Genomic DNA, 131,331 nt, shown 5'->3' with positions numbered 1-131,331 from the left:
AGTGGCATGTGTCTCTAACAAACAAGCACACCCACACTGACATTGTAAACAACTGTACACACACACACATTCATGATTACAACAGCAGAGCCCAGGCTTGCAGCCAACCTGACCTGTGTCACCCAACTTGCCAGCCCAGAGACCTCCCAGGTCCTCCCTCCCATGACTCCCTTTCCTCCTCTGTGTGGGGGTAACCACCGGGGGTAACCAACAGGGTGCGCCACAGGGCTTTGGTTCACATTAGACAGACAGGGTATGCATGAGCCAGCCAGGCGCACAGCAGATGACAGTGTGAGTTCTGCTTCTTAATCTGGGGCCTGGTTCCTCACTAACTTAGTGCGTCAAAGTAATACTGGCTGAGGGAGTGGGCTGTGGTGGCTGATTCTGTCTGACTAGTGAGCATCTCCAAACTCCAGGTTTAAAAGAAAAATTCTTGGCTAGGCGTGCTGGCTCACGCCTGTAATCCCAGCACTTTGGGAGGCCGAGGCGGGCGGGAGGTCAGGAGTTCGTGACCAGCCTGGCCAACATAGTGAAACTCCATCTCTATTAAAAATACAAAAATTAGCTGGATGTGGTGGTGTGCACCTGTAGTCCCAGCTACTCGGGAGGCTGAGGCAGGAGAATCACTTGCACCCAAGATCGGGCCACTGCACTCCAGCCTGGGGGACAGAGTGGTAATCTGTCTCAAAAAATAGAGAAAAGAAAAAGTCTTGAGTGCTGGACAGGCCTGTGACTCAGGTCTCAGAACGATAAACAAGAGAGAAATACACTGGGTTTCTATGATAGTCGCTAACTCGGGGCTGCTGGCAGTCATGTTTCCCTGCAGGGGAGAGGTCTGCGTGCCCTAAGAGAGAGCTGCCGGCATGCAGAGAGAAGCAGAGATGCTGACGATGGGGAGGAAGCACACTGGCAGTGGTGAGGCTCCTACCAGCAGCCGCAGCCCTGGTTCCTCTCAGTATGTGACCCTCACACGTCCTTCCCATCTATGAGAGCCTGTAAACTGCTTTTGCCTAACCTTGTTTTAGGTAAGGTTTTAAACAATTGCCACCAGTGTGTCCTAACCACCCCAGTGGCTTGAGTGTTTCTCCGCTTCTCTTGCCTAGGATGCTGCGGAGATGGACAGGACCGGAGACTAAGGAGGTGAGAATCCTGGGCCACACCATCACTGAAGGCCCTTCCTGAGGTCTGCTTCCCACATGAAGTCCTCCCAGGGCCCCGAATCTAGCCATCCACCTCCTTGTTGGACATAGGCTCCATTAGAGAGATGTGGGGCTCCAGGCCCCCTTGCTCCGCGCCTCCCTGTGAGAAGCTGCTGACAGTGAGGGAAAGGTCAGTGAGTCCTGCTAATTAGAAAACATTTTGCCCCATCCAATTTCCCCTGACACAAGGTCACTCAGCACTAGAACAATTAAGTCTCAGCCCAGGACTGACTCTTTTTTAACTCAAAGGGCAGGAGGAAACTCCAGGACCCCAGATGGCGAACTGGCTCACGCTGTGGACAGCCTCCCACAAGGCCCTCCGGGGTCTCCTGGTACCCACTAAAGACCACACAGTCTGCCAGCTCTGCCTGCTGCCTCACTCACTGCAGACGAGTCCATCCACACCACAGGCCCTGCCCACTGGGCTTCAGACCACTCGGACCCGGAGCAAGAGAAGCAGGGTCCTTGCCCTGCAAGTGGCTGAGAACTTGAGTGAGCCAGACTCCCCCAGGCCAGGGGAGCCCTGTGCCCCCAATCTCTGTTCCCTCCCCAGTGGAACAACCAGGACCGAATTGTAAACCTTTCCTCATTCAGTTCTTAGAACAGTATTGTGAGGAAGGTAATTTCATTATCTCAAGTTCATATTTGAGGAAAGTTGAGGCACAAGTTCACATAGCTGCTAATGATGGATCCAGGACTTAAACCCAGGTCTCATGGAATCCTGAGTAGCCCCTGCCCTCCCACCCCCATCTCTCCTCCCCTCCCCACACCCCAGGCTCTTGTTTTCAGCTGGACAGTCCTTCTAGGGTCACACTGCTACAGACCCAAGAGCTACTGCTCAGCCTACCCCTCCCTAGTGACCAAATGTGGAGGGCACTGAAGGGATTCATGTGCCATCTGTCCCTTAATCTGAACATAGAGCACACCCATCTCTGGCCCCGTGGAGCCTACATCCCCACCCAGTGTGACAAGGAGCCCACCATCTCCAGGCCGTCCTGTGGAGCAGAAAGAAGGCTGAGCAGAGGCTGTGAACCAGACAAATCCACCCACCACAGACTGGGCCCTAAGTTCCCTATAAAGGGAGATTTAGAAAGCCAGGAAATCCAGTGCCAAGGTTCACTTCCCTAAACCATGGGACCTGGGGCACAGACCACTGCCGTCTTCCAATATCTGTACTCTCTTCTTTCTCCTACACACACAGCTAGACCTTTGTGTCATTTCAGGTGGCTTGTGAGTTCTGGCCAGCAGAATGTGAGCACAAGCAGGGTACTCCCATCCTCCCTCCCTGATCCTCACCTCTTCCCCAACCACCAGCTGACTAGAGATGCTTCCAACAGCTACAGGAGGCTGAACCCACAACAGGAAAGGAGCCTGGATTCATGAAAGACTGTGTGGAGCAGAGAATTCCCCACCCTAGTTCCCAGCAACTACCGGAGACTGTGGCATGAGCAAAAAAATTAACATTTTTCTTTTTTTTTTTTTTTTTTTTTTGGAGATGGAGTCTCACTCTGTCACCCAGGCTGGAGTGCAGTGGTGCGATCTCGGCTCACTGCAAGCTCCACCTCCTGGGTTCAAGAAATTCTCCTGCCTCAACCTCCAGAGTAGCTGGGACTACAGGCTCCTGCCACTAACCCCGGCTAATTTTTTGTATTTCTAGTAGAGACGGGGTTTCACTGTGTTAGCCAGGCTGGTCTTGATCTCCTGACCTCGTAATCCGCCCACCTTGGCCTCCCAAAGTGTTGGGATTACAGGCGTGAGCCACCGCGCCCGGCTAAATAAACATTTTTCAAAGCCTCCCAAGTGTATGTGATGTTTGTTCTAGTGGTTAGTCTATTCTGGCTCCATCCTTCTGTAACCACCCAAGGGCTGGTTAAAACAGTATGTTGGGCCCCATCCCAGTTTCTGGTCCCACAGGCCTGAAGGAAGGGGCATACAATTTGCATTTTTATTTATTTATTTATTGAGATGGAGTTTCACTCTTGTTGCCTAGGCTGGAGTATTACACTCCAGGCGCAATCTCGGCTCACTGCAACCTCTGCCTCCCGGGTTCAAGTGATTCTCCTGCTTCAGTCTCCCGAGTAGCTGGGATTACAGGCGCCCACCACCATGCCCGGGTAATTTTTTGTATTTTTAGTAAAGACAGGGTTTCACTACGTTGGCCAGGCTGGTCTCAAACTCCTGACCTCAGGTGACCCACCCGCCTTGGCTGCCCAAACTACTGGGATTACAGGCGCGAGCCACCGCACTTGGCTTGAATTTGCATTTTTAACAAGTGCTGGGGGTAATGCTGCAGCTGCTGCTGGTCTGGGGTGATGCTGTGGCTGCTGGCCTTGTGAACCACTGCCCAAGCACGTAGCTGCAGTGTGGGAGTTACTATCCCATTTTGCTGAGGAAATGGTACCCAGTTCCTGGCCGTCGTGGGCCCTGTGCTGCCTTCCTGCTGTGCCTCGTCAGTGCCTGCCCACATTGTTGCTCACTGATCATGGCCTGCGAGTTAGTGTCGTCAGAGGGAGGGAGAAGAGTTCCTCGAGTGGAAACCCTGGGCTGTAAGCCTGGCTCTGCCACCTCCCAGCTGTCTGGCAGCAGGCAAGTTCCTTAGTCTGAGTCTGTTTCCTCTGATGTAAAAGGGGAAAAGGGTGTTCGTTTGCTCCCCACCCCCATCAGCCTGGCAGCTTCGTGCCCACAGTAGATTTTCTATGAGGACCTCTCACTGATGCACTTCAGTGGCAGAGACTTGGGACTAAAGGAGGACTTCTGGCCCCAGATGCCCCAGTGCCAGCCTCACCCCTGAGGGCCACAGTGAACACCCACATGTCTCACCGCCTCCAAGGCAGCTGACACCTCTCCTGGTATAGGCTTGCAGGGGGGAACGGGGAATTGTACGGGGAAAAAAAACTCAGACTACAATCACAAATTTTAAATGCACACCTTTTCCAGTTAAGAGAATTGTGTTGCAAAGAGGAAGGAGTGGAGATTTTACCAGCCAGGGGATGGAGGACCCCAACACCCCAGTTTCTTAGAACATTCATTGCAGGTTCTCTTTTCATACTACCAAAGTCCTCCCACCCCATCCCCCACCAACCACAGCTTCCAGGAATCACTGAGATTCACAGAGAAGGGAAGTAAACACAAGAACACACTTAGGTTGAAAAGATACTTGAATGCACATGTTGCAAACAAGGCGAGTCGCAGGAATCATTCTGAAGAAAAAGACAGAATGACACTGAAATCCATCATGATGGTTATCCCAGGGAGTAAAGCCTTAAAGATCTCCTTGTCAGATGAGACTTTTAGAATAGACCTGACATTCTGTTGACTTAGAAGAGCTGATGTCATCCTGAGAGCCCAGGTGATACATACATTCCCCGATTTGGCCACAGGGTGGATGGCAGTACTCAGCTGAGATGGGAATAGGCGGCAGAGCAGTTTTGGGTGTGAGTGGAATTAGGTGTTGGAGAAAGAGAAGCAAAGTTCAGCAGTTTTGGATGCAGCCACCGAGGTGTCTGCAGGAGTGGATGGAGAGGCAGAGCTAACAAGCATTTGAGGACACTCAGGCTCTCTGGGTAGCAGACATGGCCTGAGTGATCCATTTACTACTGAAAGGACAGCGAGTGCCCTAGGCTGCCTCCCAGAGTGGCTGGCCCTTACCTAGGGCACCTGGCGGATGCTCTAACCCCTCAGGATTCACTTTTCACCATGAGATATTGACTCCATTAAATTTCTGCCTGCATCCTATTTTAAAAATGGCTCTGCTGGATGGACAAGTGTTGGAAAGAAATTTGGAGAAAGAAACAGAGATTCTGGTTGTCTTCAGTGGAAAACTATGCATTGGGGCTGGGCATGGTGGCTGATGTCTGTAATCCCAACACTTTGGGAGGCCGAGGCAGGTGGATCACGAGGTCAGGAGTACGAGACAAACCTAGCCAACACAGTGAAAACCTGTATCACTAAAAATACAAAAATTAGCCAGGCGTGGTGGCACGTGCCTGTAATCCCAGCTACTTGGGAGGCTGAGTCAGGAGAATCACTTGAACCCGGGAGGCAGAGGTTGTAGTGAGCCAAGATTGCACCACTGCACTCCAGCCTGGGTGACAAGAGGGAAACTCTGTCTCAAAAAAAAAAAAGAAAAAAGAAAACTATGCATTGCTTAGGGCGCATCCTTCCAGTTATCTGATTCTAGACTTTCATTGCCTTTGAGCTATTTTTACAACTAAGTTGTAGAGTTAATGCAAAATAATTCTTGTCTATGGATGTGCATATAATATATACGAATGAGGTTCAATTGACCTTTCTCCTCCACAAAAAAAACCCAGCCAGTTTCAACATTCCTTTACTCCATATAGATTTATGGTTCATTGTGATTTCTCTTTTGAACTGGCTGTTAATCTTAGCAGCACTCTCAATTACTGAGTTAAATAAAAGATTTGGCATATGTACATGTAATATTTATGAGTCATGCCTTTTTTTAAAAAATTAACAGAAGGCACAGGAAGGACCACTACCTCTCAGAGATGGAAAGGCTTGCCATGATCCACGCAGCACAAAGCCCACCCCCAGCCATATCATCCCAGACAGGAAGGGTGTAGCCTGGGCTTGCATACCTCCAAGGACAGGGTGCTCAGTCCCTCCTAGAGGCCACCTCACGTCTTCCCATATTGGATCACAGCTCTGACTGTAAAAGACAGAACAAGTACAAATCTAAAACTAGAAGAAAACACTATGGTCCTTCCTGCTGACAGCTGAGTACTTGGGCCTAAATCACTATACACGCGGCCTGCAGCCCTGGGTTCCGTGCAAAGGCAGTGTGACTGAAATGGCTGCAGGGGGAGCGAGAAGAGAGGACAACACAGGCTCGCAGTAACACTTCCACTGCCTCAGAACAAAACCCTGGATTTCCTGACCTTCCAGCAGTCCCTGTGTATTTTCAAATACCAGGTTTTTCTCAGGGCACCAGGGCAAGCCGAGCAAGGCCCACACATGCTAGTCTCACACATGTCCCCCAGCACTGCCCCCAGGTTCCCAGCCCTGCCAAGCTGTCCTCACAAAGACAGACATCCTCCCTCATAGGAGGTGCGGAGGAGCACCCAGTCCCACTCTGAGGCCTCAGGTAAGTCCCAGCACATCCCAGGGCCTCTGTTCTCTTTATGAGTGGGACCAGATAGGGTCCACCAACCATCCAAACATGATGTCCTGCTGTCTTCAGAGCGCATTATCCCCAGCGTGGATGTTCACAATAATGCCTTTTCTCCCCATGGACCATCCCTCCTGGGCCCCAGGCCTCTGTGGCCTACTTGCCCCTTGGTTGGTGATGGCCACTCTGCTGCTTCTGGGGGCTCCCGGGCAACTTCGGTTGTGTTGGTTTCTGGTAGGATCTGCGCTCCAGGCAAGAAGCAACCCCCTCCCTTGCCTCCCCACCTCTATGGCACAGAAAGTGAACAGACCTTGAACTCTAAATGCCTACTGAGGCTTGCCGCAGACCTCGAAGCCTTGTTCCTAAAGGGACAGGGAAGTGGACCGTTTCATTTCAGCATGGTTCAGTCTAAGCTGTCTGACATGCGACCCAGGCAGCTTTTTCGTAGGGACTGGCAGCCACAGATAAAATCCCCCAATCATTAAAATTATGTTAGCAATAATTCAGGGGATGCATACTAAATAATGTGGATCTTTGTTAGATGCTTTACCTATCTCAACTCATTTAATCCTTGAAACAACCTCACAGGGTAGGAGGTTTTGCCACCCTACACCCACACACACCAGCAATGGTCAGACAGCGACAGGCACACCCCAGCCCTGAGCACCTACTCATTAAAGCGCGATCCCACCTCCCAGGAGAACGCCTCTAAAAACATGTTTTTTTTCTTATACACCATAAGAAGTAATTCCAATAACAAAACACTGTACTTTTTTTTTCTAAGTCCTTGTAAGTGCAAAACCCTGCAAACAACTATAATGCCCATCCACAGAAGCGTGATGGCAATAGTTGGCAGCATCCCCAGCCTTCCTCCCCCTCCTGGAGGATGCTGCATTTCACAACCACATGGTTTCAGTGGGATGATGAAGCATGAGGAAGCGGGGGTCCCTTCCCTTGCTGGCTTCACCACCACACCGCCCCTATCAGGGGGAGGCTCAGGGTTTTCTGTGGTAGACTCCTTTCCTCCACCATAGATGAAGGGGACGCTGTGGAAGGCAGAGCAGACAGAAAAGGAAACAAGATCCTGCTGACGTCACTGAGCCACTTGGATCAACCCAACCCTGAAACTCACCCCACCTTTGGACTTTCCAGTTTCGGGAGCCAAAACCTCCCCTCATTGTTTAGGCCAGTTTGAATTGGGTTTTCTATTACCTGCGACTGTAAATGGACTCCTCTGGTACAAAGGCAAGGCCCATCTGCTCTTGGCACACTCCTACAACTGATGGCGTGACCGTGAAAACGCACTGTGGATCAGTATATTAAGTAACATTTATAAAATACTATGTAAAATGATTCCATGGGTGTGATGACCCGAGTATATGCATGGATATTTTCAGGAAGGATTCCTAATACTAGTTACCTCTGGGGAACAGAAGACATACTTTCACTTTTCACTTTACATTCTCCTATGTTTAGATTTTTATTTAAGTGTACTTTTTAAAAAGACTAGTTTAAAAGTTGTTTGAGGTGTCAAAATTACAGTCCAAGGTGATAATTTATTCTGGTAGGTTTTTTTTTTTTTTTTTGAGACGGAGTCTCGCTCTGTCGCCCGGGCTGGAGTGCAGTGGCCGGATCTCAGCTCACTGCAAGCTCCGCCTCCCAGGTTCAGGCGATTCTCCTGCCTCAGCCTCCCAAGCAGCTGGGACTACAGCTGCACACCACCATACCCGACTAATTTTAGCAGAAACTGGATGTCACCATGTTGTCCAGGCTGGTCTCGAACTCCTGGCCTCAAGTGATCTGCCTGCCTCAGCCTCCCAAAGTGCTGGGATTACAGGCATCAGCCACTGCACCCGGCCATTTCTGGTAGTTATTAAACCACGCATTGGAAGCCCCTGCTGGAATATAAGATGCAGAGCACAGAAAGAAAGCCAAGTGAAGAAAGAATTGTTTTGGACCCTTATAAGGAATACTCACGTCCTCCTTCTCCAAAGCTGGGCTCCCTGAAGTTGGCAGTCTCATCAAAACAGTATCCACTTAAAAGTCCCTTAACTTTTTCTTCCAAAGTAACACAGTAGACCCAAATTCTACAATGCCCACTTCATGTTGTCCTGAGGTACCCTGGAGACGTCAAAAGCATTTGAGAATGGACGTGCCTTTTTTTTTTTAAGACGTTGTCTCGCTGTGTCACCCAGGCTGGAGTGCAGTGGCACGATCTTGGCTCACTGCAAGCTCCACCTCCCAGGTTATCACCATTCTCCTGCCTCAGTCTCCCAAGTAGCTGGGACTATAGGTGCCCGCCACTACGCCCAGCTAATTTTTTGTCTTTTTAGTAGAAACGGGGTTTCACTGTGTTAGCCAGGATGGTGAACGTGCCTTTAATGCAACCTTGAACAGGAATGGCCAAGCCTTGCCAACTTGATAAGGAGCTAAAAAGGCTCTAAAGGTGTATGGTTCCCCAGATTTCTGGAGGGCATCCAGATGAATGAGAACAGGGCTGTAGGTAGTAACCTGCAGCATTCTCCTGGACACGATGACAGACACAGGGAAGTGTCTCTACCAAGATCCATCATGGGGGACAGGTTCCCATAGTCCCGGACACACAACCTAAAAACTGTGGTTCTGTGGACAAACACCTGTATGACCCTAGAGCTGGAAAGGCCCACCCATGAAGGTCATTCAGCACTCCACCCCCCACCCCCAACCAGCACAGCTGAAAGCTCTGGATCAGTGGGTGACAGGCTGATGCATCTGACATTTGGGCAGAGACCTTCCCATGACAGCAGGATGCCTCAGGTGCCGGGGCCACTGCTGCCTCCCTCCGTTCTCTGCAGTCTATGTTCCTGAGACTGCTGGCTGAGAAGCCATGAGGTGGGTTCCCTGATGAGACTGAGATGCTCTCTGCTCTGCTGGGAGCCTTCCAACACTGCAGCCACCTACACTCACATGCGTGCCCGCCACCTCCCCAGTGGCCTCTGCATGGAATCTCCCAGAGAAATTCCATGTTCCAGGAAGGTTCTGCACCCTTTAATTTTCATTGTTATTCATGAGGAAACCCAGTGCCAGGCTTCTTGTGGACCATGCAGATGGTTTTTCAGCCCAGCCCACAGCCCTGCCCTGAGGGAAGTGGGATTCCCTGGAGGCCGGTGAGGACAGCTGCAGCAGAGTCCTGAGCAGACGGATGGGAGAGGCCAGAGAACTGGCGAGCCCAGGCCTCTGAAACAGAGAAGCAGAGGACGTTCAGGAGGTGCAGTGTCTGGTGCTAGAGGCCGAAGGCCAGGGTTGACCACTGGGATAAGCAGCTTTCAGCTACGTGGGGCATGGTGGGTGGTGGAAAGGAAGGGGTACAGACAGCCCAGATAAGAAGCTGCCCGGGAAAGAAAGGAGGGAGCCATAGGGCCTAGGCAAGTTTTTAGGATGAGGAAAGGAAGGCCAGCGACAGGAAGAAGGGACAGGAAAAGTAACGTGACAAGATCCTGAGGGGGTGGGCCAGGGTTGGGAAGGGGGTACAGGAAGGACCCCAAGGCTTTAAAGTGAGCATGTGCATGGTGGGGAAGACGGGGATTCAGGACAGGCCAGTGCTGAGTGGGGAGTGCACAGGAGGCCTGCCCTGTGCCTCTGTGCAGAGAGCCGATGCTGGGTGGAGACTGCCAGTGCCCGGCTCTCATCCTTGCTTTCTTTCCATTCCTCATCCAACTATTCAGAGTCACGTGATATGGCTGAGAATGGCCAGAAGGGTCTATAGTTGAAAGACAAACCCAACTCTGCAAGTCACACCGAGACTTCATCCTGAACTAGGTCTACAGGAATAGATGGGTCAGGCCTACAAGAGCCTTCCAGGAGCTCTGGCAGGGAGGGTCTGCGGCCACCCACTCCCCCAGGGAAGGCTGGATCAGAGGCATCTAGTGAGGCGGGCACCACCACCAACCCCCTTCAGAGAGGCTGGCACACCCAGGACACACAGCTCGTGCAGCGGCAGTGCCCAGGCTTCAATCCTGTGTCCCCACTTCGACTCAGTGGCCCCAAGCTCTTTTGCCTGGATCAATAAATACTATCGCCCAGGGGTGGACAGAAATAACCTAAAACAATGTTTCCTCTAGACTGAAAGTGCTGCCATACAGAATCTTAAAAAAAAAAAAAAAAAAAAAAAAAATGCACTCAATGAAATGTAAGTCAGATTGTGCTGATGATGGGCTGCCTCTACCATCCACCCTTCTGTAAGGTCTACATACCCTAGCCCTTGGCTCCTCTGGCAGCTGCGTTTACCACTGAGATGCTTAGCAACATCTTGATAGTGACCCCAAACAAAAACGACCAAAACAACAGCATTAATATAAAGATATATTCCATAAAAGAGTTTGGCAGTCAAAGAGAAGCATCACACTTCCAAAAAACACAAGCATTCTTCTTCTCCTAGTCTACAGAGAATTGTAAAAAACAAACAAACAAAAAAACCAGGAAAAAAAAAAGATAGTATCATCATCAACAAACAGCCACCAGTATACACCACACTAGAATGTACACTCCGGCAAGTTACTGAAGGTTGCACTCGATCCCTGAACGATGAGAAGTGGTCCGAGCTATGGCAAAGCGTTAGAAAGTAGCCCAGCTAGACAAATGCCCCAGCTATCCCCAGGGGAATCATTCAGTACTTAAGAAGACTTCATTTCCAAGAGCAGGCCCCAGACAAGCCCTGACAGGAAGGGTGGACCAGTGACCACCGATATCCGGTCACCAGAAACAAAACGCCCGGACCTTCTGAGCAGCTGCAGCCTGGGGTTGTGGCACGGCATGGGGCGTGGTTGCAGAAGAACGGCTGTCTCAGAGAGAAGCAAATGGCAGGCCAGCCAGCCCTGGGTACGCGGCCTCAAGAGGAGCCCTGGCCAACTGTTTCAGGCTAGCCATCTTGGGCTGGGGCTCCCTGGGCTTGCAGTGGGGAGGGTCAGGATTCAAGTTCTGGGTGACAATTTCAGTAGCACCAAGACCAGAAGACAGTGAGGCCACGCTGGGGAGCAGGGGAGTGCTTGTATGTGGGATACATGGAGGGAGGCTGCAGTATGTGGAGGGGAAGGAGAGGCTGTTGTGGGCTGGTTCTTAAGACACTCGAGGGGACTCAAAAGGGTCGGCTCCAGCCGTGGACACTATGTAAGGCTGCTCAGAGGAGAATGCTAGAGGAGAGGAAGAGGAAGTGAAATGGTGTGAGAACATTCTTACCCCTATAAATAAACTATTTACACACTTTAAGAAAAGGAGAGCCGGCTCTCAGTGAAGAACCATGCCCACCACCCCACCAGTGCCATCAGGGCTTAATGCTGTCAAGACCAGAGGCAGTTCTGGCACCGGGAGAACAGCTGGTGGACACAGGGGGGGCAGTGGACAAGGCACTCCCGTGGCACCAGTCCACGCACTGGCTCAGGCTTACTTCACTTGAACATGGCTGAGGATCCTGCAAACAACCCCTGACGTGTGCATGCCCCTGCAGACTGCGCTGGCACTCAGAGGCCCAGCAAGGCCACATCCGCCTCCCCAGTTACAGGCAGGCCCCCGTGCTGCTTGGCTTGATGGAGAGAGATGCCTTGTCCACGCCTGTGGGTCCCTCTACCCATGGCCCACCCACAGATGGGGCTGACCCAAAGCAGATGTCTGGATGCCAGTGGAGAGGGGACCAGGGTGTCCTGCAGACGTGCTTGAGCTGCAGGGGGACTGAGTCAATCCCTCCTGGCAGCCACAGGAGCCCTCTCTGTCTTTCAGAGTCACCACTCCCACATAAAGACACATTCTCTGTCTCTGGATAGACTCCAGAGGGATACAGTCACAAGTCTGGGCAGGTAACAAGGGGGTCCCTTGGTCTTCAGCACCAGCAAGCAGAAACAGAGAGGTCACGTCACGCTGAGGCTGAAGATGGGGCGCTGGCTCTGGGGATGTCGGCTCCTCTCCCTCTGGACTTAGGGCTGACGGCAGAGAAAGGCTCTAGTTTCCCGGCGTGGCTCAGCTTGGCTCCCTCAACTCTGCTCCTCAGAAGTGATGGCCGGCCTTCACCGCCTCGATGTCCGAGATCAGGGTCCTTGCCAGGAAAATGCCAAATATCTGAAACCAACACCAGCAGAGTCAGTGACCATTGCTGGGGCCCAAAGGCAGACGGCAGGGAGCGGAAGGTGAGGTTGGGAGCTCCCACTGCATGCCTCTCCTCACCGCCCCCACTGCAACTGAGGATGCAGAGATAGCACCGTGGAGCCAGTGGCACAGCACAGCTACTCCTCCCGCAAAAAGGGGTTCTGGGGTCTAGTCTGTTACATCCCCAGAGCCTAGAAGAGGCAAACCACAGGCAGCACAAGCAAAGAGACACTCTGCCCTGCCTCCAACATGATTAAGTGCATCACAAGCCATGGGGCAGGACACGCCTGTCCCTGGGTTAAACCAAAAATAACAGGGTCACCCTGACTGTTTCTGATTCCCAAAATAATAAATCTTGAGTGTTTCCCGTAAACGTTGATTCCACAGAAAGACCAAGGCCACCCCCAATTTCGGCTGTGCTAATGTCTGAAGGTTCATCCCAACCTTGGTGAGCGGGAAATCGTGAGAGAAGACTGATGTTCTTCTAACGTGAACAGACGAGCATGAACTTGGTGACCTCTGGAAATGGCTTTTTTTCCCTTTAAATTCTTGTGTGGTTCTAATTTGACTAGTCAGTCCTTCTGAAGTCTGATTCTTCCCTTTCCCATTTTACAAATAACTTTTTTCTTTCATTTCCCAGTTGCTTCCTCCTATTTCTTAGTCTTCCTTGAAGGAGGAAGGCATGTGTGGGTGGCTGGTGGCCCTGGGTCCACCTCAGTCACCCTCTTCCAGGAAAGAACAGAGTCAAACACTTTATAAATGGTGTTATTTTCCACACAAGAACTGCATCAGTGGACCCAGAAGCTGCAGCTTCCTGGAAGCCCTGAACAGCACTGGAAAGACTCCTGGTTTCTCTGATCACTGAATTCTTGACTTTCTCTGCCACTTCTTCTCCTGGCAGTCACCAACCAGCCCAGTCACTCCAAGCCTCACTGCCCGCTGAGCCACCAACATCCTCCCACATGTGAAACCTGGTTCAAATGAACAAGCACAGCCTGGGAGGGGAAAGGATGCCACAAATGGCAGCGGGCCTCAGAGGATGTCTCATGGACAGGGAAGATACCTGACAATCCCAGCCCAGGGACCAGAGACAGGAGGAGAGGTCCCAGGGCGAGTGCACACACCTGAGCCTCAGGCCACCCTCAGGCCCCAGGTGACCAAGAGTTTAGCCTCCCTATCTGCAGCACTTGATGGCCCACCCCGAGCACACTCCTGACCCACCTCCAGACAGGCAGTGACCCTTCTGCAGCCCACCGGGCCCTCTGGAGAGGGCTGCCAATAGAACCTGTGCAGGGCCACAAGCCCCTCCCAGCCTGCCCCCGCCCAGAGGGCGCCCCTATAGGTAGCATTTATGGAAGCCACCATTCTCCTCCCCAACACGTTTACACACATACACCCTCTCAGCCTTGGACATCCAGTTGAATCCCTTTTTTAATTCTGCAAATTCCTTAATACCATACCCAAGCTGGACCCATGCACTCTATGTTAAGGGCCCAACCTCAAATGAAAAAAGGCCACCTGCCAATCCCACAGGCTCCCGGGACACACCTGCAGCAGCGAGATGGCGATGAAGACGCCAGCCACAATGTAAATGTTCCGCGGGAGCCAGCTTTCCAGCGCCTGGATGCAGCCTTTCGTGAAGATGGACTCGTCCCACTTGCTCTTCAGCTGCAGGAAAACACCACAGGGGCCTGAGCCTTTGGCACACACAATGTCCCCACCCTGATCCCCTAGCGAACTCCACCAAGGAGCAGTGCAAAGCAGGGTGGGAACGAGGGATCCAGGAGGCAGGCAAGGACTCTCCAGGAGATGCTCGTCGGCTCCTCCCAGCCTCTGCCCCTCGCTGGGCACTGTGCCATCGCACCACCTGTCTGACCAAAGGCTCCCTGGCTGTTCCCCTTCAGGTCTCCAGAGATTTAAAGACCAACTTTCTCAAGATTCCCTTCCCCAGTGTCCACATCTGGAGAAAGAGAAGGGACTTGAAGGCTTGGAGGAGGATGTGCCTTTAAAGGGAGAGAAACCTGGAAAAGGGGATCCAGAGTCTCCTGAGAAGAAGGGTGCTTCTCAGAGCGGGCATCCCACCGGTAAGCTCGGCCAGGCAACAGTCACCAGCCAACCAGCTCCCTCCAGTGCTGACCCCGGTGGGGTATCAGTAACCATCCCAGCACACGCCCCAGCCCTGCCCACCCCACCCGGGGCAATCGGCCCCAGCCCCCTCACACCTATCAGCCTCCTCCATGGCAACACGATGGAGCATTAGTCCCTAACTTTAGAGGTGTTAGGGACTAAACTGTGTCCTCAAAATCCATACACTGAAGTCCTAACCCCCAGGACCTCAGAACATGATTGTATTTGGAGACGGGCTCTTTACAGAGGTAATTATGCTACAATGAGGCCATCAGGGTGCCCCCTAATCCAATATGAAGAGCATCATGCCAAGAAGAGGAGATCAGGACACAGACATGCAAGAGGGGAGCCCACATGAGGACACAGGGAGAGGACAGCCACCTGCAGCCAAGAGAGAGCCCTGGAACAGACCCTTCCATCACAGCTCTCTAAAGGCACCCACCTTGCCAGCACCTTGATTTTGGACGTCTAGCCTCCAAACTGTGAGAAAATAAATGTCTGCTGTGGCTTAAATTTCTGTTTGTGTTATGTTGTGACAGCAGCCTTTGCAAATTAATGTAAGTGGCAAAACAACTCATAATTAGGGAAGCTGATGTTGATACAGGTTCTTATCTTAGTCCATTCAGGCAACTATAATAAAATACTATAGATTATGTGGCTTATAAACAACATAAATTTATTTCTCACAGTCCTGGGGGCTGGAAAGTTCAAGATCAGGGCACTGGCAAATTTGGTGTTGGATGAGGGCCCACTTTCTGGTTCATGGATGGCACCCTCTCACTGTGTCTTCACACAGTGGAATGACAAATAAGCTCTCTGGGCCTCTTTCATAAGGGCACTCATCCCACTCATTAAGGACTCTGCCCTCATGACCCAATCCCCTCCCTAAGACCCCACCTCTTAATACCATCACATTGGGGCTTAAGTTCTAACACGTGAATTTTGGGGAAACATAAACATTCAGTTTACAGAAGTTTCTCCCTGTAAAATGCAGATCCCTAAAGAAAGACAGTTGCCCAAGCTGTAGGGACACATCCCTCGTATGCACAACTAACGGGAGGGGTCTCTGCAGATTCCTCGAGACTCCTCCTTTTTAGAACAGCAGTCATTCATATCACCAAAAACCACTAGAACAAGGACTGGAGTGGGGTAGGGTCTTGCTTCTCTTTGCATCCAAGAGCACACTCCCTACAGCCTAAAGGAAGTCCTGGAGGACAGAGCCTCACCCCTGCCCCATGCCTGCCTCCCTCTTTGTCACCACTGCCTCCACACAGAGGCCAGACCAAGGCACATACACTCCTGCAGCTGTCCTCTTAACGACAGACATCTTCTGGGATGCCAAGGAGCCTCCTAAAAATGCAGTCTTTGTCCCTCAAAACTTCCATCCCACCTCTTTAAATGCAGCAACTCCTAGTTGTTGGGACTGCAGCTCACAAGGCTTGGAATCACCATTACTGCTCCCAGGGGTCCTGCCGCCAGCTCAGGAAGCGGTGTGTGTGACCCTGTGCCCATGCTCAGCTTAGGTGGCATCAGGAGCTTCACCGCCCCGAGTTTCCCCACTTCAGTTTGCACTTGTGCTAAATCAGGATGTTGAACCATAGGGAATGAAACCTAAAGAACTCTTCAATTTGTATACACTGGAGCTCTCACCTGAATCCTGACATCATATCCACACTGTGTGTTCACAACTTTTTGCTGCAAGAAAAGTAGAAAAATTAGCTGCTTTTGGTGTCTCAAGAACCTAATGGTAAGAGACTCTAGAAAAGACATGACCAAACACTAGCAAACATTTGTGCAAATCCCATTACAGCTCATATCCTTCAATCCCGACACCAACTAATCCTTCAGGCCAGGACAGAGTGGCAAACTTTCTCTGAAGGGCTAGACAGTGAATATTTCAGACACATACTCAATTCTGCTTTTGTTGCATGAGAGCCGGCACTGACAATCTGTACACAAACAGGAATAGCTGTATTTCAAGAAAACTTCATGGACACTGAAATTTGAATTTCATATAATTTTCATGTGCCCCAAAATATTCTTCTTCTTTTGGTTTATTTCCAACCATTTAAAAACATCTGAAAGCATTCTTAGCTCACAGGTCATGGAAAAATAACAGGCCAGATTTGGCCTGGGGGCCACAGTTTGCTAGGAGGTAAGACCTATACTTGGAGGTAAGAACTATACGTGCTAAAAGCAACACTTACGAGACTGGTACAGTTCACAGTCGCAGTGGAGACCTCAGAAGAGCTGTGCAGTTTCAGCAAATCGGAGCCTCTCCTGGGCTGCAGAACTTGCCCATATAATAGTGGTGATGCTCTGCCTTCTCAAAGCCCATAACCCAGGACCAGGCTTTACATAACTGCACTGAGAGCTGGCAACATGCCCAGTTCTACTCAGGCTCAGCTCAGGCAAAATTCACAGCTCCTTCACGGGTCACCCCAAGAACATAGCTTCTGGAACCCAAGGACGTTGGCCTTGGATTGGGAATGCAAATAGGTATAGAAAGGACAGGACAGGTGCAGTGGCCCACACCTGTAATCCCAGCACTTCAGGAGGCTAAGATGGGCAGATCGCCTTGAGCCCAGGAGTTCAAGACCAGCCTGGGCAACATGGTGAAACCCCATCTCTACAAAAAATACAAAAATTAGCCAGGAGTGGTGCTCAAGCCTGTGGTCCCATCTACTTGGGAGGTTGAGGCCAGAGAATTGCTTGAGCCCGGGGAAATAATACTGTTTTCTCCTGCCTCACCCAGAACACCAAGGCCAGGGTGGGTCATGCAAGCAGTGTTCCTAGAATGTACACACATCGGATTTCAGAGCTGGGCAGCCTTGAGGAGGGCGTGGAGAGAACACACCCGCTCCTCAGACCTCCATGAGAGAAAAGTACCCCAGAGCACTGGAGGAGTCAGGAAAGCTGCTGGGCTTCAGGAAGGGCCCAGCACAAGCCAACTCACCGCAGGATCTGGCACGCAGCAGGAGAAGGGGACCCCGCACTTCTCTCGGCTGTAGCTGGCACCGCTGCAATTGAAGTAGACGTTGAGATCCCAGTCTTCAGGGCCATATGCGCCACAGCACTGGTTCTGCAACCACAAAAGCCAGAACTGTTAGGGGCTCCAAGACAGGGCCATGGCTGCCCAGCACAGGGCAACGTTCGTGGTGATGCCAGGCTAAGTCTGCCGGCATCTACCATGCAGAGAAACCAGGGCCCGCCCCGCTACCCCCCATGTGCAGAGATGCTAAGCTGGCAACATAGGCAGCCCTTTAAGAAGAAAACAGCTGGGCTGTAGCCCAGGCCTGTAACTTCAGCGACTTGGAAGGTTGAGATGGGAGGATGGTTTGAGCCCAGGAGCTGGAAATAAATCTGGGCAACACAGCAAGACTGCACCCCCGCCCCTCCGCCCATCAGAAAGAAAGAAAGAAAGAAAGGAAAGAGAGAGAGAAAGAGAGGAAATGAGAGAGAGAAAAAAGGGGAGAGAAAGAGAAAGAAATGAAAGAAAGAAAAGAGAAAAAGAAAAAAGAAAGGAGGGAGGGAGGAGAAAAAAGGAAAGAGAGAGAGAGAGAGAGAGAACATGCTCTTTTGATGTGTTAAAGAAAATAATAAAAACAAATAAAAAGGAAATGGCGGTGAAGGTATCTCCCAGCCACAGTGCCTCCTCTGTCCAACCCACATAGCTGGCTCAGTGGAGCCCTCTGGCCCCACTGCTGGGCACAGCATACCCAGCCCAGGCCCTCCTTAGCAGGGAGCTTGCCCTTCTTCCCAGCCTCTTCAAAGGAGACTCCTCCTTCCAGTCTCCTCAGAGGATAGGAGAGTGGCCTCTCTCCTTTGAGGCCCTGTCGGCACCTTGGTGTGGTCCTTTACTTGCCACAAGAGAACACTTCCTAGTGTGCAGTGTTTGTTCTCCTCCCTGAGAAACTTGCAAGCGAATTCCCCTTTTTACCCCTTTACAAAAAACAGCCGCTAAGTGTCTGCTCCTCAGAAAAGAGGTCCAATGAGGGTGAAAGGTAACACAATCAAAGCTCCGCCCCACACCTGGGGCCTCTGCCCTCCCCTTCCTATCATCTGGTGTGGCTACAAAGAAAATCCTTATTTGACTACAAAATTTGTAAAAACCAAACACTGAAAGCATCATTGTGAAGTTGACAGTGTCTCTTCCCCTAAAAAACTTTTTCGCATTTGCCCTTACAGCTGACGTGGTTATGGCAATAATCACAACAAATAACAACAGCGATTTCTGGTTGTTTTGTTTTGCTTACTTCTCAGGTAAAATCGTCTCCCCCACACCTCCACTGTTCCACTTGCTTTAGTGATTACCCGAAATTTCACCCCAAGGAAGCTCTGTAATTTACTGAATCCCTCTCCTGGGAAGTTTTTTAAAATTATTATTATTTATTTTTTTGAGACAGAGTCTCGCTGTCGCCCAGGCTAGAGTGCAGTGGCGTGATCTCAGCTCACTACCAGCTCCGCCTCCCGGGTTCACGCCATTCTCCTGCCTCAGCCTCCCGAGTAGCTGGGACTACAGGCGCCCACCACCACGCCCAGCTAATTTTTTGTATTTTTAGTAGAGACGGGGTTTCACCAGAATGGTCTCGATCTCCTGACCACGTGATCCATCCGCCTCAGCCTCCCAAAGTGCTGGGATTACAGGCATGAGCCACCACGCCCGGCCAGAAGTTTTACTTTTAAAAGAAAAAGAAGTCAATGGAGAAAACTATGTTTTTAAGGCAATGCAGGGATGAACCACAACCTAGCATGCTGACACCAGCAAACCAAGGGTATGTGAAAATGTAAAAAGGATGGTGGCACTAAACAGAAAAGAAAGGAGAGGTATCAAAACATGGCTGGGATTTGGTGACTTTCACAGACTAATACACATTAGTAATAACAATACAGATAGGGTCTTTGGTACCATAAATGAGTTTTGCTGGATCCCATAATACATGAAATAAAGGTGAACAAGTTTTGGTTAATAATGAGAGTGAATCATAGATTTTTAATGGTTTCTGATTTATTTTCTTCTCAAAAGCAAAGTGTTCCATATGAAAAGTTCTTAAGGAAGCTAGGCTTTCCGTCAGCACACAGATCAAACAAGAGCCTTGCATTGCACAGGCTGACATGGCCAAGGAGTGAGTTCCTCCCCAGGTGGCTGGGACAGCTGTGTTCCAAGCCTCCAGGTGCAGTCACGCATGAGAGGGATAAGAGGGATGGGGACCAGATGGAGTAAAGGCCACAGCCTGGGACTGCTTAGACAAACCCCTGGGCACATATTCCAGGGAGGTCACATTCTGCTAGATCTGACAAAGCTTCCTCCAGGCAGCCCTGGCTTCTTAAAAAGGAAGGGGAAAAGGTCCCGGGGAGGAAGGGGATAGGAATAGCCTCAGACGGTGAGTCACGAGCTGTGGGGAAGAAGCTATGCCTTACGATATGCAGCGCCTAAGGAGGATTGCAGCTGGTGTGGCTATTGGGCAGGACTGGAAAGATCTGGGGCCAAAAGAGGAGGGCCAGGCACATGGGGGTGGGTGTTCTCAGGTGCAGCTGGATTTGCCTGTCCAATCCCAACGGGAAAGGGCTGGCCCACCGGGCAACCACAAGTCGGCAAAGTGGAATAGACCAGAGGCGGGGTGGCCTGTTCCACGGCCTCCCTGCCATCTGCCAAGCTGCAGGCAGAAAACCCACAGAGGAGAGAAGGCCTGGTGCCCCGCTAGCCTCAGCTCCGGGCAGCACAGCAGGCCACAAGGGGGCGCATGCTCTATCAGGGGCCCAATGGGGAGGTGCTTACAGCTTTCTGAAGGGAGTCGATGAGGTTCTGCAGGTCGATATCGTCCCGGTAGGACTTGATGTTGCTCTCGAAGAACTCCCGGAATCGGTCCCTCACCCAGTCCTGGAACAGGAAGGCCAGCACCGCCACAGCCAGCTCCAGGAAGAAGATGAGCACGATGGTGCCACAGAACTGCAGGGGAAGGGGACGAGAGCAGGAGTGACCACCCCACCAGCCTGCACCCCCACACACATAACCCCACCTGACCCGGAACCACCATCCTTGGCAGAACGTGGGCTCTGCACCTGAGAGTCCCACACAGGGGTCCCGAGAATCCCACACTTGGTTAGCTGGGTGACTCTGGGCAACTTCGCTTCATCTGTAAAAAGAGGTTATTTATCCCTACCCATGTCACTGCATTGCTGATAATGGCCACATGAGTGAAAAAGTGTGAGAAAACTCCAAGCCAATGTGTCAGTCATTTGCTATGAAGCAGCCCTCCTCCCTGGACAAGGAGGAAATCCTATCACATGAACGAATGGCTGCCCTACCCCAGCAGTTCCACTGGGACCCTCCAGGGCAGCATCCTGGGGTATCAGCTCCTTTAGGACAGACACTGTGCCCAAGACACTATCTGACGACTCCCCCTACACACACAAACCCATTGAGTGCCTACATATCTGTCACCTCACTTTAGGGATGAGAAAACTATGGCTATGTCACTAGGTACATAGCTTGCCTGAGGTCACATAGTTCATGCAGGACATGTGAGTTCCCTGCAGGGCTCTTTACAATTCTGGAAGTGCCAATGTTATCTGTACCAACTCTGCATGAAAGTATATGATCGTCAGCTGCATAAAGACCCCTCCAGAAGCTCTCGGCTGCCCCGGGCCACAAGGAGTGGTGGCATTCTGCAAGGGGCCAGTGCAACCACAGGTCCACATCCCATCAGGGCAGACTCCCAGCTTACAGTCTGTGCTCTCACAGACATTATCACTGGCCATACAAGACACTAAGCAGCTTGCCACAACCAGCAAATGTGGAGTAATCTTTCAAAGTAAGAAAAAGGAAACACACATGCACATGAGGCCTGCCAAAACGTAATCTCTGTTCACATAAAAGCAAGATGCTAAACATAGCTGTTGTTTTTTTTTTTTTCCAGAGAAAAAATTAGGAAAAAAAAAAAGCCCATAGCTTTGCTTTTAAAATTATGTCCAGGAAAGAGCTTGATCTAATCAAGTCAACAAACAATACAGTGCAAAATATGATAATGTGTTTTCCCCACCAGGTATTATTTAACTGAATATATCTAAAAATGAATTTGCATCTAAATATAAAACTAAACTCTCAGTAATCTGCAGTTCTGCCAGGAAATTTGGGATTCTGCCTTGTACATCCAATAGACTCACACATCCTTGGAGAAGGGAAATGATTTAAGGTTACTTGCAACATCTTTTGATCTTAGCCAGGAAGGGCAAAGGACAGTAGCAGACAAACAATTCTTTTAGAACTTCTGAAAGAAGATAAAAGGCAAAGGAGCAGGGAGTAGAGCTGGCCTACAGGCAGCTGGCTCCTCCCACCAAGGGCTAAAAACCAGAGGGTACCTAATTCTCCTGTCGAGAGGAACCAGCTTCTCTAGACAGTAGGGTGCAAAGGGCTGCCTCCTGCCCCCAGGCAGGGGCCTGGGGGAGGCTCATAAGAGCTGCCACCTGCTCTGACCAGGTAACATATAATCCTGCCCAACAGAGCCTGCACCCCATTCCATCCTATCCCACTCTTGTCTCTGTGACCACTCACAAAGTTGAGCAGGCAGATATTCTCCCGCAGAGCCCCCACACAGCCGGCGAACCCCAGGGTGAACATCACCACGCCCACCATCAGGACCAGCACCACGGGGTCGATTCCATGCATCCGGGTCACTTTGGTGAGGTCGGACAGCACACCCTGAAAGAGACAGAGAAAGCAGGGCAGTATCGGCCCAGAAGGGGAGTCAAGGATGCCACCCTGGGGGGTGCAGGTGGTACTGAAAACAGGGACTTGTCTCCCCAGGCTCAGTCCTCTTGTTAACAGCCAGGCCAGAGTCCGGCCCCATCCATGCCCTTAGGGGCCCCTCTGACCAGCAGATCCTTGCCCACCTCAGGTCCCAGAAAGTGTTCCTGGCCTCCACCTACGCCGTGAGTTCCTCCTAGGCAGCCACCAGGCTTCTTTTGCAGCCTGTGGGGTGCCTATTCCAGGCCTGGAGGGAAACGGGGCTCTGTGGCCTATGGTCAAACTGGTCACCCTGGTGGCTAACCTTGTTAGTCCCCCAATTTGGCACCTAATTAATAAGGAACACTACTCTTCTGAGATGAAAACAGCCTCAATATGAACACCCTTGTGGAAAACACGCCCAAGGGCAGGCCAAAGCCGTGCTGTCCATAGAAGTTTCTACGCCAATGGAGGTGTTTTAGACTATACCCCCACCCTCTGGCCACAGGTGTCGTGGAGCACTTGAAATGTGGCTAATGAGACAGAAGGACTGAATTTTAATTTATATTCAATTTCAATTTAAATATAAACACAGACAGTCACATAATGGGCAGAGCAGTTCCGTAGGGTTTGTAAAATGCCAAGGGGAAAGCTGAGCTCTGGAGATTGAGTCATGTAGCATGTTTGCAATTCTGTTTCTTAGATGATGGTTGAACTAAGGGACTGGAGAGACCACAGCCCCCCTTCCAGTCACCGATCTCTGTTACAGTTTAACTGCCTCTTTCATTGTTCTTTACTAAACTCAGATTAGATATCACCTAAGACCCAGGGACAATTACATCTTCAGTGTGGAATGTTAAACATACCTTTCCTGAAAGAAAAAGACCGCCTCAACTAATCAGAACATTGTGACTAAGCATCAAGACATACATAGGTGTCTGGGCATGGCGGCTCATGTCTGTAATCTCAGCACTCCAGGAGGCGGAGGGCAGATCACTTGAGGCCAGGAGTTCAACACCTGCCTGGCCAACATGGCAAAACCCGATCTCTACTAAAAGATACAAAAATGAGCCAGGCATGGTGGCACATGCCTGTAACCTCAGCTCTTCAGGAGGGTGAGGCACAAGAATCTCTTGAACCTGGGAGGCAGAGGTTGCAGTCAGCCAAGATTCAGTCACTGTGCTCCCGTCTGGGCAACAGAGCCTCTGTCTGGCTTTGTCTACATAAATGAGCCCGAGCTCCTACACTTCGAACAGGAAGGCTGACTTCCATTCTTTGGAATTTGTGCTTCCTGGGCAGCCCTGTCCTTAACATGTGTGCTTGAATAAACTCTCTCTAAACTAGGTTCTGGCCTTTTTAATTATTTTAAATCGACAGATTTGCTCCACACTCAGGGCCACACCCGGTTAGGCGGCTGCAGTCCCAGGGGCAGCCACACGGTGGTGCTGTGAGGCACAGATTGAACCTGCTTCTGGGTCACAGGGGCACAAGGACATCGCACCCCAGCTCTTGCCCTTTCGGGGTTCACAGGCCACTTTGAAGGTGCCCAAACCGGAAGGTGGGCCTTATCCTGTTCGTAAGACCATGGCAGGAAAGTCTGCAGACCTAGGTTCTTCTGCCTCCTCCTGCTGGAAGCAAAGGGACGTTCCACTGAAGGAAGAAGGCCTGGGCCCAAGATGCTAGAGGAAGCTTTAGTCCTGGCTCTTTCCAGCCAGGCCTGCTCCACCTTACTGCTTCCCTCCCTTCCCCCCTTCCCTCCCTGGCCCTTTTCAGCCCTCACCGCCTCCACAGCACCCCTGCCACGGGGCAATAAGCAGCAGCACAGCCCCACCCTGCCCATATCCAGTCTCATCCCCTTCCTGGAGCTGCAACTGCCCCATGTCCTTCCAGACGGTAGAAGCCAGGTCTCCACTCCTCCCCTCTCCTCCTGAGGCTGGGCAAGGAGGCCCAGAGGTGCTTACCTCTGCCCCACAGGGCACCCTGGGGGCACATCACCCAGCCCCGCTCCCTGCTCTTTCTCATCCTGGAGGATAAGGGCTTCAACAATAAGCATGCCTGTGTTCAAGGACCTGCTCGCTTGCTCCCAGAGGCACAGACAGGGTCAGGAAGCTGGGTTGCCCCAAGCCTGCTCTGCAGACAAGAGCTGAGCTCTCCACATCCACAGGGCTCAAAACCCAACCAGCCCAGCCTAGCACATGCCTCCAGCAGCCAACACTATCATGTGGGCAGAGTAGGCAAGAGTTGTGTCTGTAAAGATTAACAACTACACACCTTGACACTACACAAGAAATGTTTGTTGTCAGGGAACAGATTGGAGGAGGGAAAATGAAGTCCAACGAATCTGGTTTTGGCTGCCTGAAGCTCAGTGTCCTGTGATAGTTATACCTACCTTTTCGCTCCATGCCCACAGCCCGACTCCAAGGAAGACAACTCCAGCCAACTAAGTGGGGCAGAGGAAAGAGAGAGAGAGAAGGAAGTTAGGATGGAAACCAACACTGTGAACATGCTTCATAGAGCGAAGTCCACACTGCCAGGCAGGGCATGCACCTAGCTCACATCCCACATAGCCCCTCAGGCCCTGCAGATGACAGATAACCTGAACCTACCTTCCTGAATGTCTGGACAAACTCCTTCAACCTCAGATGACCCTATGCCCCAGGGAGGGAAGAGAAAAAGATCTCACAGCAGGCTCCACCCTGGAGAGACTATGGGTCACAGATATCAGGCTGTGCCGTTTCTTCCCCTTTTTGCAACCCTGAACTCATTTCAGTGCACTATCTGGTGTATACGAAGACATCACCCCTTGGGAGGGCTGGCCCAGGTCCCTTCAGAGGTTCCCAACGCACGATGAGGCTGCATAGGACTGGGCACCACTACACGGTAAGGATGCGGGGAAAGAGAGCCCAGGATCTCTACCACACACCCCAGCTCTCTAGCTCTGGAGATAAGACTCCAGGCACAGATAAGCAGCTATCCAGAGGCCCAGGCCAGGGCTGATCCTCCTCCCCACTGTATCTACACTGAGCAGGGGGTGCACCTGTGCTCAGGAAAGGCTGGGTTTTTAGCTAGAGAAAATAGGCCTGCTCTAAGCAGTAAGCTCACCCCAAAGGAGAAGCACCCCCAAGCCCAACTTCCCACCTGCAGGACCCTATACCCCATGTGCACCACAACAAAAAGGGGCCCTTCCAAATACATGACACAGGTTCCTGAACCAGGGAGGGCTTTTCCACATAGAACAAAACACAACGTGGGCTCTGCTAATAAAGCTGCCTCCTATTTTTCTGTGACTACTTTACACCACACTGGCATTTCACTGCCATTTATCACCATCTCACGATAAATAACAGGACCACGCTTCTCTATGACTACCAGTGATCTCAAGCCTTGAGCCACTTCTGCCTATTTTACTCAGTAACTAGCCCCAGGGGCTAGAATGGAAAGAAAGGGCTCAAGGAAAACCCCAGGAAGTCTTACCCAACCCTGAAAGTAATCTGTGATCCAACCTCTTCTGGATCACAGATCACTTTCAGAAAATGCACAAATGCCCAGTATTTTGTATGAAATTTTAGAGAGTTCACAGCTTCCCACTGCTGGCTCCCACAATGGTCTGTGAACACTAAGCGAAGAACCCCCACCAAGAACTAATGCCTCCATTTTACAAAAGCAGAGGCACTGAGGCCCAGGAGGGCCAAAACCAAAGTGCCAGGCAGTGGGGAGAAGGGCTGAATCACAAGTCTCAGTTCATTCATTCACTCCTCACTCATTCATTCAACAAATATTCACGGAGTACATCCCGAGTGCCAGATACTATCTCAAGTACTAGATACAGCACCAAGCCAAGGGGGCAGAGCTCCCTGGGCTCATCTCTAGCCCTTTCTACCACACCACACCCATTTCCTGCTTCTCGGTCCTCCCCCCTGAACTGACTAGCTGGGAAGGGTTTTCCTGATGGAATGCATGACCGCCTCGTTTCCCTCCCCAGGTGTCTTACACTGGCATGCCGAGCGAGGCTGCAGGCGACTGGTCACCACCTGCCGAATCCTGTAAGCTCCATCTCCACCCATCTTATTCAAGGCCCCCAGTGACCTGCCTCCCTCTTGCCAAAGCTGGAGGCCAAGACTTTTCCTTGTGGTATCTGACCTCAGTGGTCACAGCTGGTCATTCTCTCCTCCTCCAAGCACTCCACTGACACACTCTGCTTCAGGGACCCCGAGCATATGCCAACTGCCTTCCTCCCTGCTACTCCTCCTCCTCCTTCAGACCCCTCTAGACACTGGTGGGCGTCACTCACAGTCCTAGCTCCTTCACCCTGCCCTGAGCCCTCTCGATGATCTCATAATTCACAAGGCTTAAATACCATCTAAACACTGCTGACCGACATACCCAGATGTCCAGTCCTGGCCATGCCCCCGGTCAAATACCCTAATGTCTACTTTACTTGTCCTCCTAAGACAGCTAATGATATTTCACTCTTATTCTGCCCCACTACGCAGCCTTGGTCCCCCGACCCCAACCCAACTCATGCAACTCTTCTCCGTCTCATTCAGTGGCACCACCGTCCACCCAGCAAGTGTAGAGAGAAAACCCAGACCCTAGGCTTGGTGCCTTCTTCCTCTTTTGCCCTACACTCAACCCAGAGGACCCTCTGTTGGTTCTGCCTCCAAATACACGGTGCATTCAACCAGCTTTTCTCCAGTCTCTGCTCCCACCTGCCCCGGCTCAACCCATTCGGGTCTGGATCCCACAGGGGGCTCCTCACTGGTCCAAGCAACGAGACTGGTCCTTCAAAAATACAGAGCTGGGAACTCCCCTCCTCGAAACTCTGCAGTGACTTCCCACGCAGACCTAGAAGAAAATGCACGCTCTCTCCCATGGTCCCCAAGGGCCTCTGCAGGCAGGCTTTGCGCACACCTCCCAAGGCATCTCCTTCCCACCTGCAACCCACTCCCCGGGCCACCCTGACATTCCTTCTGTTTCTTGAAGTCATCAAAATCACCCCTGCCTCAGAGCCAGGACACTCTTCCCTCAGCCTGGAATGCTCTTCCTCCATATCCATTCCTGACTCCTCCCTCACTGAGTTCAAGGCCTCCTTTTACCACCCTTCGTGGAACTGCTCCCCATCTCCCACGTGTGACCTCCTCTGTTGATTTTCTTTGTGGCACTGATCCCAGACCACAGGGCCTGTCTCTCTATTGTGTCTCCCCAGCTAAGCCCTTCTAAGGCCAGAGATGTTATCTGTTTTGTTCAGAGTTGCAGCCCAACAACGAGGAGGGCTTGGCCCACAGTAGGCACAGAGCAGGCATGAGTGACTCCCCAGGACCCAAGACCACGACAGTGCTTGCCTGGGTCCTTCTAGTTACCCCCATGTGCGCTTCTGGGTGTGATTCAATCCAAAAGCATTTTCAGCAAATGTGGGCCAAGAAAAACTCAGCCTGGCCCAGTTCCATGGGCCAAGCTCTATATAGGGGCATTCGCCTACAGTCAGAGTAGAACAAGCCCAGAGGCCGATGCCCCATCCAGCATTCCCAACAGACATTCCAGCCCCTGCCTAACCACTTTCCAAGACAGTCCACTCATCCCATGGTGCCACATGGGACAGGTGAGAAAAGTCTGTCTTAAAGACACTCAACAAAACCACTGCTGGAGCTGCCCTCTCTCCTCCCCACTGCACTTCACAGCTCACCCCTTCTCTCACCTTGACTACTAAGTCTGACTTCTAAGTGTATCGTTTCCCACATTAATACCAGCCTCAGGCTGAGAACAGTGGCTCACAGTAATTTGGGAGGCTGAGGCAGGAGGATTGCTTGAGCCCAGGAGTTCAAGACCAGCCTGGGCAACATGGCAAGACCCCATCTCTTAAAACAAACAAACAAAAAGGTTTTTGTTTTTTTTTTTTTTTGAGACAGAGTCTCGCTCTGTGCCCCAGGCTGGAGTGCAGTGGCACAATCTCGGCTCACTGCAAGCTTCGCCTCCCGGGTTCACGCCATTCTCCTGCCTCAGCCTCCTGAGTAGCTGGGACTACAGGCGTCCACCACCGCGCCCAGCTAATTTTTTATATTTTTAATAGAGATGGGGTTTCACCGTGGTCTCGATCTCCTGACCTTGTGATCCGCCCGCCTCGGCCTCCCAAAGTGCTGGGATTACAGGCGTACAAACAAAAAGTTTTTTAAAAACTAGTTGGGTGTGGTGTCACATGCCTGTTTTCCCAGTTACCAGGGAGACCAAGGTGGGAGGACTGCTTGAACTTGGGAGGTCAAGGCTGCAGTAAGCTGAGATTGCACCACTGCACCCCAGCCTGGGTGGTGACAGAGTAAGACCAGGTCTCCCAAAAAAAAAAAAAAAAAAAGCCTCAGTTCCATATATATTAATAGGTTTCTGTGAATTCATGCTGAGGTGCTGTATTAATTGCTCTCCCAGGTGACTAAATAGATACAATAGGAAAAGGTGACTGTTTTCACAAAAGGAATTTTGTTCTGTACAAGTTCTCAAAAAAGACCCATGACCTCAAGAGCTGTTCATATCCCCACCCTCAGGGCCACAATGCCCATGCAAAGGTAGGCCCACTCCTGCTCACCTCTGTTCCAATCACCCCTTCCCCAAACGCAGGGCCACTTACCGCTCTGCATATGGCCCACAGACCATACCCTCCTTCGCTTGCTGATCTTCTCAAGGCCCCCAGGGAAAGCCCTGGTTGACTCTGTTTGCTGGGGAAGCCAGCTCCCTACCAGTGCGTGCAGTTCTCTTTCTCTCAGCTCTAAGAATAAGGGCTTGGCCAGGCGTGGTGGCTCACACCCGTAATCCCAGCACTTTGGGAGGCTGAGGTGGGCGGATCACCTGAGGTCAGGAGTTTGTGACCGGCCTCACCAACATGGAGAAACCCTATCTCTACTAAAAATACAAAATTAGTTGAGCATGGTGATGCATGCCTGTAATCCCAGCTACTCAGGAGGCTGAGGCAAGAGAATCACTTGAACCCAGGAGGTGGAGGTTGCGGCGAGCCAAGATGGCGCCATTGCACTCCAGCCTGGGCAACAAGAGCAAAACTCCGTCTCAAAAAAAAAAAAAAAAAGAATAAGGCCTCGTGTTGTTTTTCATTCTGTCTTAAAGGAAGAACTAAAGTTAACTCACACCGGAAAGACAGGAACTTGGGGATCACGTGTCAGATCATGGGTTCAACAAACAGTGACCCAGGGCAAGAACTCTGAGTACCAACAAATCTGGTTTCAGAGACCAGGAGATTGAGGGAGGACGAGACAGGGGAAGTGACCTGCCTGAGAGCTCACATAACAGTCCCATGAATGAACCGGGTTACTGGCCCGCTTCACCCCACGGTACCCTTCCCTGGAACTCTGCAGCAGATGGTCTGTGGGGCCAGGCTGGGTGAGCCCTGACTGCTGTGAGCCCTGGCTGCCAATCTTCTGGGAGTGAGGGTTCAGCTGAGTACCCTCCAGCCTCAAGTGACCTTCTTTGTCTCCCTCCTATGGCCTAATTGAATTACCTACTGAAGAACGGGGCCCAGCTCTGGCCCAGCTTGAGGGGAGGCCAGCCTTCTGTCTGCTGCACCAGCGAGCTCCTAGACTGCTATGGTCACTGCGAATAGCTGCCCTTTCCTGGGAGCTGTGCACTGCATTAAACACTTAATGGACCTAAGGCTATCCCTCCACATCCCATAACACTGGCTCAATTACCCGCATTTTTCAGACGGGAAAGCTCAAATGTAGAGCAATTTGGTCCTTTGCCCAAGGTCACATGGCTAGCTGGTGGCAGACTTAAGAACCAAACCTGGATGCCTCTGACCCTGGCAACACATTATCTTACCACCCACAGAGCAGCTGCCTTCCACGCAGGGGCACTCACACAAGGGCCCGGGGATGTAGGAATTCCACAGGGGGGCTTTGGGGTTGTGCAGCTCTAAAGCCAAATGATCCACACTGTCAGGTGGTGAGACCACTTGTGTCCCAACCAGGGCAGGTGGATAAGGCAGCAGGGCCTCTTTGTGGGTCACTGCAAAGATTAAATATTGACCTTTCACCTTAGGAAAATGCCCCTGCGAAAGGCAGGAGGTCCTCTTGGGGCACTCTGGGCTGGTCCAGCCAGAGTCCAGACACAAGAAATCCACTTACCACATAAGCAAGCACGTGGTACTTTACCCAAGCGCAATCAAGTCACAAAGGAAGTGACACCCGGCCAGGCCCTGCTGAACTGGAGGAGAAAGATGCAGCTCCAAGCAGGTCAAAGGCAGCCTCTCACCCATGATTTAATGGCCTTGGCTCCTTGCAAGATTTAAGCATGTATAAAAGTACTTGGCAACTCCTGCAGGCCCCAGAGGCCTTTCTTCAGCAAGATCAAGGCGAACTACCAGCAGCAGGCGATGCTCTCAGGCTCTGCCCTGCTGGCCTCCGGGTCTTGCACAATCCATGCGCTGACTCAGGCTGACATTCACAGAGCCTCTTCCCCTGAACAAAGCCGGCCCTGGGTCCAGTCTCTGCTTTGCAGCTGCCTAGTGACAGGGCCTCATGCGAGTCCGATACCTTTTCTGAGCCTATGTTCTCTACAAAACAGGAATGATCTTTCCTAGGTCACAGGAAGGTTGGAAAGATTAAAAGAAGATCCTACGTGACATACTTACTCCAGGCACAGAGCCAGTCTCAAGGTGGCCATGCCCTCCTGCAGGGCAGGCAGAGCAGAGACGTGGGGGACGTTCGAGGATATGCCACAAGCATCTGCTGTCCTGAAGACACTGCGTCTCCTTCTCGTGATGCTGGTGTTCTGTACCCCACCCCCAATTACTTCCAGCACCAGCCTCCGTCCTAAGACAAAGTCCTCCTTTCCAGAGGCACCTGTTTAACTGGGCTTCTGGAGACAACAGTGAAGCAGAGCTTAGGGAAACAGGGCCTTCTGCAGGCTTTTCGAGTGAGGTAGGAAAGGATGATGGAAAGAAAACGCCAGGGAGCAGAGGAAGCCAGGACTGAGTCTCAGCTTTGTTCCTAACTTACAGAGTCAGGGCCTCGAGGAAGCCATCCCTCTCCTGGGTCTCAGTCTGCCAATCAGCAAAATAAGCAGCAGGAGACCGATGACCTCCAAGGACCCATGCACATGCACCTCCCACTGGCTAAGCTTTGCCATTACAAATTACACCAGATGGAAACCCCAGGGTCCTGGCACTCTCCAGAATAGGAAATCCCGAATCCAGGCCTGAGGCATTCAGGAAACAACAGCGATACTTGTGGCCACTTGAAATGCTGATGATTCAATAGAACTTGAGGCAAAAAACGACCAGGAGGGTGCAGATCCCAGACCCAACCTGGCCCTGAGAGCCCAGTGGGCCAAGGGAGGAGTTGCAGTTAACCATCCTGTGTTGAAAGTCTGAACCAAGCCACTTGTCAGTGGGAGTTCAGAAGGTCTGGGAGCCAGAAGGAATGCTAGGACTCGGCTTCCTTATGACACAGGGAAACAGAGCCCAGAGCAGGAGGTACCTTGCACGGGGTCACACAGCTATCACACCCCAGCTTTTCCTCCTGCCAGAAGGGTGGTTCTGAGAAAAGGCAACAACATGTGCTCTCCCAGCAGAGCCAGAGAACCCATGCGAGGGCCCCATTGTGGGGAAGGACTGCGCAGAGGGCTCCAGGGGCAGCTTCCACAGCTGTCTGTGTTGCCAGATAACGGGGAGTTGACCCCCACTGAGCCCCGCCCAGGAACCTGTGTCAAGGCCCTTGAAAGGAAGGAAGGCGGAGGGAACACAGTCATTCAAGGGAGGTAACAGGCAGTACCCCCAGGAGAGAAGAAACCCCCACCCTAACTTTGGCACAGTTTACAGTGATTAACAGTGGGTAGAAAACCAAGCAGTGGTCAGCATTTTTGTAAAGGGCCAAATAGTAAATATTTTCAGCTTTGTGTGCTGGATGATCCTCGTAGCAATTACTCAACTCTGCTGTTATAATGGGAAAGCAGCCATAGATAATACGTAAATGAATGGGTGTGGCTGTGTTCCAATAAAATTGTATGTGTAAAAACAGGCGGAAGGCCAGGTTTGGCCTGCAAGCCATAGTCTGCAAAGCTCAGCTCTAAACTATCACACTAAAACCATCTGGACCTGGAGAGGAAAGACGGGATTTCCTCCTGCTCAGCCACACAAAGCCTAGGATACCCTATACTCAGGTCTCCAACACTGGTATGTTTTTATACCACTGTAACAGGTCTTAATAGCCTAAAACTGTAAATAACACAAACGATATATCCCCACAATAGAATATTACACAACAAGAATAAATGATCTACAACTATGTACAACTGCATGAATGAATCTCACATATGATATTAAATGAAAGATGTCAGACACAAAAAACTTCATACTGTTAGGGAAGAATACTTAGTGGAAAAACTATAACTAACATCCAATCAAAAGTTACTAGATAGGCAAGAAAAGGAAACACGTGAGCTACAAGAGAAAAAATTCAGTAAATAGACACAAGTATGACAGAGAAGATGAAATTGCAACAACTTCAAAACAAGTATTGCAAATATGTTCAGGGATTTAAAGGAAAATATAAATATGATAAGGAAAGAAATTGGAGGCATAAAAAAGACCTAAATGTAACTACTAAAAATAGAAACTACAATACTAGAAATGAAGACTTCACCAGATGGGTTTAACAGCCAGTGAGATGCTACAGAAGAAAAGATCAGTAAAGCTGAAGACAAAGCCACGGAAACTAAAGGAGAGGGGTAAAATGCTCAACAAAATTAAAAAACTAAACCGAGCCTCTGTGACCTAGATAAACAATGTCCTAGGGAAATGGGACAGGGAAGGAGAGGAAAAGGGTGTACATTTGAAAACATAATGGCTAAAATATTCCAAATCTGATGAAAACTATAAACAAATCTCAAAGGCCAATGAACCCCAAACAGAATAAACACAAAGACAACTATACCAGCACGTATAAAATTGCTACAATCCGGAATAAAAGTTGAAACTCTGAAGTCAGCCTGGAGGTGGGAGGAGACACAAAGTATTTTTACCAAATCAAGTGAAAACATATCAAAATGTGTGGGATGCAGAAAATGTACAGCTTCAAGTATTTATATTAGGAAAAAAAGATCTAAAAATTAGTGATCTACTCTTCCAGTTTAAGTAGCTAAGGAAAAGCAAAATAATCCCACAGTAGAAAGGAAGAAATAATCAAAATAAGAACAGCAATCAAGGTGAATGTGAATGTACTTAATGCTAATGAACTATACACTTAAAATGGTTTAAATGACAAATTTTCTGTTATGTATGTTGTACAATTAAAAAATAAAAAATAATTTCAAAAGATTTTTTAAAAGTAATTAAAAAGAGAAAAACAATAGAGACACTATCATCTAACTAAAAAAAGTCAGATACCAAAGAGTTTAATTTATAGCAACAGGAGGCAGAACAACCTTCACCCAGGGAAGGGGTGGGGTGGGGTGGGCATAACTGTAGGGGCACAAGGAAAGTTTCTGGGGTGATGGGAATGTTTTATATCTTCATTGTGATGATGGTGATTATGTGACATGTACAGTTGAGATTGAACTGTACAGTTAAAATGAATAAATGTTATTCTATCTAAATCAGACATCAATAGAAGTGATTATAAAAAGGATTTCCATTAAAGAAAAAAAGTACAAACAAGAAAAATCACTCCTGTAGACTATGCCATGCTGATTATTTACCAGCCAAGGAGGCAGAGTTATACAAGTACACCAAGGTACTTAAGACTTGAAAGTACGTGTAAGCATTTAACAGTCCTGTGTGCCAGGCAATAATCTCAGAGCACCTTGAACATCCCTTCCTCAGTAATCCCAACTGGTGGTCCCAGCCTCACACTTGCCTAAATTGGGAAAATTGGGGGCTGAGGCCATGCAGGCATCAGCACCACTGGCCATTCCTTAAGTTCTAGTGGAGTTTCTGATTAAGCAATCCCTGTCCTCTGCCTTGGCAAGCCTAAATGCAGAAACACACACACACACACACACACACCCTGTGCCAAAAGATGGTCAATTTCCTACGAATTGGGGCAGTCGTTCTGGGGATGTGATTCTGACTGTATGTCAGGCAGGTTAAAACAATGTACACACCTTGTGACCCACTTAATCTCACTCCTGGGAATCTATCTCAGCGAATAATTTCCCTCCCTTCCCTAAAGGGAAGAATGTGTATTACATAAACTAATCACTGCATCCTTATCTGGGATAGTAAAAAAATTGGAAACAACCTAAATGTCCAATATGGGAATTTCTAAAAATACGGTTGGAAAGGTAATGTTGCAACCTGGAATGTTCTATATTAGTAGATGCTGCTGTGAAAATGCATATCTCAAGATTGCAAGGATACTACTCACAGGATATGAAACTGTGTGCCTGCAGACAGGACACTGGGGCATGGAAGAAGAAATGCAGTAAACCTGGGATGCCTTGTTTAGCCTTTATGAATTCCCATGCAATTACAAAAGTTGATTAAATACTACTTGAAGAGAAAAAAGGACATCTTCCCAGCAGTGAAAACAAAAATACACTATATACATTATTAAAACACTAGACTTTTCCCTTTTGACTGCATCACTGAGATGGAAATGAAGAAATCATTGCCGGAAGATCTAGGGATCAGGCCTTGGGGTCTGATATCAAAGGCACAGAGTTCAGCTCAAATAAGGGCAATTCTCCATCAGTCAGAAGAGCCCAGAACAGCAGACTATCCTGTGAGGTGGCAAGTCCTCTATAAAGAGGAGCATAATAAAGGTCTGATGAAGAGAATAAGACCCTGCCTGCAAAGATGCCCTAGACAAGGGTAAGGAAAGAGAGCTGATCTTTCCTCCTTGGGCTTGTCTTCTCTTTCTTGTGCAGGGTGGCCACATGCCCAGATTTGCACAGGACAGGCCTGGCGTACACCTGTTGTTCCAGGAACATTCTCAACAAACTCTCTCTTACTCTCAAAAGTTGAGCCATAGATTACATGTTCACCCTACTCACAGGAGACATCTGTGACTCTGAAGGAAGAGGCCTCAAGCCATGCTGGTCACAGAGCACAGATGTCCATGGATCTCATCTCACTCAGAAACAGGCTGCACAGAGGCGAATTCACACATTTTACAAGGGTAAGCTCAAATAGACCCAAGTCACTGAGAAAACCAATGGCAGAATGTCATTTAAAAAAATTTTTTTAAACTACAGACAAGCAAAGGACTCTCCTGTGTAACAAAGGCCTACAGTCTACTTAGAAGGGGTTTCAGTTCTTCACTTTTAATCCGTCTCTGAAGCAGATCCAGGCAAGGACTTCATCCAACCTCAGCATGCAGATTAAAGCCAATGCTTGTGCTGGAAACCAGCCCTGGAGTTGCAGACATCATCTGAATCATCCCTCTAGAGGATTCGCTCGGCAAACTTAGACAACCCCAAACGCTTTGTGGAACCAGTGGGGGGTACAAATGAGCAAAGACAAAGGGCCAGACGCCACTCCTCCAGTGTACGCCTCTCCCAGCTTCCCTTCCTCTGCACGTCAAAGTGAGTTCTTCTGTACCCATTAACCAACAACTCCCCAATCTTCCCTTCCCAGGCTCCTAGCAACCAACATTCTACTTCCTGTCTCTATGATTCTGACTACTGTGGGCACCTCATATAAGTGGAATCATACAGTATTTGTCTTTTTGCGTCTAGCTTATCTCACTCAGCACAATGTCCTCAAGGTTTACCCATGCTGTAGCATGTGACAGAACGGCCTTCCTTTTTAAGCTCTTTCACATCTGTATAATATCACATTTTGTTTATTCACTCAATCATCGATGGACACTTTGGTTGTTTCTACCTTCTGGCAACTGTAAATAATGCTGCTATGAATGTGCACATGGGTGTACAAATATCTCTTCGAGATCTTGCTTTCAGCTCTATTTTTTATACCCAGAAGTGGAATTGTTGGATCATACGGTAACTCTATTTTTAACTTTTGTGGAACTACCATACTGTTTACCATAGCAATTGCACCATTTTACATTTTCACTAATAATGCACAAAGGTTTCAATTTCTCCACATCCTCATCAACATCTGTCATTTTCCATTTTTTAAAATAATAGCCATCCCAATGGGTGTGAAGTGGTATCTCACTGTGGTTTTGATTTGCATTTCCTAAGTCAAAGTGAGATTTTGCACTAAAAACAGGTCTAGTACAACTAAAGAATGATTTTTTTAACAAGTAAAAAACACTAGCGCTCTCAAAAAGCTATGTTGCATGGAAGCATATTTTCCCTAATATCCTTGTGATAAGAACCTCATGAAGCCCATTCCATTCTCATTCTGTAAACCAAGAGGTTCAGAACAGACACGCAAACATCAGTGGCATCCACATTTCTTATCCCAAGCAGGTTTTAACAATCCCTGGGAAACCTTGACCCCGAAGTCAGAGAGCTTAAAAAAAAATCTATTAGCGACCAAAGGGTATTTATCTATAAAGAATGCTATTGTGAGACAGAGTCTTACTCTGTCGCCCAGGCTGGAGTACAGTGGCGTGATCTTGGCTCATTGTAAGCTCTGCCTCCCGGGTTCATGCGATTCTCCTGCCTCAGCCTCCTGAGTAGCTGGGACTACAGGCGCCCGCCACCACGCCCGGCTAATTTTTTGTATTTTTAGTAGAAACAGGACTTCCCCGTAGCCAGGATGGTCTCGATCTCCTGACCTCATGGTCTGCCTGCCTCAGCCTCCCAAAGTGCTGGGATTACAGGCGTGAGCCGTCACGCCCAGCCTATGAAAATAATTCTAAGTGAGGGCAAACTACTAAATAAAACATCATATTTGTTCCAACACCTAGAATTGGTCACAGAAACAACAAGCTGCCTTCTGCACGTTGAAACTTGCCTGCTGAGCCCAGTGTCCACCATCAGCATGTGCAATCCTTCTGCACCACTGCTCACTGTTAATTCATTGAACAAAATACAAATAAAAACACTGTGCAAAATCATCTACCTGGGCCTTGCTTCAAAATAATCCAAAGGGTTGGGCGGGGAGATACAAATCAAATAAGCTAGATGGTGGGAACATGGAGCTCATTTTATTATCCTACTTTTATATTTTCTCCATTTTAAAAAAAGAAAACTTATCTGAAGAGGTAAGGGCTTGGGCATTCCACTTTATACATTTTCAGCAACCTGAGGCAGACACTAGGCAGCTAAGAGTGCTACGTCACAAGGAAAACACTGAAGCTTAGCCAGGTCACTCAGCTCAGGGAGACCCTGGGTGCCCAGAGCCAGCCCGGCACACTCCTGCTACACCATGAGCTTCCCAGAGGGCTGTGCGCCCCAGTGTCAGGCCTCACCCCACATTGCCAGCTCCAGTGCAAATGAAGACTGCACATCACTACCAGGAACCCAGTGGGAGGGTCCAGCAGCTTCCCCCTAAGCAAGGCACTTGGCCTCCCACTCTTATTTCCCAACCAAGCTCTCTCATGCTTGGTCTTCCTGGCTGTTCCTGTTTGTTCCTTCCTGTTCTGCCCCAACGCACACTAACTGAAAAATGATTAACTTTCAACACACACATTGCCAAATCTGCAAAAGGCGGAAAACACTGCAGCACCCTTCAACCACCAAGCAGACTTACTACCATGCTGGATTCATGCGCTCCACTACTGGAATATAGTGCGGCAAATGTGTTACCGAGCAAGTTAGTAGAGCTCCCTGGTGTCAAAAACTCTCTCCTGAAACCCTCTGAAGAAATGAAGATACCAGGGCCCTCAGCCACAGCGGTAATGGAAGAGTGTTGCTCTAGCTGCAGAAATTAAGATGAGAGTCGGAGGTTGAGGCACAAAGCCAAGCAGCACACCCACAGAAGGGAGCAACTGGGTGTCCAAGTGTCCAAGTGTCAGACTGCCTGCCTAGCCCAGTGACCCTCCACCATATACTTGGCTGGGGGTGCAGGATGGTGGAGGGGGAACACCAGGTAAGGCCAAGGGGCTCTCCAGACAGGGAACAATGCTGCTCTGAGAAGCCAAACATCATGAGGATGGAGCACGGAATCCCACATTAAGAGGGACCCAGAGGCACCACATCAAATATCCAGCAATGCCCTATTTCAGGAACAATGATGCAGTTGCTGGTGCAAAGTTATCGGAGCATAGGAAAAGATGTGGGCTAAAAGACCAAGCCATTGAATCCCACCTTATTTTTCTGTAGGACAGAAAATCCCCAAACACACTAAGATAAATCACCAGGAGATGAGGCTGTAAAATCAAGCTTGCAAGGCTGAGAAGACTTAGTAAGTCTGCCTTGTTTTCAAGAGTTCCAGTCCCAATAGGTGATGCCAAATCTGCAGTAGAAGCAAAATATGACATCATGGCCACTCATTCTGTCCTCCTTTCTCCACCTACACCCACACAGATATTCATAAACTATGTTTAATGGTTTTAAAAGCCTCTGTGCATGATCATGTCCCCAGGCCCTCCTGCACAGAATCAATGTCTGCCTCTCCCTGGACCAATCTCACTGGCAATAAACACATGCTATATCTCCCTTAACCCCCTGACCATCTCCAGCCAGTGTCCAACTTTTCTTCTCCTCTTTAAGGCAAGCATCCTTGGAAGAACTGTCAAGAGTCATCCCCTTCACTTCTTTACTTCCCACTGGCTCCTCAGCCAACTCCAGCTGGGTTTCTATCCACCCACCCTGATCCGCTACCCAGAGCACAGAGTGGTCTCTTCAAGTTCATCAACAACCTCCACTTTGTCTAAGCCATTACCAATGTCCTGTCCTCATCCTTCTTCGCCTCCCTGCACCATGGTTGACTGTGCCTTTCTACTTTAAAGGCTTCTACAACACACAATCTCCTGGTCTTCCCTTTATCTCGGACCACTCGCTCTCAGCCAACTTGGGAGTGGGTTTTCTTCCTCGACCCAACCTCTAGCATCCTAGGGCTCAATATTCAGACCTCTCCTCTTCTCAGTCAACACACCCATTTTCCACACTCTCATCTGGTCCAGCCCTTCCTCTGATGGTGGCTGGCCAAGACTTCCATCTCCAGGACAGTCAACAACAAAGGAAATGGTATCTCCCTGAGGCTGGCTATGAGATAATTTAAATGTACCCCTTCTATCCCAAATCCCATCTCAGAACCTGGGCACTCTGCAGAGTGACTCTCCAGTCACTCCAAAATCAGATCACACCACCCAACTTACAAGCCTTCCAATAATTATTTAAAGCAGTAAAAAATAATTCCAACTATTTATTGAGACCCGTGTGATCCTTTGTGACCCGGCTCCTGCATGCCTCTGTCCCTATCTGTGTCCCTTCTCCCACTTACTCAGCTCCAGCCACATGGCCTTCTGTTTGTCCTTTGCACACACACAGCTCATTCCTGCCTCAGGCCCTTTGCAGCTGCCATTCTGTCTGTCTGGAGCATTCTTCCCCAGATCCCTGCTTGGCCGCCTCTTCATTAGTACTCAGTTTTCAGCCCACAAGTCACCTCCACAGAATGCCTTTCCCTGGCCACCCTAGCTAAGGAGCATCTCCCTCACTGTCCTGTTGTTCAGGAGGCTAACATGCCTCTTGGTTACACATAAGCACTATAAGAATAGCACTTTATTGCCCTTGTCTGCTATCACCTCCCAGAACCTAAAACAGGGTCTGGCCCATAGTCAGATTCACACAAAGTACGTTGCTGCTGCTGTCTCATTGGGGCACTCCCAGGATCGGAACAGGGGGCAGGTGAGGGAGACAGACAGGAATCTGGGTCAGAGTCCCAAGACTTCCTGAACCCCCAAGGCTGGGTTGGCCTTACTCTGGCTTTCAATCACCTCAGCCTTCGGCCTTCCCCCATCCCCACAGTTGCAACTGGTTCTGTGAGGGTAGGGGTCACTGACCCTGCCCACCACCTTATCCCAGAGCTTTACATAGTGTCTGGCAAATTAAGAGTGTGTGGAAAACCATAATTTAGTGAATAAAGGACTAAACAAGGGAATGTGGCCACTCTCATCCACTTACCCAGAAGATGATGTTGTAGCTGAAAAGGAGGTACTTGTACCAGCAGCTGACCTTGGCATTAGAGTATCTATAATAGTGCATCTTCTGAGAAGCAGAATCTGCGGAGAGATGTGTGACTAGTGAGATGACAGGCTCAGCGTTAAAACCTCTCCCCAAAACCTGCTCATAGGTAGATTCCAGAAAGCTCCCGATCATTTCCCTCATGACCCTTTACCGGTTCAAGCAGAGGCCTACTACCAAGGCTAGGTATACGTAACGCAAAACTCAGGTTGAATCAGCTCTCCAAAAAACAAACGAAAGGATAAGAGACATTTTTGAAAGAAGGAAGAAAGATGCTTTTTAAGTGTCTTTTAAGTACCAAGAATTCTGCTTGGAGCCTTCCCAAATATTGATCTCATCACCTCTCGACTGGGAATTGGTTTTTTTTCACTTCATTGTTTAGGAAACCATTCAGAAAGATCACATGACTTGCCCAAGGACAAGAGAGCAGTGATAGCCCAGGATTGGAACCAAGGACAGGGGACTTCACAGTCCACGTTCTTTCCACGCACCAGAGCCAACAGAAGAAACAGGGGCTCGATCACAAAGAGCCACGTTTGGGAGATGAACATGCAGGCAGGTCTGGACATGATCCAACTGTGCCCAGTGGAGAAAAGCCAAGATGAGGGCTCCATATTCATTCATGCAGCATTTTCTGAGAACCTCTGAAGCTCAGCCCTCAGAGGTGAGGAAGGCCACTGGAGCCAGCAGCCATCCCCCTGCTCCCTCCCTCCCCTGTCACCCGCACCCCGCCCCCCCACCTCAACCCAGACCATAGCCATAGCTTTGTCCTCCAGGGCTGTCATGAAACTTGGACTACACAGCCTACGTGGGAAGACCCTGTGAACTACAGAGTGAAGGGTGGGGCCACTGATTTTTATCTGTGTCTAACCCCCAAAGCAACCTCAGAGATCCTACCACAGAAGGGTGTTATTTCTGAGGGACTTTTCTGAGGGCCTGGGCTACCTTTACTGCTTTCCTTTTTGAACCCCAGTGGCAATCCAGGTGGACCCCTAAGTCCTCCACGGTCTCCTGCCCCCCAGTGCAATGACTGAACAGCAAGGAAGGACAGAGTGCCTCAAGTGGACAGGTAGGAACAGGATCAGAGGCCCGCAGGGCAGTGGTCCCATGCCAGCCCCCTGCTCACCCCCAGCTTCCCAGGTGAGGAGAGTAACACAGCACAAGGCGAAAGCAGACAAGGCCACCCTAGAGGTGAGGAGGCGACCGACCCACATCCGCCAGTGAGAAACCAGCTTCCACGTGGTGGCTACTTGCAAAACCCCTTCCTGTGAGGCTGCCACAGCCGGCTGGCTGCTGCTCTGCAATGTTCTCAGAAAGAAGTGCCAAGAAGGGACATGAAACCACACTCCTCTGGAAACGGAACCTGTGACGGCTCCACCTCTCCCACGGTGTGGAATTGACAGGCACAGCCTAGACACCACCATTCATCCACTGGCCCCTCCTTCTGTCTGACCTCAGGAACCGGCAGGGGAGAACGACAGGCAGACCACTACCCAGCTGCCCCATCCCCACCTCCTGCCCTACCACCACCCCACCAGCAGAAGAGTACATCCATAAAACTTGCCTCCAAGAATGAGTGTGTGAACACAACCACCTGCTGCCCAAGGACTCCACAGGACACAAGGCCACACACGAGGCCTAAATACTGTCTGGGTCACACAGAGTGGCTGCAGGGAGAAAAGGAGCTCTCAGGTAGAGACACAGGCGCCTTCCTCCAGCACCATGACCTCAGCCCATCCAAGTCCCTGCTCTCTCGGGACCTCAGCATCCTCAACTAAAGTGGGGCTCTTAGTGACCTACCCCTAATGTCACTGGCATGAGGGGCTTGGCTGGCAGCATCGCAATCACTTGTTCTAAATACAGATCCCAGCCCCCAACACAAGGTTCTGGTAAGGAGGTCTGCGTTGGAGCCCTGAATCTGCATTTCTGACAAGTCCCCCACCCCCGCCCCCACCATGATACTGATATGCCAGCAGACCCATGCCCAGCAGATCAGGTATCAGCTTAGGCACCGAGGGCTGCAGCAGTCCCCTTGGGGGATCTTACAAAGGTAGATGGGCCCGTGAGCTATGATGCAGCACACGGATTCACAGAGAGGGGCTCCTTGTAGGCAACTAACTTAATGGTAGCTATAGCTAACATTCACCAGCTTGTTTCAGATTACAGGGCCCCACAGCACTGGGTTGGTTTGCTAATTTTTTGTGTAGGTAGAGATAGCAGTCTCACTATGCTATGTTGCCCAGGCTAGTCTCAAACTCCTAGCCTCAAGCAATCCTCCCTCCAGGGCCTCCCAAATTGCTGAGATTACCTACATGAGCCACCACACCCAGTCAATGGTTTGGCTTTTTTAATTGTTCTGTTTTTCCCCTTCAGGGGAGGGTTGGGCTACCCAACTATAAATCCATGACTGGATTAATGCATATAGAATGAAAAAAAACTTTTAACCTAAAACTCAAGTACATTTATCACAGAGAACTGTCAATTCAGCTGGAAACGCCCTATGAGGCAGAAAAATGTTCTAAGCAGTAGAAACTCTGTTCCTTTTTATGGACAAGACAATCCTGCCCCCCCTCTTTCTCATGGTTCCCAGAGGAGCCTGGAAAGTAGAAGGCTGTGCCCCCCAGGGAGCTGGGCCTCAGGAACTGAGGAGGGCTGGTCAGGCATGGAATCGAATGCCTTGGGATCCTAGGGAGTGCTCCTTTGACCTCATTTAACCCAACCCTGTAAAGAACTCTCCGGAAGCAGTAAGAAAAGCCAAACTTCCCCCTTCCTCCTTGATGAAAGCTCCACAAAGAAACCAGCTCATTAGCAAACGTGTCTGTGTGCTTTCCGCAGTGTTGGTGGCTCACCTCTGCTCCCCTGCCCGGGGCCTTCGCAAAATGACTGTCCTGTGGCAACACAGGGAATCTCAACCTGATGGTCCCTGGTCTCCTGCAGCTCGCAACCATTAAGTGCACAGAACATGGAAAGGCTACAGGGAACACTTCAGGGGGATGCAGCTCACAGGGAGGCCAGCACTCTGGAGCAAGGATTCTCCATGGGGCGCCTGGCTTCCCTGACCATCTGCTGTTTCACCTTCCACCCAACACTCATGACCAATCAGGAAACAATTCTGCTTTCAGATGCTGGGATCCACACTTACACCCATCAGAGACTCTCACAGCCACACCCTAAACTCCAAGCCCTCACTCCCTCCCTGGTAACATCAACACTCGAAACTACACTAGCCAGGGCCACACTGCGGAATAACTAGGAAGAAACCCCCTCTCATCCAAGAAGAGGTATGCCACACTCAGACAACGTATCCTGATACACGTGCCACTTACAACCCAGAGCACATGCACCACCAGCATTATACCACTTTTGGCCATTTTTGTACAACCCAGGATAACCCCATGAGGTCTAGAGGTGGGGCTGTCCCAGTGACACTTTTTCCCCCATCCTCAGCCCACAGAAGAGGAAACTATTGCAAGAACTGTTGCAAGGAAACATTTCAGTTTTCCTTCACCCCCTCCCCCACCCCTGCCACCCACCTAACCTCAGGAGAGGGAGGGAAGGCACCTCTCACTCTGTCCCTCTCTGCTCTGTTGGTCAGCAGGTTGAAAAGCAGGTCCTGACCCTCCATGGGGCTGGCAGATCCTGTCTCCACACAGTTTAAGCTGAGGGAGGTAAATGGAAGACTCATTTGGACTCCAGCCTAAGCCACATCCTCCTACACAGTGTATGGTGGCCTTCTATCTGTGGAGGGGTAATGATGGAGCTGCACAACAGGTGTGGCTCGGAGGCTTCAGAATCCCAAGGGAGGAAAAAAGGACTGAGCATTCGTGAGCCACCAACGGAGCTACTAGCGCATTTACGCAAAAATGCAGGAAGGCTGATAAGGCAGTAGTGCTGAAACTAGAACGCAGATCTGACCCGAAATGATTCCCGAAATGACCATGGTCCCTAGCATCTCACCTCATTTGCTAAACCACATCATACTGAAGGAAGGCAGAAATTAGCCCTCTATGAGCAGACGCATCCACAATGAACACCAACACCATTTATCTTACACACACACACAGACACACGCGTACGACTAAGAACCTTCCTGAAAGTAGAGATGGGTAAACTTTTCACAAACGTTAAGTACCATTCCAGCAGAGGAAGAATCTCCAAAAGCTATTTTGTGTGCACAGAAAAAAAAATTAAGATCTCAAACTGTCTCAACTCTAAGAACATGATAGAAAATAAAGCATCAGTGTGGCAGGAAGGAGGCACATGTTTATCAAAATACCAACTTTTCAAAATGGGGCAGAGGGAGAATTGTTTAACAGTGGTGAGATAACTGGTTAGCAACTTGAGGGGAGTTAAATAATAAGCAAATAACAATTTACAGATTTAAAGGGCATACGCACATGCACGCAAACACCACACCCAGAGAACAGGGTTTTCAATTCCATTTTACCCTCCTTCAACTTTTGAGGCAACAGGAAAAACCAATTAAAAGCACAACACTACCAAGCCTGAACAGATAACAAGTCTAAAAAATCCCCATGATTAAAAGTAACATTAAAATAAAAACGGAAACACAAATGGTATCTGCAGCTGAAAAAATTACGACAGAGTAAATATCTGCAACCTACAGAGAGAGTCATACTTCAAAAAGACTCCCATTGTATACAAATGAACAAAGGATATGAACATCATACACGAAGGAAAGAATAACATAACAAAGGAAAGAATAACATAACAAATGGAAAAATAAGCCTGTGCAACATGGCCAAACACCATCTCTACAAAAAGTACAAAAATTAGCTGGGTGTGGTGTCTGAAGTCCCAGCTACTTGGGAGGCTGAGGTAGGAGGATCGCTTGAGCCCGGGAGGTCAAGGCTGTGATGAACAGTGATCACACCACTGCACTCCAGTCTGGGTGACGGAGCAAGACCCAGTCTTTAAAAAAAAAAAAAAAAAAAAAGGAAAAATATTCAATGTCACGAGAAATAAAACTGAAAGACAATCCAGACATACTATTTCACACTTTTTTTTTTTTTTTTTGAAACGAGTCCTGCTCTGTTGGCCAAGCTGGAGTGCAATGGCGCAATCTCAGCTCACTGCAACCTCCACCTCCCTGGTTCAAGTGGTTCTCCAGCCTTAGCCTCTGGAGTAGCTGGGATCACAGGCGCATGCCACCAGGCCCGGCTAATTTTTTAATTTTTCATAGGGGTTTCGTCATGTTGCCTGGGCTGTTCCTGAACTCCTGAGCTCAAAGCGATCCACCCACCTCGGCCTTCCAAAGTGCTGAGATTACAGGTGTGAGTCACCATGCCTGGCCTATTTTATACATTTTTTTTTTTTTTTTGAGATGGACTTTCGCTCTTGTTTCCCAGGCTGGAGTGCAATGGCGCAATCTCGGCTCACCGCAACCTCCGCCTCCCGGGTTCAAGTGATTCTCCTGCCTCAGCCCACTGAGTAGCTGAGATTATAGGCGACTGCCACCGTGTCCAACTAACTTTTGTATTTTTAGTAGAGACAGGGGGTTTCACCATGTTGGCCAGGCTGATCTCGAACTCCTGACCTTGGGTGATCCGCCCATCTCAGCCTCCCAAAGTGCTGGGATTATAGGCGTGAGCCACCACACCCGGCCTACTTTATACTTTTTAATTTAACAAAATTACCACTACTATTGTGGCAAAACATTTATTCCTTGCTAGCAGCAGCAGAAATGGTGTTACTACCGTTTGGTAGCAACATGGTAACATTGACCACCAAAAAAAAAAAAAAGTCACACCCTTAATCAGTAAACTAATGACTAAGAATTTGCCTCCAGAAAAAGGATATGCATTAAGTGAAACACGAACCTGATGGTTTGCAATTATGGGACAATTTGTAAGCATGTGCTTAAAGGCCGAAGTGGAACGTTAAGAGCATGAAAATGGCTGCATGGAGTGGTGGTGGACTTACAAGTGATTTTCCAAAAAGGTTTCCAGCGTCACACCATTACCACTCTTGTATTATAAATGAAAATGGGGTCACTGCTGATTGGGGGGTGCCCCTGCTGGGGAGGAGAATGCTGGCTACAATATGATAAGGCTGGCAGTCATTATAAACAGGGCTCGGCTTCAGTGTTGTACTCACCTGTAACATTCCTCCCTTCTGCCCTTCTTTAAATTAAAAAAGTAGCACATTCTCAACTGTAAAATATCTCAACAATTCAGAATTATGAAAAGTGAACTGGCTGGCTGGGAGCAGTGACTCACGCCTATAATTCCAGCACTTTGGGAGGCTGAGGCAGATGGATCACCTGAAGTCAGGAGTTCGAGACCAGCCTGACCAACATGGTGAAACCCCATCTCTACTAAAAACACAAAATTAGCCAGGCGTGGTGGCTCACGCCTGTAATACCAGCTACTCAGGAAGCTGAGCAGGAGAATCACTTGAACCAGAGAGGCGGGGATTGCAGTGAGCCAAGATCGCGCCATTGCACTCCAGCCTGGGCAACAAGAGCGAAAACTCCGTCTCAAAAAAAAAAGGAAAAGAAAAGTGAACTGACAATGAGAAACCACTAAATAAGGGTTTTCAAATCTTATCATGACCCATAGAAAGAAATACATTTAACGAAAGTCAATCCAGTGCACACACACACTCACATGCACAACTAAAATGAGTTCTGTGGAGGCCGGGCGCAGTGGCTCACGCCTATAATCCCAGCACTCTGGGAGGCTGAGGCAGGCGGATCACTTGAGGTCAGGAGTTTGAGACCAGCCTGGCCAACAAGACAAAACCCTGTTTCTACTAAGAATACAAAAAATTGGCCGGGTGTGGGGACGGGCGACTGTAATTCCAGCTACTCGGGAGGCTAAGGCAGGAGAATTGCTTGAACTTGGGAAGCAGAGGTTACAGTGAGCCAAGATTGCTCCAGTGCACTCTAGCCTGAGCCACAGAGCAAGACTCCATCTCAAAAAAATTAAAATGAGTTTTGTGAAATATGTCCTCCATCACATGCCGTGCATTACAGATTTTTTTCTTTTCATTTTTCAAAATCATAACTGCACATAATCTAAGAATCAACTACTGTAAAAACCGTGTTGAGAAAACAGCAGATTCCAGCCCTTAGGTCAGGTTTTCCCTTTCTAGGTGACACTTCCAACTTCTAGCTGACTCTTGATGTTTACACCCAAATATCTCTTAGAAATGTCTGCATATAGGCTGGGCGCGGTGCCTCATGCCTGCAATCCCAGCACTTTGGGAGGCTGAGGCGGGCGGATCACCTAAGGTCGGGAGTTCAAGATCATCCTGACCAACATGGAGAAACCCCGTCTCTACTAAAAATACAAAATTAGCCGGCTGGGCACAGTGGCTCATTCCTGTAATCCCAGCACTTTGGGAGGCCGAGGCAGGCAAATCACGAGGTCAGGAGATTGAGACCATCCTGGCCAACATGGTGAAACCCCATCTCTACTAAAAATACAAAAAATTAGCCGGGCATGGTGGCGGGTGCCTGTAGTCCCAGTTACTCGGGAGACTGAGGCAGGAGAATGACGTGAACCCAAGAGGCGGAGTTTGCAGTGAGTCAATATCGTGCCACTGCACTCCAGCTTGGGCGACAGAGCGAGACTCCGTGTCAAAAAAAAAAAAGCCAGGCGTGGTGGCCCATGCCTGTAATCCCAGCTAATTGGGAGGCTGAGGCAGGAGAATCGCTTGAACCCGGGAGACGGAGGTTGCAGTGAGCCGAGATCGCACCATTTTGTATTATTCCCCAACTTTTCAGTTTTAGCACTCCACTTTCTACCTTGGAAGAGGAGGACTTAACCATTTACTCCCCACAAATCCCTCTCCCTGCAAGCTACCCCTCACGCTTGTCCTTTCCAATCTCTCCACTGATTAAACTGCAGTGCTGGCTGGAGTAATTTTCATAGCTGACCTTATTATGACCATGTGAGCTATCAGAGTGAGCAAGATAACACATGATTTCATTTCTTCTCCCGTACAACTTCTTGTTTTGCTTAATTGTCTATGAATTTATCAATTTTTAACTGAAATTTTGATATCAGTTGTCTAAATCTACTCTCAGTGAGTTTTTTCACATCTGATGTTTTATTCGTATTTCTTCTTCAAAAAGAAATCCTCCTGGGGCCTTCGGAGGTCCTTCCATCTGGACCAATGCACAGAATTCCCTTTACATCTTTTGGGATACACCCTAAAGAAGATCCGGTCTTTGTTCATCTTCATGGAGAAATCCTTCAATGTGAAAGGCAAGTTTTTCACATCCAGTATGTCTGAAACATTTTTATTCTACCTTCCTTTTTTTTTTTTTTTGAGACAGAGTCTCACTCCTTCACCCTGGCTAGAGTGCCCTGGCGCAACCTCAGCTCACTGCAACCTCTGCCTTCTGGGTTCCAGAGATTCTCCTGCCTCAGCCTCTGGAGTAGCTGGGATACAGGCATGCACCACCACACCCAGTTAATTTTTACATTCTTAATGGAGACAGGGTTTTGCCACGGTGGCCAGGCTGGTCTCGAACTCTCCTAATCTCAAGTGATCCGCCTGCCTAGGCCTCCCAAAGTGCTGGGATTACAGGATCCCTTCACTCTTGAATGAGTTTGGCTGTGTGCAGAGTTCTAGGCTGGGGATCAATTTCATTGAGCATGATGAAGGCATCACTCCCCTACCTCCTATATTCAGATGTATCGAGAAGCCCAAAACCACTCAGATTTCTTACCTCTGTACTTGACCTGTTTCTTTCTCTGTGTAACTTGTGTATCACCCCTTTCTCCCAAGCATATTGACGTTTGAGGGTACTAGTTTGGGTCTGCCTTCCTCTACTTGGCTCAACATTCCATAGGCCCCTCCATAGAGAAGCTAATAACCTATTTCAGGCAATATTTTCCTCAATGATTTTGCCACCTGCATTCTTCTGTTTTCCCTTTCGGTTAGCTCCCATCAATTGATGTGGGAAGCCTGGCTGATGCTTTAATTTTCTTACCTTTTCTGCGTTATTTATTATTCACCTCCTCATTTGTTTGCTCTATTTTCTGAAAGACTCCCTGAACTTTATTTTCTAATAATACTACTGATATTTTTGCTCTGCCCTTATTTTAATTTTCAGATAACTTTGTTTTCTAATTGTTCCTTTTTATTGTATCCTGTTCTTATTTCATGGATATAATAATTTTTTTCAAAATGTTCTTTTCTCCAAACAGACTTCCTTTCAAATTGCTTTTTTTCATTTCTTTTGCTTTCCTTCATTAGGCACTTTCTTTAGCCATCTAGTAATCCCTGGCAGTCCTCATGATTAAGAGTGAATGACTCAGGAACTAGCTGGAAGCTCTGAGTCCCTGGGCAGCTAAGTTTCTGTCTAGGATGATCTGGTTGGGTCATTTGCTGGGAAATCCTTGCTGTGAGCATCATTTGTATTGTTTTCCCATCTTAGGCTGGTTAGATTCCACAGTGAGGACTCTTCATCTCTAAGGGCCTGGCTGTCAATGTTCTAGAAGCTAAAAGGGGTCAGAAGACTAGAGAATGGAAGTGGTCTCTATATTAACTCCCAAGAATACCTGGAGGCTCCTAGGCCCTTGGTTTTTCCTTCTGCAGAAATGTGCAACATGCAGCTAAAGTCGGAGAGGCCAACACCCAGCATCATGGTGGAAGGAAAGGGATCGAAGGATATAACTGCATCAGCTGCTTTCAAACTATTCTTGTACTCAGCAACCTCTGATGCCCACGTTCCCCTCCCCCCACCAAAAAGTCTCATGCCTTCCACTCCTACATTATAAACCGAATCATTCATGTACTCTTTGCTTGCAAAATTTTTCTTGCTGTTGTTTTATTTCTCATTCTCCCTGTCCTCATGCATTGATTTCTTTTTTACAACTCCCTTTATCTTATGTGGGGTTTTAGGAGAAAGCAAAATCAGATGTGTCTACTCAGACCATTATTTTTTACCCAGAAGACCTCTAGGAAGATTTCAAAGTATTTTTAATTGCCACCTTTTTATTCAGCAAAGTGAAAAAATCAGGAAGTATAGTCTATTATTACACAAAAGAAAGGGCAAAAGAGACTTGGCACATGTAATTAAGGTTACTAATCAACTGATCTTAACATAGGGGGATCATCTGAGCAATCCAATGTAATTACATGAGCCCTTAAAAGCACAGCTTCCTCCCAGCTGAGGGCAGAAGAGGAAGGCAGAGAAGCAGCAGCAGGATTTGATGCACTGTTGCTGGATCTGAGTAGAGGGGCCACATGCAAGGACCAGTGAGGGGCTCTAAAGGCTAAGAGTAGCCCTGGCTGATAGTCAGCAAGGACTCAGTCCTACTGTAGCGAGAAACTGCACTCTGCTGAAAACCTGAATGAGCCTGGAAGTGAATTCTTCCTAGAGCCTCCAGAGAGGAGCACAGCCCTGCCAACAATTTGATTTGGGCTTTGTGAGACCCTAAGGAGGGAATAAGTTGAGCTATGCTGGGCCTGGACCTCTGACCTACAGAAATTGTGAGATTTAATACAGGCAGCCTTCTGCAACCATAGTTCTGTATCCATGGATTCAGCTAACTGGGAATGAAAAATATTTGGGGGGAAAAAAAAAGATACAAGTAAAAAATACAGTAAAACCGCCTGCAATCCCAGCACTTTGGGAGGCCGAAGCAGGTGGATCACGGGGTCAGGAGATCGAGACTATCCTGGCTAACATGGTGAAACCCCGTCTCTACTAAAAGCACAAAAAATTAGCCAGGTGTGGTGGCAGGGGCCTGTAGTCCCAGCTACTCCGGAGGCTGAGGCAGGAGAATGGCGTGAATCTGGGAGGCGGAGCTTGCAGTGAGCCGGTATCACGCCACTGCACTATAGCCTGGGCGATAGAGTGAGACTTCGTCTCAAAAAAAAAAAAAAAAAAAATACAGTAAACAACTATTTCCATAGCATTTACTTTTGTTTTTGAGACAGGGTCTTGCTCTGTCACCTAGGCTCGAGTGCAATGGTGCAAACTTGGCTCACTGCAGCCTAGACCTCCCAGGCTCAAGCAATCCTGCCTCAGCCCCTCAAGCAGCTAGGACTATAGGAGTGTGTTACCATGCCCAGCTGATTTTTAAATTTTTTGAAGAGACAGGGTCTCACTATATTGCCCAGGCTGGACTCGAACCCCTGGGCTCAAGCAATCCGCCTGTCTCAGCCTCCCAACATGCTTGTATTATAAGCGTGAGCCCCCACACCCAGCCAGCTTTCACACTGTATTAGATATTTTTAAGTAATCTGGAGATGGTTTAAAGTTTAGGAAAGAATATGTGAAGGTTATATGCAAATACTACACCATTTCATATTAAGGACTTGAGCATCTATGGATTTTGGCATCGTGGAGGAGGTGTGTCCTGGAATCAAACACCCTTGGACAATGGAGTGATGACTGTATAAAACGAATGGGGAGGTCGGGCACCATGGCTCACGCCTGTAATCCCAGCACTTTGGGAGGCCGAGGCAGGTCAATCACAAGGTCAGGAGTCCCAGACCAGCCTGGCCAAGATGGTGAAACCCTGTCTCTACTGAAAATACAAAAATTAGCTGGGTGTTGTGGCAGGCGCCTGTAATCTCAGCTACTTGGGAGGCTAAGGCAGAGATCTGCTTGAACCTAGGAGGCAGAAGTTGCAGTGAGCTGAGATCACGCCACTGCACTCCAGCCTGGGCGACAGAGCGAGACACTGTCTCAACAACAACAACAAAAAGGATGGGGAGGCCGGGCACAGTGGCTCACACCTGTAATCCCAGCACTTTGGGAGGCCGAGACGGGCAGATCACGAGGTCAGGAGATCGAGACCATCCTGGCTAACATGATGAAACCCCATCTCTACTAAAAACACAAAAACATAATTAGCCGGGCGTGGTGGCGGGTGCCTGTAGTCCCAGCTACTCGGGAGGCTGAGGCAGGAGAATGGCGTGAACCTGGGAGGCGGAGTTTGCAGTGAGCCAAGATCTCGCCACTAAACTCCAGCCTGGGGGACAGAGCAAGACTCTGTCTCAAAAAAAAAAAAAAAAAAGGATGGGGAAAGGGGGCAGAAAAAGAACATCAACTCAGAACAGAGTGGACCTTTAACTTAAAACTTTTTGTCTCTTTTTAGAGACAGGGTCTTTAATTCCCAGCTTCACATGGTCCTCCTACCTCAGCCTCCCAAGTAGCTGGGACCACAGGTGTGTACCACCATACCAAGTTAATTTTTAATTTTTTTTTTTAGAAATAGTGTTTCACTATGTTGCCCAGGCTAGTCTCAAACCCCTGGCTCAAGAGATCCTCCCTCTGCAGTCTCCCCCAAAGTGCTGGGATTATAAGCATGAGCCATCACGCTCAGCCCAAAACTTTTAGATTTACAGAAAAGCTCATTATCTCTCCTATTGCCAGATTAGCTCTATCAAACATCACTGCAACACAACAACTCCCTCAAGAACCAGCTGTTTAATCTTGGATCCAGATTAAACTCCGGCCAGTGCTTGGCAGCCCCACACCCAAAGGAGTCAGGCCCCTGGCTCCTCCCACAGGGACCTTCAGAGGGGGAGGATGGCTGCCTGCATCCCTCCAACAGGGTCTCCTTCTACCTCCAGTTCTTTGGCATCCCCTGATTCCACCTTGCCCTCTTTGGATGATGCCCATTTCAGGAGCTTGCTGGAAATGTGGAATCTCAATTCCCTTCAATCTGCATTTCACTAAGATCCTGAATAAGATGAAAATTTGAGAAGCTCTGAGACAACAGGCTCATTTTTTATATATAAATAAAAGGTCATGAGGGAGGAAGAGGGGAGAGAAGCCCCAAGGGAAGGAAGCCAGATGACACGACAGTGGAGAAAAGTGAACTGAGTGTTGGGAAGGCCAGGCCCAAACCATGTGGCCTGACCCTGCACAGAGGCACTCCGAGCTCCCCAGGCTTCCCTTGAGTGACGTCCCTGGAGTGTCTGCCCCTCCTATGGGATAATTACATGCCTCACAACCCTCCAACACTACTCTGCTGACGGTTCCAGAGATCTGCATCTTTCCACACAAGCACGAGGCACAAATACCAGACAGAGCATGGACCAAGGGGCCCCACCTGGAATCCCTAAGCCTTCACCCACCCAGACACTCAGGAGCTTTCCTAAACCCCTCTCGCTCCAATACCTCCCCTCCCCTCCCCTCCCCTCCCCTCCTCTCCCCTCCCGTCCCGTCCCGTCCCCTCCTGAGGGCACAGGTCAGTTCCTCATGACCTCACAGGGAAGGTCTGAAGGTCTCTTACCCAGCTCTCTACTTCTAACCCGACCCCTCTTCTGGCCCCTCTTTTTCCTAAGGACCCAACTGACAATGACAACACCCGCCACCCATATCCTCAGCTACACCCCATGCCGCCAAATTATCCTTGCTATCTCCTTCCCTCTCATTCTCTGAAGCCAATCCTTCAACACCACCTGGCCTTTGAGGCTCCCAGAACTGGCCTCTGACCTGATCACAGGCCCATCCCAGGGAAGGGCAGCCACATCCCCCAAGGAAAGTGGAGTTCCTGTTGCACCTCCAGTAGCACCTGGGGCCTGGACATTCCTACCATCTAAGAAGGGGGTCTCTAGAGCCCGCTAGGTGCTGGGGAACATTCACAGGCCAAAGGAACAGGCAGGCCCAGGGAGAGAAGCCTAGGAGAAGGCAGGCGAATATGAAAGGGAGTGTGCCCCAGTAGGAGAGAGAATCACTAAGGCAGGCCAGGGCAGGCTGCTCAGCTGCCCACAAGAATCTCACCCTCTGAGGGTGGAAGGAGGGGCTTGGCTCCCTCTGACTCACCCCTTAGAGCCAGAACTGTCCATGTACATCCCTGATCCATTCCCTCATTAACCCAAACACCACACCCAGGGGCCACCAGAAACACTGCAAAATTAGACACCGTGGCATGTGAACCTATGGATTATATCAAAAGAGAAAAAAAAAGTAATTTAAAAAAAAAAAAACCACCATGGTGGCAGCAACCACTCACTGGGGTGAAGAAGTTTGACTCTTTACTGTGGGAAGTCACTACACAGCTGCACAATGTCAAGGGGGCTGGATCCCCTACTTTATCACAGGGTAACAAACACTACCCTGGCACAGTGTGGGGAAGGTGGGCCCCCGGCTTCCAAGGTCATCAAGCCCTTGACCGCCAGCTCTGGACAGCCTCCACGCGGAGGCACAGGAGAGGCTGGGCCCCAGCCCTGAGCTCCACTAGGCTCTCCAATGGGCCTGAGGGTCTCAGTGCCTGGCATCCTGTAAAAACCCTGATATTAGCGACTGAAGCACTATGAATTTCCACCACCAAAAACCCACAACCCAAAACCTGCTGAGTTTCAGGACACCGAGGGGCCTCCTCATTAACCTGGTGAGAGGAGGCCTCTGTCTACCTCAGTGCTGTCATCAGGAAAGCAGCAGAGTGGGTGGATGTGGGTCAGGGGAGGCCTCAGCAGGAAAAGCACTGGGCCTGGAATGGAGGTCACCTAGTCCAGTGACTTCCAAGCTTACTATTTTTATTATTTTTTAAGCTACAGGAGGCTTTGTTCAAAGAAACTCTGACCCAGAAACCCAACATAGAGGCAGGCAGAGCAGGACACTTTTATCTTCAGGTGGCTGGGGAAAGGGAGACTTCACAAGGCGCACACTAAAAACCATGGGCCTAGTGCGGCTGATGCCACGCTCCACAGGACAGCAGAAAGGCTCAAGGAGCTGCCTCCAGAATCTTATGGCGACTAGTTCAACAGAACTGTAATAGGCCTGGAAATGCATGTTTTGAAGAGCTGTCATTCACAGCAGCTTGAAAAAGCCCCCACTGGCCAAATCTGGAACAATCTGAGTGGCAAAATAAACAATAATAACAATGGATTTTAACTCATTGAATAAAATAAGAATTCATGAGCCCATTCTAATACACACAGAGAGATAAACAAACAGGAGAGAAGGAAAAGTTCTGTGTAGCACAATGATACATAGCTACAGCAGTTCCGTATAGTTAAACGATAAATGTAGGAGGAATCATGGAATTAAATCATCGCATTCGACACCCATGACAGAAACAACCGACTGTGCCAAGAATCTGCAATGGGTCCTAAAACCAGTGATGAGTTTGATGTGAAATAGCATACTGTATTTGCATAGTCTCAAAGTATCTCCCCACAGGACACTCACAAAAGAACAAAACAGTAAGCTAGAGGAGAGAAACCCAGCAGACATCACCATAAGCAAGTGATCGTTGTTAGTATCACCGGTAATGACTCAGACCCACATCATGTGCCTCCCAAGGGGATGTACCCAGGACTCACCATTTCTGCAGTATTCCTGACAAAACTGCAAATCTTGCATCTAACCATGAGGAAACAACAAACAAACTTAAATTAAGGGAGATTCTACAAAATAACTGGCATCAAGTAACTCAAACACAGAGTTTGTGGTCCTTCTTTAAAAAAAAAAAAAAAAAAAGCAAACAAACATTCAGGCCTTGGGCCCCATTGGAGATTTTCACTTTTACGTTTTTGAAACAGGGTTTCACTCTGTGACCCAGGCTGGAGTGCAGTGGCACCGTCACGGCTCACTGCAGCCTTGACCTCCTGGGTTCAAGTGATCTTCCCGCTTCAGTGCACACCTGCAGTTCCAGCTACATAGGGAGATGGGGTCTCCCTATGTTGCCCAGGCTGGTCTCAAACTCCTGCTTAAGCCATCCTACTGCCTCAGGCTCTCAAAGTGCTGGGACCACAGGCATGAGCAACCACGCCCAGCACCCATTAGAGATTTTCAGAATGATTCATCAGGCAGCTCATTCAACTGCACCAGCAGCCTCAGGGCAACACCTGCCCACCCAGGTGAGGCAGGGCCTGGTCACCCACACTTGCCACCCACCCCACCCCCACTTCTCAAATGGCTAGGCAAAAGGAGGCCTGGCACCTTGGCTTCCAAGTTGATGTCCCAACAATACTTCCCTCTGCCATTGAAGGTGAAGCTGCCCACTCACGGGAGGATGCTAGGCCAAGGCAGGCTTGGTGCACACGCCCTATACCCTGATCATCATGACAGGCCTGTTTCTGAAAATCTAAGTCCACAAGAAATGTCTATACACAGCATCCTTTTACACGCCCCTGGTAAGAGCACATCAGAGCCTCTTCCTCACCCAGTTGCAAACAAATGTGGAGAGTCTGGGCCCAATCTACACTAGTATTCCCAACGTGAACAAGAACCCACGCCAAGGTGCTGTGCCTCCAGACTTCAGGAGGACTGGGCTGCGCCCTGTGGCCTCCCGAGATCAGCAAGGTTGAAGCAACCCACCCAGCAATCCATCAGTGCACAGGCTCGCTTGCCAAGCCCATGGGGGTAAAAAGGCTTTTGCTGTGGGAGACAAGCACCTGAAGACTTGTTTCTACATGTTCAGGGCACTGCTGCATGCAAGACACCCAGAATGAGGCCGTGGAGACCAACTCCAACTCAGAGTGGGACCTGTGCCTGACTCAGGGGACTCAGAATATGACCCCCTTCACTAAATGTAGTCAAATAGGTGCTGGAGGGCAGAGAGGAGGAGGTGGTGGTGGTGGTGGCAAGCTGGTCAGGAAATGCTCCCTAGAGCAGCTGTTTTAAATGTGTACTAGACGAGGGCAGCACATATAGAAGCTCCCCAGTTTGGGATCGAGAGCTGTGCCTGAAGATAGGGAGGAACACACTACAACCCAACCTGGCAGCAGGCAACTCTGTCACCCCAAGACTGCCCCTCCAATGAAGATGATTAACAGAGCCTTCAGTGTATCCCCAGCTCCAGGCTGGGACCTGCATGATGATACCAAGACAAAACCAGCATGGTCATCCTTGCAGGGCTGACACCGTCGGGGAGGGAGCCACTCCTGAACACCACATTTTCCAAGTGATGAGTGGCCTGTTCCTGGTAAGAAATAAACTTTGCTCCAATAACTGGGTCTTTAAAGGCTGGCTGTTAGAGGAGCTGTTCCAGTAGGCTGCAGGGATTTGACCTACATGCCTAATGTAGATTTGAAGTGTTCTCTTTGCACAGGTCACAAAGACACTACATAAGAGAGTTTAGAATTATATTTGCTCCTCATTCTCTGTTTCCATGCCTGAAAGGCATAAAAATTATGGCTATAAGATGCTTAAAAATCTTTGTACACAAAATTGCACAGTCCGCTAGAATATACTGTCGGTCTTCCATATATCCACAGATTCAAGTAACCAGGATCAAAAATATTCAGGAAAGGCTGGGCACAGCGGTTCACACCTGTAATCCCAACACTTGGGGAGGCCGAGGGGAGTGGATCACCTGAGGTCAGAAGTTCAACACAACCTGACCAATATGGTGAAACCCCGTCTCTAATTAAAACAGAAAAATTAGCTGGGCCTGGTGGCGCACGCCTATAGTCTCAGCTACTCAGGAAGCTGAGACAAGAGAATTGCTTGAATCTGGAAGGTGGAGGTTGCAGTGAGCTGAGAATTCGCCATTGCTCACCAGCCTGGGCAACAGAGCAAGACTCTGTCTCAAAAAGAAAAGAAAAAAAAAGTACAGGCCGGGCGCGGTGGCTCAAGCCTGTAATCCCAGCACTTTGGGAGGCCGAGACGGGTGGATCACGAGGTCAGGAGATCGAGACCATCCTGGCTAACACGGTGAAACCCCATCTCTACTAAAAAATACAAAAAACTAGCCGGGCGAGGTGGCGGGCGCCTGTAGTCCCAGCTACTCAGGAGGCTGAGGCAGGAGAATGGCGTAAACCCGGGAGGTGGAGCTTGCAGTGAGCTGAGATCTGGCCACTGCACCCCAGCCTGGGCGACAGAGCAAGACTCCGTCTCAAAAAAAAAAAAAAAAAAAGTACAAATGCTTTAAATTATATAATACTTATATTGCATTTACATTGTATGAGTTATTATAAGTAATCTAGAGATGATTTAAAGTATATGGGAGGAAGTACATAGGTTATATGCAAATACTACTAAGTGCGGGGGCTAAAACCAATCTCCCTTGGAGACAGGACACCAAGGGACAACCATACTGTGTTTTAAGACAAAAACCCCACCTCAAAGGATGGCAAGCTGGAAAACTTCTGAGTCTAGGATGGGACACTTTCCAGCCCACCCCAGGCGTGCCTCCCCCAGCCCGGAGGAAAAAGATTTACAGAGCTAAAACAAAACAAACAAACAAAAATCCTTTCCAAAGAAGCCATGAAAAGTGAAGCCCAGTGGGGAAAAATAAAACTAAATGTGCCTTGCGAATGTCAAAAGAGAGGAGGAAGCAGGGGCAGAATTTTTTAAACTGCAAATCAATGGTGAGAAACTACTGGAAAAGGCTGAGAGGAAATCAAGAGTCAGGAGAAAGCAGATCATCCCCTAAAACAGAGCTAGAAAGGCAGGGGGCCCCTTGGGTAGCTGAGCAGGAGAGTCAGGGTCTCATTCCCAGGGACGCAAGCTCTTCCCCACGAAGCCCCAACCTTCGCCAGAATGCAGGGGTTGTGCAGGCAGTACAGTGAAATCAGGACAGCCACCTCAAACTGTTTTCTGCTGCAAAACTACTATAAAATACAAATTTACAGTCCCTCTTCTGGACTATTTATTTATCTTCAACATACACCAAAACATCTTTATAGAAAATGCTTTGTGTTTCTTCCAAAAGCAAACAACATTTACGACCTGATTCTGATCCTGTTCTCCAGCTGGAACAGGGCGGGGCGAGTGGCACCAGATGGCCAGGGAGGCTTAGGGCTGCCCTTTCACCCAGGAGGGCTCCAGTTATCCCCCACCCCCACCCCCATGCCCCAAAGATAACCTCGACAGCAGGGCTGTGGGCCAAGGGGGCTTTCTCGATCTAGCTCCATTCCCAAGACATCGCCAGCACCGAGGAATAACTGCTGTACGCTGCACACCCAGAGGGGAAGGACTGCAGAGCCGGGGCTGGTGAACCTGTTTAAAGTCGGCAACTTTCAGGAAAGCAAGCGGGTGAAGACTGCAAAACCACGAAACACACTAACAAAGCAAAGGCGCAAGCATGACAGTGCGGCTGGCTGAGGCTATGCTTCTCAAACATGAAAGTGCATTCAGGCCAGGCACGGTGGCTTAGGCCTGCAATCCCAGCACTTTGGCGGATTGCTTGAATCCAGGAGGTCAAGGTTGTAGCAAGCCTTAATTGTACCACTGAGTGCAGAGTCAGACCCTATCTCACAAAAAATAAAAAATAAAAATTTTAAAAGAGCATTCGAATCACTTGGGTCACTTTGTTAACAATGCAAATTCTGATTCAGCCGATCTGGGTGGAGGCCCCCAAGGTTCTACAGTGCAGTAAGCTCCCAGGTGATGCCCATCCTGCCTATCAGCAGGTCTGTAGATGGCACTTTGAATAGTAAGGATGTAACACTGACACACAGAAGGAAAACAACCATTCAAGCACGTCATGGGAAGAAAGCCACCCATCTTTATTGTGCTTGATTTGCGAGGATGCAATCAGCTTCCCTGGAGAAATGCTTTAATTTTGGGATTTGTTCGGGATTTTGGTGCATCCCACTGGATTCTCACAGATTATTTTTATTCCCATTTCTCAGCTGTAAAAGCTCCTCTAACCAAATGATAGAGACCTGCCTCTTCCAAGACTACCGCCCTCCTGTGTCGCGCCCAGCAGACACACAGCCTACAGCAGTAGTGACACAGGCTGTACCCTGAAGACAATGGGAGGAAGTCAGACGGGCAGCAGGCACAGGGGGGCCTGGCACGCAGTGCTGGTTAGGGCTGGCGGGCCCAGAGGATGGAGGCTGGGCCAGGAAAGGCAGATAAAGGGCCAGAAACACAGCCTGAAAGGTTACCAGGAAAAGAACATTTTGTCTCCTAGAACCTATTAACAAAATAGAGGCAAAATTTAAACCGAGTCTCCACCCTCAAAGAGGCATGGGGATATTGTTTTCGTTTTTACTTTTAACAAGTTTGTTTTTACATTTAAGAGCTTGGCCTCACTTTGGCAAGAGGCAAAATTAAAAGCTTTACTTCCCTCTCCCTGGATTCCACTTCACAAGAGAGGGGCTACACTAATAAACAAAAGTAATGTGCCATTTCCAAGAAAAGCCAAGGCAAGGTCCAAGGTAAGACTACTTATCAGTGAGCTCCAGGGGCGACACTCAGCACCTGAGAACTGGGAGTGTGTGTTTGGGCTCCGGGTGGATCGGTTTCCACTTGAAAACTACGGGCATCTTTTGAGGTGATCATCACCACCGCTCGAAACGCCCAGGAAAAGAGGGGCCCTTTGTTAATTCCATCTGATGACATTTTCTTCCAAAGGATCCTGAGTTGGCAAGAGAGATTCCAGGTCGTGACCAACCATTTTGGAGTTAGAGTCACAGAACTCCAAGGGTTACAGCTAAAATGTTCCCGAAGTTCCTCTAAGCAACACTTCCATTTTCCAGTCAGAATCTGCACCCCAGGAAGTGACCCGCCAAGGTCACCCAGGAAGCCAAAATTCAAACCCCAGCTTCTACATTCATGTGTTTTTCCCAGAAAGAACACTGAGCTGCCTTGATCGTGACTTTCCCAGTCTTGTTTGGGTCCAACAACCTGTAAACTAAAAATAAAATTCTAAGCCCCATAACCAACTAAACAAACCCTCTTGGCCACGAGGACCCCAGAGAAACCTGAAAAACAGCTCTTGGCCACGACGAGAAGGGAGGTTGGAAAGGCCTCATTACATACCTCCTCCATTTCGGGATTTAGACACAACAACTGACCATCATTAATATTAAAACAGAGATCATTAAGACTAAGAAACAAGACTCTTCGTGACAATAAGATATCGAAATATAAAGAGGATCGAAGGCCACGACAGACAAGGGTTAAGTCACTCACCCCACTGCTGTAACCCAGTGTATTGGTTAATGGACTTCCTTATCTTACCAGTCCTTTCTGCTGACTCTAAATTTTTGGACAAAGCTTTACTCCTTTAACTAATTGCAAACTAAAGAATCTCTGAGGGGCCGGGCGCGGTGGCTCAAGCCTGTAATCCCAGCACTTTGGGAGGCCGAGACGGGCGGATCACGAGGTCAGGAGATCGAGACCATCCTGGCTAACACAATGAAACCCCGTCTCTACTAAAAAATACAAAAAACTAGCCGGGCGAAGTGGCGGGCGCCTGTAGTCCCAGCTACTCGGGAGGCTGAGGCAGGAAAATGGCGTGAACCCGGGAGGCGGAGCTTGCAGTGAGCTGAGATCCGGCCACTGCACTCCAGCCTGGGCAAGAGAGCCAGACTCCACCTCAAAAAAAAAAAAAAAAAAAAAAGAATCTCTGAACGCACCTATGACCTGTAAGCCCGTTTCACGATATCCCACCTTTCTGGGCTTAACCAATGCATATCTTCCATGTACTGACTTATGCCTTTGCCTGTAACTTTTGCCTTCTTAAAATGTGTAAAACAAAACTGTAATCCGACAGCCTCAGGCACCCTTTCCCTGGACCTCTTGAGACTACAGTGCTTTTCCCGGGCCACAGACACTCACTGGATTGGAATAAACCTCTTTAAAATATTTTAGAGACTTTGGTTTTTCTGTTAACATACCCCACCCCCCCGCACCCCCCTCCCCCGGCAAAGTGGCATCTGTGTTTCAATGCCTTTCAAGGTGAGCACCAGCTCTTTTTGCTTTGAGTCCTGTAGGTGCTACAACATTTGCTAAAATAAGGGCTGGGTGCTGTGACTCACACCTATAATCCTAGCACTTTGGAAGTCTGAGGTGGACAGCTTGAACCCAGATGACGAGTTCGAGAACAGCCAAGGCAACATAGCAAGAGCTTGTCTCTATGAAAATTTTTAAAAAATTAGTTGCGCATGGTGGTACGTGCCTGTGGTCTCAGCTACTGGGAAAGCTGAGGCAGGAAGATCACTTAAGCCTGGGAGGCCGGGGCTACACTAAACCATACTCATGCCACTGCATTCCAGCCTGGGCAACAGAGCAAGATTCCATGTCAAAAAATAAAATAAAATGAGGACACTCCAAGGTGCAACCCTATCTGGGGCTGAGGCTTGCTTCCTGATTTGTAAGACTTGGCTGATAAGAGAATCAAATAAGACAGCCAGGATGGGTTTTGAAAGGGTACGATAAAACGCTAAACACATGAAAACTAGTGGGAGTTATGAGTTCTATACAAAACAACTCTATTTCAAAGGCAGGTGCCTTACAGATTCTGGCTGTGGTTTAGAAAGGAGACAGTATGGGTTGGGGCGGGCACACCTCAGATAGAGAAGTCAGACAGTGGGTGAGAGTGGCCTTCACCCCGCCTGCAACCCCACACAGAGCTAAAATTGCACCCTCAGAGAGAATGCTCATTTTGCCCACCAAAAAGTGGTTGGGGAGAGAAAGGAGAGATTCAGATATGAAGGAGCAGGGGACAGTTCCCCTCAGTTAGAGAAAAGTCCTCACAACCACAGAGACCAAAATAAAAAATATTCTCAACCAATACTGCCTCTGTTTTCAACAAGCACCAGGAGATTAAGAACGAGCATCCTTTGTGCCTCGGAGTGGCTTTTTCTGCCGAAGACCTGGAGGCTAACTCACTCTCTCTTTAGTGTGCACCCTCGGTGGCCCAAAACAGGTGAGACCTCTCTCTGTTCCCACTGTAGGTGTCACTATCTTTGTGATCCAGTAAGAGGGGAGACTCTGTGCTTCTCTCAGCATGGCTGGGAGACAGGGGTACAGCCAGAGGAATTAGGGGTGCAGTCACGGGGCTGCCATGCCTTTGGCTCAGTGGGCAGATTCATGTCACAAGGGTTTCCACTCCGCCGGCACTGTGTGCTGGCTGCCTGCTGCCTGCTGCCAGCCTGAGATTCAAGAGCCCGGAGATGGCAGAACAAAGGAAAATGGCTGTGGCTCCTGCAGCGGGGGTGGCTGCAGGCTGAGCTGCCAGCACACAGGCTTTTCAGCAGCTGAGTGCTCGCGTGAGGAACAGGGGACACTGCGCTGAGCACTGAGGCACAAAGAAAGTAGGGGGCCTGGGAGACTAACAGCAACCCAGGCACGTGCCTGGCCCCCACCCAAAGGCACAGCTGGGCCAGGAAGACTGGGCAGAACTCACTCCCCAAAGCAGTGGGCAGGTGGCCGACAAGCCTGGCACCGGCCACTCCTGCTCCTTGCCCAGCTGCTCAGAACTCTTACCTAGAGGTGTTCCAGGCAAGCACAGGGACTTGAGAAGGGCGAAGGGGGATCTTGACAGAGGCAGAAACTAGAATCTGAGAACACATCATGGGCCTTGGCGTGGCTCAAGGCTCTCTGCAAATGGACCTCTATTAAGCATAATGGGCTCCTGCTACCAGCAACAATAGCTGCACTGACCACTCCCTCTCCCCCTCGCCTCTTTTTCTAGTCCCCTCCCACCACACCCCCCCAAAAAAACCTACAATGGGAAACAGCAGGAATCAGGGCAGAGCCCCTGAATAGCTCCACTGTGAGGCCCCAGGTCCCGCCTCCTCAACCCCACAGGTCAGCCCGCACTACCACCAGGCCACAATAGAAACCTCTGTGCTATCAAGGACCCAGGCCCAGACAACGAGCTGCACATGGGAAGCTCTGGCCTTCTCACAGGGACTGCATGTAACTGCAATGGTAAGAAGTTCTCTGACTAGAAGGGTGGGGGAGCCATGGCAGGGACACAGATCTCAAACCCACCAGGTCAGGGTCTATTTAGGAGGACTATCTGACAGCCAGCCCTAAAATCTCCCTGCTTCCCACCCTGCCCTGGCATGGGGCAGTGAGAGCCACACAGGGAAACAACCAGAGAGCTCCCAACACGGAGTGGGCGCCTCCAACATGCCCTCACGACTGTTCCTCCTTCCCCGCTCATCCCAGGAAGAACCATACCCCGTTTCTGTTCTGAAAGGAAGCGCCTGCTCAAAACATAAAACCCATCTATTATTTTCACCAGGTGCCCTTTACACAGGCTTTTAAAATCACAGGGTGGCAATCAGGCCCAATGTGGCCTGAACAGAGAGGTCTGCAGAACAACGAAAGGCCAAGGGAGACCAGAGCAGGGGGCTGATCCTCACACCAACCCCTGACACTGCAGGAAAATCTGCTCCTCTAAAAGCTGACACCAGCTCCAGCTTGTTGCAACCAAGGCTCCCCCTTCGCACCCTACACAGGTCCTGCAAAGTCCTGAGGCCGCTGGAACCCACTATGAGAAGCCTGCTCCCCCACCCTACACCCCAGCTCGCTCTGGCTGACTCCTCACACTTTTGGGGGCACAGGCAGCATGACCCACAGGGCCAGCCAAGGGCTGTAAATATGGAGCTTATGGGGACAGGCTGGCCGAACTGAACCAAAGACGGACCTGGGTGGGAACCAACACGCTGGCACCCCTCATGCCTTCCCAGTAGTTTCTCCAGCTCTTGTCTCTGTAGAAGGCCAAGATCCCTCCAAAATAAAACTTCGTAAACTTTCATTCCCCCTTTCGGAATCAAAGCTGCATGTTTCTTTTCCTTTTACACACCTAATGCAGTAACTCCACATCTAGTCATTTCCACTACAGACCTAGAGCATGCATAAGACACTCCTGCAGCTTAGCCTATAGAAACAAAATACTGAAAGAAACCTCAAAATCCATCAATAGGGGGCTGGTAAAGTGAGTCATCATTCACTGTACAGCAGAATCATGCACTGCTGTTAAAAAGAATGGACTAAACTATGTGCTAAAATGGAACAATCCTGGGATAAATTTTTAGAGTAAAAATCAGGAAGTGCAAAACAGCGTAATTAGTTTACCACTGGGGTAATAAACAAGAGAGGAATACGGACACGCTTGACTAGGCACTGAACATCTGGTGACAGGGGCCTCAGAGGAGTAGAACTGAAGGGGTCAGGGATAGAAATAGGAGTTTTCACTGTGTATCTTTGTTATGTGTTTTTCATCATGTATACATTTTTGTAAATAAAAATGTTAAACCTAAATTAATATTTAAAACACCTAAAGTTTGTGGCTGGACACACAATTTTACCTGTAGCTGTCTGAGGGCAGCTTCTGGTGTTTCCCTAGAACAAGGCAGAGTTAACAGGGAGGGGGAAGGAATCAAGGGGAAGGAGGGGGTCAGGCAGTGGCAGCCTCAGGAATAAAGACTCACCAACTCACTTAAGACTCCACCCCAAGTCCCGAAATAGAAAGTTTTCCTAAGAAGAGCAAGAGCAGATTCTGACAAAGCCACAAAAGAAACCAGACCATCTGCTGCCAAACCCACTTCGTGATAAAACTGTAAGACCCTAAGGTCCACGCAAGGTACACAATGCAGGAGAGGGGGCTGAAACCCAGGCATCCCAGGCCTCCACAGGGACCCTTCTCTGAGCCCCTCCCTACTCAGTCATCAGTGGAGCTCGAGGTCCTAGTGCTATGAACAACATCCCAGTTTCAGCAACTAAAGAAAGCTATTTCAACAGATTTCTAGGCCTGGCCCAATTCCAAGGACAGGCTAAAAACAGTTTCTCCAAAATCCCAGCTCAAAATCCCATTCCCTAACCACTAAACTCCATGTACCTTCCAGGAAACGGAAGCTGCAAAATGGAGCTATGAGATGCACTTGTAGATTTATTCCTCACTAAAGGGATACATATATGTTGTTTAAAAGCTTCCTTTAACTGACGTGTCAATAAATACTCTGCACTCAGAAGCACTGATATACTTCCTCCAAGTGATTCTTCCCCCTAAGGAACAATACAAAAACCATTCCAGCCTTTCCTGCTGCTGAGGGGAATGACACAATGACCATTAGAACCTGGACCGGCCAGACCATTTGAGTGAGAGATGTGGAAGGCAGGGAGTGGTTCACAAACAGAACTCTATCTGTGTAGAATAACTCCCCCACCTCACCCCACCCCATCACATCACATCCCATCACATCCCATCCCACCCCACTGCCACCCCCTAGGCCACCAGAGCAGACAGAAATAAACACCTCCTAATGACCTCAAGCTCAAAGACTGCCCAGACCACAGGGAAAGAAGGCCAGAGAAGGGGAATGGGTATATTTGGTTCCCCTTACAGAATAAGATGCTTTCTGAAGACTGCTACATATGTTCAACAAGTAGCCCCTGAATTAAGAAGCACAAGTGAAGTGCCCAGGAGTTTGACACCAGCCTAGGCAACACAGCAAGATCCAACCTCTACAAAAAATTTTTAAAAATTAGCTGGGTATAGGCTGAGGCAGGAGAATGGCATAAACCCGGGAGGCGGAGCTTGCAGTGAGCTGAGATCCGGCCACTATACTCCAGCCTCGGTGACAGAGCGAGACTCCGTCTCAAAAAAAAAAAAAAAAAAAAAAAAAAAATTAGCTGGGTGTGGTACTGCATGCCTGTGGTCCCTGCTACTCAGGAGGCTGAGGCAGGAGGATCACTTGGATCACTTGAGCCAGGAAGGTGGAAGCTGCAGTTGTGATAGGGCACTGCACTCCAGCCTGGGCAACAGAGTGAGACCCTGTCTCAAGAAAAAAAAAAAAAAAAAGGCACAAATGAGATCTCACAACAGTGAGAATCACACTGGCACTTGAAGCCCTCATATCTCATTCTGCTCCTGTCTGTGGCTCAATGTAAGTCCTCAGCAGGTCTTGCCTGTAATCGCACAATCCTCTGTGAAACAAAGACCAGCCCCTCTCCGTCTTTCTGCAGGAGTGAGCAGAGCCCACCCCAGGCACTAATCCTCAACACACCAAATCCTGGCACCTGCCTTTGCCACCTCATCGATCATGCCATAGAGGGGAGTGTCAGGGCTACCCTATGCCAGAGGAGCCCTCAACTAAACCTGCCCACCCCACCCCATCCTGGGCACATGCCACTTGCTCCTCTTTGCTTACACACTTAGCATCCCAGAGCCCTTGGGAATGAATCCCCCACCACTACCACCAACTTTGATTTTGGCATGCCCCCCTCAAAAACCTATCCACGTTTATCACTTGTATTTTACAGGAAGCTACTAGAGTAACAAAACACAATGATTGTGGCAGGCAGGATGGGTGCAGAGAGCAGGGTTCAGTCACCACCACTGTTCTGCTGCAAGGGTGGAAGCTGGCCACAGAGCCTCTGGGAAGGAGGGAAGGCCCCATCCACAGCTGACTGGTTTTCCTTACTACAGCAAGAGCCTGGTTCCTGAAAAGCTGACTGTTGAGACAAGATCAGCCTCAAGAAAAGGAGGCAGGCCACACAAGGTCACCTGTGCAGGGGGGGGCTGGAGGGAGCCGGCCCTCAAGAGAGGCAGAGTCTGATCAAGCAGAGAGGAGGGCCAGAGAGAAAAGGAGGAGCCTCACTCATGAAGGAGGAACAAGGTAGGCTGGATGCAGGGACCTGAAGGCCTCAGACAGAAGGAAGCTGGTGAAGCTCCCATGGCCAAAATGCCCAGGAGCTCTGGCTAGAAGGCCCCAGGAGTATGCAGTACAGGCAAGAGGAAGAGATCCCCCACAGCACCTCCCTCTGCCCAGCTCAGACAAATGGGACAGTCAATTCCCAGGCTGATGGAGGCAGGAGAGAGAACCACAAAGTTGTCAGACTGGTTTGTCCAGGACAGGGAGAACAGGAAACACAAACTGCAGCAGGAGCTCAGTTTCAGGGGGCAAAAAAAAAAAAAAAAAAAAAAAAAAAGGCTGAATAAAATGGCTGTGGTCTGACAGCCAACAGGTTTGGCAATAGAAGGCTAGCGGGGGATAGCTGTTATAAGTAGCAAAATTGGTGGGTTGTAGGGAAATGAGGACCCAGGTCCATGCGATTTCCTGGGTGCAGAGGGGAAATCCAGCAGGCCAAGAGCAAGGGAGCCAAGGGACAAGGGGCTAGCAGATGCTGAAAAGGACCAAGGTTTCTGGAAAAAAAGAGAGTGACACAAGAAGGAACACCTACAAGGAGAGAAACCTGTGCCCTATTCTTGCACTGGCCCAAGTTCAGGACCACTCACACCTGTCTCCTGAGGGACAGGCCAGTGCAAGAAGAATGGACAGGACACTGCCAGCCACGGGATACTGACAGAGATTCTGTCCCTGACCAAACTTTATTTCTCTGAGCCCTCTGCTCACCTGGTCCTGACCTAGGGCTCCTAGCTCCATTCTGTCAGAGCCTAGTTTTAGCAAAAATCCTGTTAACCAGAATCCCCCACCCTCAATATCTAATCACCCTGGATATCTGATCGTATTTCTCATCCTCTGCTATCTCCCAGGTAAAACCTGATCACCCTGGCCTGCTTGCAACAAGAATTCAGTTAGCTAAGTTTAGTAAAAATTTCCCTACCCTCTTAAAAATGTTCAGGAGGCCCCACACTCCGCTCCTTGGCTGTAAGTTCCCACTTTTCTTTGTTGTATTTGAAGTTGGCCCACTCTCTCTCCCCTACTGCAAAATCCCATTGCCATAATCCCTACACCTATTGCAAGTCGTAAATACAGACTACCTTACCAGTTTAACAAGCGTCAGAGTAAGTTTTTCTTTAACCAGCTCCCTAAGTCTTCCCGGACCCATTGCTCCCACCCCTCACTCAGAGTGTGTAAACTACTTGGTCTGGGGCTGTGGCTGACCTCCCCTACCAAGCCCCAAAAAAGACCCTGTCTGCCTGGCCCAGGGACACAGGAGAGGACCCTGAGCACAGCTGGCAGGCACCCAGATTGGGGACAGACACACTCCTACTGCTGAGAGTCCCACAGCATCCCCAGGATCACCACTCAGACCTCGGGGTACAAACAAAAGTGATTCGGGAGAGACACATTTCCTTCCACTGCTCTGGGGCCTCTCTCCTGGATGTTACGGCTACGAACTCCTCTCAAGGCCGTGGAGTGTATAGGAGCACAGGCCTCAACAGCTGGGACACATAGTCAGGCAGGAAAAACCCAGAGAAGGTTCACTAGCCCCTTGTTCCGGTCCCTCCCCAAACCTTATCCATGCAGGACAGCCCAACTCCAGCTCTCCCAAATGCCAGGAAACCACAAAGACTCTGAGGCAGCACCAGGAGCTCACCTCTTACCAGAATCCCAGAAGCCACTTTAGAGACAACTGCCCCAGCTCTCAGGCTCCCAGCTCAGGCCAGCACAGCCTAAGGAGGGAGGAGTCAGTTCCTCCAGCTATCTAGCTGAAAGGCACAGGCTCCAGGCCTTCTCCCTGGCTGCTCAGTTGGGAGGCAGAACAGACCGCAAGGGGTGAAGAGTTTCAACCCCAGCCTGCCCAGGCCCACTTAAGCTCTGGTCTCCAGGCCTGGCCTGCTGCCTCCTAAAAGAAAACCACAGCCCCACCCAACCCTACCCAACCCCACCAAGCCCAAGAGTGGAGGAAGTGGGGTTTCCAGAATCAGCTGCTGGTGAGCACTTGCTGAGTGCCACCAGAGATGGCAGCTGTCTCACACCAGTGTCAGGCCTAACTCAGGGGCTTTGGATCTTGTTTCTCAGTGTGCTCATGCTTCACTGCAACCCAGTGAGATAGGAAAGGCAGCCTTGATTCTTCTCACTTTACAGATGAGAAAATTTGACAACTTTTTTTTTCCAGGAAGAAAAAAAAAAAAATCAAAGACTTGTGTAGGTCACTCAACTAGAAAGTAGATGCAACTTGAAAGCTTGCCTCACCATCATCCATTCATCTTCACATCTCCACGTTTAATCGGCAGAGGCACTGGACACTGCCTCCCTGCCAGGGCCTGCGCTCTACCAACATGGCCACTTGCCCTGTCTAAACCAAAAGCATACGCAGTTAAGGGAGAAAATGGATGTGGAGATGCTATGAATAACCTCCCTGATTCACAGTTAGAGAGGACACTGCTATAATGGAAGATAAGCAAACTGAAACGCTGGCATTCACCTAGACCAAAGGCTATCAAAACTTCACTCTACGCAGCAACCTGGGTACTCTGATGGCCTGCCAAGAGTGGGACCACTGCTGGAGACCACCACCACCTCTCACTCCACTAGTAGAAAAACGGAGGCCCTGGAAAAGGTGGAAATATGCCTAAGGAGAGTGAGTTAATCATGAGGCGGAAGAACCTGAGGCCTTACCACTTCCAACAGTGTCTGCTAGCCCCGAGGGAAATCACCAGAGACCAAGCAGGTGACGAGGCACAAAATCAAGGGCCACAGTGTGAATGACTCCTTAAAATCCTGCTAAGGTGGCCTGAGGGGGAAAACGTAACTAACAGAGGGTTCCTACTCCCTTCTACAGACCAGGGATCTGGCCCCACACTCAATCCCATCCCCAGTGGGAGTCCACCTTCAGTCACCTCACCACCACTGCTTTCCACACCCCTACGACTGCAAGCTCAATCCCTGAATCAGGACCAGGCCTGCCTGGGTAGCGCTACCTGCTCCTGCTTCTAGGAAAGGTGGCTGCCCCTACAGGCCACATCCAGATAGGGGATGGAACATGCAAAATGTCCAAGGACTGACAAGGCAGGGCAGAGACAGGCAGCAGGAGCCTAATCCCCTTCCCATAGGCATCTTAAAGGCCACCAGGACTCAATGGCAGGAAACAGGGATCATCATGCTCTCTGTCCCTCTGTCCAAGCCACCAGGAGTGTTCCCACTAATCACTATGGGTCCCCCCAGTGAGGACAACATAAAGAAGATAAATGAATATGCAGTGTGAACAAGAAATAAACCTCTGTTGCTTTAAGCCTCTGAGACTTGGGGATTGCTGTTACCACAGCAAACCGTGATCTATCCAGACAGACACAGGCAGTGACTCACCAATCTTCTGCATGTGGCAGTGTTGGTCTTCCTATTCCCTGGCCTGAGGGAGACAGAAGCTACATCGCCAACCAGCAGGGGTTCTGGGGTACCTGCTATGTGCCCAGGCTGTGCTGGACAGATGAGATGTGTTCAGAGGCAGGGACACAAGGGCACCTTCACTGAAAACACTCATTAGTTCCACTGTGGGCCAGGATTGTTCGGTATATGAATCTATTTTAATCACCTCTGAGAGGAACGTATTGTCTAAATTAGAAATGAGAAAACCTGGCCAGGCATGGTGGCTCACACCTGTAATCCCAGCACTTTGGGAGGCCGAGGCAGGCAGATTACTTGAGGTCAGGAGTTTGAGATCAGCCTGGCCAACATGGTGAAACCCCCTCTCTACTAAAAATACAAAAATTAGCTGGGTGTGGTGGCGCACACCTGTAGTCCAGCTACTTGGGAGGCTGAGGCAGGAGAATCACTTGAACCCAGAAGGTGGAGGTTGCAGTGAGCTGAGATCACACAACTGCACTCCCGCCTGGCCGATAGAGTGAGACTCCATATCAAAAAAAAAAAAAAAAAGAAAGAAAGAAATGAGAAAAGCCAGCTCATATTGAGACCTCAAGCAAGTTACTCTGTGACCTCTCGGGACCACAGTTTCCTCATCTGTAAAATGGAGCTGTTGACATCACGGTTGTTTTGTTTTTTCTTTCTTTTTTTTTTTTTTTTTTTTTTTTTTGAGAGGGAGTTTTGCTCTTATTGCCCAGACTGGAGTGCAACGGCACGATCTTGGCTCACTGCAACCTCCACCTCCCGGATTCAAGCAATTCTGCTGCCTCAGCCTCCCAAGTAACTGGGATTACAGGCATGTGCCACCACGCCCAGCTAATTTTGTATTTTTCGTAGAGACAGGGTTTCACTATGTTGGTCAGGCTGGTCTCGAACTCCTGACCTCAGGTGATCCACCCACCAAGGCCTCCCAAAGTGCTGGGATTACAGGCACGAGCCATTGCGCCCGGCCATCACAGTTGTTTTCAAGGATTAAATGAGTTATTACAAGTCAAGCTTCTAGGGTGTAAGTCTCAATAAACTCACTATTAGTATCACTATGAAACCTTCCACATAACTGCTATAATCTTGTCCTTCACTAAATTGTAAACCAGCAAAGTTTTCCCAGGCCTGGTACAATGCCACTTTACAGGCACTGCCAAAACGAATTCTACCTCAGTTGAAGTTAAATGGGTCAAATTCCTGAGCACATGGTGGCCTAGAGTGTGGCCTCAGGAAATAGTTCCAGAACTCAAGGAACGTCACTTCACTGCCACCGCAACCTTCAGGGCAGGGCCATCTCCTCTCCCACTTCATCCTGCCACTTTCCACATGGGAAGGACCCTCACCAGTCCTCAGAGACTAGCACAGCTGCCCAGCTGGTGAAGGGGGACACTTCCCTGGGCACCCAACCATTCTGCAGCTCCATGCCCTTTCTTCCTGGGGCAGCCACAAACCTTCAGAAGCACCCATGGACTCAGACCCCCGTCTCCCTGAATGATTCTGCTGTGCTGAGATCAAGCTCAGATCAATAAACACTACTGAGCACCGATGCCACGTCCAGCCTGGGTTCTAAGACCACACCAAGTTTACAGCTGGTGAGGGACTTTCCAGACTTGGAATAGTGCCTGCAACAATGCCTCGCACCCCACAGAAATCTCAACCATGCTTTGTTAAGTAAACTGAGGATGACATTAGGTGGTCCAAGCAGTGGAGTTCAGAGATGCGGGGATGGACATACCCAGAAAGTCTCCAACTGAAGTTGGGGTGCAACACAATGAGAAGCAAGGGGAAAATACATCTGGTGGCCCTGGGTTTCCAGGGCCTGTCACTAACGTTAGGGATCGGGGTGGGATGGGATCGGACTGCATGTGGTGGCTCACACCTGTAATCCCTGTGCTTTGGGAGGCTGAGGTGGGAGGTTCTCTTGAGCCCAGCAATTTGAGGCTACGATCACACCGGCAGCTAAGGGGATAGAAAGGCATACAGGGCCATGATGGTGGAGTCTGGGCTTCATTCTGGGGATGCCAGGGCCCAGGAAGATCCCTGGAAGGAAGGCCGCCCCCACCAACCACTTGGCTGGCTTAAACGTGGCAAGGACATAGGGCTGCTCCGATGGCCTGTCCCCAGGTTTCCCTTCACAAATTGAGAAGGGTAGCCGGAGCACTCAGCAGGCACTAACTGCTTCCAGACTTCAAGGTCAAGGGGCGAGGGGAAGGCTACTTTTGAGGATTTGGCAGGCCACTCTCTCACTAGCCCAAGAACAACCCCTTAAAGGAGGAGGATCCCCTGGAGAGCAGACCACTGCCAGGAGCACACCTGCAGAGGCTCCAATACTATGCTCTGCACTGCCGCTCAAGACCGCCTGACCTCGCGGATAGCCGCGCCAGGACACCCAAGGAGTGTGTGTGACACCGCCGCACTCACCACCGCTCCGCGCCCAGCACCAGGACAGTACCGGGGCCCACAACTTCCCCCGACTCCCCCTAGCACAGACCGCTTCTCGCCGGAGATCAACTTTAAGTCCCCAACACAAGTGCTCCAGCGGTCCGAGGGCCAAAGTCTCTCCACACACCCTCACACAGGCACTTCCTACCCACCCGCACCCCACCCCTGGGGGTGGAGGAGAAGCAGCAGCGGCCCGGGACCAGCACACTCCGCAGCCACAAACCTCACTCTACCAGAACTCCGGCTAGGTCAAGGGGTCAGGCTTTGCTCCCAAGCACAACCCCACACGACTAACGGGGAGAAGCTGGGTCACCGCCTACTCAAACTCCGGCCGCCCCAAACCCAAGCCGGGCAGAGTGGGACCCACGGCGGCGTGGCAGACTGACCACGACCACGGCGGGGCAGGAGGAAAGGGTGGCCCGCCCCGGCCTACGCCCACCCCCACCCCAGACCCGAGCTCCGGGGGACCGAAGGTGGGTGGCTGAGCCGAAAGGGGCACCCATCCCAGAGCTCGCTGCTGGGGACAACAAGCAGAGCTCCGAGCAGCAGCGGCCGTCCAGACTTCCCGTCGCCCTCACCCCGCCCGGCCCGGGCGCGCACTCGCCGGGGCGCGCGGATGGGGCGAGAGCTACCGAACCAGGAGTGCCGGCCCCGGGACCGCCGCGGCTCTCGTCCGCCGGGCGCCGGAGTTCGGCTCAGCCGGGTCCCGGCCGAGGCCTCCAACCTCTAGCAAGCGATCCTGGCAGACAAAGCCAGCACCGCCCGTGGGGCCGCTCCCGGGCAGGCGGGGAAGGAGGCTGAGGGGCCAAGCAGGGACCTGGGGAGCAGCCCTCGCCCCCGGAGGACGCTCGGGGAAGTCGGCCTCAGACAAAGAAGGGGGCAGGCCCCGACGCCCCAGCCGAGTCTCCGCGCTCTACTCACCCGCGCGCGGCGGCGGCAGCGGCGGCGCGGCCCGGCTCGGCCGAGGAAGTTAGAGCAAGTTCGGCGGCGCGGGGTGGGAGGGCGCGACTCGGGCCGTCCGAGCGGCGGGGGCGGGGCGCAGAGGGGCGGGGCCGGAGGCGCGGCGCCTGCCGGCTGCCGAGGAAGGGGCGCCGCTTCCCTGCGCCGCCCGGTGCGGCCCCGCGCGCTTGGGCCCGCCTTTGCCCCGCCCCGCCCCCGCCGGCTCGCCCCTCCCCCACCACGCCCCGCCTCCCAGCCCGCGCGGCACCGGGGACCGCGAGGCCGGTTCGCCGGCCCGCCCCTTTGTCCCCCTCTGGGCGGTGCCGGAGGCTCGAGGCGGCCAGGTTCCGCGCCCTCCGTGTGGATGTGCGGCGCAGGCCGGGCCTGGCCCGGGGCCGGGCACTTGTGGCCGGCTGGAGCTCTCTGAGCCGTTGCGCTGCGCAGACGCCGCTCTGGCCTTGTCAGAGCCGAACCTGGGAGAAGCACGAGCTGTGGGAGGCGGCGTCTCGAGGGATACACGGAATGACCGTGGAGAGCGGGCGAAGGATTAGGAAAATGGCTGTGGTGGAGATAAGAGGCGTTCCTGCCCGGCTTTGGAGCCTGGGGGCGGGGGTAGTCTTCAAAAGATGGAAGGGGAAATGGTTTTTATTTCTTTGTAAACCGAGAAGTAAGGACACTCTCCTTCTGGCCTTGGTGCTAAAAATACCAAGCTTTCTTTGGATCGTGGCTGAGATTTGTTCCTCACCTTTACGCTAAAGAGATGGCTGGGACGATTCTTGTAGGGTAGAGGGATTTCCAGGGACAGCCAGGGGCGGCTCCCCAGCCTCAGCCTCCCTACCTGTAGAATGAAGCATGCCACACTTTATTTCTTAAACTTATTCTGTGGCTGAGGGCCGAGTGGTCTGCTCTGTTGGGTAACACCAAACAGGGATCTATTAAAACTGGGCTAAGACTGGTTGCCCCATGCCAGTACAAGCAACCAACTGGTTAATTCCAATAGAAGGAGGAAATCTTGAGATGGAGACTATTCAGTCTATTCCCAGGTTTGTTTGGGTTTGGTTTTTTTTTTTTTTTTTTTTTTTTGAGCAAAGGTATCGTTTTATCACCCAGGTTGGAGTGCAGTGGCATGGCAGTGGCTCACTGCAGCCTCGACCTCCCACCTCAGCTTCCCAAGTAGCTGGGAGCACAGGTGCAGGCCACCACGTCTAGCTAATATTTTTATTTTAGCTAAATCAAAGAGATGAGATCTTGCTATGTTGCCAGTGATGGTCTCAAATTCCTGGGCTCAAGCAATCCTTCCACCTCTGCCTCCCAGAGTGCTGGAATTACAATCATGAGCCACTGTGCCTGGCTAATTTTGTTTGTTTAATTAAGGGGGATGCAACCTGTCTGTGACACCCCAGGCAGCTCAGGAACCTCCCTGGGAACCTGTCCGTTCATTCAGCAGATAGTGAGTGCTTGATTGAGTGCCTGATATATGCCAGGCCCTGTGTGCATGGTGGGATACTTCAGTGAACAAGACAGCTGAGGCCTTTTGCCCGATAAAGTTAATTTTTAATGGAGAAGACAAATACATAATTACAAGTTGAAGTAAAAGGCTGGGACAAAAACAAGGGACTAGAATAGAGAATAAAAGCTACCTAAGATGAAGCAGTCAGGGAAAGTGAGGAGGTGATGCTGAACTTGAAGTCAAGAGTGAGGAGTTAGCCTTGGGAAAAGTTGGGCAGAGACATTCCTCGCTGAGAGCAGTAGGTGCCTTTTCAGGGTAAGTTCTGCATGGGTCAAGGAGCTGAAAGAAAATCAGTGTAGCTGAAGTTTCAAGCCTAGGGGAAGAGGCCCAGGATGGAGTGGGAAGGTGGGCGGGGGCCAGAGCATGCAGGGCCTGTGGGCTGTGTCAAAGAATGGAGACTTTGTTGAGCCTTGGAAGGGTTTTATGCAGAACACTAACATGTTCTGATTTAAGGCTGTGTGTGGGTGTCAGGCAAAAATAAAAGCAGGGAGCCAATTAGGCTTGCCACAATCCAGGCCAAAGATGATGGTGGTTTGAACCAAAGTGGTGGTCATGCTAAGATGAGTAGTTGAGAGATGCTATTTTGGACTTAACAGGACACATTGATAGGAAGGACATGGGGGCAGGAAATGGAGAAACCAAAGATAACTCAAGTTTCTGGCTGGAGTAAGTGGGTGGACAGTGCTTCATTTATTGGATCAAAAAGCAGCAACCACATCTCGGAGTTACATCAGGAATTCTGTTCAAGCCACATGGAGCTTAAGATGCCTGTTAGAGATCCAGTGGAGTTATCTCATCACTAGGAGCTCAAAAGAGAGGCCAGGGCTGGAAAGGGGCTTTGGGATACATCAGCATAAAGATGCTCAAGGTCATGGGATCTGAGAAGGACACACAGGGTGAGGTGGTAGATGCAGAAGAGGAGAGAGTTCAGGAGGGACCCAGGGGAACCAAAGCAGGCAAGAAGACTGAAAAAGAGGCTGGAGGAGGGGGGCAGAAGGAGAATCAGGAGAGCGCTGTATCCTAGAGACTGAGAAAATGTTTCCAGAAAGCAATTGTCAGCTGTCTTAGATACTGCTTAGAGATCAGATAAGATGAGGACTGAGGCCTGTTGGCTCTGGCAACATGAAGGCAGTTGATGAACATGATAAGGGCGGTGTTCCTGGAGTAGTGGAAGCCAGGCTGTGGTAGAACTACCATGTTTGCACAACTTGTCTAACAGGGAATGGAGAACTGGGAGGGATCTAGAAAGGATATAGAAGCCTAGGATGCTTTGGTAGAGATTGCTAGATGCCCCTAGTAGTAATTCTCTCTTCCCTTCATGATAGAATTTCCAATTCTGTCTGGCCACATGGCTTTCCAGAATAAAGGCAAGTTTCTCAGCCTCCCTTGCAGCTACACTTCATTCCACCTAATAGGAAGTAAGTGTAGAAGTCCATGTGCAAATTCAAAACTGGCTTTAAAGGGAAGTCATGTGCTTTACTCTTTCCTGCCCGGTAGGATATATTGATAGCTGAAGCTCAAGCATCCATATTGGATCTTAAGTGGAAGCCAAAGTGTTGAGGATGTTGGTGGAAGTGAGAATAAATGTGGATCCTAATGTGTAGGGAGCCAGCACACATTTGGACTACCTACCTCTTGACTTTCTTTATGGGAGAAGGACATTTCTGTCTTGTTTAATCCTCTATTTTATGGCACATGTAGCCACATCTGTTTCTAACATTTGTTAGCATATAGAGGGGTTCGTTAAAATATGGGAGTCGGCCGGGCACGGTGGCTCAAGCCTGTAATCCCAGCACTTTGGGAGGCCAAGACGGGCGGATCACGAAGTCAGGAGATCGAGACCATCCTGGCTAACCCGGTGAAACCCCGTCTCTACTAAAAAGTATAAAAAACTAGCCGGGCGAGGTGGTGGGCACCTGTAATCCCAGCTACTCAGGAGGCTGAGGCAGGAGAATGGCATAAACCCAGGAGGCAGAGCTTGCAGTGAGCTGAGATCCGGCCACTGCACTCCAGCCTGGGCGACACAGCAAGACTCCGTCTCAAAAAAAAAATATATATATATATATGGGAGTCACTGAAGCAGGCTTGCACAGTGATAGGAATGATCTAAGAAGAAGGCAGGGGCCATGATAGGAAGAGCAGATGAAAGGAGATAGGGTATGGGCACTAATGAGGGTCACCTACAGAGGGACACCTCCACCATTGTTAAGGAGAGTAGTGTGGAGGCTGAGAGGAGGTGTCTAGTAAAGGCTGGGATTGGGAAGATGATTACTCACACCTGGTGATTTCTGCTTAATCCTGGATGTGCAGGAGGTCATGAGCTAGAACAAGGAGGAAGGAGATGGGGAAGCCAGCTTTGCAAACCATGGACTGAGTGGTTTTGGAGATCTTGCTGGCCCGAGCAGCGTCTGGGAGACGTGTCCTTTCTGGAACAGTTGGCCACACTGCTGCAGGCTATGAAAAGTGTGGTGGAAGTACCCACAAAGCCAGCATGGCCATCCCTGCCATGCCCCAGACAGTCACATCTGACACTCACCTGCCATTCCCAGCTGCAGCAGAGACCCACAAAGCTTTATCTGACCCATTCTTTTTTTTTTTTTTCTTTTGAGATGGAGTCTCACTCTGTCACCCAGGGTGGAGTGCAATGGCGTGGGCTCACTGCAACCTCTGCCTCCTGGATTCATGGGACTACAGGCACGTGCCACCACACCCTGCTAATTTTTGTATTTTTACTAGAGATGGGGTTTCACTATGTTGGCCAGGCTGGTCTTGAACTCCTGACCTCGTGATCTGCCCACGTTGGCCTCCCAAAGTGTTGGGATTACAGGCGTGAGCCACTACGCCCAGCCTATCTGACCCATTCTTACAGCAACATAGAGTGGCTTGAGAGAGCCTCAGAGAGTCAAACTGCAAAACAGGTCTATTGTATTCTCCTTTATTAAAAAATAAAAAGAATTCAATATAGACAGCCCCAACTCATAAAAGGGTTGTATTGTAACCAGTGGTTTACTTTCCTGGCTAGCACCTAGAACCATAATTGCCAAGCATATAACTGAATGGTAGTGCAGACTGCAAGTCTAACGTACGGATTGTGGGAACAAAAAACAGTACAGGAAGGAGGAAAAGAAAGAAGCTGAGAGTTTTTCTTCTTTTTTCCGGACCTGACGCTGCCACAGATAAAATTTTAAGTGGAAGAGCTTGCCCTTTGTCTTCCCCTGACTTCTTCCATAGCCCTCTTGTGTCGGTCCCCAGTGCTGCACTCTGCAGCTTCTGTGTGTGTTTACAGGTCAGTGGTCAGGTCAGGGTGAGATTGAACAGAAGAGGGAGTTGGTTTCCAAGCTCTCCTAGTTCTCAACATCTTGATCTTGAGCAAACCACTCTACATTCCTGAGCCCTGCTGTCCTTATCTGTAAAGTCAAGGTAATACTAAAACCCACCTCACAAGCTTGTAATAAAAATCCAAAGAGATAAAGTTTGTAAAACTTCGAAAAATACCGGGTAAGCTGTAAAGAACTCTGTTACCTGGGAAAGATGTCTTATTAGGACCAGACTACCAAGGATTAGTCGGGACATTTTGGTTGGAAATGAGAACCCCACTCAGACTAGCTTAGGTCATCAAAGGGGAGATACTGGAAGGAGCCTCAGATCGCTCGTAGAATTGAAAGAAGAACTTGAAACCAGAGTGACACCGAAAACTGGGGGCTGATCCTGACAGCATCCCAGACCAGGGGCCCCACCCTCTGCTTCTCATAGTTCTCAGAGTTTGCCATGTCAGGTATGTGACTGAGTAAGTCTACACTCTAAGTCGGTATGAACAAATCTCAGGAAAGGATCAGCCGGGCATGGTGGCTCATGCCTATAATCCCAGCACTTTGGGAGGCCGAAACGGGTGGATTACTTGAGGTCAGGAGTTTGAGACCAGCCTGGCCAAGATGGTGAAACCCCATCTCTACTAAAAGTAGGAAAATTAGCTGGGTGTGGTGGTGCGTGCCTGTCGTCCCAGCTACTCAGGAGGCAGAGGTGAGAGAATCGCGCTTGAACAGGGAGATGGAGGTTGCAGTGAGCTGAGATTGTGCCATTGCACTCCAGCCTGGGCAACAGAGGAAGACTCCGTCTCAAAAAAAAAAAAAAAAAAAAGAAAAGGATCCTAACTGGGTCAGCTCTGGTCACATGTTCACTCCTGGACCCATTCTTACAGCACATGGAGTGGCTGGAGAGAGCCAAACAAACTTACACAACCAGTGTGGTGAGGGAGATGAGAGACCATAATTGGACTAGGTCTAGGTCAGATGCCCATGTTTGTGATCAGTAGGGCAAGGCCCTATGCAGAAGAAGGGGGAGTGGTGTGTACAGGGCCAACATCATCATTTTTAGCAGTCTTGTATACCAAGTATTCCTTACGCCCTGGGCAGAATAGTGACATTGTTACATCTGTGCTTTAGAAAGATCCCTAAGGCTGCAGTGGGAAGGGAAGGTGGGAGGGAGCAAGATTGGAATAAAAAATGGTTAGGAAGGAAATGATGAGGAAATAGAAAGAGGTGGACAGAATCAAGATATATTTAGGAGCTAGAACTGAGAAGTGACTAATTGCATGGGAGAATAAGGAATAAAGAGACGTCATATTCTGGCTGCATGGGCAGTGGCGCTATTCACTGAGAAGGAACACAAGAGACCCTGTGTGGATGTATAATATGTTTGGTGAGAGGTGATGACTTAGACCTCTTCCATTTGAAGTGTTCCCCGGGTAGAGTGGAGAGGTGCAATTTGCTTCATGGAGTTAAGAGAGACAGCTAAGCAGAAGTTATCAATTTGGGAGTTGTATCCATTTGAAATTGTGTTTAGCTTTTCTAACAATAACCCAAGGCCAGGTGCAGTGGCTCACATCTGTAATCCCAACACTTTGAAAGGCTGAGGCAGGAGGATCACTTGAGCCCAGGAGTTTGAGACCAATCTGTGCAACATAGTAAGACCCCATCTCTTTAGGAAAAAAGAAAGAAAGAAAACAGAGAGAGAGGGGAAAAAGAGAAAAAGGGAAAGGAGGGAAAAGAGGGAGGGAGTGAGGGAGGGAGGAAGGAAGGAAGAAAGGGAGGGAGGGAGGGGAGAGAAAGAAAACAGCAACACAACTACATTGCCTTGACTACATTCGGCTTTCTTGCTGTAGTTGTAGGAAAAAACTGACACAACAAGAAGTCTAAAGGTAAGCAGAGCAAGGCTGGTCAGCAGCCCCACAATGTCATCAGGTCCCAACTCCTCTCTGTTGGTCTGTCTGGCTCTCTTTAAACAGGCAGAGTTGGCTTGTGGTCATACAATGGCTGCCCCAGCTCCAGCTTCCCACCCACATTCCAGACAGAAGAAAGAGCAAAAAGAATGAAGGAGTAACACCTAAAACTTACCCAGAAATCTCCAGACTACTGCTTATGCCTCACTCGCTGAGTGCAGTCACATGACAAACCCTAACTCCAAAGGAGGTTGGGAAATGTCTAAAAAATTAACTCCTGTTTTAAAGAAAGAAGGGAGAATTGATATTGAGGAAGCAGCATGTGATAATGGAAACTGTCACAGTAGAGGAGATTACTTTGGGATGGGGAGATGAGAAGAGAAAAGGACCAAGGACAGAATCTTTGGAAAATCAGAGAGCAGAGGGACCAAAGAGATTGAGGGAGACTGTCCAGTGAGGTAGGAGGAAAACCAAGAGGGTGGAATGGAGGGAAGTCCAGGGGCAACAAGTGTTTCAAGAAGAGGGGAGCGGTCCCAGTTTCCAGGGCTGCAGAGGGCCAGTGAAACAAGGCTGAAGAGCAACCATGGGGTTGATAGCTTCAGAGAACTGTTTCAGTGAAGAATTGGGTCAAAGACAGTTAATAGTGGGCTGAACAGCAAATGGAAAATTAGAGAGAGGTTGTTAGCTGGAAGATGATGAGGATGAGCAGTTGGAGGAGGGTGTTTGTTTAAGAAAGGAGAGACTTGGGCCAGGCAAGATGGCTCATGCTTGTAATACCAGCACTTTGGGAGGCCCAGGTGGGAGAATCGCTTCAGCCCAGGAGTTCCAGGTGAGCCTGGGCAACATAGTGAAACCCTGTTTCTATGAAAAGAAAATAACAATTAAAAGGAGAGACTCAAATATGTTTAAATGATGAAGGGAGAAGGCAAGAGAAGAGGGGAGATAGGAGAGTCTGAAGGAAGAGAGAAAATGCTTGCTGGAGAAGGTGGGAAGGATTGGTGTTCAGACCAAGAGGAGAGAACCAAACTGGAGGACAGCAGGACCTTCACAGAGACAGGAGGCAGGAAGACAAGCTGGGTGAGGATTCAGATGTTTGTAGGTTTGGTGGGGCTTCCTGAGGGAAGAGGTCCACTTTCTCTGGAAGTAGACAGAATGGGCACCTGCTGAAGGTAAGTGGGTGTTGGGTGGAATCCAAGGATTTCAGAGAAACCTAGGAGAGAACGAGAAACACCTCTGAGCATGGGCAAGCAGGAATGTTTAGGGAAGGGTTGCAAGCCCAGCTGCAAATGGAGACCCAGAGTGAGAGTGACACACATCTCAGGTTACATGACCTTTTTCATCAGTACTCAGCAGCAGGGGTAAGTGCAAGTGCGGAGAGCACAGACAGCAGGATTGATCAAAATTTGAGGTTTGCCAGGAGAGCATGATAGAAAAACAATGGTGCAAAGGATTCAAGAAGGTTGGAGATAAAGCAGTTGAGGTGTTGTATCCTTAGTCTTGGCTACTAGGGGAGAGAAGTGACAGCTGGAGGGGCTAGTAGATAGGGGGAAAGAAGATGAGGCTGGGGCTGGAGAGCCCTCAGCATGTGAAGAAGGGAGATATGGTGCACAAGGCTGTGGTCAGACAGAGGTGTGTATTCATGGGACCAGGTGATCGAGATGGAAGAAATGGAGAAGTCAATGGCCCTGAGGGTGAGGAGGTCAGGACCAAGAGGCTAGTGGGAAGATGAGTCACTCCATCAGTATATGGCAGGACTTGAAGTGCAGGCAATGGCAGTGAGCTAGGTGCTAACATTTTGGTAGAACTTTTACTTCAAGCTCAGTTTTGCACTGGTGTTGCCTTTCTTGAAGAGGTCAGGGAGCCTTGGGGAAAATAGAACAGAAAGGACATTTATTTCTTGGCCTGTCATTCAATACTTGGCCTGTTTGTTCCAGAACAATCTATTTTAAGGAATCTGCAAACTTCTAGGAGGCTCCTACTCTTATTTGCATCTATAGCCTCAGCCATGGGACCTCTGCCTGCCAGTGGTGTCCCCTGCAAACAGTTAGGACTAAGATTTGTGATAGGAGCCCATGTGTGAGGACAAGACACAGTGGAACACCCTTTAATGATGGCATCTAAGACTAAGCAGATGGTGATGACAAGGAGTCCCATCATCTCTCTGCCCTCAGTTGCCCATTTCATAAACTGAAGGTGGCAGAGAAAGAAAGGTTGTTCAGTAGGTGATATCCCATGGGCCTTTCAACCCTGTGTGTCAACCACACTGTAATGACTCCACATGGGAGAAGAAAGTTTTGCCAAAGAAGAAAACCCCAGATGTGACCAAATAAGACATCAAGGGAGGGAGCAGATCCTAGATGTTAAGAGCAAGTATAATACCAGGAATCGGACTGCCTGGGCTAAGTCCCAACTCTGCCCCTGAAAGCTGGGTCCACTCAGGGCGGAGAGCTGCTCACGTCTACCCAGGAAACTATGGGATCTATGCAGATGTCAAAGCCACTTGACAGCACAGAGTGTTACTTCTGGAATAATCTCATGCAAATTGACCTTCACAAAGCTCTGACTTAGTAACATAAATGTGGAAAGGGGGCTCAGAGGGAATTACCTAGCTGATAAGTGGTAGAAGCAGGACTGTCAGCTTTATGACCACACCTGAGTCCCCAGTCTGTCTCAATCTCACACCCAGATATTTGAGGGTCTGCTAAGGTCCTGGGACCTCTAGGCACAGACACTGGTAGGAGAGCCACTGAAAGTTCTCCCTACCACTATAAAGTAGAGGAGAGAGGCATACCTAGACTCATCTGACACAGAGTAGAGCACAGATGGATGCTGCAGACATCACAGGTACCTTTCCCTGTCCCTGTCACAGCTCTGGGGACTTTTAGTTGGTTCCATGGGAGAATCTGGTAGTTCCTGAGGAGGGCTGCGCAGCAGCTGATGCTGCGTGCACACACTGCCACCTAGAGGCAGTCTGAGGAAACTCCAAGTTTATTGAACCACGTGTGTGTGCGCGCAGGCGGGTGTGTGTCTGTGTGTTGGGGGAGGAAGGGAGGGCTTTTCAGTCCTTGTCTGGCACTGCTGATTCTCTCTTTCCTGGAGCCCTTGGCTCTCTTCCACAACCACGTGTCCTTCCCCCAGCTCCTTCTCAGTATCTGCAGATCCTGCTCCCCATTCCCAGCAAATGCTACTTTTCCCAGATGCTGGGAACATCTAACACCTCTTTCTTCCCCCTCTCATCTCCACAGGCTCTCTGCCCTCGGTGCCACTCTGGTGTCTTTAGAATCCTCTGTGCACTGGCCCCACCCATCTTTATGGCCGGATCCCTCTCCTGAACTCCAGTTCCCCCTCCCTCACACTAGAAAGAAAATCGGATCCCATCAGTCCTCCTCCTGCAAACCTTAGAGGTTCATTTAATGAACACCAGCTCCTTCCCATGTTCTACAGGGATTAACCAGGTCTGGCCTCTGAGTGGGCTGCTCCAACCATATTCTGACCACAAGCCTGCCTCACACACAGTGACCTAGCCTGTCACCTCTGGTTTGTGACCACCTAGACCACACTTCAGGACCCACTGTGTTAGATTAGATCATTCACTTGGAATTGCCCCTGGCAGAAGGAAGCTGCCCCGCCCAGGGCTCTGCCCCACCCCCATCCCTGGTGCAGCGTGCAGCCTGTGTCCACTAAATGAGTGATGGGTGGGAGTTACAAAGCCCCCTTGTCTCATTTCGGGGCAACTGCTGGGTGATCCCAACTCAGAGCTCCTGTGGGATCAGTTGAGACCTCACAGCTCAATGTCGCCCTCCACTCAGTCCTGCTCCCCTCACTTCTTGCATACACATTTCTGGACCAGCTTCCATGTGCACTTGGCATATGCCATCGCTTTGGCTCAGAACAGCTTTTGAGTTCTTCTTTTCCTTTGCCTGTCTGAGCGCAGGAAGTAGAAGCCACCCAGCACAACCTCGCAGCTGGGCCCTTAGGAGAACTGGCCAGCAGAGGTCAGGATCTAGTACTGCCTCCACGTCACCCACTCTCCATTCTCACTGAGACATTGGTATCTCATTTATCTCCATTGTGCCAGCAACTTCTGGCCAGCTTCCCCTCACAGCTCCTCCCTGCCTTCTGCTGGTCAGCTGTCACTATCTGCACCCCTTCTGGGGAAAAACTCTGTACAGGTTTTACAGGTCCCTGGCTAGTTCACAGAGGCCTGAGTTAGGATCCAGGGTCCACCCCTGGTCCAGTCGATGTGCGCAGGATCAGGGTTTGTGGTGCAGGCCATGGAGAGTCTGGGTGCCTCCAATGGAAGGTGTGGCATGGCCAAATCTGAGGTCCCCAGGATGGCACAGCAACATCTGGGCACATAATGTCTTGCCACCTGCTGCTAAGGCTACTGACTGCAAATAATAAGCAAATTTAGAGCCACATATTAGCATTTGTAACTGGTTTTAGTATGCATATACAGATCCAGTTTTGTAACGATTATGTTATTATTTGTCAATTTTTAAAGGCGTTTGAAACATTTATGGACTGAGTCATTACAGTTGGGAAGAGTGTAACTGATTACATTTAATGTTTAAATGTTCAAGAAAAATCTACTTTCTAAAAATTATCGTCAACGGAAGAATGACGAGGTTCATAAATTTGGCTCTCTTGAGTCATGAAGGCTGGGGAAAGATGAGAGTCTGATAAGGGAAGCCCAGAGCTCTGCATTGCAGAGACTTTAGACTTCCTGCTTCAAGCAGCACCTGCTTTCCCAGGAGCTGGCTGTGCTTTGGCCCCCAGGATCCACACCCCAGCCCCTCCTGGCCAGAGGCATCTGCCCTCCTCCTGCCTCTGTGTATAAGCAGTTCTGGGGTGATAGCCTAGCAGCAGAACTGGCCTTCTCTCCCCCTGAGGAAGCCTAGCACAGTCATGAAGGGCACAAGGGAGGGCCAGTACCAGCTGGGTCCACCGGCTCAGGAAGATTGGCACCCCCCAGGACTCTTAGCTGGATTTGTGTCCCTTTCCAGGCTCCTGCACATGCAGGTCCATGATACTTCCTGTGCTCCTTGAATCAAATGGATTTCTTACAGTTCTACATGGCCTGAGTTTCACAACACAAATAACCCTCTCTGAGGGGCTAAGGGTGAGGGCACAAAAACTTCTTGTCAGTGAACTAGCTAGGGAGGTTTACCAAGTACGCCGTATGGTGCATTTTTATCACTCTGTTAAAAGTGTGTGATTGGCCGGGTGCGGTGGCTCAAGCCTGTAATCCCAGCACTTTGGGAGGCCGAGACGGGCGGATCACAAGGTCAGGAGATCGAGACCATCCTGGCTAACACGGTGAAACCCCGTCTCTACTAAAAAATACAAAAAACTAGCTGGGCGAGGTGGCAGGAGCCTGTAGTCCCAGCTACTCAGGAGGCTGAGGCCGGAGAATGGCGTAAACCCGGGAGGCGGAGCTTGCAGTGAGCTGAGATCCGGCCACTGCACTCCAGCCTGGATGACAGAGCGAGACTCCGTCTCAAAAAAAAAAAAAAGTGTGTGATTAGTTAATATATTCATATGGAACAGATTATAAAAGTTCAAAAGGGTATTAAAAGGGACATTCTCCTTTATGTCCCCAATCACCAGTATCCTGTTCCTAGAGCAAATACTATTACAAGTTTTCATGTATTTTCTCATAAATATATTATGGCAGACGCTGCTGGTTTTTGTGTTTTTTTCCCCAAATCCATTCTTTCTTCTTCATCATCATCTTTTTTTTTTTTTTTTTTTTTTTTTTGAGAGGGAGTCTGGCTCTTTCGCCCAGGCTAGAGTGCAGTGGCCGGATCTCAGCTCACTGCAAGCTCCGCCTCCCGGGTTTACGCCATTCTCCTGCCTCAGCCTCCCGAGTAGCTGGGACTACAGGCGCCCGCCACCTCGCCCGGCTAGTTTTTTTTTGTATTTTTTAGTAGAGATGGGGTTTCACCGTGTTAGCCAGGATGGTCTTGATCTCCTGACCTCGTGATCCGCCCGTCTCGGCCTCCCAAAGTGCTGGGATTACAGGCTTGAGCCACCGCGCCCGGCCTTGTTTTGTTTTTTGAGGACTCTTGCTTTGTCACCCAGACTGGAGCACAGTGGCACAATCTTAGTTCACTGCAGCTTCCACCACCTGAGTTAAAGTGATTATCCTGCCTCAGCCTCCCAAGTAGCTGGGATTACAGGTATGCACCACCACACTTGGCTAATTTTTGTATTTTTAGTAGAGACAGTGTTTCGCCATGTTGGCCAGCTAGTCTTGAATTCTTGACCTCAGGTGATCTGCCCCTTGGCCTCCCAAAGTGCTGGGATTACAGGTGTGAGCCCCCTCGCCCAGCCTGAAGGGTATTCTTTTATAGCGGGGACAGGAACGGGGACAGGAATGAGCCCAGGCTGCTCTGGCCAGTGTTCCTCCTGACCTCAGGCTATTGCATTCCCAGCACATTCTATAATTATTCTTTTTTTTTTTTTTTTTTTTTTTTGAGACGGAGTCTCGCTCTGTCGCCCAGGCTGGAGTGCAGTGGCCGAATCTCAGCTCACTGCAAGCTCCGCCTCCCGGGTTTACGCCATTCTCCGGCCTCAGCCTCCCGAGCGGCTGGGACTACAGGCACCCGCCACCTTGCCCGGCTAGTTTTTTGTGTTTTTTTTAGTAGAGATGGGGTTTCACCATGTTAGCCAGGATGGTCTCGATCTCCTGACCTTGTGATCCGCCCATCTCGGCCTCCCAAAGTGCTGGGATTACAGGCTTGAGCCACTGCGCCCGGCCTCTATAATTATTCTTGAGAACTACAGTGAGAAAGCTGGGAGAACTGGGTCAGTCCAAGGCCATCTGGAGAACTGCCCTGTAGTCCATCCAAAACCCAGATATCCCTTTTAGCAAAGCTGGTCAATTTCATATCCCACCAACCTCCCTGGATTTGGAGTCTGAGGTTTATCTCATTAGTTCGATGTCAACACCTTAACTGACACAATCTCAGTGCAACATCATTGAGCCATAGCCAGAATCCATTTCATGAGGCCCAGGAGGACCCCCACCACCGCAGAATAACCAGGGCTGCCTATAGCATGACCTAGCCTTGGACCCAGTTAAGACCCAGCGATCCAGTTAAGAAGTTGCTAAGGAAGTCAAAGAAGGATCCTTCAGGTGGCCCCACTGTCTGCAGCCAGTGGGCCTGCTCCTAAATTTCTTCTGCTTGTGTGGGTCTGCTCCTAAATTTCTTCTACTTGTGTTTCTTTTCTTTTTTTTCTTTCTTTTTTTTTTTGAGATGGAGTTTCACTCTTGTCACCCAGGCTGGAGTGCAATAGCACGATCTTGGCTCACTGCTCACTGTAACCTCCACCTCCCGGGGTTCAAGCAATTCTCCTGCCTCAACCTCCTGAATAGCTGGGACTACAGGCGCCTGCCACCATGCCTGGCTAATTTTTGTATTTCTAGTAGAGATGGGGTTTCACTCTATGTTGGCCAGGTTGGTCTCAACCTCCTGACCTAAGGGTGATCCACCCACCTCGGCCTCCCAAAGTGCTAGGATTACAGGTGTGAGCCAATGCTGAAGGGGGCCAGCCCCTCCACACCTGCGAGTGTTTCTCGTCAGGTGGGACGAGAGACTGAGAAAAGAAATAAGACACAAAGTATAGAGAAAGAACAGTGGGCCCAGGGGACCGGCGCTGAGCATCCAGAGGACCCGCACCGGCACTGGTCTTTGAGTTCCCTCAGTATTTATTGATCACTATCTCTACCATCTCGGAGAGGGGGATGTGGCAGGACTAGAGGGTAATGGTGGGGAGAGCGTCAGCATGCTCTTTCTTTTCCCCACACACCGCACCCGGCCTACTTGTGTTTCTATGAAACCTGATGTGCTTATCCAGGTAGGGCAGGAGGTGTTAACAATTGCACACACTCCTCCCAAAGAAAGTCTAGAGCAATATTGGTATGTAAAACAATCTTCCCAAGGGAAATGAGGGATGTCTGCAGGGCTGCCAGGACAGTGGCAGTGAAGGAGGCAGTATCTGCCATGGCCAGGGACAGATTTCTTATCATTATTTTATGAGCACTGACTCCTTGGTAGGTACCAAAGAGCTCATAAAGAACATAAACCCAGAGTCAGTTGCACCTCCTGGCAGGCTCCCTAGTCAGCCTGGTGTACAGCTTTAGGCTGCTGGCCCAATGGTGCATCTCATTCCCAGGGGTGATATCCAGTGGCACCCCCAGCCCATCCAATGTGCAGGATTTCACCATCCATTAGCATTGTACTCTCTGCTTTTATGGGTGTTTGTTTGTTTGTTTGTTTGAGATGGAGCCTCACTCTGTCGCCCAGGCTGGAGTGCAATGGTGCGGTCTTGGCTCACTGCAACTTCCACCTCCCAGGTTCAAGCAATTCTCCCACCTCAACCTCCCAAGTAGCTGGGATTATAGGCGCCCACCACCAAGCCTGGCTGATTTTTGCATTTTTCGTACAAAAATACAAAAGAGATGGGGTTTCACCATGTTGGCCAGGCTGGTCTCAAACTCCTGACCTCAGGTGATCCACCCGCCTCAGCCTCCCAAAGTGCTGGGATTACAGGCGTGGGCCACCACGCCTGGCCTACAGGTTCAATTTTTGAAAAAAGAAAATAAAAGAAAAGAAACATTCCACAAATAAGTGAAGTAAGCCAGGCACAGAAAGACAGATACTGCACGATCTCAACATATGGCCTCCAGGTTCATCCATGTTGTCACAAATGACAGAATTTCCTTATTTTATTATTTTTTAAAGATGGGGTGTGGCTATGTTGCCCAAGTTAGTCTCAAACTCTTGGGCTCCAGCAATCCTCCCATCTCAGCCTCCTGGGTAGCTGGAACTACATGTGCTGAGTACTCCATTGTGTACATATACCACATTTTCTTTATCCGTTCATCCACTGATGCATACTTACCTTGATTCCACATCTTGGCTATTGTGAATAATGAGCTGCAAAGAACGTGAGCATGCAGGTATCTCTTCAACATGCTGGTTTCATTTCCTTTGGATAAATACCCAGTAGTGGGATTGCTGGATCATGTAAGAACTCTATATTAAAGAACTCTATACTGCTTTCCATAGTGGCTATACTAATTTACATTCCTGCCAACAGTGCGTAAGGGTTCCCTTTTCTCCACATCCTTTCCAATATTTGTTTCTTTTGTGTTTGTTTTTGTCTTGAGATAGAGTCTCGCTCTGTTGGCCAGGCTGGAGTGTAGTGGCACGATCCCGGCTCACTGCAACCTCCACCTCCCGGATTCAAGCGATTCTCCTACCTCAGCCTCCTGAGTAGCTGGGACTATAGGTGCGCACCACCACGCCCGGCTAATTTTTGTATTTTTAGTAGAGACAAGGTTTCCTCATGTTGGCCAGGCTGGTCTCGGACTCTTGGCCTCAAGTGATCCGCCTGCCTCGGCCTCCCAGAGTGATGGGATTACAGGCATGAGCCACCATGCCCAGCCCCAAGATCAAGATTTTTGACTGACTCAGACTATGCTGGGAGAGCATTTAGTGTAGCAAGTGGGACCAGCACATCCTGTTATATGAAGAGTGCAGTTAGAGGCATCTTCTGCTGGAACAAAGCTCTGCAAGGAGCTGCCCTGTGGACAGACTCAGAGAGGCATTTTCGGGGACTCAGGTATCTCCCATTGGCCACCCCTTAGCAACTCTCACTCTAATTATGGCTGGACCTGGGCCTTAATGAGTGCTTCTGCAATGAGAAACTTCTATCATCAACTCTTTGGTTACTTTCAAGTAACAAAGGCAGGAAAAATGTTTGTCTTTACCAGGTTTCAAAATGAGTTGCTTTCTTAGCATCATCCAGAGATTTTCTTTTTTTTAAAGGATCATTATGAACTCATTTATTTAAATACCTGATGTGTTTTAATTCATTGCCATTATTCTTACTGATGCTCAAAGAGTCCCATCTTTGACAAGTGAGAGTTGTCTCCTGAGTCTGTCCTTTATACAAGCCCTTAGTAGTGATTGAGAGCTTGCCTGGTATCTGGTACAACAAGATGTTACAGGCTCATCTTGTACATTTTCTGCCCCAACCCTGCAATCAGCCATTTCCCCAAGGAGTTCCCTTTAGCAGAAACTGATATTGGAAGACCATGTTCTGGGCTCAGCTGCCTCTTGAGAGACTTTGTTCATGTTTCCTGGCTGAACATCATGGAAATTAGGGCACGGGTGTCTCTTAACTAACTTCAGAACAGACACAGACCAAGACTTGGCATGAAAGGGGAAAATTCCTCTGCTTCTTAAAGATTTCACAATTGTTTGTCAATGTAAGGCAGTGGTCTTCCACCTTGCCTACATACTAGAATCCCCTAGGGAGCTCTAAAAAATACTGATGCCTGGATCCATCCCCAGAGATTCTGGTTTAACTGGACTAGGATCTGGACTGAGCAATGGCGTGTTTTTGTTTGTTTGTGTTTTGTTTTGTTTTAGTGTGAAGCTCGCAGATGGGGCTCAACCCTGACTGTAATTATTCTGTATTTGTCTTTACACTTTTACCATCTATATATGGAGCTTACACAATACTCTTTGCAAGCCTTACACATTTATGTAAATTGTATCCTAGTGAATGTACATTCTGAAGCTTGTTTTTTTCCTTAGCATTGTTTCAGTGCATCCAAGTTGATACTTATACCTCTAGTTCGTTCATTGTAACTTTTTTTTTTTTTTTTTTTTTTTTTGAGACAGAGTCTAGCTCTGTCGCCCAGGCTAGAATGCAGTAGCGCAATCTGGGCTCACTGCAAGCTCCCCCTCCTGGGTTCATGCCACTTTCCTGCCTCAGCCTCCCGAGTAGTTGGGACTACAGGCGCCCACCACCATGCCTGGCTAATTTTTTGTATTTTTAGTAGAGACGGAGTTTCACCGTGTTAGCCAGGATGGTCTCGATCTCCTGAACTCGTGCTCCGCCTGTCTTGGCCTCCCAAAGTGCTGGGATTACAGGCGTGAGCCACCACGCCCGGTCCATTGTAACTATTATAGCACAGTAAAACCTTCCACTACCCCATCATTTTCTGCTGTAAAATGATCAAAAATTCATGAGCAGTTAGTTGTCCAGGAGAAAAATCGGGACGGTAACCTTGACTCCTCTTTTTCTTACATCCTATATCCAAATAGTTCAAGAATCCTCTTAGCTCCTCTTTCTGTCACATCCTACATCCAATAGTTCAAGAATCCTCTTAGCTCTGCCTTCAAATATACCCATCATGACACTTCTCACTATCTTCTGTGCTCCCACCTGGTTGCCACCACCGTTATCTCTTGCCTGGATCATTGCAACAGCCTCCCAAATGGGCTCCCTGTTGCCACCTTTGATTCTCTAAAATCTATTACCTCGAAGCAGCCAGAATAATACAAATCAGAACATGTCACTCTTCTAAAAACCTTCTAAACGAATTCCCATCACTCCCAGTAAAATTTAGAATTGTCTCCTATCCCCTATTGCTAACTAGTGTGTGGGCTGACCTTGACCATCATTATATAATACAGAAAGGAGACCAGGTCCAGCTGGAAGAAGCATGTCCTTGAAAGGACCTCCCCACACCTCCCTAACCCAGGGTTCTAATCCACTATCATCCTCAATTGTAACTGTCTTCAAAACAAAATGACAAATAAGTCCTCCTTTAAATGTAGAAAGGATGTGAAGGGTTAAATGAGAACAAGTCAACTTTCTTTCCCCTCCCCTCCCAAACATAAACTGATAAATACACACCTTCTTGCTTGCCCCATGGGGCACTGGCAACCCAGAATGGAGGGAGGGCAGCCAGCACTGGGGAGAAACTCCAGTCTGCCCTGACTGCATCCACCCTCTATTCTCACAACCCCTACAGCCTCTTCCCCATAGCTCACCTTCCTTGCCCTCCACTCCCCTACACTGCAATGGTATGCCTTGCTCTGGGAAAGAGAGAACAGGCATTGCTTTTGAGAGATCTGCATATTAGGGGAGAGGACATAGAACCAGGTAAACAAAACAGACTAGACTCCTCCCTGTTCTCCCCTAGTCATGCTTCACTATCCAAATCTCTGCCTTGAAAGTTCCTCCAGCTGGGGATTCCCTATGCACCCATGTCCACACCATCTGTGACCCTTGCCACTGCCAGGGCCAATGAAAAACTCACCCTTCACCCGCTGAAGACTTGCTGAAAAAATCACTGACAAGAGACAAATTAACAGAAGAAAAAGCAAACAAATTTATTTGATCATAATTGTATGTGAGCCTTCAGAATGAAGACCCCAAGATACAGGGGAATTGTTCATTTCTATGTTTAGGTTCAACAGATTATGGACTGTGTAGAAATACGATTGGACAAGAAGGGTAGGATCTAATAGTAACAGACTGAGAGGGGAAACCCAGCAAGGCCTGTCTAGATTCTTCTTGGCCTCTCTGCGCAGCATTCCTTCCTTCTGGACGTGGGATGGGACCCTCTCTGGAATGGGTATGACAGTCAAACAAGGTAGGTCAGATCATTTCTTTCTGACCAGTTTTTACACAGAAAGGGGAGTGGGGAGTGAGAGGACCGTTTTTAGGTTTTATGACTGGCTTTGGCTAAAACCAGTTCTGGTTTCTGATGACCTGCCTTGGGGAAGAGGGATTCTAGTTTCTATGGGTAGCCTTGGGGGAGAATGAGAGGCCAGAAACAAGAGGGCAGGAGAAGGTCAGAGAGAAAATTTTGCTTCGGGGGCTGCTTGTGAGCCCTTCGTTTTAAAGTATCAGAGATGATCAGGGGCAGCCTGGCTCTGGGTAAGGTCTCCCAACGTGTGAGTGCTGGTCTTCCACACTGGTTGCCGAGCTCTTTTAAAGGGTGGTTTTCAAACTTGGCTGCATACTGGAATGACCCCAGGAGCTTTAAGAAATATTGCTGGCCTTGGCCGGGCGCGGTGGCTCAAGCCTGTAATCCCAGCACTTTGGGAGGCTGAGACGGGTGGATCACGAGGTCAGGAGATCGAGACCATCCTGGCGAACACGGTGAAACCCCGTCTCTACTAAGAAATACAAAAAACTAGCCGGGCGAGGTGGCGGGCGCCTGTAGTCCCAGCTACTCGGGAGGCTGAGGCCGGAGAATGGTGTGAACCCGGGAGGCAGAGCTTGCAGTGAGCTGAGATCCGGCCACTGCACTCCAGCCTGGGCGACAGAGTGAGACTCCGTCTCAAAAAAAAAAAAAAAGAAAAAAGAAATATTGCTGGCCTGGCACTATGGCTCATGTCTGTAATCCCTGAGCTTTGGAAGGCTGAGGCAGCATGACTGCTTGAGCCCAGGAGTTCGAGACCAGCCTGTGCAAGATAGTATAAGAGCCTGCCTCTACCAAAAAATTAAAAATCAGTTGGGTGTGGTAGTCCACGCCTGTAGTCCCAGCTACTAGGGAGGCTGAGGTGGGAGGATATCACTTGAGCCCAGAAGTTAAGGCTGCAGTGGGCCATGATTGCATCACTGCACTCCAGCCTAGGTGACAAGCAAGATTCTATCTTTAAAAAAAAAAAAAAAAAAGGTGCTTGGAGCCTACCCCAGAGATTCTGATTTAATGATTTTTATACTGCACCCCCACCCACCCCCCAACTGTGCCAGGTGCTTCTACTGTGTATCCAAGATTGAGAACCACCAGCTTTACAGCAAGGACATTTTCCAACAATCTTTGAATTTTCTTGCATTTATTTGCATATGGATTCTCTGTTAATCAAATAAATAAAAAGGAAACCTGTAAATGCTTGTCAAAGGCTGCTGAAGCTTCAAGTCCAAAGCCCACAGAGATTAATGACTTTAAATTGTATGGTCCTTTAGAATCATGCTTCTCAAAAGTGTGACCCATGGACCAGCAGAACATCAAGATCACCTGGAACCTGTTAGAAATGCAGAGGCTGGCCAGGTACAGTGGCTTACACCTGTAATCTGAACACTTTGGGAGGCCAGGAGTTGGAGACCAGCCTGGGCAACATACGGAGACCCCCATCCCTACAAAAATAAAATCTGTTGGGTGTGGTGGCATCCACCTGTAAGCCCAGTAACTTGGGAGGCTAAGCCAGAACAGCTTGCACCCAGGAGTTTGCAGCTGCAGTGAGCCATGATTGGGCCACTAACTACACTACAGCCCGAGTGACAGAGCAAGATCCTGTACCTAAAGGAAAAAAAAAAGCAGAAACTCAGGCCCACCCAGACTGCCTACTGGAATCTTGAGAGCTGCAAATCATTGATTTTTAGCACAAACCATTTTGCCCACCCCGGCCACTGAGAGACTTGAACAAACACTAGCATAGTTTCTAGCAGCTCAAGGCCGTGTCTCAGGGATAACCCAGGCCCCTTTGGGTCCCTGCCTGGGGAAGCTCAAGGCTGCCAAAAGAGTTTACCATTTGTTTCAGTCAATGCCTGATCATAGGTTTCTAATCTCCCTCTTGTTTTTTTGAGATGGAGTCATGCTCTGTCACCCAGGCTGAAGTGCAGTGGCGCGATCTCGGCTCATTGCACCCTCCGCCTCCCAGGTTCAAGCGATTGTCCTGCCTCAGCCTCCTGAGTAGCTGGGATTACAGGTGCGTGCCACCACGCCCAGCTAACTTTTGTATTTTTAGCAGAGACGGGGTTTCACCACATTGGCCAGGCTGCTCCTGAATCCCTAACCTCAGACGATCCACCCACCTTGGCCACCCAAAGTGTTGGGATTATAGGCCTGAGCCATGGCACCCAGCCCCTCCCTCTTCTTAGAGGACTTACTGGATAAAATTTACAACTGGAAATCCTTTCTGTCCCTTTGAGGGATGTATGTGTCTTCTGCTGCACAGGAATGTGTTTCTCACTTTTTCTGGGAGCCATCCCTTTGTCATATAATTATCAGGAATTATAAGGCCGACTCCTGGTCTCAGTGGGAGGCTAGAATCCTAACTTCGATAGATAAACTTGAGAGTTAGCAGACACAGATAGCCTAATCACATTGACCAATCTCCTTAACAGCTTTTTGTAATTTTCCAATTCCCTAGTTCTATTTGAACCTCCTCCCTCCCCTCTTTAAAATTCCATCACCTCTGCACAGATTGGAGCTAAGCTCAGTTCTACACTGAGGACTCTCTCCTTCTGCAGTAGTTATTGAGTAAAATCTGTCATTATTGCCTTTAGCTAGTATCCAGCTTTTTCTTCAAGTCTCCATTTTAATAAGGTCCTTACATGATGTGCATGTACATTACAGTCTGAGAAGCAGCATCATAATACTTACCATTCCCTCAGTGACTTATAAACAGCCCTGAACGGGAAGGAATTACACCCATTTTGCCAATGAGTTAGATCTTTGCTTAGTATCACACTGGTAAACTAGAAATTGAATATGCCTCATGACTCAATCCAGTGCTCTTTCCAAAATGACATGCTAACCAGAAAGAGAAGACCACACTGCATGTGAGGACCCAGGGGAAAAAAGCTGGTGAGAGCTCACAAAAACCCAAAAATGTTTCTCTTGCCGCATCTCCATTGGTGCAATGTCCTCTCAGGCTTTTTTTTTTTTTTTCCTTGATACCGAGTTTCGCTCCTGTTGCCCAAGCTGGAGTGCAGTGGCACGATCTCGGCTCACTGCAACCTCTGCCTCCTGGGTTCAAGTGATTCTCCTGCCTCAGCCTCCCAAGTAGCTGGGATTACAGGCATGTACCACCCCGTCTAATATTTTGTATTTTTAGTAGAGATGGGGTTTCACCACGTTGGCCAGGCTGGTCTCGAACTCCTGACCTCAAGTGATCCTCCTACCTCGACCTCCCAAAGTGTTAGGATTACAGGCGTGAGTCACCACACTTGACCTCAGGTTCTTCTTTAGTTGCAAGAGAACTGTTTCAGCATCAAGTGTCTTAGGTATTAAAGTTGTAAGTTTAGGTATTGAGTTACCTATCAGTAGCTGGAGTACCAGGGATGACAGGTACCAACGCTGTGCAAGTACCAAAGGCTGTGGCCTCAAATGCTGCAAAAGCCCAGCCCTTTATGGGCCTGTGCATACTCCGTGCAGCCACTGCTACATGAAGTCAGATGCAGGCATGGTCTTAGTGGGTCTTAGTCCTGAACCACTCACCCCTAACTCACTCTGCATACTCAATCCCGATGCTCTCCTACTTTCCCAGCTTTACGTCCAACGTCAGTATCCATTCTTGCTTTCCTGGGTAAACACTGACAGCCTTCTCCTCCTGGCTGGGCCACTCCCCTGGGTAAACACTAATTCCTATTTCCACCCCTACCTTTCTACTCCTGGGCCAGTTTCATGCCTTGAATAGACTCCCTGCGGCCAAGCTCCCTGGTAGCTCTTGATGATGTCACTCAAACTTACATGACAAAATTCAAACAAAAAAGATTAAGAAATTAAGTTATATTTCATCATCGCTATGTCCTTTCTTCTGATTTGCCAAATTAGGCTAAAAGACCAACAGAAAAACAGCTGCCAATTTTAAACACTTCCAAAGTCATTCCTCTAGGAAAGAGAGCAAAATTACTAACATGGATGACGGGATGAATTCTTCCTGGTCATTTTCAAACCACTTAGATAGCTAGAACCAGAGGAATCCCCCCAGGCACTTTACCCCTTAGCCATGGAGAATGCTGACTTTTTTTTACTTTCAGCCAATTATATGGTAAATATAATTATTAGTTTTATCAGAAAATCTTGTACATACAGGTGATTTCTGGTGCATAATTTTATTAAAGTCAGAGATGGTCACTTCTTCTAGAGAAACAGATCTCTGAGGTTAGAATGGAAGATAACGAAATGAGAGATTTCACTTTATAATTTACCTTTGTCAAACTATCCCGGAGCATGTCAATTCTATTATGAAAGTATTACTTCGACATTGTATAACCAGTTATTAATAGAAAAGACACATGCTGGCCGGGCGCGGTGGCTCAAGCCTGTAATCCCAGCACTTTGGGAGGCCGAGACGGGCGGATCACGAGGTCAGGAGATCGAAACCATCCTGGCTAACACGGTGAAACCCCGTCTCTATTAAGAAATACAAAAAACTAGCCGGGCGAGGTGGCGGGCGCCTGTAGTCCCAGCTACTCGGGAGGCTGAGGCCGGAGAATGGCGTGAACCCGGGAGGCGGAGCTTGCAGTGAGCTGAGATCCGGCCACTGCACTCCAGCCTGGGCGACAGAGCGAGACTCCATCTCAAAAAAAAAAAAAAAAAAAAAAAAAAAGAAAAGACACATGCCAAAAACCCTTAAATTCTGTAATCTTCAAGTCAATCATCAACTTTTCTTGGATTTTTGAAGACCCAAAAAGAAAAATAATTTCAAACAACAGCAAACACCATATGTATTTGTAATGAGGCACAGCAACCAATTTTTTTTTTTTTTTTTTGAGATGAAGTCTCAGTCACCCAGGGTGGAGTGCAGTTGCATGACCTTGGTTCACTGCAACCTCTACCTCCCAGGTTCAAGTGATTCTCCTGCCTCAGCCTCCCAAGTAGCTGGGACTACAGGTGCCTGCCACCACACTCAGCTGATTTTTGTATTTTTAGTAGCGACGGGGTTTCGCCATGTTGCCCAGGCTGGTCTCAAACTCCCAACCTCAAGTGACCTGCTCACCTCGGCCTCCCAAAGTGCTGGGATTACAGGTGTGAGCCACTGCACCCAGCCCGGCAGTCAATTTTAAGCCTTGTATTTTCCAGGTTTTAGCTTAATAATCCTCATTAGTTTTTCAGATTTTTGTCAGTCTTGTTTTGGGGCTATTTTGCCTTACTGGGCCTAAACAGAATATTAAAATACATTAATAATCCATACTGAGAGTAGAGTATAAATGGGTTTCTCACTCCTTAGGGACACAAGTGGAAACAATACATCCCATGAACACAGATGAATGCCCCTGGTTATCCCTGAGCTGGGCAGTTTCACACAATCATTTTTTCTCTGAGGCCAAAGTCTGTGGTTTGATCATCTTAGCAGCTTCCAGAACAGAAAGTAAGTTTACTTTGTCTCCAAACTCTTTCTCTCGGTGCTCAAGAAGAATGCCCTAAAAGGAAACAAGAGGTAATGTCAGTCCTCATCCTAAATCGTTCGTTCATGAGACAGGCATCAAGGACCAGCTGTCTGTCAAGCCTTTTGCTTGAACAGCAAAGGACACAGATCCAAATATGGCCTGGCTCCTGCCCTCAAGGAGTTCAGTCTTTGAGGGAAGATAGACTGGGGAAGGCCACATCTATCTGGCCTGTACCAGCAGCTCCCAAGAAGCAGGAAGTCAGAAGTGATAAAGCACAACAAGGACAAGCAGGGAAGGCCTCACAGATGATAAAGCATGGAGGGTAACCAGGATGTTTACAGGTAGAGAAGCAGGTAAAAGAACATACCAGGTGAAGAGAAAAAAAAAAATGAAGCTAACACAGAAAGGCCCAAAGGTGTGGAAGTGGAGCTCAGAGGTTAGACTTCAGAAGGCACTGAACGACCATCTAAAAGAGAGATCCTCTTTTTCCTTTAGTCTCCTAAGAAACTGGAAGCCACTTTCTTCTCATACAGTGAAGAAAAATGCACTAAGACGCAGGATACCCCAAAGTTATCTAAAGTCAGAAGTGGTTAAAAAAAAAAAAAAAAAAGACAAAATAACATGTTTGAGATCAGCATCAAGGAATCCTTGTTCGAGTTCTTTGATTCATTACATCTGGAAGCTCATCTTAAAAAGAAAATCTGTAAATACACTGTGTCATTATTTACAGAGACTTAAAAAAAAAAAAGTCCCACCACACTATGGTGATTATGGGGAAGCAGATCAGAAAATTATATTTACTTGCTCAATAAACCATAATACAGACATTAAAAACACTAATAGGCTGGGTGCAGTGGCTCACACCTGTAATCTCAGCACTTTGGGAGGCTGAGGTGGGTGGATCACTTGAGGTCAGGAATTCGAGACCAGCCTGGCCAACATGGTGAAACTCAGTCTCTACTAAAAATACAAAAATTAGCTGGGTATGGTGGCTCAAGCCTTTAGTCCCAGCTATTCAGGAGGCTGAGGCAGGATAATCCCTTGAACCTGGGAGGCTGGAGTGCAGTGAGCCAAGATCATGCCACTGCACTCCAGCCTGGGTGACAGAGCGAGACTCCATCTAAAAAACAAAACAAAACAAAACAAAACACCAACAAAAAACTAAGAATATAATAATGACATAGGAAAATGTTCACAATATACTGTTAAATGAAAAAAGAGGCCGGGCGCGGTGGCTCAAGCCTATAATCCCAGCACTTTGGGAGGCCGAGACGGGCGGATCACAAGGTCAGGAGATCAAGACCATCCTGGCTAACACGGTGAAACCCCGTCTCTACTAAAAATTACAAAAAACTAGCCGGGCGAGGTGGCAGGCGCCTGTAGTCCCAGCTACTCGGGAGGCTGAGGCAGGAGAATGACGTAAACCCGGGAGGTGGAGCTTGCAGTGAGCTGAGATCTGGCCACTGCACCCCAGCCTGGGCAGCAGAGTGAGACTCCGTCTCAAAAAAAAAAAAAAAAAAGCCGGGCGCGGTGGCTCAAGCCTGTAATCCCAGCACTTTGGGAGGCCGAGACGGGCGGATCACGAGGTCAGGAGATCGAGACCATCCTGGCTAACACGGTGAAACCCCGTCTCTACTAAAAAATACAAAAAACTAGCCGGGCGAGGTGGCAGGCGCCTGTAGTCCTAGCTACTCGGGAGGCTGAGGCAGGAGAATGGCGTGAACCCGGGAGGCAGAGCTTGCAGTGAGCTGAGATCCGGCCACTGAACTCCAGCCTGGGCGACAGAGCGAGACTCCGCCTCAAAAAAAAAAAAAAAAAAAAAAAAAAAAAAAAAGAAAAAAGAACATCTAGTTTAGTAAGGTATAATTTTCTAAAGCAAAGCAAAACAAAAGGAAAGTTCACTCAGCTTTGTTCCAATGGATTGTCCATGGTGGTTGAGCTCATAGGATGGTTTTCCCCACCTTCTAATATTCTGCTGTTTTTAAATTTTCTGTAGTGCAAATACACTTTTTATTTATTTAGAGATGGGGTCTTGCTCTGTTTCCCAGGCTGTAGTTCAGTGGTGCGATCATAGCTTACTGCAGCCTTGAACTCCTGTGCTCAAGAAATCCTCCTGCTTCAGCTTCCCAAATAGCCAGGACTACAGGTGCATGCCACCACGCCGGCTAAACTTTTTTATTATTTATAGAGATGGGGTTTTGCTATGTTGCCCAGCTACTTCTTCTTTAAGAATGCTTTCAAGATTGTTATTAAAAAGAAAACTCAGGTCAGGTATGGCGGCTCACGCCTATAATCCCAGCACTTTGGGAGGCCGAGGCGGGTAGATCACTTGAGGTCAGGAGCTTGAGACCAGTCTGGCCAACATGGTGAAACCCTGTCTCTACTAAAAATACAAAAATTAGCTGGGCAAGGTGGCAGATGCCTGTAATCCCAGCTACTCATGAGGCTGAGGCAGGAGAATTGCTTGAATCCGGGGGGTGGAGGTTGCAGTGAGCTGAGATCGTGCCATTGCACTCCAGCCTGGGCAACAAGAGTGAAACTCTGTCTCAAAAAAAAAAAAAAAAAAAAAGGAAATCCCCACCATCCCAATTTTAGACTACAACACCTCTGCACCCAACAAGAACTGAGGTAAGTCCTGAAGTTCAGCTAGCCAGTTAACCTTCCACCTGGGAGAATGAAGGCCAGGGACTCCAGGGAATACCAACAAAGTCAAACACACCTAGCAACATCAGAAACGTGCCAGTAGGGCCCATGAGCACCAGATGAGTCATCACCAGGCAAGAAAAGGCTGGCAGGCATGCCAAGCCCTGCCCTAGAGGCCATGTGAAGGCAGAGGTGGGTAGGGGAAGGAACCCCACAGTGTCCGAGTGGGAAGAGGATGGGCAATCCACTGGGGAAGTGGCCTGCCCAAGCATAAGGATATCAGGAAGCGGTCGCTAGAAAACACCTCCAAGGAGAGGCTAGGGGCCAGGCAGGACAGGGCAGGGTCTCCGGAGTTTGACAGATTTGAGTTCTTAAGTTTCATTTCCATTGTACCACTTAGCTGTGTCTTTGGCTGAGTTATTTTAAATCTCTAGGCCCACTGCTGTATATGTAGATGGGAATAAAAATGCCTAACATCCTAGATTGGTTGTGAGGAAGACACGAGATCATGTACTTAAGCACGTAGAACAAGACAGGCACTCATTGGTAACCATTATTACTAAGACATTTTGACAGATTTACCAGAAAATTAGCAAATAGGTTTATGATAAATCAGACACCATTTTATGCTTAATTCTAATACAGTCAAGCGAATCAGTTACCAAGCTGTAAAAGGAAGATGTAAGAAATAAAGCTTAGGCCAGGTGTGGTAGCTCATGCCTGTAATTCCAGCACTTTGGGAGGCCGAGGCGGGTGGATCACGAGGTCAGAAGATGGAGACCATCCTGGCTAACATGGTGAAACCCTGTCTCTACTGAAAATACAAACAAACTAGCTGGGCGTGGTGGCGGGTGCCTATAGTCCCAGCTGCTTGGGAGGCTGAGGCAGGAGAATGGCGTGAACCCAGGAGGTGGAGCTTGCAGTGAGCCGAGATTGCACCACTGCACTCCAGCCTGGGCGACACAGTGAGATTCCGTCTCAAAAAAAAAAAAAAAAAGAAAGCTTAAACTTGAAGGATTTCTATTCCCTTTTATTCCTCCCAAATTGGGAAGAGTATGTAATTATCAACATTAATGGTGAGATCCAACAATGCAGATAAACCCCATCTTTCTACAGAAAGAAAACACTTTCTACACATTAATGTCATGTCCAAAATTGACAGAGACAGGCCTAGAAGTCAGGCCACCAGTTTCCAGGTCCTTCTCCCATACCCTTCGCTCATCCACTTGCTTTTTTGAGAGGGAGTCTTGCTCCGTCGCCTAGGCTGGAGTTCAGTGGTACAATCTCAGCTTACTGTAGCCTCCACCTTCTGGGTTCAAGTGATTCTGCTGCCTCAGCCTCCCAAGTAGCTGGGACTATGGACGTGTGCACCACTACACCCGGCTAATTTTTTAAGTTTTTCTTTAGTAGAGATGGGATATTGCCATGTTGGCCGATCTGGTCTGGTCTGGAACTCCTGGCCTCAAGTGATCCGCCCGCTTTGGCCTCCCAAAGTGCTGGGGTTACAGGTGTGAGCCACCACGCCCAGCCCTCTCATCCACTTTGCCCCATTCCTGCTACACATCCTCCTGGCCTCTGCTGACACTGCCCTCCAGGGCAGGGGAGCCACCATGGCTCAGGGCTGCCTAGACCCTGACACAAACAACTGCCAACCTGGCTCTTGGGCCTACAGAGACCCCATTCCTCCTTTCCACACCTTTCCCTAGGGCTCCATGCTGCTTGTGGAGCCTTACAGTCAGGACCTGATATAACAGCCTGTTTGCAGAGGAGTCAGATACCTTTCCTAGGCCAGCCCTGACACCAAGATCCCCATAGGAAAAAGCATCATCTCCCCGCCACCTCCTTGCCACTCCCCCTAATTAGGACTGCTTCTATTCCTTATTTTCTCCTCTTATTTCTTTTCTATCATCCATCCATGGTGGCCTGGAACACTGCAAGGGAATAAATTCAAAAACAATAAAACTATGCTTTTGTTCAAGCACAGAAAACAAAACTTAAAGTCAGAAAACCTGGGTTCAGGCCCCAGCAGTGCCACTGATGAGCTGTGCTCCTTGTGCAGCTGCTCATCCCTTCTCAGTTCTAAGTTCCTTATCTGAAAAACGATCAAACTGTCTCATGGTGTCACTGTGATGAGTGAGTAGATTCAAGTATGAGGTACTAGCAGAGAAAGATGTGTGATAAACAATAACTGCCTTCCCTTCCCTTCTTCATGTTCCCTGGCTTGCTAGAAGGAAGGCTAGGAGACCCAAAACAGGGAAAGTCAAACCCCACTCCAGCCTCTGGTTGGGGTCTCACGCTCACAGACACAGACACCTACAGACCACAAGTAAACACCAAGAACTCACCTGCTTTCCTGATCCTACCACGAAAACTCCCCCAAGGATGAAGCCTTCTCCTTCCAGGTTTCCAGAGAAGCCTCCATTCCAGGCTCGGAAGAAGTTGTACCACACTCCCAGACGGATAAATCCCATAAACATCATCTTCCGCCTTTGTGGACCATAAAACTTTTTCTGTGGAGTGAGAAAGACAGATCCCATATGAGTACTCTACGTGCCTGCCTTCCTCAAGCAGGAAAGGCTACCGACGGAGCACTGGTACTCAGGCAAAGACTCAAAAGGCTGCTGGTTCCAGTCTTCTCTCCCACCCAACACACACACACTGCCCACATCCAGGTCCACTCTTTTTTTTTTTTTTTTTTTTTTTTTTTTGAGATAGAGTCTTGCTCTGTCACCCAGGCTAGAGTACAATGGTGCAATCTCAGCTGACTGCAATCTCCACCTCCTAGGTTCAAACGATTCTCTTGTCTCAGCCTCCCAAGTAGCTAGGATTACAAGTGCCCGCCACCACACCCAGCTAATTTTTGAATTTTTAGCAGAGACAGGGTTTCACACATTGGCCAGGCTGGTCTTGAACTCCTGACCACAAGTGATCTGCCCACCTCGGCCTCCCAAAGAGCTGAGATTACAGGCATGAGCCACAATGCCCAGCCAATACAGGTCCATTCTCAACTGCCAAGGAAACAGAACTCTGCTGGGTCCAGTTTCTGACCTCAAGGTAGGCCCGACCTAGGGTGACACCCATAGCTTTCAATTCTGACTCTACCTTCTCACTAGCCTTCCACCTGACAGGATGGTAACAGTGCTACCTTCTGCAGAGGTGGGAGCAGAAGAGAAAGAAAGAAATGAATTAAGGGACAGGGTGTGGGGCTTTGCACTAGGCCCCCAACAGTGGAGGAACCTGTTGGAGTTTCAGCTATTTCCTACTCTCCCAGTTCACACGGCAGGAAAGGCTTAAGTAATACAGATGCTCCTCAACTTACAATGGGATTATGTCCCTGTAAACCCAACATAAGTTGAAATATCTTATATTGAAATGCATTTAATACACCTAACCTCATAGCTTAGCCTACACTACCTTAAACATGCTCAGAACACTTTCATTAATCTACAGTTGAATAAAATCATGTAACACAAGCCTATTTTATAATGAAGTGTTGAATAACTTATGTAGTTTATTGAATATTGAATGTGAAAAACAGAATGGCTCTATGGGTTCTTGAAGAAATGAAGAAACTAAAAGCTTATCACTTCTGCACCATCACAAAGCTGAAATATCGTAAGTCAAACCATCAGATGGTCAGGGACTGTCTGTAACTGAGAGGACACCTTTAAAATGTCTGATCATGCTCTGCTCAGGGGGCTGAAAAAAGGCCTTGCAAGTTCAGGACAGCTGAAGGGAAGGCCAGCCTCCAGCTCCAGGTCAGACATACCTGGGCCACCCGACTATCACACAGCTGAGCACAATCCCTAGCACTCTGTGTCTAAAAGCCTGCCAGCACACACACCTTTTCATCCAGGAAGATTTCTCCTTTGAAATAAGGCTGGAAATCCTCCACTTCGGTCCTGATGTGCTCCTTTACCACTGCATAGAGGGGGACGCCCAGCTGGTCCAACATGCTTTTCAGGGAAGACAGATCCGCAGCTTCCTGTGGAAGACACAACAGTTCAGGGACATCTGTGCCAGCTGGCTGTGGGCCTCCACATAGGGTGTCAGATTTCCTCCGCAGCCCAGGCTCCTTGTCTTCTCCAGTGGGAAGCAGAAGCAAGGCTCCTGTTATGGCTGTCCTAACCATAGCCTGGGCGCAGCCATACCCAAACACAACCTCTCCTCCTGCCCACAATGCTTCTCTCCTGCCTCATCTCCCAGCCCCTTCCCTGCACTAGACCAAACTAACACAAGGGCCCAGCCAGACACACGCTCCTTTGGCCATAACCTTCCTTCTCTCTTCAGCTCAAACCTACCCTCTGGAAAGGTATCCCTGTTCTAAAAAGATCTCCCGGCTAGTCCACCCTGAAGTAAAGCTCTGCTTTTCTGTGCATATCCTATCTTCCCTGTTTGGTGACATTTTCTGTACTAAGTCTGCATGTTACCACTAAGTTGAACGTTGTCTCTTAAATTCCCAAATGTTTCTAATAGTTAGAAACTATGTCTTCCATTTCTTGGAACCCTCAGTGCCTAGAACATGGCTGGGTGTAAAACAGGTGCTAAATACCAGGTGGAAAGATTTGAAGGGGGACAATGGGGAGAATGCAGCTGAGCTGAGATGCAGACACCCTCGACTCTCAGGAACTGTGAGCTAGATGAATGAGGGAAACTGCATGAGTCATGGTAAAGCTTCAACATTAAGAACTCAATTTTTTTTCACATTTGGTGCCAGAATTAAAAGAATGAGCGGCAAATCCTTTTAAATGCAATCTACTCATCTCCAATACAAATACGCTGTTGTATGGTTGCAACTACATTTAATTTTTCATTTGTTTTCTAGAGTAAGAAAAAAGACAACTAATGAGGCAGAACTGATTACATTTATCAAGAGTTTTAGTGACTGGCAAATTTTGCCCTAGAGCAGAGGACTACAATGTTTGATATAATCAAAAACCACCTTTTTGTGATATGAAAGGTCTTTTTTGAGATGGAGTCTTGCTCTGTCGCCTATGCTATTCGCCCATGCTGGAGTGCAGTGGCACAATCTCAGGTCAATGCAACCTCCACCTCCTGGATTCAAGTGATTCTCACGCCTCAGCCTCCTAAGTAACTGGGATTACAGGGGCGCACCACCACACCTGGCTGATTTTCTGTATTTTTAGCAGAGATGGGGTTTTGTCATGTTGGCTAGGCTGGTCTTGAACTCCTGACCTCAAGTGATCCACCTGCCTTGGTCTCTCAAAGTGCTGGGAGTACAAGTGTGAGCCACTGCACCTGGCCTTTTTTTTTTTTTTTTCCAGTCTTGCCCTGTTGCCTAGCTACAGTGGCACAATCATAGCTCACTGCAGCCCTGAACTCCTGGGCTCAAGCAATCCTCCTGCCTCGGCCTCCTGAGAAGCTGGGACTACAAGTGCACACCACCATGCTTGGCTAATTTTTTTTTTTTTTTTTTTTTTTTAAAGAGAAACAGGGTCTCGCTATGTTGCCTAGGGTGGTCTCAAATTCCTGGGCTCAAGTTGATTTTCCCACCTCAGCCTTCCAAAGTGCTGGGATTATAGGCGTGAGCCACTGCACCTGGCTGAGATGAAAGGTCTTACTCACTTTTCCTGGCTCTTTACTCCTGGTGTGGCACTATACAAAGGCATGACATGGAAACTGAGTCACATACCTGCTATTTGGGCCACTCAAAATAACTCAGACTGCCATCCACCCATCTTTTTGGAAACATAAGTTTCCACTAAATGTTCTATGTGGGCACAGATCAATACAGAGGGAAACAGATTATAATTAGGGAGAGCTGTTGCTCTTGGAACCTTCTGGATTTTAATGGCCCCGAGAAATCAAGTCAAAACAGGCTTCCATGCTGTAGCTGACTTGTCAGCCATTGCTGACTTAAAAATAGAGGAAGGGGCCATAAGCCAATATACATAGATGACCTCTAGCAGCTGGAAAAGGCAAAAGAAATGGATTCTCCCCTATAGCCTTCAGAAAGAATGCAACCAGTTTCCGCTTTGAAATTCTGACCTCTAGAGCTACAAGATAAATCTGTGCTGGTTAAAGCCATTGAGTTTGAGGTAATTTGTTACAGCAATAGGAAATTAATACATCTCCCTGATCAAGGTGGCTTTGTTACAACCTCTGTAACTGTTTCCTCCTCTGTAACGAGAATAATAAAATGAGAGTAAAACAACAAGCTGTATTTCCAAGGGCCACGGTGAGGTCCCACTGAGATAGCAGGCACACAGTGCCCTGGGGGTAGGGTACTGCAGGCATCACATGCATCCAGCAGCGCAAGTGGATTCTTCACCAGCCCAATCACACAAGCATGGAGAGATCGGCAAGGCTGAAAGGTGGTGCCTCAGGGAACCAGAAGAATGACAATGACAATTTGGACAGGGCCACAGCCACTGCTTGAGATGCAAAGTTGTATCAAGGGCAGGAACACTGTCATTCCCAGTTTTCTCCCAGGGAGGGCAGTAATTTCAGAATCTGGGTCTTCTGCCACTGACAGGTTGTGTGATCACAAACAGGCCACTAACCATTCTGGTCCTCAGTTTGCCCACCTACAAAGGGACAAGGCTAGATCCAAGTATTTGCAATGTTCCTTCTGACACTAGCATTTTGTGTTTCAACAATCACAGTTCCTTCCTTCCATTGATAAGCTCCATTACATATAAATAGATGATGTCTTCCCCTCAAGGGGCCAACCTGGAGACCACCCAGTCAGTGAGCTCCAACTTTCAACAAACTCTCATGCCAAATGCACTACTGGCATGAATAAAATCCCACTGAGCTACAGATTCAATGCCAAGAGCACACAGCAAGGAGGCAGAGCTAACATGTGAGTATGTGGCTCTCAGTTGTCCACGATGGACTCTAGGAGCTCCCCAAGGAGACAGAGACAGGCAGATCTGCTCTAATAGGTGACCTTGAAGTGTTTCCTCTGACACTGCAGCTTCATCACAGGGAGGGACTGATCACACCCGAATCAGGAGGAATCGAGGCACCTCGTATGTCTGTGATGAGCATCAGAAGCACGGAATTGGACCTGGTCGCTGCCCGTGATTAAACTGGAAGATGGTCCAGGACTCAGAAGGTACAGCACAGGGTGAAAGGCTTGGGAGTACTAAGGGAAAGTCAGATGTGTTGCTAACCCCAGTAGGAGAGGGCGAGTTGTTAAAAAACAAACAAACAAACAAAAAACAGAAATAGAGCACAAATCAAAAGAAATACCTAGAGCAAATAACAGAACAGACCATGTGGGTAAAAGGCTAAAGCTGGCTTACGGGCCCTCAGTTCTGGCCAGAAAACAATGGCCCCTACTTGCCAGGATCGTTCTCTGAATATATCTCATCTGCACTCACCTCTCGACAGAGGAAACAGCCTGGCCTCCGCACGGCCATAATCACAGCTCCATTTTTTTCCCATAGCTCCTTTGCTTTCAAAGTCCTTGGTTCTAAGGGAGAAAAAAAGGAAATTCGATATCTCCTCCTGGCCCAGCCCCAATCACTAAGCAGCTCACGAACCACACTAAGTCCAGCTGAGGTCAGAGACCCGGGCCTAGCAGAGGACCTGGACAGGCATTTCACACGTGGGGAAAAACACACAGGAAACACAGACGGAATACTCACCTTCCTGAGGAAAGTTAACCAAGCTTAAGAATCCTATTATATATCCAGTAGGTCCCTCCCACCATGAAAATCTTTCTTCCAACCTGAACATTCAGAAGTGGGACGTTTCTGGAAAAATGGCCATTTTGTCTATTGCCGATGTCATCAGATATTGTATAATAATCCTTTAGAACAGAAACATGGTCCAAACTGAGTCTCAAATTTTTAACCTAAATATGGTAACTGCAATATTATTAACAGAGGAGGATAGAAGATGCCTAGGAATAAAATGCTTTGGGGTAGTAGAGTACTGTAGTTCAAGCCCAGCTCTAAGGTCCAACTAAGTCTGAATCTAGCCGTGTAACCCTAGGCAAGTTATTTTTGCTCTTTGAACCTCAGCTTCCTCATTTGTAAAATGCAAATATCTAGTAGTTCCACTTTGGGCTACAGGGCATATTGAAAGATGAATATAAAAGTGCTCACCACAATGTCTGGTAATATAGAGTTGGTGAGGGCTCAATAAATATGAGCCCTTATTATTTTAGTATTTCCCAGAGGGACCCATATTCCCGTGGATGTTATGTGGGAAAAAAAAGTGGGGTCAGGTGGGTGAGAGGGTGAGGAGAAGAGTCTGTAATCAAATAAGTAAGATTGGGAAATCCTGGATTGAACAAAGCTTAACAGGTCTCTCTCTCTTACTACCTTACTAAGGTGACCTACTCTGAACCTGTACAACCTCCTGCCTTCCTTTGGCAAGCTTCCTTACTTACTAAACAGATGACGATGACTTCCACCTGGGGGGCTAACACGGTGACCATGCCATCAATGAGACCTTCACCACTCCAACTCTCTTGCCACACCACTGGCATGACTGAAATCCCACCAAGCTACAGCTCTAACACTGAGAGCACACAGCAAGGAGGCAGAGCTAACACATTTGAGTGTGTGGCTCTAAGCTGTCCACAATGGACTCTTAGTGGTCCCCCAGAAGAGGGAGACAGGCAGGTTTGCTCTAACGGGCGACCGTGAAGTGATTCCTCAGACACCTCAGCTTCTTCACAGGGAGAGGCTGGCCATGCCTGAATCAGCAGCAATCCAGACACCTCGTTCTAAAAAGCATATGTCTGTGCTGAGCATCAGGAGCATGGAATTGGATAAAAGGTGTCTCTCATACTTGTTCACTCAGAACTCCTTTCAGTTTGACGATCCCACAAGCCTGGAATTCCTCAGAATACACTCTGGAAGTACTGGTTTAGTAAAAGATTGTAATTATTACTAAATATTATGGAGCAATTTATCATTATAGTTACAGAGACAACAACAGAGAATGAAAAATGCTTTTGATAAGAAAAGCTAAAATATAAAACAGCGCCCAAGCCAAGCACAACTATGTAATATGTACACATGGAAAGGAATATGCCAAAACATAAATTACTGTGTTAGGGTAATAGAATTATTGCTAGTTTAAAAACTGTTATTAAATTTTTCCTAATGTTGTTATATTATCTTTTCAATTAAAAAAAGGAGAGAGTTTAGAAAGAAAACAGTAAGTAAGCCTGTATCTCAGCTCCTTGGAAAAGTACTGAGACCTGAAGGGTCACCACTTACCCTTCTCCAGTGTTTTCAGGTCTATATCCTCCAGGTACTCCAGTGCTGCTTTCTGGGGCTTGGACAGAAACACGTCTGTGTTGGCAAGAAGCAATGCCAAGGCAGCAGCCCCCAGGGCTCCTGCACCAATGGACCACATCCCCACGGTGAAGAAACTTGGGTCCTGGAGGAAAGACATTTCTGGAGATTGAGAAGAAGGAAGAAGGCGTTACTGCTCCCACAGGGTAGATGGAATTTCATCTTCCAGGCAAGGCTCTGGCAGGACAGCCAACCAGGAGGTCAGGACAGAGGAGGGGAGCAGCAGTGTCAGAGGCGAGATTGGACAAGGGCTGCTAAGCACCTACTGCCACCAGAACTTGGGGATGCAGCACACACATGGAGGTTCCTGCACCATGGAGCTCACCAGGGCGTCAGGAGTGATGACAGAGAAAGGACAGCCGTCTCAATTGCTTCTCTTGCTGCTCTCTCTTCTCATGCCCCAGGCTGCAGCCCCCAGCTCCTGTGGAGCTGTGCCGAACTATGTCCCCTGTAGGCAGACTACTTCCTCATTCCCCTCCTCATCAATGCCTAATTCTCCCTCACAATCCAGGTGGCTCAGGATCACGTGCCTGGGTAGGGGCAGCTTTCTCTTCTGTGATCAGAGGATACTCAGAACACCAACCACACTGTTTTGTTCCCCTATCTTCTTTCCTCTTTAGTTTGAGGACCCTCCAGAAACAAGGACCATACCCTGGTCATTAAGCCCCCAGCCAGTGCCCAGCAGGGCCTCATTCATTATAGGCAGGTAGTAATTTCTCCCAATTGAGAAAAGCTTTATTTCTGCCTCATTATATAAACAAAATAGGCTTATAGTAAAAAAACAAAATGAAGAGAATACATGAAACCATAGTTGATGAGAAAGCAAATACTCTCTGAAGCTACCACCTACTGATGGCCACTGTTAAACACTGGTGTTTAGTAACCTGACTTTTTTCTCCTGTGAACAGAACTACACAGATGTCTGCCAAACAAATGCAGGTGTTATATCAGAAAGAGGAGGTCCTGGCAGGGCACGGTGGCTCATGCCTGTAAACCCAGAACTTTGGGAGACCGAGGTGGGTGGATCACGAGGTCATGAGATCAAGACCATCCTGGCCAACATAGTGAAAACCCTGTCTCTACTAAAAATACAAAAATTAGCTGGGCATGGTGGCGCACGCCTGTAATCCCGCTATTCGGGAGGCTGAGGCAGGAGAATCGCCTGAAACCGGGAGGCAGAGGTTGCAGTGAGCTGAGATCGTGCCACTGCACTTCAGTCTGGTGACAGAGCAAGACTCAGCCTCAAAAAAAGAAAAAGAAAAAGAAAAGAAAAGAGGAGGTCCTATGGCATCTGCAGAGGAGGCTGGGCAAAAGACAGCTGCATAAGGTAAGGGTCTCTGCAACTGAAATGGAGCTCCAGGCGGGTTCTGTCAGAATTCAGCCTTGTTCCTGACTTCTGCCTGGGTGCCTGAGGCTCTCTCCAGCTAGGAAGACTTGTGCCTGTGGGTGGGAGCTCCTGGAAGGAGCCCACAAGGTACCCCCACCTCCAGCCTTCCTTCTCCCAACAACCACTTACAATGTCTATCTTTCCAGTTGGTCCTCACGCCATCCTAAGCTCTGGCATACCCTGGTGCCTTCCTCCCTAAGTACCAGCCTGCTTCTGTGTGCTTAGATCACTGGGGATAGGCCTGGGAGTGGGTAATTGTGTGGCCCACCTGACCCCAGCCCATCGAACCTCCAGCTCAAGTCTCCCCTGCAGGACTTGGCCAGGAGAGGATGTCTCCAAAGGATGAGGAAAGGCCCTGGAAATCCGAATGTCAGTGCCAAGGGTGGGGGCTGTGAGAGGTGCACTGCATGAGGTGGGGGTGGGAGTGAGTTGGTGGTGACTTTGGGAAGGAAAGGGTAGGCCAGACTAGCACTGAAGCCACCTGGAAATTCAGATTTAAGAAATAAAAGAGGCAGCCATAAAAAAGAATGAAATCATGTCCTTTGCAACAACATGGGTGGAGATGGAGACCATCAGCCTAAGTGAACTAACCCAGAAACAGAAAATCAAATACCACATGTTCTCATTTACAAGTGGGAGCTAATCAATAGTATACATGGACATAAAGATGGAAATAATAGACACTGGGGACTGCTGAAGAGGGGAGGGTGGGGGACAAGGTGGGGTGAAAATTACCTATCAGGTATAAGGGTCACTATTTGGATAACGGGTACACTAGAAGCCCAGTCTCCATCACTACACAATATACCCATGTAACAAATATGCATATATACCCCATGAATCTAAAATAATTTTTTTTTAAAGGAATGAGAGAGAACCTTGGTTGAGAACAGTGGCTCATGCCTGTAATCTCAGCATTTTGGGAGGCTGAGGCAAGAGGGTTGCTTGAGCCCAGGAGTTTGAAACAAGCTTGGACAACATGGGAGGACCTTGTCTATACAAAATTAGCTGGGCGTGGTGGCACATGCCTGCGGTCTCCGCTACTTGGGAGGCTGAGGTGGGAGGATCACTTTAGCCCAGAACTCCAGCCTAGGTGACAGAGCAAGACCTTGTCTTTAAAAAAGAAAAAAAAAGAAGAAGAAAAGAAGTTCCAGGTAAGCGGGGTAACCAAACAAAAACAACATCTAAGAAAGAGGAATTTGGCATCTATACACTTGGGAAGAGGAAAAAGAAGGGGAAAATCAGTGCGTGTGTGTGTTGGGGAAGGGGGTGCTGTTATGGTGTGTCTGACATGAGGGACCTGTGCTGAGAAAGAAGAGTTTCTTACTACCCACTATTCAAAATGTAACCCATAAATGGCACCATCTACAAACACAGAATCTCAACCCCCACCTTCGAACTAAGCAATCTTACACTGCCTTTTAGTTGGACTGGCAGACAATTAATTCATAAGCACATTAAAGTTTGAGAAGCATTGTGTTAGAGCAAAGAATTCAGGACTTCGTGCTTGGTTGGCCATCAGCCGCCAGAATAAAGTCAAGTCACGAGGGCGGTCTGGCCTTGGAGAGCTGGGCCCTCCGCCAAGACCCTGAGAACGGAACATTACAGACATGCACACATCTCTACCCCTCTGCCTGGAATATCCTATTTCATTCTGTGCTTCACGACTCAAAGGCCTCTTTAAGAAGGCTTCCCTGATGTTCTGCCAGCTCCCTACTTTCAGCCTCCCACTTCTACCCCCAAGAGGTGTTGATTCACCCCCTCCTCAGTTCTGTGTCCAAACATCACCCACATTTCTCCTGATGTGCTTGACACACCGGTTTGGACCTGTCAGATTTCTCTCCTTTGAGGACATTCTGCAGTTTATCTCTGAATCTCTCATGCCTAGCACAGCGCACATCTGGTACAAAGCAGGCTCACCACAAGTGCATGCTGAAAGGTATTCAACAGAATTGAATGACAAAGACAATGGCTTATGGACAACCAAAGTTCTTGGGACAAACAGGAAAGAACCTGACACAGGCCTGTTTCCAATTCTTTAATTTGGCAAGTTACGCATTACTGGATTATAGTTCACAGAACAATTAGGGGGAAAACCACAGCTCTTATCTCTTGCTGTAAATAAGAAATTTCCCAGAGCCTGGAACAACTTCTGTACCTTTATGCATTTCCAAAATGTTTCTGGATTTCTGACTTGTGTGTATGACTCAGGAGCACATGGAATGGTCTCTGATCACAGATTTGATGGGCATTTCTATGTCAGTATACAAAGACGAGCTTACATCCACCCCACAAATGGACTCTCTCTGACTCCTAGGACACATCGGTGCATTCAGATAGTCCAGGGCCCCTCACAGTCAGCTCCACATTCTTCCAACACACCCCTGCACTCAGAGGCAAATAGCCTCCACCTTCCCACTGCCCAGTGATGGGCGTTTGGCATGTTTGCTCCTAGGCACAAGGGAATTCAACTCAACTAGACCCAACATTTACTTCCAAACATTTATTCAGCACTGACCTGTTCAATAAATGATGATTTGGGAGGACATAAAATGATACACAATCCGCAAGAAAATATAGACCTGGCACACAAATAACAAAAAAATCAAGTGGGAAGGTGAGGCAGCTTGGGCAAGGTATGGGCATGAGGCTATGGTGGTGCAGGAATGACAGCCAGTCTGGGTAGCCACAGAAGCACCCAGAAGGAAGTGGCTTTGGAGCCGGTATAGGACACAGGAGGCAGCATGGACAGGCTACGTCGGGATGGGGCCAGCTAAGCTGGGAGACAGCAGGCTGACTGGGGCAGGTGTCAGTGCTGAAGGAGCCCTGAGAACTCAAACTTCTATGTTCCAAAGACCCCCATCTCCATACCTCAAGTTCAAGGGCTGGGTACAAGATCCAGACCGCAAAACCCCCAGAAGTGCTGTCTTCCAACCTCCCACTGTGATCCTGGAAGTGTGAGCAGAGAATCAGCCCTCTGGGGCGGTGGACCCCATCCTCAGGCACTGCAGCACCATGCTGAGAGTGTTATCAGGACCAGTGGTGAGCATCAGGCCTCTCCATGGACCGAACTCACCCAGCGGGCCTCTAGCAGCCCAGTCTTGTGCCAGAGAGCAGCACAGAAAATTCACTTTCAGGAATACCTGGCGAGCACACAGGCCCAGCCTCTTACCCAAGGCCCTGGGCTACAAAGCAGCTCCCATCCTGGCAAGTCTTGAAGCATGTACTACTGTGACTTGCTGCACAGTGAGCAGACCCCGAATTCTGAAATCACAATTATTCCTAGGCACAAAAAAGGACAATCAAAGGAACTTTAATTTCTAAACAGAAACGATGCATTTTCACATGGTCCTCTAAGATTGCAGAGATAGGCAGGCCAGCAATCCTTCGTACCTCTGCAGTCAGTGGTCTTAGAAGCCAGTCAGTAATGGCCTAATTTCATTCACTCAACAGTCTTGTGATGGAAAGAGTATCCTGTTTAGCAGCTAACGCTGAGGTTCAGAGTTCAGTAACTTCCCCTGTGTCACAGAGCCAGCAGGCAGCGGTACTATAACTTGGACCCGAGTCAACAGGAATAGGACTCCAAAGCTTGAAAGACTACCTTTCCTCCCCACACATTCAGAAGTGGGTTTACATCTGCTATAATTGTTGATTAACAAAGAAAAAAAGAAAGAAGTGGGTCCTGGAGATCCAGGAGTATGATTCCCTTTGTCTTAAAGAGAACTTTTTTTAATCACCTTATTTTTTCAGTCATCATGTACAGTCAAACCATGTTTACTGTAAAGGAAATTTACCATATACCAGATGTTCCTTCTCTTTCCTCCCCCTTTCTATCCCCCTTCTATTAAGGAAAGGGTCAGTTTCTCTGGAACAGAATAGTAGGGTTGTTTACAGAAGAGCCAGCCCCCACCTGACACAGCTATAGCATTCATTTCCCCACTGCTGGGCTTATCTCATCCACCCTCTCCTACAGAAGATGAAGCAGGATAAAGCCACAAACAAACAACAGCTGTGGCAGCTCAGAGTGGCAGCTCTGGTCTGAACATGGGGGCAAGAGGAGGAGACCCAGTGGGGCTCCCTAGGCTAAGCTGAGTCAATTCCTCCCCAGGTCTCATTTTTTTTTTTTCAACTCCATGAGGAGGTTCCTAATGATCCCCAGTGACATCCCATGAGTCTAATAAAAACAGGTCACTTTGGAGTCAGATTCTAGGTTCCTCACCACCACCCCCACCCCCAATTTCAGTTTCCAGCTTTGAGACCCTGTCTTTTCCCTATATAAGGCAACTCCCCTCCTCACATGGTCTCCTACCCCCAACCTCGGACACTTCAAACTTGGGAACAAGGTACTCACCATCCACAGCGTCCACACCTCTGCTTCTCCTGACAAAGAAGCATACCCAGGGGTGAGCAGGCGGGCCTGGGCAGGCAACAAGGGGAGGGCTGGAGGCGGGACTAGGTCCCTAGGCTCAGTCACTCCACAGGCAGGACCAGGCCACCCAGAAACCCTGGGGCTCCTTCAGCTGCCAACAGCCAGTCTCCAGAAAACATCTAAGTGGAAAGCTGCCAAGGCCCCCTAGACCTTCAAAAAGTTGAGCAAAGCTTTCAGTCATTTGCAGTCACGCAGATTATAACATTTCCCAAGTGCCACCAGACTCCTCCTCTGCTATCCAGTGCAGACTAAAGAAGCAACGCACGCACACAGCCCACATGTCACACTAGTGCAAATAAAAGATGTCCCTTTCTCTGTGGCTCCTTATGCAGCCTGTTCCCTTGCCCCATTTCTCACCCCAGGCCTGGAAAGTCAGCTGGCACCTCTGAGGTCCCTCACCTGCTGTCTATTCTTTACCTCCCTTTGCTTTCCCTTCCTTTTCTGCCACATCGGTGGCTTCCCTCAACCCACACTCCCTTCCTGGGTGACTTCTCCTTCCAGCACTTCACCCACCACTTTGATATTGACTTCCAAGTTCCTATTGCTGTTCTGACCCAAGGTTTCCACTCGGGGATTTTGTAGGTATCTCTGTTGTACCACATCCAAAACTAAAGTCTACTTCTCTGCTGGAGTTCCATGGCTCAGTAGATTCGGGGTGGGGGGGTGGGGATTCACATTTTACTGTTCATTTGCCTTCACTGCCCACATCAACTCAGGAAGTTCTGTCCATCTTGTAAAATGTATCTGCTACTCATCCTCTTCTTGACCTCACTGCTGCTGTCCAAACCCAGGACCCTACAACTCTGTCCCTAGCCTATTTCAAGAACCACAGAACTGAACCTGGCTGGTTCTAGTCTGGTCCTCCATAGTTTATTTTCCATGCCGTAGTCACAGCGATCCCAGCACACCCCAACCTGATTACATCCTTGCCTTGCGTTCAGGCTCTCACTAACTCCTCAGTATGCCAGCTGATGGGGCCCTCCACAGCTTGGCTTCAGCTCACCCTTCGGGCCTCACCCCTGCCCCTGCAGCACCCTTTTCAGACCACTCCCTGTGCAAGTGTTGCTCATGTTGTTTCCTTTGCCCAGGATGCCCCCCCACCCATGCCAACCACGTAAATGCCTACTTATTCATAAGGCCCAGCGCACATAACACTTCCTCTCCAAAGCCTTTCCTGAAAGCCCCGACAACTGACTGCTCACTCACCTCTTCTATAGTATGCATGTGTGTGCACACACACCCATAACCCTGCACAATGCACAAATGGATTTTGTAAATTTTATTTATTTACATGTCTGTCTCCACAAGATGGTGGCACAATGTGTTGTCGTCTTCATTTCTGCATCCCCAGCACTCAACACAGATCCTGGTAATTACCAGGCATTAAATGTTAATGAAATGATCTGAATTCTACTCTTAGAATTCCACAGTGTGGGCCGGGCGCGGTGGCTCAAGCCTGTAATCCCAGCACTTTGGGAGGCCGAGATGGGCGGATCACGAGGTCAGGAGATCGAGAGACGATCCCGGCTAACACGGTGAAACCCCGTCTCTACTAAAAAATACAAAAAAATAGCCGGGCGAGGTGGCGGGCGCCTGTAGTCCCAGCTACTCGGGAGGCTGAGGCCGGAGAATGGCGTAAACCCGGGAGGCGGAGCTTGCAGTGAGCTGAGATCCGGCCACTGCACTCCAGCCTGGGTGACAGAGCAAGACTCCGTCTCAAAAAAAAAAAAAAAAAAAAAGAATTCCACAGTGTGGCAGACTTGGAACTTATAGCTACTCAATTCCAATTTTAGCTCAGTATGAAAGGTAATTTTGGACAGGGCTAGCTTGACATTAAAGAAAACACTCTAGCTTGGGACTTAGGTAACCTTAGTCCGGGTCCTTGCTCTACTGCTCACTAGCAGGGCAATCTGACTTAAGCTATGAAGACAACTCGGGGCCTGGATCTCATCATCTGTATAGACAGAGGAAGGAACTCAAAATTCCAAGAAGCTGTCTTAGCTCTGACATCCAAAGACTCTAAAGTACCATGGGACTGTAACTACAGGGATCTGATGTCCAGAAAGTCATGGGAAGCCCTGCCACCACTGTTCTCCTGCTGGGTGTGCACATTCACATTGCCTCCTTCCTGGGGCCTAACTCCTGACTGTTCCAGGAGCTGCCTCTGGGCAGGAACTGATAAAGTCTTAATGAAACAAAGTATCAGCACTGGGTGAGTTAATTCATGTCTGAAACAAGTAGAGACAGCATCATATTCTAAACATCAAGGGTACACCTGCCCAGCCCAGCCCCACCCAGGGAATCCTCCCTCTTCAGAATGAGCGGGCCTGAGGCAGAGACAAGGGAGAAGCAAGAAAGGGTGCTGAGGGAGACAAAAAAACTGAGAGTGCACATGCCTCCTTGCCTCAGGCCCTCAGTGAACAAGGCTTGAAAGGATGCTTCATCTTCCTTCTCTGATCTCCTCTGTTCCCCTCTCCTTCCCTCAAAGCTCTCAATCAGCTTCATTTTACTGAGCAAATGAAGAAACTAAAGCTCAGAGAAGGAGCTGGCTAGTCCAAGGTCACATGGGAAGGACAGGTTGTCAGTGGCTGCGCTGGGAGTCAGGTCTGGGTCTCCCAACTTCCAGTCCATAACTGTTTATCCTGCATCGGACACGATAAGTCCTGGGCAGCCAACCACAGGCCAGTGGCCTCTAAGGCTGGAAGAGCATGGGAGTTCGGGCTCAGGAAGTGGGGCCCTGCAGGTCTTGAAACCTGTTCACTGGCCTCAGGCAAGCTAAGAGCAAGACTGCCCCTAAACAGGGCCTGGGAAATCTGCTGCCTGGAGAGAACATCAGCCTCTCCCTAGCCCAATCTTTGGTAAGCAGCTTATAATCTGAAGCCAAATGTCTTCTTAAGGGTCTCGTTGCCTAGTCTCCGCTGAGAAGTCATTCTGCACCTCTCCTCCCCAGAGTAACAAGACTCCGTCCATCCTTGTCTAGCAGACTGATGATGCAGGCACACAGAGCCTTATGAGCAACAGATGCCCTTCCACCCACCCTTGTCTTCAAACACCACAAAACTAGTCACTTGCAATGAGCTCTCACCTACCTGCCTCAGTCTCCAACTCTCAGCCCTGCTCCTTGGGGTGTGTATCTACCTGGTTTTGGCCCAGCCCTACTCTCAAATGCCAGGTTCAGAAACCTCTGAATAGATGCTGAAATCAGCACCAGCCCTCACATTCCTCACTCTTGGGCGTATCTCAGGGTTTCCCAGTAGCTGATTATGTCCTCTTGTTTCCTCAAGCTGTAGCAGCCCCGCAAAGAGCAAGCCATTCCAATCTCACTTGCACAACCTCCTGTCTGGGCTCCATCAAGTTACATGGGTGTGGATAGGAAGGCAAGGCAATACCACAGAAGACACTGGGCTAAAAGCCAAAAATCCTGGGTTTTCTCTCTTTGAGAGTTATTTTATCCCTCTGAACCTGTGTCTTCTAAAAACAAGGGCGCTTTAAAAAGTTGTCATAAAGATTATATAAGAAGGGCAATTTGCAATGCGGCAATGCACTAGAGTACTGCAAAGCAGCATTATCTTTCTCTCCTTTGCAGGGCTCAGATTCACTCATGCCCCTATAAAGACAGGATATCTGAAGCAGGACAGACACAAAATACTGAACTTGGTCTGATGGAAACACTGACTTGTCTCAGCCCCTCTGGCCTGTAGGCCTGCTCCATGCTATTCCTGTAGTAGCCAAAACTGCCTCCTGCACTAGCAGCGCCAGAGAAGGCAAAGGGCACTGTTCAGTTGTAATTTCCCTGTGCCAGAGGCCACTGAGCTCAGAGGTGAGGCTGGCTCCCTGCACAGCACCTCGGGATGGTTCTTGCCACACAAGCTGCAGCGGAAAACTTGGAGCTTCTCCTCAACATTTCACAAAAAGGCAAGAATCCAACTGGCATAACAGCTGCCTTCTTTTTTTTTGAGACGGAATCTCGCTCTCCCAGTCCGGAGTGCAGTGGCTCCATCTCGGCTCACTGCAAGCTCCGCCTCCAGGGTTCATGCCAATCTCCTGCCTCAGCCTCCCAAGTAGCTGGGACTACAGGCGCCTGCCACCATGCCTGGCTAATTTTTTGTATTTTTTAGTAGAGACGGGGTTTCACTGTGTTAGCCAGGATGGTCTCAATCTCCTGACCTTGTGATCTCGGCCTCCCAAAGTTCTGGGATTACAGGCATGAGCCACCACTCCCGGCAGCCTTATTTCTTAGATAGGGATAGAGCCTGGGGCTTGAGCCCTAGAGTTCCAGTCCTATCCAAACTTTCTGAGCACCATTTAAATGATACGAGATTAGACAATCATCAGAAATGTCTTTTGTACCCCTTCAGGAGTAATGCAGAAGGTCTCAACTAAACGACATGCTCTTATAAAAGAGGGGAATATAGGAAAGGTCCACACCAACAACAACTAATATCTAACTTTAATTCTTGCAAGCTGTATAAACCTGGACAAGGAACTGTTCTGCATCAGTAAAATGGGAATGCTTCCTTAATTACCTTCTACAGAGTTGCAAGAATCAAAGGATTAAATGTATAGGAGGTGCCTTGTGAAGTACCTCACAAAAAGTGCAATAAATACGATGTATAATTCTTCTTTATTTCTAGAGCAATGATTACCCTCAAAACGTTATTTGCACCCAAAATGAAGTTTTCTGATGAATGAGTATGGTAAGGAGTTGGGGTTTGCAGCCGAAATCCCAACCCTCATTCTCTAAAGCTGGGCCCAAGCAAGAGCATTCAAGACTATTCAAGCTGACTCCTTCACAATGTTTTTCAAAACAAATCCTGATTATTTTCTTTTTAAAAAACCACCTGCCAGGTTCAAAGGAAAATATATTAAAATAAAACAAACAAAAAAGCTGAGTTCTGGGTTGCTGGGCTGTGGAGACAGCATGATGTGGCAAGAAAAAGAGGCGCAGGAGCAGCTGTGAACCCAGGTCCGACAGTGGACTCCGGGTGCGCCTCCTTCCCACAGCCCTGGTCCGGCTGGGCCTTAATTTCCCTTCCTTTGCCTCTAACCATCTCAACCTGCGCCTTCACCTCCCGCCCCAGCAACAACCCTGGGGGCAGATTGTATATCTACCTTTTCATTCCTAGACCTCAGCAGGGTTGTTAAGTTTACAACTGGGCTCTACCCAATTTAAAGTCAGATGTTTGTGACTCTTGGGAAAGAGGGGGAACAGGTGCCTCTGAAACGTTGAACGACACTAGAAACCATGCCCTCTTAAAAGACACGACCCTAAGTGGGCACAGAGACAAAGACGAGGACTGCCAGGTCCACACCTAGGGCTGGTCCAGCCGGGCCACCCCCAGGCCCACGCTCCAGGGCAGAGCCCTCTCCTCTGTTCCTTGTCCCAACAATTCGCGAAGGTCGGCGTCACTCAAGGCTCGGGGGCGGGGACAGAGGGGCCCCTAGCCCGCCGCAGCAGCGCCGGGTTCCCGTCTCCGGTAGCCGACGCCCGTGCGCAGGGTTTTTCCACCGGCCGCCGCGCAGGGTGGCGGAGAGGACGTCGTCCCCTGAGGGAGCGCCAGCGCTGCGGTGGTTCCTAGGGAAGTTGGCGCGGGTCCGAGGGGCGCGCCTCACCAGCCCAGCACCCACCCTACCGCGCGCCGCCAGCCCTGCCTCAGTTTCCCCGCTTACGCCGCGGCAGGCCCCGCCTACGGACATCACATGCCTCGCGGAGCCCCGCGCGCAGCACCTACCTCAAGTGCCTCCCTTCTTCTGGTCTTCTCCCGCCCCGACGCCCGGGCGCTGAGGGGCCAAGGCGCCTGGCCCCGAGGGTCCCAGGGGCGGGCCCTGCGCCTGCGCAGCTTCGAGCCTGCGCTCCCTCGCGCGCCGCCGCGCCACCGCGCCACCGCGCCACCGCCATGTGACCCGACCCGCCCCCCCGTGGGAGGAGCTCCGGGCCCGCCCCCGCCTCGCGGACCTCCGGGCCGCGTCTCCTAGCCCCAGTGGCGCTCGGGCGTGTGCCTAACCGGTCGTTTTACGCGCAGCGCTCGGTCGGTCCACTCCTCGTGTCCGCGAACCGAGGCCCCGATGCGTTCTTCAGGGCGCTGCCTGGGGCAAAAGAAGGCGCTGGACACCCCTAATGGAGTCTGGAAGCACCTGTCCTGCAGCCGAGGCCGGCCAACTTCCTTCCAATCTTCAGCCTGGTTTAGAATAGCTCTTTTGATAGTTTTGTTTCGTCTTGTGTTTTTAACCTCCATGGGGAGGGGGATTCTTAAGGACCGACACATTGCGTTGAGCCCCTTCTAGTTCTATGTACAGATTCAGAATTGCCAACCTCTATCCTCCACCCACGTTCCCTTTCATCCGCAATGCTGACTATGGGGCAGAGAACGGTGAGCCGCAGCCTGCGGACTCCGGGGGACGCTGAGACGGGTTGGTCACACACCGCCCATCCACTTACTCCTCGTGTTGGAAGTGCCTACACTTTCATGAAAGTAGGGGGTTGTGTCGGGCGCGCTGGCTCACGCCTGTAATCTCAGGACTTTAGGAGGATCGCTTGAGCCCAGGAGTTCAAGACCAGCCTGGGCACCATAATAAGACTCCATCTCTACGTAAAAAACAAAAACCAGCCAGGTATAGTGGCGCGTGCCTGTATTTCCAGCTACTCCGGAGCTGAGGTGGAAGGATTGCTTGAACCCTGGAGGCAGAGGTTGCAGTGAGCCCAAATCACGCCACTGCACTCCAGCCTGTCTCAAAAAAAAAAAGAAAAAAAAAAGAGACCCTGTCTTAAAAACACGAAACAAAAAGTAGGAGGTTGGGAGAACATACTTTCAGAGACAGTAGAGCTGATTCACAAGACATATCAGTGGTTGGCCGGGCTCGGTGGCTCATCCCTGTAATCCCAACACTTTGGGAAGCCAAGGCGGGCAGATCACTTGAGGGCAGGAGTTCGAGACCAGCCTGACCAACATGGCGAAACCTCGTCTCTACTAAAAAATACAAAAATTAGCCGGGTGTGGTGGCACGCACCTGTAGTCTCAACTACTCAAGAGGCTGAGGCAGGAGAATCACTTGAACCCGGGAGGTGGAGGTTGCACTGAGCCGAGACGGTGCCACTGCACTCCAGCCTGGGTGAGAGAGTGAGATTCCTCTGTCTCAAAAAAAAAAAAAAAAACATATCAGTGACACAATGCAAAGACCAGTCACAGGGCAGCATAGGGTGAAGTGACAAAGCAGGCCAATGCCCACCCTTTAAAGGTGGCCATTTGCCTGCAACACCTTCCCCCCTTCATCTGGGAAGTGCCCACAGGTGTACAAAGTCCAAAGGCTTCCGCGATTCACCTCCCTGACTTCCCACTCAGACTCCATGTTCCATGTAAACTTACAGCAACACTTGGGGAGCTTGATCTATTTAAGGGGGTCTCTCTTCAACCAGACTGTGAGTTCCTCCACTTCACCTCTGGGACCCCACAGCCCGGCCCAGGGACAGCGCGGAAATGTACTTAGAACATGTTAGAGGTGGATCTAAGTTGTGGGGTAAGGGAGATCAGCCTGAGTGCCCATGCAGTTTTCCTGCAGGAGTTAGGCATATGATTTGAAGGCCAGAAAACATTTCATATACTTTGGTGCAATGTGGGTGTAGTTTAGAAAAAAAAAATGTGTATATATATATATACACACACACACATTTGTGTATATATATATGCATATTTTATTAGCTATCAGATGTAGCCTGGTGTGTATACATACATATTTTATGTATGTATATAATTTATACATATTTTAATATGTATATATATTATATATATATATTTTATATATATACCTCCAGAGGACCTTTCTTTCATCTCCCTTATTTCTCCTTACCTTGTGAAGAGGAGCGGGAGAAGGGTCACTCTTTCCATCCCGAAACAGGAAGTTCAAAGGTGAGGAGGGTTTGCAGGGAAGGCCACTTAGAACAAAACAGGAAGTCATCTCCTTGGGAAATGAGTTCTCGGAGACTGACCATTAATGACAGAGCCATTCAGGGGTTGGGGATAGATAGTAAAATTCTGAGGAGGAAAGTGCCTGAGGCTTTAACTGTGATGTAATTACCAATCACATGCAAAGTCATGATTATATTTACACTTCCGTAACATTCTGAAGCTCTGGACTTCAAAAACCAGGCTACATCTTATAGCTAATTAATATGTTCCTCACATTCCCATGTTTCTTTTTGTACAAGAAAGCACAGGCTGAAGTCATTAAAAAACAGTCATTAGACCAGAAAAATAAGTTATGGGCAAGCAGACACAGGAAAACTTAGTTACAAAGCTCAAGGACTAAAACTAAAAACCAAACCAAAACAAAAAACCTGAAGAATAAACCAAAAAAACCCACCAACCTGCCCAGTTTGTAAGAGCAAAATAATTTAAATTTGTGAAGATTGTAAAGTAGCCTTAGATTTTGAATTTCAGGTGGTAGAAATTAAGGTTGACTAGAAGCTTTGTGATAACTTTAGATAATATTACCATCTTGACAGGGGCTGGGAAACTTTTCTGTCCCTCACAAGTCCCATATGGCAGGCAGAAAACACTGCTGGCAGGAAGCAGATCTGGGTAAAGACTTCTAACTCTTTCATCATAGCACTTCTAGATTCAGCTGGCTTCAGCTTCATCTGCTATTCAGCAGTGACGGAAGAGTCAGCAGCATAACATCATCTTTTTTTTTTTTTTTTTTTTTTTTTTTTTGAGACGGAATCTCACGCTGTTGCCCAGGCTGGAGTGCAGTGGCGCGATCTCGGCTCACTGCAAGCTCCGCCTCCCGGGTTCCCGCCATTCTCCTGCCTCAGCCTCCTGAGTAGCTGGGACTACAGGCGCCCGCCACCGCGCCCGGCTAATTTTTTGTATTTTTAGTAGAGACGGGGTTTCACTGTGGTCTCGATCTCCTGACCTTGTGATCCGCCCGCCTCGGCCTCCCAAAGTGCTGGGATTACAGGCTTGAGCCACCGCGCCCGGCCAACATCATCTTTTTAAGCTGATTTCTGGGCTCGCTGGGAACAGTTCAGGAAGCAGCTAGCATCAAGATGAAAATAAAGCAAAAATTGGTGCTTGACTTCAATTTGTCAAGCCCAGGTTACCATTCTGTGAATGTGTAAAAGCGAAATCAAGAACAAGACTTGTATGTGAATCACAAAAATAGATGTGTATAGATCAGCTTCAAATATTTTCTCCACATGCCAATGTCCCTGAATTCAGCTCTTTCTTATTTTTTTAAGCATACAAAAATCCTGTACTCCCACAGTGTGTCTCAAAGCAAAGCAAAATCTATAGGGACCTCTTTCTAAAACCTTCCATAGATGTGGCCAATGGTTTACCAGGTGAACCAATGGCTGGCTGAGGGCTAGATGGTGGGATTATTCTGCCCCCAGGTTGAGAATTCTCAGGTTGAGAAACCAGGATTGTCTCAAGTGTCCTCAACCATCATTGTATGCACTACCAACTAACATTAACTGAGTCTTTATTCAGTCATGAAGCTTTGATTTGCAAGTTAACAGAAAACCCAATTCAAATTGCCTTGAGGTGATCCTGTGGTTTCATGATGTCATCAACAGTCGAGGTTCTCTTCTCTTGCTTCTCTGTCATTATCCATGTGTTGGCTTCAAGATGGTTCTCCCTATGGTCATAGGATGACTCCTAGGATCCAGCATGGGGAGGGGGCAGGTAGACTAAGGAGTGAACAAAACCCAGAGCCTCATACTGATTGGTCAGTCATTGTGGCCAGGGTACTACTGCACCCTGGTATAAGTCTGGGTTCATTCCCGTCTCATCTATCACTGTGTGCACACTTAATAAGAAAAATATAAGTTAAATGAACAGGATAAGGCATTCCTTAGATATCTTCACATTCAAAGCCCAACTCTGATTTTTGTTTTTGTTTTTGTTTTTTAACTATTTTTAGACTTAGAGTTGCTGATTTCTGGATTTGTCACACAATATTATCCTTTGGCATCAGAAACATTGGTGACACAGCATTTCTTAAAGGGTTGTCCATACAGTCTTCTGTTCAACATCAGCAGAAGTTTTTGACAAAAAAGAATTTGACATCTTAATGATAGTCCTTCAAAACAAATGAATTGATGACACCAACCTTTTGTTATGCCCAGACTGTTTGTTCCCCAAAGAAGACCACCAGAGTCCAGAGTCAAAGCCAAGCGGCAAGGATCTTTACTACAAGTTCGAACCTGGTCCCTCCTTTACACAGTATACAAGAGGGCCCCGAACAATGCGAGCATTTGCTTTTTATAGCCCGAAAGTTGTAGGGGAACAAAGAAATTCTTTTGGCTCCTGCGCTTTCAGTAACCTTGAACGGCTGTCTCCTTATCGGAGACTTTCCAGGTGGTGTTTGTACTGGGCTCAGGGAGTTTGAGAGATATATGGTGGTGGGATGGGAGGATGGGATGTGTTTGTGCTAGGCTCAGGGAGTTTTGAGCCCGGGGCTGAGGAATGTGCCCAGCTCCTTTCACTTTCATTGCTTTGTCATTCCTTTTATCCATTTCAAGAGATTTGGCAACTTTTCCAGTGCCTTGCAATTCTTTTGTGTGTTTCTCAACAGCAAAACATAATAGACTACATTTGTATGTGTACGTATAACTTTCTTAGGTTCCATGTCTCAATTGTTGCTTTGCAAGAACATAGGAAAATGAAGTAATTCCTCTGATAACAAAAGTTGTTTTACTAGTATTAAATTTATGATCCACTGCTCTGATTTTATGAATTTTTGCATTTGCAAAAACTTTTTCATTTCAGTGTCAAATCATGAAGTAACATTTTAGAAGATTTTACTTTTTAAAAAAATAGAGATGGAGTCTCACGATGTTGCCCAGACTGGTCTCAAACTTCTGGACTCAGGCGACCCTCCACTCTTAGCCTCCCAATGTGTTGGGATTACAGGCGTGAGCCACTGCACCTGGCCCTAGAAGATTTTATTTAAAGTCATTTAAAGTCAACTCATGGAGTACAAGCAATGACCATAACTCAACTGAAGGGTCAACAATCTAAGCAGCTATGACTACATTGACATGTGTGCAGGCAATGACAACTGCCACATCTGTTACTACAATAGCAGTCATAGGACACCGCTAAGTGTAATGCGTGACCTAATTTCAGACATGTTAAAATGTGAACAAATGTGCAACTTAGATATTACAAGCTTTGCTATTCTATAATCAAGTAGGGTTTAGTCCAGGAGTGTAAGTGAGTGTCAACATTAGTAGATCTATTAGTCCATATGAATAGAAAACAGAAACAAAACTGCTTATCATATTAATAGATGCTGAAAAGAAATCCAGTAAAAACTGTAGACTTTCCTAATAATAGCCCTAAGTAAAATAGGAATAAAAGCAAATCACTTAAATGTAATAAAAATTCTTTATTGAACACTGAAAGCAAATTTCTTACATGGCAAAATGTTGATTTCAATTAAATAAGGAACTAGCCCTTTATCTCCATAGTATTGGAGTACTAAAAATGCAATAAAAATGAAATAATGTAAACATTGGTAAAGAAGACTATCACTTTTTGCTAATCATATGATTTATCTTTATTTTTATTTTTTGAGACAGTGTCTTACTCTGTCGTCCAGGGTGGAGTGCAGTGGCACAATCATAGCTCATAGTTACTGCAGCCTTGAACTCCTGGGCTCAAGCAATCCTCCCACCTCATCCTCCTGAGTAGTTGGGACTGTAGGGATATGCGACTGTGCCCCGCTAATTTGTATTTTATTATCTTATAGAGACAGGGTCTCACTTTGTTGCTCAGTCTGGTCTCAAACTGCTAGGCTTAAACCATCTTCCTGCCTCAGCCTGCCAAAGTGTTGAGATTACAGGCATAAGTCACTTAACCTGGCTTTATTTTTTTTGGCAGAGATGGGGTCTTGCTATGTTGACCAGGCTATTCTTGAACTCCTGGGCTCAAGCGATCCGCCCACCTTAGCCTCCCAATGTTTTGGGGATTACAGGCATAAGCCACCTTCTGGCTAACTAACCTCAGACATTCTATTAAAAGTGACTGGAATTAATACAATATTATTTTCTAATAATAGAAAATTCTAATATATAATGTATTATATGCCAGGGACTGTTCTAAATCTTCATATATGTTACTTTATTTAATCCTTGTAACAACCTTTACAAGGGTTATTATTAGCCATTTTATGGATGAGGAAACTGAGCACAGAGAATAACTTGCACAGGTCATACAGCTAGAACATAGTGGAGATGGGATTAAGTCTCTTGCAGTTTGGCTCTATAACATCAAATACCATGCTGTATTGTCTCTCGTGAGATTATTTAGAAAGATGGCAGGATGCAAGGGATACATGCAAATACTAATAAGCACCTATAAATGTACAGTGGAAAAATGTTCAATTCACAATTGTGACAAATACTCTAAAATATTTGGGCCTTTGGTGGACCAGAATTGTAGGACTTATGTGAAGGAAACTAAAAATGTTATTAAAGTTCTCTTAAAATAAGATGAAAACAAATTGAAAAAAATACCATGTTCTTGATTAAAAAACCTTGATGATCATAAAGATATCAGGTATCTAAATATATATAACATATGTATAATATATATAATACATATGTATAATATATATTATATATAATATATGTATAATATATATTATATATATGTATTATATATATTATATATTTTATATATATATATATATATTTTTTTTTTTTTTTTTTTTTGAGACAGAATCTCATTGTGTCGCCCAGGCTGGAGTGCAGTGGTGCAATCTCGGCTCACTGCAACCTCTGCCTCCTGGGTTCAAGTGATTCTCCTGCCTCAGCTTCCTGAATAGGTGGGATTACAGGCAATATATAAATTTAATTACATTCAAACTAGAACTCTCAAAGTATTCATTTTGAAAAAAAAAAACCCTGGTGCAGTATTTTTAATGTTAAGGTGTGGCAGACCCAGTTGCCTGCCCAACAGTTATTCCCCACTTACTTCTTTCAAACAGACCTGCCATTGGGTTTAGGTATGGGACCAACTTTCTCTGAGAATAGGCCTCAGTTGGTCCCTACCTCAGACTTATGAATTGGTCTCAACCAGTAACTGTAATTAATTTCCATCCTCTTTTGCCAGTGATTGGTCCCAGGATGAGCATATGACCCAGTTCTGACCAATGAGATACAAGTAGTCTATTGAGGCTTTTTTATTCTTTTTTATTCTCAGAAAAAAACAGTCTCATAAGCATAGAGTTCCTGCTTCCTGCCTTTGGATGTGGCTGCTGTGCTCAGTTCTGTGCAGTTGTGTCATGACCATGAGGCACAAAGCAGAACATACGATCAACAAGCTGAGGTTGGTGAAGCAGAAGGAGGCAGAGTGAGTTTTATGGCTGACACTGTTGCAGGATTGGTCTGATGCCGTCCAGTCTCCCTCTAAGCATCTTGTTAGGTGAATAGTAAAAGTTTGCGTTGCTTAAATCAGTGTTAGTCAGTTTTCCTTATCACATCTCAAAATACCATAAAGTCATTGCAATTCAAATCACTATGGTATTGGTCCAGTCAGATAGTAACCGTGTGAGTGGAGTAACCGTGGGTGGAGACCAAGCAGTATTAACTTGACCCCTAGAGAGGCCAGAGACTGAGGTGGGCCACATGGCAGCCAATGAGGGTTACGTGATTGAGCCCCTTGAACTCCTGGGCTCAAGCAATCCTCCCACCACCAGAGTAAAAACTCTGGACACCAAGGCTGGAGTGGGCTTCTCTGGGTGCCAGTGCTGTGTGTATTGCCACACACTGATGCCAGGAAAGCAACACTGTCCAGGACTCTCCAGAGAGAACACTGGAAGTTTCATGTTTGGAACTTTGCTAGAATCTGCCCTGTATGCTTCTTCCGGATGATTTCAGTCTGTATCCTTTTCCTGTAATAAACTATAACCATGAACATAACAGCTGTCAGTGAGTTCTGAGTTCCTCTGGTGCATTATCAAACCCACGGATCTTAAGGACCCCCAAACTCACATTTGGTGTCGGAAGTGAGGGTAGCATGGACTGTGCTGCTTCTAACTCATTGATGTCTTTGATCAGTTTGGGGGCATCTGGGTTATGCTAGCATAGTAAAACTAGTTAAGAACTTTTCTATAGATTCAGTTTATTAGATTGCATTTTTCTGAAACATGGTCCATTTCCATTAAGTTTAAAATATATTTATTTAAAGTTGTTCCCTGATGATTTTCTAAAAGCTACTTCCCCTGCCATTTGCCATAACACATGTGGACCTGGAGGACATTATGTTAAGTGATGGAAACCAGACTCAGGAAAATATTGCATTACTCCCTTTCATGTGGAATCTAAGAAAAAAGGAGTCAAATATACAGAGTTAGAGAATAAAACAGTAATCACCAGGGGTGGTGGGGGGAACCAGGATAGGAAATGGGGAGATGTAGGTCATAGGATACAAAGTAGTGGATATGTGGGATAAGCAAGACTCGAGGTCTGATGTACAGCATGAGGATTATAGGAAATAAAATTGTACTGTATTTAGGATTCCTGATAAATGAGTGAA

At 48.7% G+C, this 131,331-nt stretch overlaps 2 protein-coding genes and 1 long non-coding RNA gene across 7 annotated transcripts; all 3 read right to left on the bottom strand.

The window, feature by feature from the left end:
* Positions 1-10,658: 10,658 nt before the first annotated feature.
* LOC105465936 (tetraspanin 14) lies at positions 10,659-74,505 on the bottom strand. 2 transcript variants are annotated; one of them, XM_011714580.3, is made up of 9 exons: positions 74,369-74,505; positions 40,277-40,374; positions 24,687-24,737; positions 22,127-22,273; positions 20,351-20,521; positions 17,528-17,653; positions 16,222-16,266; positions 13,993-14,112; positions 10,659-12,417 (listed from the first exon to the last, which is right to left on the bottom strand). In XM_011714580.3, the coding sequence occupies exons 2-9, from the start codon at positions 40,355-40,357 to the stop codon at positions 12,346-12,348; spliced, it is 813 nt and encodes a 270-aa protein (XP_011712882.1). In that variant the 5' UTR covers positions 40,358-40,374; positions 74,369-74,505; the 3' UTR covers positions 10,659-12,345. The 2 variants fall into 2 exon arrangements, with proteins under 2 accessions (XP_011712882.1, XP_024643731.1); XM_024787963.2 differs by lacking the exon at positions 74,369-74,505 and having other exon boundaries at positions 22,205-22,273.
* Positions 74,506-93,289: 18,784 nt separating this feature from the next.
* Positions 93,290-122,679, bottom strand: PRXL2A (peroxiredoxin like 2A). Of its 4 annotated transcripts, none has more exons than XM_011714582.2 (6): positions 122,524-122,679; positions 110,898-111,077; positions 109,044-109,135; positions 105,539-105,679; positions 104,040-104,204; positions 93,290-99,084 (listed from the first exon to the last, which is right to left on the bottom strand). In XM_011714582.2, exons 2-6 carry the CDS (start codon positions 111,073-111,075, stop codon positions 98,971-98,973), a joined length of 690 nt encoding a protein of 229 aa, XP_011712884.2. In that variant the 5' UTR covers positions 111,076-111,077; positions 122,524-122,679; the 3' UTR covers positions 93,290-98,970. The 4 variants fall into 4 exon arrangements, with proteins under 4 accessions (XP_011712884.2, XP_011712886.2, XP_011712885.2 ...); XM_011714584.2 differs by having other exon boundaries at positions 110,898-111,060; positions 122,524-122,653; XM_011714583.3 differs by lacking the exon at positions 122,524-122,679 and adding an exon at positions 116,714-117,028.
* LOC112423890 (uncharacterized) lies at positions 111,362-116,707 on the bottom strand. Its single transcript, XR_003014471.2, has 2 exons — positions 115,234-116,707; positions 111,362-114,944 (listed from the first exon to the last, which is right to left on the bottom strand). It is a non-coding gene; the product is annotated as an uncharacterized lncRNA (long non-coding RNA).
* Positions 122,680-131,331: the final 8,652 nt, after the last annotated feature.

The sequence above is a fragment of the Macaca nemestrina genome, chromosome 9, assembly GCF_043159975.1.
Source record: "Macaca nemestrina isolate mMacNem1 chromosome 9, mMacNem.hap1, whole genome shotgun sequence".
Lineage (NCBI taxonomy): Eukaryota > Metazoa > Chordata > Mammalia > Primates > Cercopithecidae > Macaca > Macaca nemestrina.
This window is presented reverse-complemented; position numbering and strand designations above follow the sequence as displayed.

Coding starts and splice junctions, on each gene's coding strand:
- LOC105465936 (XM_011714580.3), bottom strand. CDS start 40,357: ATGCACTATTATAGATACTCTAATGCCAAGGTCAGCTGCTGGTACAAG. Junction 24,738..40,276: donor GCTACAACATCATCTTCTGG/GTAAGTGGATGA, acceptor TGCCCCACTTAG/TTGGCTGGAGTTGTCTTCCT. Junction 16,267..17,527: donor GCTGCGTGCCAGATCCTGCG/GTGAGTTGGCTT, acceptor CTTTTCTTGCAG/CAAAAAGTTGTGAACACACA.
- PRXL2A (XM_011714582.2), bottom strand. CDS start 111,075: ATGTCTTTCCTCCAGGACCCAAGTTTCTTCACCGTGGGGATGTGGTCC. Junction 105,680..109,043: donor GCTGTTTCCTCTGTCGAGAG/GTGAGTGCAGAT, acceptor TGTCTTCCACAG/GAAGCTGCGGATCTGTCTTC. Junction 99,085..104,039: donor TGGTAGGATCAGGAAAGCAG/GTGAGTTCTTGG, acceptor GTTTCCTTTTAG/GGCATTCTTCTTGAGCACCG.